The sequence below is a fragment of the Thalassophryne amazonica genome, chromosome 8, assembly GCF_902500255.1.
Source record: "Thalassophryne amazonica chromosome 8, fThaAma1.1, whole genome shotgun sequence".
Taxonomy (NCBI): Eukaryota; Metazoa; Chordata; class Actinopteri; order Batrachoidiformes; family Batrachoididae; genus Thalassophryne; species Thalassophryne amazonica.
The window spans coordinates 104,809,458-104,924,891 of record NC_047110.1 but is presented as its reverse complement, the minus strand read 5'-3'; the positions used below and the strand labels follow the sequence as shown (position 1 = coordinate 104,924,891).

At 41.6% G+C, this 115,434-nt stretch overlaps 4 protein-coding genes and 1 pseudogene across 4 annotated transcripts in view; 3 read left to right on the top strand and 2 right to left on the bottom strand.

Moving 5' to 3' along the window:
* Window positions 1–958: 958 nt before the first annotated feature.
* Window positions 959–8,940, bottom strand: LOC117514975 (annotated as a pseudogene).
* A 6,418-nt stretch (window positions 8,941–15,358) lies between these two features.
* LOC117514974 (olfactomedin-4-like) lies at window positions 15,359–41,431 on the top strand. The gene is made up of 3 exons (XM_034175537.1): window positions 15,359–15,416; window positions 19,058–19,524; window positions 41,057–41,431. Exons 1-3 carry the CDS (start codon window positions 15,359–15,361, stop codon window positions 41,429–41,431), a joined length of 900 nt encoding a protein of 299 aa, XP_034031428.1.
* Window positions 41,432–44,510: 3,079 nt separating this feature from the next.
* LOC117516238 (olfactomedin-4-like) lies at window positions 44,511–56,513 on the bottom strand. The gene is made up of 7 exons (XM_034177163.1): window positions 56,359–56,513; window positions 55,996–56,118; window positions 52,798–53,016; window positions 47,438–47,591; window positions 46,887–47,114; window positions 45,137–45,305; window positions 44,511–44,944 (listed from the first exon to the last, which is right to left on the bottom strand). Exons 1-7 carry the CDS (start codon window positions 56,413–56,415, stop codon window positions 44,512–44,514), a joined length of 1,383 nt encoding a protein of 460 aa, XP_034033054.1. The 5' UTR covers window positions 56,416–56,513; the 3' UTR covers window position 44,511.
* A 6,834-nt stretch (window positions 56,514–63,347) lies between these two features.
* On the top strand, window positions 63,348–80,821 carry LOC117514972 (olfactomedin-like). Its single transcript, XM_034175536.1, has 6 exons — window positions 63,348–63,497; window positions 64,538–64,708; window positions 66,714–66,872; window positions 68,969–69,181; window positions 69,268–69,400; window positions 79,539–80,821. Exons 1-6 carry the CDS (start codon window positions 63,348–63,350, stop codon window positions 80,384–80,386), a joined length of 1,674 nt encoding a protein of 557 aa, XP_034031427.1. The 3' UTR covers window positions 80,387–80,821.
* Window positions 80,822–115,154: 34,333 nt separating this feature from the next.
* smpd3 (sphingomyelin phosphodiesterase 3) overlaps window positions 115,155–115,434 on the top strand; it is a 182,188-nt gene continuing 181,908 nt past the window's right edge. The window contains exon 1 of the mRNA XM_034177160.1: window positions 115,155–115,341. The gene's annotated coding sequence lies outside the window, so the exon portion shown is untranslated. The remainder of the gene's footprint in view (window positions 115,342–115,434) is intronic.

Genomic DNA, 115,434 nt, shown 5'->3' with positions numbered 1-115,434 from the left:
ATTACCAAAAAGGGCAAAAAGTACCTGGCTGTGCAATACAGCGTGCGTGTTGAGTGAATGGAGAAGTACTCAGGGCAATCACTACAATGGGCTTACACGGACCGTAAATGCCGTACCTACCTATTTTTGGTTCGCTTTTTAATTTAAATAATACCATTAATTAGAACAGTTGAATTAATTGTTTTGCCCTTTTTGTTAATGGCAGTGCATGCTCCTTGACGGCACATGGCCAGGCGTGACTCAGCCCTCTAAGTCTCATTGTATCTAACTCGATGGGACAGAACCTTCAGGCCTTTCCTTTCTGACTGTTAATTCTCTGTAAAGCAACCATGGACTTCCTTAAAAGGCAAGAAAGAAATTTAAGTTATTATTATTATTAATAATATTTAAAGCAGGTCCACAAGAACAAGTCCAAGGAGCAATTAACCCACTGTACGTGCCAAGAATAACATTGATGACATATTGAAGAAGAAGAGAAGAATTTTACCAAACTGTATTTAGAATTGGGGCAGCACAGTGGGTTAGTGGTTAGCACTGTTGCCTCACAACAAAAAGGTCATGGGTTTGATTCCCACCTATGGCCTTTCTGTGTGGAGTTTGCGTGTTCTCTCCGTGTTTGCGTGTGTTCCCTCTGGATGATCCGGCTTCCTCTCACAGACAAAGACACACAGGTTAGGTGGATTGGAAGCTTTAAATTGTCCATAGGTGTGTGTGTGGGGGTGTGAATGTGTTTGTCTATATGTGACCCTGCGACAGACTGGCGTCCTGTCCAGGGTGTACCCCGCGGCCTCACGCTCTATGAAGTAAGCTGCACGATTTGACCTGTTTGTCAAGGTGGAGTCACTAATTACCAATAATTGTGTCCTGATAAAGTAGTATGTATGTATTTATCATTACTCGTCAACATATTTGCTATTATATTTCACTCTAGTCACAAAAATCATGGCGGCATTATCGATTTATCCAAATACAACCTTATAAGACGCCATTATGGAGTCACTGTAGACATGTAACATCTGGTCCACGGGGCTGTAGTTTATCGAGTAAATGTTGGCAGCCATCTTGCGGATCTTTATTCCAGTGTCGAACCTCTCGCGCCCTGTTGCAGTATCAAATGAGTAGAAGATCTCCTCCATGTCTTTGCTAATGTATCGTGTAGCGTAGAGAACGCAGCAGGCCATGAAGGTGTTGGTTACCGCCTGTTTGTACATGTTGGTGTGCCAGGTTTGGTTAATCATCAAGACCTCTCCATCTAATCTGGACACCACAAGGTTGCCAAAATCCTGGGTGGTGGTGTAAATGACCTAAACGCCAGACTCGTCTGTTGCTAAGTCCAGGTCCGTGTCAGGTAACATTCATCAAGGCGACAGAAATTTGCCTTTGAGTTATACCTGAAAACAGAGAAACACAGCAGTGATGAAACTGCAGAACTAAATTTTCTGGTACATGGACTGCATTTATATAACGCTTTTCCAGTGGTGGGCACAATTCCACCAATCCGATAATTATCGAAGCTAATGTTTTCATTATCGGATTAGCTTTTCAGATAATTTTGTAAACTATTAGCAGACCAATTAGCTTCCAATAAATTTAGATCTGATAATTTTTAGACTGCTAACATATTTTTGCAGGCATAGTGAATAAAGCTTGTGGTTGAAATTTTAACCAAACTAATTCCAGAAAAGTTATTTAAATTAACGTCACGTCTGGCCTTTTATGAAGTGAGAATATCAGCTATATGATAAAGTTTTAAAGTAATGCACTAATTGTGAAGGTTTTAGTGTTTGGACACACATGCTGAAGTGCATTATGGGTAAAGTTTCACAACAGGAGAAATGCATTGAGACGCTCTGATCAGGTTGCACTTTAACCACTGCCCACGGACAAATGGTAAATGTACTGCATTTATATAGCGCTTTTCCATCGGCATCAAATGCTCAAAGTGCTTTACAATTACACAATTATTTACAATTATTTACATTCACCCTGATGTCAGAGTGCTGCCATACATGCCACTCACTACACACCAGGAGCAATAGGGGATTAAAGATTTTCCCTTAGTGATTTTCCAGTCAGGCGGGGATTTGAACTGAGGATCTTCTGGTCTCAAGCCCAACACCTTAACCACTAGACCATCACCTCCCCCACTACACCATCACCTCCCCTGCAGGAAGTTGCTGCAGCCTATTATTAACGTGATGAAAAGCATACAAATGTGCATTTTGGTTGTATAATGTTAATTTACAATTGTCGTCATGTGGATTCTCTGTGCTGTAGACCGCAACAGCTCTCTGGCGCACAAAGGATTATGGGATATCTCAATAGGGCGAATACTGCCATAAACACTGCCATCTACTGGCGGCAGTAGAGACCCTGAAAACTTGCTAAAACAAGTCTTCCAAATAATCTGTGTCTGCTACATTTAAACTGTGTGGAATTTAATAAACACAAACTGAATTTCAGACATCTTATGTATATATTACTCTGGAACAAAGAGGACAAACAGTGTTGTAAAGGACAACAAGCAGGATGTTATAGAGTAAACTTCACTTTCCCCCAGAATGACGTGAACAGGAAGCGATCACAGCTCACACAACCTGGCATCTGGCATAAAACAAACAGTGTCTATAAACCCAGAGAATATATTCACGAGAGTTTTACGCACAATATATGTACAAGGAGTTTAATGCTGTTGTCCTTGTGCAGTGGTTAAAGTGCACCCTGATCAGAGTGTCTCATTGCATTTCTCCTGTCGTGAAACTTTACCCATAATGCACTGCAGCATGTGTGTCCAAACACTAAAACCTTCAAAATTAGTGCATTACTTTAAAACTAAAACATACAGCTGATATTTTCACTTTATAAAAGACTAGATGTGACGTTAATTTAAATAACTTGTCTGGAATTGATTTGGTTCAAATTTTAACCATAAGTTAAAACTGTATGCCTGTTGATGACTTGCGTGATATGCCGGTAAGTCTGTATGGTGTAAAGAGATATTGTCTTTATTCTTCCTCATCCTCTTCAATCACTAGGTCTCTTTGGCTGAGAGAAAGCTAATCTGACACAGAAGAGCTGGTTTGTTGTTGTGTCATTAGCTGCTAGTGTACTGAACTCAATACTGAAAGTTATTTTTTAGGGGTTTAGCTTTAAAAAAAAGACTACTTTTCAATTTGTGGATTAACTCTTATCGAAGCTAACTTTTTGGTTAGCTGTGCCCACCACTGCACTTTTCCATCGATATCAGAAGCTCAAGGCGCTTTACAACGATGCCTTGCATTCATGCACACACTAATGTCAGAGTGCTGCCATGCAAGGCGCTCACTACACACCGGGAGCAACTTGGGGATGAAGGACCTTGCTCAAGGGACCTTAGTGATTTTTTTGGCCAGACAGGGGTTTGAATGGAGGATCCTCTGGTCCCAAGCCCACTGCTTAACCACTAAACCATCACATCCCCATCATATCATCATAGACTTCTAAACTTTGGTTGGACTACTATTCTGAGGTTCATAGTATGTGCCAAAACTACATTACTGATTGTTATGCTGCGTTGTAGAAATTGTTTTACAGATTTTGTCGACGGGTGTTGACCTGGTGCCTTTTGGCAGTTGTACTTTGGAGACCGTCTTGCTGGTGAGGTTGAATTTACAGACATAATCTTCGTTGTAACAGTTGTAGTATAAGTGATTTCCATACAGCACAACGTTCGGCCCTTGGATGGTGTTCGTGGTTGGGTTAGAAGTGTGGATTTGGACATTACCTGAACAGAGAAGGAAAAAAGAAGACATTCTAAATTTTACAGCCACTTATACTTTATAACACTGATTAGTTTTATTGTATCTGTCTTAGTGTCTCAAGACAAAACATTTCAGTAAATTCAGTAAACATAATACCAATCTGAAAGCACAGAAATTAACAATATTTTGATCAGATGCAATTCATTTATAGTGATCTGTTTATGTAGCTGCACAACATCTAATGACAGACTTTTTTTGCGCAAATATTGATACACCATAAAAAATGCACAATTCATAGGAATTCTAACCTATGTATATGGGGTTTCAACACAGGTGTGACTGTATCATTCACTGGTAATCCCTCCACATTCTCATATTCAACAGTTTTAATGGCAAAGTTATTGCAGCAGACATGCGTCACTTTCACAACACCCAGTACAGTGTATGTTTGCATCAACAATCATTTCAGTGTATACAGCACCAATTCACCCCAAAATGCTAAATTACAACATAAAGAACACGTGTAATCCCACATATTTGTTTACTAATATGTGCTACAGGAGTCTGTGATATAGGGTACCATTTGTAAAATCAGTAATGTATTTTTTAAATGTCTTTTTTATTATTTAGCACAATTTTTAATTTTTTCTTACAATTTTCTGAGGAGCATATGGTGGAAGCTGAAGGAGGAAAGGCTGTGAAATTGAGGGAGGAGGTGAAGTGATTGTGGATAGTTGGAAAGGTACAGCAAGTGTGAAAGTTCGGAAGGTGTTCGGTGTGGCATTTGAACATCAGTTTGTGTTTATGCCAAGAAAGCACTACAGATGCAATGTTTGTCCTGAGAGTGCTGATGGAGAACTATAGAGAAGGCCAGAAAGAGTTGCACTGTGTGTTAGTAGACTTAGAGAAATCTTATGAAAGGGTGGCAAGATAAGAGTTGCAGTATTGTATGATGAAGTCTGAAGTGGCAGTGCAGGATATGTACAAAGACAGTGACAAAATGCACAGTTGGAATATCAGATGTATTCAATATGGAGGTGGGATTACATCAAGGATTGGCTCTAAGTCATTTCAGACAAGTCTCCATGGAATATGATGTTTGCCGATGACATTGTGATCTGTAGTGAGAGTAGAGAGCAGATTGAGATGAGCCTAGAGAGGTAGATACACTCTGGAAAGAAGGGGAATGAAAGTCAGCAGGAGCAAGACTGAGTACATTGTGTGTGAATGAGAAAGATCCCAGTGTAATAGATTGGGTACAAGGAGTAGAGGTGGTTAAGGTAGACAAGTTTAAATACTTGGAGTAAACTATCCAAAGTCAACGATAGTGTGGTAGAGAAGAGAGTGCAGGCAGGGTGGAGAAAGGTGGCAGGAGTAATTTGTGACAGAAATATGTCTGCAAGAATGAAGTACAAGGCAGTAGGGAGATGAGCTATATTGTAGGTCTTAGAGATGGTGATGCTAACAGGTGGCAGAGCTGAAGATGTTGCAATTTTCTTTGGTAGTGATGAGGATGGACAGGATTAGGAATGAACATATCAGATGGATAGTATGGGTAGGACACATTGGAGACAAATTCAGAGAATTATGGTTTGGAGATGTGCAGAGCAGCAACGCAGGGTATATAGGGAGAAGGATGCTGATGATGGAGCCACCAGGCAGGAAGAGAAGAAAGAGGCCAAAGAGGAGGTTTATGGATGTGCTGAGGGAGAACATGAAGGTGGTTGGTGTGACACAGGAAGATGTCAGCAGGACTTATAATTAAATATGATCTTGTTAGGTGTGTATTTGAGTCTTTAGTTCCTGAGAAAATTGTCAACTTCTGAGTCATGAATAATGCACCCACACACACGAGGAATAAGGAAGTGGGAGGCAGGAAGTCAATTGCAAATAATTATTGCAAATTATTGATAAATTCAGTTCTTACCCAGAATGCTTACTCCAATGATCAGATTGCTCAGGGTAGAGTAGAGATGGACAAAGTTGGAGTACTTATTACTGGAGGTCAGCATTACTAGCCAATACCAGTTCTCTTTTCCTGCTTGTGGTTTGGGGGTCACGACCCCAAGCTCCATACTGGTAAGAACCAGGATACTCTCTTGGTCCAGTTACGTTCAGGATAGGACCGTGTGGACAGACACCTGCAAAGAGCAACAAAAGATTTGAGATTGACAGGCAGATTCAGTGGCAGTTAGACGTCTTTACATTGGACTCTTTTGATAAAACTTGAGCAACGTCTGAAGGCAAAACTTTGAATTTAGAAGCCAATAAATGTTTTTCATTTTAACAAACAACCTGATTCTCAAAAAGACAGAAAATGTAGCGTTCAAGATGCTAGCAGGACAGAAGTTAGCTGGAAGAAGAGTCCTTTGTAACTCTACAGTCTCAGTCTGTCAGGTGCTCAATCCCTTCTGCAAAAGTCACCGTATTTTAACTCTGCGCTGTAAAAACAAAGACTTCGCATCAGAAAAGCTGCGTGTAGTGTGAGCTTTGGAGACGTGCCTCGTGCAGGCTCAGTGGGCGGGGCAGTGGGGTGGAGTCCATTCTTGCACTTGACCAGGTCTCTCTTCAGACGCTGGTTTTCCTTCTGCCTCTTCACAACCTGCAGGGTGTTGTAGATTTTCATCTTCTCCATCTCTGCTTTAAGATCTTGAAGCTGAGGAACATCAGACATTGACAATGGTTAACGCGCTTACCTTAAGCTCCAGTCCATTCAGTGCTGCTGCGCCTCACTGAGGCATTACAACTCAGCTGCCGATGAAGGGCTTCTTCTGCAAGACCAAGACTCTCACCGGAAATCAGCTTGTAATGACTCAGTGGACAGCCACACTGCCAGATGGCTATAAGGTAAATGGTTAACTGTACAATCTGTCATTTTAAAACGTTTCTATACATTTAGGGAGGTAAACGTCCACATGTTTTTCTCCTTACAGACCCTCTCCATGCTTTGAGATACTTTTAATGACACTTTGGCCTAAGAATCTGCTTACTGTGAGGGTTTTTAATCTTACACTGTTCAATTATGGTATACTGTATAGCCGGTTAATCTGTGATGGTGTTTCCATTCTAAACCAATACTAGACCAATAAATTTTATTTTGCCCTGACAGAGCAGCTAAACCCCAAATACCCAAAAACAGAGCCCCTTTAACAACATAATGTGGGGGCACTGTTTCACTGCAGAGCTGCAGTAACTACAGAGGCATAAAGTTGATCAGCCACAACATGAAGTTATGGGAAAGAGTAGTAGAAGCTAGGCTTCGAAAGCAGGTGAAGATCTGTCAGCAGCAATATGGTTTCACACTGAGAAAGAGCACTACAGATGCAATGTTTGCTCTGACAGTACTGATGGAGAAGTACAGAGAAGGCCAGAAGGAATTACATTGTGTGGTTGTGGATATATCGAAAGCATATGACAGGCTGCCAAGAGAAGAGTTGTGGTATTGTGTGATGAAGTGTGGAGTAGCAGAGAAGTATGTGAGGGTAGTGCAGTCTCTATGGCAGTGGTCACCAAACCTGTTCCTGGAGGGCAGCTGCCCTGCATGTTTTCTAACTCTCCCTGTTCCAATCCCAGGCAATTAACTCTATCAGGTGTGCTCAGCCAATCAATAGCTGGAAACACCACTTTTAAAAATTCAGGTGTGACTTGAGTAGGTAGATGTGGAAAACATGCAGGATAGGTACCATCCAAGAACAGGGTTGGTGACCCCTGCTCTATGGACTATGATGTTTGCAGATGATATTGTGGTCTGTACTGAGAGTAGAGAGCAGATTGAGTCTAGCCTGGAGATGTGGAGATATGCTTTGGAGAGCAGGGGAATGAAAGTCAGTAGGAACAAGACTGAGTACATGTGTGTGAATGAGAGGGAGCCCACTGGAATTGTGCAGTTACAAGGAGTAGAAGTGTTGAAAGTAGATGAGTTTAAATACTTGGGGTAAACTGTCTAAAGTAATGGAGAGTGTGGTAGAGAGGTGAAGAAGAGTGCAGGCAGGGTGGAGAAAGGTGGTAGGACAGACTAAATATCTGCAAGAGTGAAGGGGAAAGTTTACAAGACAGTAGTGAGACCAGCTATGTTGTACGGCTTAGAGACGGTGGCACTAACAAAAAGATAGGAGGCAGAGCTGGAGGTGGCAGAGCTGAAGATGTTGAGATTCTCTTTGGGAATGATGAGAATGGACAAGATTAGGAATGAACATATCAGAGGGACAGCTCAGGAGGGACGGTTTGGAGACAAAGTCAGAGAGGCGAGACTGAGATGATTTGGACGTGTAGAGGAGGGACCCAGGGTGTATAGGGAGAAGAATGCTGAGGATGGAGCCACCAGGCAGGTGAAGAAGAGGGAGGCCAAAGAGGAGGTTTATGGATGTGCTGAGAGAGGACATGCAGGTGGTTGGTGTGACAGAGGAAGTTACAGAGGACAGGGTGAGATGAAAACGACTGATCTGCTGTGGCGACACCTAACGGGAACAGCCGAAAGAAGAAGAAGCTGTTTCTCAAAAGCTACCAAACTTTTATTCTCACATTTTTGTCCAAATTACTATGTAGCATTTCCTATATATTCAGTATATAATTGTACAGTTTGGGGGTGAATTCTAACAGCATAATTGCAAAGAGTCCAACAGCATAAGATCAAAAATGACCAAATCATGGAAAGTTTGTGAAATGTTGAAATTTTCAGCAGAGGTTCAGAACAATGTGCAGAATTATCAAATAAATGTCAATCAAAATACTTTTAGCATTTTCAAAAATCCAAGATGGCGTCCAAAATGGCCACCATTTCAGATGTTTGCATCTCTTTGCTTCTGGCAAAGTCCTTCAATAATATTCAGATTTCAGCATTTTCAATCTTGATACTATACACAGTACTGTGAAATGCAATTTTAGTAGAAAGGACAGTAAAGATTTCAATAGTTCAGAAATCTTTTAAAGCTGTTTTTTCACATCGTGACTTCACCTCTTCACTGGTAGTTGCACTGAGCCTCTGCTGTCTCATGGTGGTGCTGTTGAGCCTGTTGATGAGCTGGATGATTTCAATCAGTTCATTCTCGATGATGTGCAGGCTGAGAACTCCATAAAGGTCTCCATCATCCTCCTTCTCCAGCATGGACAGGTCGGCCTGAAGCTGAGGCACACGCCGCTCCAAACCCAACAGCAGAGTGTCCAGATCCTGAATCTGCAGGAAGAACCCATCCAGAACCCATCAGTACCAGAACCCAGCATACACCCGCCCAGTCTACAGGTGCTATCAAAGTTTGTACAAGTTTATAAATACAAACTACATGATAACAGTTGTTCAATGTTCTTCTAACATCACTATCGGAACTTACAGTAATGTTCATATTAAAGGTCCACAACAGTCAAAAATCTGTTAAATCTCCAGAGATGTTTAATTTTCTTTACACACTGTGACGTCACTACAGAACTTTATTCCTACCCCTCACCTGTAGGGGACAGTGTGAGTATTTGTCTGAAATCTGAGTTCTGTACTCGTGCAGATGTGTTCAATTTGTGACGTCTAGGGAGGTGATGGTCTAGTGGTTAAGGTGTTGAGCTTGAGACCAGAAGATTCTCGGTTCAATCCCCGCCTGACTGGAAAATCACTAAGGGCCCTTGGGCGAGGTCTTTAATCCCCTATTGCTCCCGGTGTGTAGTGAGCGCCTTGTATGGCAGCACCCTGACATCGGGGTGAATGTGAGGCTTCTGATGCAGATGGAAAAGTGCTATATAAATGCAGTCCATTTACCATACCTTACCATTAATTTATCAGGCCAATCACAGGAGCAGTGGGTGGGTTTTGGGTGTGGTTAATTTACAGACGTATGAATACCAAAAGCTCTGGCACGTTTCAGTGAGAACCAGGAGGACACGTGTTTGACAGCAGATTAATGAAAAAAAAAGTGTAGAGGAAGCCGGGGCACAGTGGATCAGAAATGTTTTGTGGCAGCATAAACACATTATGCATCGGTTCAGGTCATTCTATTGTGGATTTAATACAGCAAGTTATTGTTTATAAGGCTGTGTTATTTATGTCTCCCCAAGTGTAATTTACAGGTGTTTAAAATCAATTTTAAATAACGAATAAAAAATAACGTTCAAAAATAAATAAAAGTCTGGCTTTATTGTCACTTAGCTTTTCTCATTATTGTTTCTACTGTATTGAGTCCCAGAAAGATTTATGACAACAAATCCAAAAGGGGTACCCCTTTTGTAATTTATTACATGTTGGTGCCTCATATATATCAGGGCGACTCATTGTCCAGCAAAGTGAAACCACCGTGCACTGTTTTACCACAACATTTGAGCTGTGTACCACCTACAAACGTGACACATGATATATCAGTGTACTAGTTGTCTAGGAAGTCACGTATTTTAGTGGACACCAGAAAATTATTCCAACTTGATACAGTTTCAAAACCTGGACAATTTAAGAGGGATAACTTCAGTAAGAACTTTGACAGACTCATTAATAAATACAGTGCATCTGCAAAGTATTGTGCAAAGGGTGTAAATACCTTAAATTTGCAAAAAAAAAAAAAAAAAAATTTTTTCAAATTGTCATTATGGGGTATTGTGTATAGAATTTTGAGGGGAAAAAAATTTTCATCCATTTTGGAATAAGGTTGTAACATAAAAAAATGTGGAAAAAGTAAAGCACTGTGAATACTTTTCGGATGCAGTGTAGATCAGTGCTTTTAATTTTTGAAAATGTTACGTCATATAGTCTTACGAGGGGTGATTGAGAACTTTTGAGCTTGACCCTGAAAAAATAAGGCATGGTTCTCCATAATTTTCCTTCTGAGAAACCAACATTTCTTTTTCACATTGCACCCATTGAGTCAAAATTTCACACATTCTCGAGAAATGTTGGTTTCTCAAAATATAACAAAAATGGAAAATCACAACCTACTTTTTCTTTTGGGGGGTGGGGGTCAGGCTCAAAAGTTCTCAGTTACCCCTTGTAAGTAACACGTAGCAAACTCACCTGACTTGGCTCAAATGCCAGACTTTAATGAAGTACAGAAAAATTGAAGGGAAACCAGGTTATTAATAAATCATTCTGATAATACACAGTGAAGTAACAAATCTGTACAATCAATGATTCAGAACGGATCAACAAATCCTTTTAAGTGACAACCCAAATTCACTCATCTATCACATGTAGTGTTTACTTGTTGGTTACATGGCAATAAAGACAGTATATTCAACAGTTAACATCTATTAATTGGATTAGTCATACAAGTTAATGTTGTTTTGTGCTAAGCTAACATTATGAGTTACTTTAGCTTATAAACTAGTTTGCGGTTAGCTGTAATTGTGAATTGCCTATCACTGAAAGCGCGTGTCACGTTGACACCTCACATTGACGGATTACGTCTGACGCGCTGGATTTACGCATGTCACAAAAGAGCTAAAACACTGCTAAACCGTTAAATTTGCTGAGTCACTGTAAGCGCTGCTGCCATGATGTCAGATCGGTGTCTGGCTATTTCACATTCTCTTAGCAAATTATAAATTTGACTAGTCACTCAAGCTAAGGTAGTTAAAGTTTAGCTAACATGTTGTGGTAGCCATTTTAGCTAAAGATTGTGCTTCACTCAAATGTTTATAAATTGAATCGCTCAAGGACGTGTTGGCTAATGCTTGTAGCTTGGTGTGATAGCCACTTTAGCTCAAGTTAGTTTGTGCTTATCTAACATGTTGAGATTTTGATTGGTCACTCAAGCTAATGTTAGTCATTGCTTGTAACATGCTTTGAATGGGATGTCATTTGAGCAAATAGTGTTTAATTTACATATGGTGAACTTGCTTAGACTGGCAATCCCTGACTAATCAACATTGACTAGTTTGATGAATCACTCACGCAAAGTTAGTTAATGCTTAGCTAACATGTCGTGATAGCATAGCTACTTTAGCTAAAGATTGAGCTTATTTTCAAGGTCGGTCATCCGGGCATTTAACCTTGAGGAGCGGGTTTTGTCAGGAAAACATTGTCGATCTCAATGCATGTAATTTGGTCACTTTTAAAAGGAGTCAGACTCGTCAATTAAGCCAATTTAATCTACAGAGTCACTCAAGCTCATGTTAGTTTGTGCTAAGGAAGCATGTTATGATTAGCCATAGTTTGTGCTTACGTAACATGTTTTGATCATGATTTGTCATTCAAGCTAATAGTGCTTAACGTAACCTGAGCTAAACTAACTTAAGAGGTCCAACAGAAACCTTGGGTTGTACTGATTTGATAAGATTATTATTTTTGTTTCACTTTAATTGAATGTAATGAAGCATCACTGATGCACACATGAATCATTCTTTAAGACTTTTCTAGTGCCCTTCTGTGCCGGTCTACAAAAATACTTGGAGGTTTCATTGTGTGAAGTCCCAAACAGGTGAACTCTGAGAAATGTTTGCGGTTCATGATGGCAAGTGTTAAATTCCAGGGTTTAATTCAGATGAAATGATTTGACCGCAAAATTGGATTGGATTTGTTTTTTTTGCTCCGATTTATCTGACTTGACATCATAACAGCAACAATCATGGTGTCCTCCTTCATGACTGCTGACATAAACAATATTACTGCATTTTATTCACTTTAAACAAATCATTTATTTGTATATGAAGTGTGTTTGCATTCTTTATATACAGCAGCCATGTTTTCCAAGTCAAGTGAGCGCACACTTTTCGGAACTTGGTAGTTCCCAACTTGGATTCCGAGATTAGTCATCTTGAATGCGGCGTTAAGCCTGCGGTGCTCTCAGAGGATGATGGGAAGGAACTGATACTGGAGAAAGAGACACTCACCTTGTGTTTGAGGACATACGTGTGTAATTTTGCTGAACATGGTTATATCAATTCTGCGTTCAAAAATATGTTTCAGGAACAGAAAACAACCACATTTACTGGCATTGCAATAAAGTCACAAAAATAAAATCCCAACATCTCAACACTGCAGCATTTTAACCTCATTATGATGTGTATTTTTGTACATTTTCATCCATAAGTATTATTTTAGTCTTTAAAAAAACATGTGTAATGAGAAGTTAATTTAAGTAATTCCCTTTTCACAAAACTGCAACATTTGCATTACGGAAAAGGAAACCTCATGCAAATGTGTTTTTAAAATAGGAAAGGAAACTATATTGCAGACGAAATTGCAAACAAATTAGATATTTTGTGGAAAAGCCCTATTTTGGCTGTGATTTATGAAATGTCTTTCTTTTTTTGCATAAATTAAGTGTCCATGTGAGAGTCTCCACAGATCCATCAGTGGTCATAAGTGGTGCAGAGAGCTTCTCAAAGCATCTGTGGCTGCTTTGACAGGCGGTTGGTAATTTCAGGGCAAACAGTTTTTCTTTTTGGCACTTTATCGTTTTTGCATCAGTGACCATGCTGTTGCTGCTCCTGCTGCTGCTGTCATCCACCGTGAGTTCCACCTGAACTTCTACAATTCCTTGACATAGTTCTGGATTCATTAGACTGAGACACTGAATCATTTAGATTAGATTGCAGTGTCTTGCTTGTGCTCGTTTTTTTTTTGTTTTTTTTTTATTCTTTTGTTTAGGTGTGTACAGTCCTGCTGAAAACTATTGGTCATCCTGAATTTTAAGTAGTAAGGGAAGCTACCAAGACACTCGAGTCATAGGCTTCTGTGAAGGTAATGTTCATTGTGCAAAGTTTGCCTGGACTGAGCAGTTTCTTGACTCACAGCTTTATAAACTTGTCACAAATTCAGAGTTGCCATGGTGTGTTGGTGGCTTCTCTCATGAGCCACCTTCAGATTTTACTGTTCTTAATGTTATTCAATAACTTTGGACAATTTATTTAATATTCAGGTCATACACAAATGGTTGATCATTTTTTCAGTTGTTTACAGTATTATGTATTATCATGTATAATTAGTAAGTATATTTTTTAATTATTTGATGTAAAATTTGAAATTTAAATTTTGAACCAGATTGATTTTATTGATTTGTCTACATTTTTTAAATCCATTGTAATTTAATAGATTGTGTGAGGCACTTTGGAATTTATTACCCTGAAGGTTCTGTTCCGATGAAGCTATTATTATTAACTTGCAGTTAATTCTGAGCATTTTTTTTTAAACTGTGTGCCTAAAATTCAGGGGTGCCAGTCACTCTGAGCAGTACTGTACATATTTTCTCACTGACTGGTATCTTGTGATGAACAATCACGAAAAACACTTAAGTCTATGATTTAAATTCAAGATATTGTAAGACATAGGGATGATTCACAAAAATAAAATTCAGATGGCATTAAAAAAAAAAGGAAACATGATTTAAGTATGTACATCAGTTGCACATGATCAGAATGTGTCCAAATAACAAATTAACAAATAACAAATTATAACAAATGGTCCAAAGACCATCACCTCCCCCAAGAATAAGAACACAGACAATAACAGACTCATAAAAAGAACAACGTGCAATGAACCCGTGTGGCCGAAAGGGTGAAGGCAGAAGCAAAGCTTATAGATACCCTCCCCTTATACCATTAAAAAATAAAGAACATAAAGAATGTATACATATATAAATATATATACTCAAAATAACAATATATATATATATATATATATATATATATATATATATATATATATATATATATATATATATATATATATATATTCCACGACAAAATCTCTTGTTAAAAGTGAAATCTGCCAGAAAATGGTTGATGTCCAGCTCTTGTGATAACCAGAGAAAGTGCACACGACGGTCCCGGCTCCACACAGCCATCCGTTTAGAAATAATCCGGTGGTTCGTGCCTGTCGTCACGGCTCAGAGCGCGGCGCGCCGAGCGCCATTGTGGGCCATCCTTAAAGCTGTAGTAATAGTCCTTTTTCTCTCTGAAGCCCATAAAATTTTCACCGAAAGCCAGATAAATTTTTCGAATGGTTTCCAGGTGCCAGTCTCTAACAGCTTCTGAAAAAATTCTGATGGAAAAAACCCCAAATCATTCCGCCATTTCCAGACAATGAAAATCCGACGATGGGGCGGGACCACTCCATCCACAAGGCGTGCTCACAGGCGAATGACGTCACCGACAGGCGTGGAAAAACTCACGCATGCGCACGAGGGTTCAAGCTTGTCTGACGTGAAAACATATGAATGAAATCCATATAGTTTAAAAAAAAAATAAAAAGGTGCGATACTTTATGGACAGACCACATATATGAAATAATGTTTCCCAACCATGGTCCTCAAGACCCAAAGCACTGCACATTTGTCCCTCAGACAAAGACAAATTCATTGACTTGGAAATGTTCATGTATCCGTCCCCTGAATTGTCTCAAGAACACTGTCTGTAAACGCGCTGATTTAATCATTATATTTAGATTAAAGTGCTCTCTCCAAGCTTTTATCTGGAATGTGTTGTAGGCTTAAATTCAGGATCAGAAAGTCGTAGACTCTTATCTGCTTCAGGCTACAGAATGTGAAGATTAGGACAGGCTCAGGGCAGATACAGAGCTCATTTACTGTAATATGGGTTTGAACTTTTTTTCCTTCCATCATTCATTCATTCATTCATTCATTTTCCTTAACAGCTTACTCCAATCAAGTGTCACATGGGGGTGGGTGGTGGAACTTATCCCAGCAGGCATGGGGTTTGAGGCGGGGCACACCCTGGAGACGACACCAGTCTATCACAAGGCTACATGTAGGACAGAGAAACACATTCGCACACCTGTGGTCACCAATTCACCTAACCTGCATGTCGTAAGTGGGAGGAAGCCGGAGCACCCGGAGAGATCCCACACAAACACAGGGAGAGCATGCAAACACCACACAGAAAGGCCCACTGGGGAATCGATCCCACAACCTTATTGATGTGAGGCAACAGTGCCAACCACTAAGCCACTCTGCTGCCTTTTTTCTCCATATTTGTCAAATAAATGTATAAACAGAGCTGTTGGACTCTTCAGTTCAGATGTTGAGCTGTTTATTCATGAAGGCATTTCATCACTAAACATTTTGTGCCACTAATTCATAAAAAAAAAAAAAAAAAACGCAAATAACTACTGTGGCAGAGTGGGAGGTATAAGTTTTTGAGTTTGCTCCCAGATCTCTGATGTTGAAATGTCCCCAGCATTGGATCAACAGTCTGTCTGATATTAAACTTTTAGTTTGAAGTTGAAGTTTGCGTTACCTTCAGAAACACATTGACTATCCCAACAAAGTGAAATTGAAAAAAACATTTGTATATTTTAGATGAAAACAACTGACCAGTTTATATTTTTAATATTTTTAAGGAGGAATATGAATTGGAAAAAAACTAAATTGTAAAATCTATTTACAGTGAGGAAAAAGTATTTGAACACCCTGTGATTTTGCAAGTTCTCCCAATTAGAAATCATGGAGGGGTCTGAAATTTTCATCTTAGGTGCATGTCCACTGTGAGAGACATAATCTAAAAAAAACCATCCAGAAATCACAATGTATGATTTTTTAAATAATTTATTTGTATGTTACTGCTGCAAATAAGTATTTGAACACCTGTGAAAATCAATGTTAATATTTGGTACAGTAACCTTTGTTTGCAGTTACGGAGGTCAAACGTTTCCTGTAGTTTTTCACCAGGTTTTCACACACTGCAGCAGGGATTTTGGTCCACTCCTCCATACAGATCTTCTCCATATCTTTCAGGTTTGGAGTTTCAGCTCCCTCCAAAGATTTTCTATTGAGTTCAGGTCTGGAGACTGGCCAGGCCACTCCAGGACCTTGAAATGCTTCTTACGGAGCCCCTCCTTAGTTGCCCTGGCTGTGTGTTTGGGGTCATTGTCATGCTGGAAGACCCAGCCATGACCCATCTTCAATGCTCTTACTGAGGGAAGGAGGTTGTTTGCCAAAATCTCACAATACATGATCCCATCCATCCTCCCTTCAATACAGTGCAGTCGTCCTGTCCCCTTTGCAGAAGAGCACCCCCAGAGTATGATGTTTCCACCCCCATGCTTTACGTTTGGGATGGTTTTCTTGGGGTTGTTCTCATCCTCTAAACATGGTAAGTGGAGTTTATTCCAAAAAGCTCTATCTGACCACATGACCATCTCCCATGCCTCCTCTGGATCATCCAGATGGTCACTGGTGAACTTCAAACGGGCCTGGACATGTGCTGTCTTGAGCAGTGGGACCTTGCTGCCCTGCAGGATTTTAAACCATGACAGCATCATGTGTTACTAATGTAATCTTTGTGACTGTGGCCCCAGCTCTCTTCAGGTCATTGACCAGGTCCTCCTGTGTAGCTCTATGCTTTCTCAGAATCATCTTTACCACAAAGTGAGATCTTGCATGGAATCCCAGACTGAGGGAGATTGACAGTCATCTTGTGTTTCTTCCACTTTCTAATAAATAATCATAACAGTTGTTGTCTTCTACCAAGCTGCTTGCCTGTTGTCCTATAGTCCATCCCAGCCTTGTGCAGGTCAACAGTTTTGTCCCTGGTGTCCTTAGACAGCTCTTTGGTCTTGGCTATGGTGGACAGGTTGGAGTGTGATTGATTGTGTTAACAGGTGTCTTTTATACAGGTAACAAGTTCAAACAGGTGCAATTAATACAGGTAAAGAATGCAGAATAAGAGGGCTTCTTAAAGAAAAATTAACAGGTCTGTGAGAGACAGAATTCTTGCTGGTTGGTAGGTGTTCAAATACTTATTTGCAGCAGTAACATACAAATAAATTATTTAAAAAAATCATACATTGTGATTTCCGGATTTTTTATTTTATTATTTTTTTTTTTAAAGATTATGTCTCTCACAGTGGACATGCACCTAAGATGAAAATTTCAGACCCCTCCATGATTTCTAAGTGGGAGAACTTGCAAAACTGCAGGGTGTTCAAATCATAGGCATATATATGAATAGACCCCGCATTGGCTGCTGTGGCGCAAGACATGCGGCCGCTATTTTGGAAGGTGCGTCCTAGTCCTATTGTAAACAAGCATCGACAACCATCATTCCGACTTGTTGTCATTGGTTGTGTCTGAGTTTCATAAGATAAGGCTGCACCACATTGCCAAACGCACCTCTCTTGATCTGCAGAAACATAGCACAAGAAAAAAGCTTTACAAAACAGTCCTCTTTCAGGGTTATTAGCTCATGAGCTACTTTGTACACATGTAAATATGGTTTGGGGTGGGTGTGTCATTTTCTTGTGTTTAACCTCAGGATTTACATTTTTAATGTTGTGCAAGTTTGTCTGTCTGTCTGTGTCTGTCTGTCTTTCTGTGTGTGTGTGTGTGTGTGTGTGTGTGTTTGTATGTCTGTCTATATCTATCTATCTTCTTTGCATGTGAATTTGAATGATTTGTCTATAATACTAAATACATGTCTCACTTTAGGACAATACCAAATGGGTTGTCTGAGAAATGTTGGCACTCTTACTATAAATGGTCTAAGTATTTCATTCTGGAGTGTGAGGTCTACATTTTCTTTTTTTATTTGAGTAGAAAACAAAGTAAGGATTACAAAAATGTTATTGAGTATAAATATATTCAATTGACTTCATATCACAATTTACTTCAATATTCTGAAATGCAAAAAAATTAAGGCAATGCACCCTATAGGTATATCAGAATATATTACTTTTAAGCCCACTATAAATATTAAAATTACATACATTGAACCATGTGCCCTGCCTCATGGCTACATGCATAACGTTTGAAACAAACAAAAAAAATCGTGAAAATCCGTTTTGTATACAGCGAGTTATGATTGATTAAACGCACTGACACTGAGCGGAGCGGGTTCCCCTTCCAAGATGACGGCCCTATGGCTCGCCAGCGCCAGCAGGAAGCAGCGGTCAATGCGGGGTCTACTCTTATATATGCCTATGGTTCAAATACTTATTTTCCTCACTGTACATCATTTTATTACCTACTGCCACCTTCTGGTGTGGTGAGTTATGGCGCTCATCATGGATTCTTTTCTTTACGGTATTTTTTTAAGGGTTTCTTGTGTCCTGATAGATGATGTAAAATGTGCTTCTGTGATGCTGATTACAGCTTTCAAATTGTTATACATTTGCTCCATTACATAAATGACCTTCAGTCTAAATCAAACCCACTGATCTGTTGATCTGTGTGGATGGCAGGCAGGTAAATACTGATGTACTTGGCCAGTGCTGGGCAACTGGGTGCCTTGAAAGATGCCAACAGACTCATCAGAGAAATGACCTGCTGAGGAGTCAGTTGGAGCACAAACCTGCAGCCTGTTGGAGCTTCATGATACGTAGTCCTCTACTTCATGGTGTGCTCCTTTATTCCCCTTCAGAGTCTGAGTTTCAGTCTCTTTCACTTTTTCAGCCCAGCACAGGTACTGCCTCAAAGGTCTAATCGCCAACATCAGCAGCCCCATCGTCACTAAGATCAGCCCCTATGGGAAGACCTACATCTCTGGCTCTTGGGGCAAACAGGCCCAGGTGAACAGCACGGTGCAGAAGAACAGCTACTGGGTCCAACATCTGGGCAGCAGCCACATCTACGGCAACATCTTGCGTGTATACCAAAGTTACAAAGACTTCATGGCTTCTACCACATACAAGGACTTCACTTTTGCTCCATCTTACACGGACGCCAAAACCATTGAGGGTCCCAGTGCAGTTCTGTACGGTGGCGCTCTGTACTATCACTGCTACCGCTCTGCTGATGTGTGCCGCTATGATCTCACCACCAACGCAGTCAAGCGAGCGACCCTTCCAGGTAACGGTGTGGGATTCAACAACAAGTTTCCATACTGTTACTTTGACTGCCGTGCTATTAGCGATGTGGATGTTAAAGATTTTATATATATATATTTTATCACTGTTGAACATTTGTTCCTTTGTCTTTGTTCTGATGAAATGTTATTGAGCTGTTTTGCACCTGTCTTAACGTAACCCTGAGAATGTACTTGTTATTATTACACTGACAGCACAACCTTTGTTTCTGTAGCCACTAACGACTGGGAGTGAAGAGATGGAGGTTATTTTGACCTTATGCTGTACAAATGCTTACTGTTTTAAACAGGACACTCCAAGCTTTTGCAGAACAGATGATAAGTGCAAACAGAGGAGCCTGCAAGAACGAGATGTGCTGACCTTCAAAGATATGATTAAACAAAGGAACTGTTTTTCCACGCAGCTGCACTTATTGACGTATGTGTTTGTTTTACGGGAAGAAACTTGTCTCGTGCTCCCCCCCCCCCCCCCCTTAGGACAAGTTTCACAATGTGGGTAGGGCTTTCTCCTAATAAAAAGAGTGAGCATGCGCAACAGTCCTTAGTGCTTTCAGTGGTACTACGTGTACGGACTGTTTGCACTCCTCGCGAGCTAAATTTGACTTTCTGTCTCACTGGTGTTTTTTGACTCTGTTTGTCTTGTTAAAGGTTTTAAGAATGTTTGGAGGAGAAAATACCCAACATTGACTGGGGGCTCGTCCGGGATCTCAACAATACCGGAGGTGTCTGGCGGGGGTCGCCAAGTCCAGACGTAAATCCTTGGCCAAGGTCCGATCGATTGATTGTGTCTGCAATTGTCGACCGCCGGTGGCATCGTCTGGTTGACGAGATTTTCCCGAAGAAGACAGACAGGAAGTCGAGTCAGTGAGTAGAATTTCTTTGTAACAGTACTGAGTGAATGGTGATCAGATCACATAAACAGTTAAATTCCGCAAGCGATGATACAGAATCGTCTGTTAATGAAACACAGTTAAACTCTGTAAGGAGGTCAGACTCCTCTACGATGGCGAGGAACGCACGTAGTTAAATTCCGAAGGAGGGTGCGGACTCCTCTGTTTATATACGCGTACCGGTAGGGAATAAAAGTGTGATCACATAAACAGTTAAACTCCGTAAGCGATGGCGTGGAATCGTCTGTTAATGTAAAGCAGTTAAACTCCGCGAGGAGGGCAGACTCCTCTACGGTTGCGAGGGACGCACGTAGTTAAATTCCGGAAGGAGGGTACGGACTCCTCTGTTTTAATACGAAGTAATACCGGTTTTGAGAATAAAAGTGTGAGAGTGTAATACTTTGGACAACGTAAGTGACAACCGTGTGAGTGGAAGCAAAGGCAAGTGATTCCGCTTCCTACGGGGAGGTGAAAGGAATCAACCACACGACGGCAAATTAATTGTCACGTCCAAAGAAAGTGAAAACTTCAGATTTAGAACACCCTAGGTGTGCCCCCGTCTGAAGTCCAAATTATAACAAGGGATAATAAAAATGGGGGGTAAGACGTCTAAAAATAAGGAAAATTTATCAACTGACGACTGGAAATTTATGGAAGCAAAAAATCCAAAAGCAACAAAGAAATTGGAGACCTGGATAAATAAACATGACTTTGACGGACGACTGAACCTGACTAGTATTCAAAAACTGAAGGAAAGGTTGGAAAAGGAACATAAAGGTGATAAAAAAAAAAAGAAGCAGAAAATAGGGGCAGATTTAGTGGCATTTTGGGAGGAGGAAGCAGAGAACAGACGGAAGGGAGCAGAGAAGCGACGATTAGAGAAAGCAAGGAAAAAGAAAGCTGTAGGTAAGGCAGAAGAAGATGTGATAATTCAGCACAGAGAACCAGAACAACCTCAACAACCACCGTCGGCTGGATCGTCGGTGACAACAACACCTTTATATCCTCCTCTACCAGAGGATGATGATGTACCGCCACCACAGTATGATTTGGCAGTAAAACCTAAGGTAAAAAGTGAAAAACAAGAAAAGCCACAAACACGCAGTCAAACAAAAGTGCCTACAGCTCCTCCCATGGAGGAACACAGTGACCAGGAAGACACCTATCCTTTGATAGAAGTACCAAATCCTCGTGCAGGAACTCCAGGGCACCAACCAACCATGCTCGTATATCGAACATGGAATGCTGATGATATCAAAGCAGCAGTTGACATGATACCATCACCTCATGTTGACATTGAGGGATTCATGCAAGACATAGAAAATATTAGAAAGTCGTATCACCTAGACGGAACTGAGGTCCAACAGGTATGGATGAAAGCATGTGGCCCAAAGTGGACTCAGGTACGTGGGGACTGGAATCCTGTAGACGCGGAAAGAACGCCACTGGAGCATGATAATCCAGTGTTGCAGACAAGAGTGGAAGCTATGATTACACGAGCAAAAGGAGTATTGGGCCCAAAGATAAATTATACTGAAATTACTAGGACAACTCAGAAAGAAGGAGAGCCATGGGCAGACTTTAGATGCAGATTTGAGAGTGTCTTTAGGGTCCATAGTGGCATATCGCCAGGAACACCGATGTATGAACAACAATTAAAAAATGCTCTGATCCAGCATTCCAATAAGGATATAAAAGCTTGGATACAGAAACACTGGATTGGCTTGCCAACAGGCACATTAGAAGAAACACACACTCACTGTTGTCATGCCGAGGAGGTCCTGAAACAGAAAAAGCAGACAGGAAGTAATGACAAAGGAGTGTATGTGGCACAAGGGGATGATGAAATATATTACCAGCAGAGTAATATTAGACAGCAAAAACAATGGAAACGTCCCCAAAAACCATGGCAGAATAGACAAGGTAGACAACCACAACGTCAAGGACCATGGCCGCCACAGCAACCACTGAACAGACAGGGAGGATCACCCCGTGATCCCCTGATATGTTGGAACTGTGGAAGAGAGGGACATATGTCTAGGAATTGTCCAAATCCACCCCCGAATGCGGAAAGAGCTCCACAGCGAAATACTCCTCCGCAGCCACAATATCCACAATGACTAGAATCCATAATCCATGACTCCACATCAGATAGGCAGTCTGATTGTGATATGGATCTGTGTGCCTTACTGGGAAATCCAGTACCCAAACCAGAAGTGACCTTGTTAGTAAATGGGCGGCCTGTAGTGTTTCTTTGTGATACAGGGGCATGTAGAACTACATGCAATGATAATATACCAGTCCATAAATTGAGCAGCGAAACATTCAAAGTTCGCTCAGCAAATGGGCAAACATCAAATGTCCCTCTCACTAAACCCATAACGTTGACAGATCCATTTGGCCTGACATGTACTATGTCAGTGTTGAACATGCCACAATGTCCAGTTAACCTCTTAGGACGAGACGGATTGACTGCATTGGGCTTGTCCATAATTGTGGAACAAGGGAAATTAGTTGTTGAGCGCACAGGAGGTGTTAACATGGTGAGAGAAGAAAGCGATGACCCCACATTCCACTATTACTATACATTTGACATTTCTGAAGAAGATGCTGCCGGATGGGGTAAAGATGTCGTCTTGCAAGCAACAGCCCTACTGAAACATCCTGAACAAAAGATGTCACCACCTGACCTGCATGTCACAATGTGGCATAAAGATCCTCCAGGTCCGGATGGTGACTATGAAAACAAATTGAAAGACAGTTCACCTGTGAAGCTGACAATGACAGATTTGATTCATGATGGCAACTCCACAGCTGTCATAACAGTGACAGGTGCCACTGAAGATGTTTTCAAATTGAGATTCACAGGTATGCCATTACATGTGTCACTTTGTAAACCATATTTGACAGAATGGCAAGATTTGGGACTGACAGTCATGACAGCTTTGTCAGCCACTGATTGGAGCAGAGTTGGACCACGAACGGAGTTCAGTCCATCAACTAAATTGTATAAAGTGCCAGTTAATGTCTCATTGGTGCTGACAGCCGGAACACATATTGATGTGTCCACTTCACAATCCTGAGTGTTTCAGTTGAGTCCTGGAGAAGATGATCTTCTTTCTTCAGTACCATCAGGATTGTGGACAACAGGTCCTTCAGACGTAGGACTGATTAAAAATGCACAACCTGTAGTTATAAGACCAAAAACAGAATACAGACCATGTGTAAGACAGTATCCATTGAAACCTGATGCAATTGAAGGAATCAGGCCAGTAATAGAGGATTTGTTAACAGCAGGAGTAATAGTGCCATGTCCAGATTCACCATGTAACACACCCATATTTCCTGTAAAAAAGGCTCCGCCCTCAGTGGGGTGGAGAATGATTCAAGATCTGCAGGCAGTAAATGCTGCTGTGATTAAAAGAGCACCATGTGTTCCAGATCCACACACCTTGTTAAATTCGCTGAGACCAAATTCTAATAGTTTCTCAGTAATTGACATAAGTAATGCATTTTTCTCTGTGCCAGTACATCCAGATAGTCAATTCTGGTTTGCTTTTACCTTTAAAGGACAACAATATACATTTACCAGATTACCGCAGGGTTATGCAGAGAGTCCAACTATTTTTTCTCAAGTCATGTCAGCATGTTTAGCCAATTTCGTTCCACCGGCAGATAGCCAACTATTAGTGTATGTTGATGACATTTTGATTGCCTCTGACACACGAGAAAACTGCATAACTGACACAGTAGCATTATTATGTTTCTTATTTAATAATGGCCACAAAGTGAGTAAAAACAAAGTTCAGTTGTGTAGGGATAAAGTAAAATATTTAGGACATGAATTATCAGCCACAGGGCGCACGATCCTGTCTGACAGGAAGGAAGCGATTTTACATGCTCCGAAACCACAAACTAAAAAACAGATGATGTCATTTCTTGGACTGACAAATTACTGCAGGGCATGGATTCCTTGCTATGCAGAATTGACTAGTCCACTTTCTGATTTGATGTACAAAGATGATATTTCAATGTCAACTGTGCTGGAGTGGAACAAAGATGCTGAGGAAGCTTTTGTAAAAGTCAAACAAACATTAGTGTCATCCACAGTTTTGGCACTACCAGATTATAGTAAACCATTCATTCAAACAGTTGATTGTAAGAATAAGTTCATGACTAGTGTTTTGGTACAAGTGTATGGCTCAAAATTAAGGCCAGTTGCCTACTACTCATCTAAATTGGATGCAGTGGCAAGTGCTCTACCACCATGAGTACAGGCTGTTGTTGCAGCCTCTATGGCTGTTCAAAGTAGCAGTAATGTTGTTCTATTCCATCAGCTGACATTGAAAGTTCCACATGCAGTTTCTGCACTTCTGTTGCAGACAAACATGAGCTTTTTGTCCCCAGCAAGACATCTTTCGTGCATGTCCTTGCTATTATCACAACCACACCTTACGGTAGAGCGATGTACAACATTGAACCCATCCACATTGATACCTTTACCTGAGGATGGTGAGCCGCACAATTGTCTTGATGTAGCAACTGTCTGTATGAAGGCCCGTGTTGATCTTTTGGATACGCCCATCCCACACAGTACAATTGTGTATGTGGATGGATCCTCCACTAAAAATGCTTATGGACAAACACAATCTGGATATGCTGTTGTCACAAATTCAGAAGTATTGGATTCTACTTCATTGCCATCGTCATTCTCAGCGCAAGCAGCTGAATTAGTTGCTTTAACTGCAGCTTGTCATTTGTTTAAAGGAAAAGCTGTGACAATCTATACGGACAGCCAGTACGCTTTCAGCACAGTGCATGTGTTTGCAAAACTGTGGGAAGAGCGTGGGATGGTGACATCATCTGGAAAGCCAGTAACTCATGCCACACTCCTAACTGCACTACTGAAAGCTGTGAAATTGCCTAAATAAATTGCTATATGCAAATGTGCGGCTCACACCAAAGGCTCTGACAGTGTTTCAAAAGGAAATGATTTTGCTGACAGAGCAGCAAAGGAGGCAGCAGCAGCTTCTTCTATTTTTGTTGTACAGTAAACCACTCCAGATTTGCACTTAGGTCACATACTGCTTGCTGAGATGCAACAGCAGGCACCTGAGAAAGAAAGGCAGATGTGGTTACACAAAGGAGCTACATTCGCAAATGATTTGTACTTATGACCACAAAAGAAACTGTCGCGGCTCGTCTTTAGTCTTCTCAGGATGTCGTCTTTTAGATAACACAAACTAATTGCAAGTGATATGCTAGAAAGAGGACACAACACTTTAGAATAATTCAGCCTTAAGCAAGATAAAATGCACAGAGTTTTTAAGTTTATTTAAGCCTTCGACACAAAGCTTAGACAAACTGAGTCCTCTAGAGAGACTGAATATGACAACCGCGCTCGTCTATTTATTGGAGACCCGCGGGCATCGCTCCTCCTTCGACTTTTTTATTTATTTCATTCCCAAGACATGGTTTTCTATTGGAAGCGTCCTCTAGTGAACCCTAAGCAGGTGTTAGGCCATTATTTCAATGTGACAAATGCTCCCATTAAAACATGAAGGATTTACAACTGATTTTTTAAAAGACCTTCAGCCACAGGTGCAGCTGGCCTGAGGCCCCCTCCGCACGTGGCCTCAGCCACACGTGCAGCTGGCCTGAGGCCCCCGCACGTGGCCTGCGGGAAAGCACCTAAAAGGCCTTGGAAAGCCCCTGACAGACTAAATGACTAATAGAGCCCTTTTTTTGGGTTGAACACCTGCTAGTTCAACCAGAGGACATACAGTTCGGATCAGGACACTTGATAGTTCATCACAGTTCAAATATGGACCTAAAAATTCTTCTACAGTCCCTCCTCTGGGACTCGAAAGAGTCCCATTACATCAACTATACTCTTGGGTTGTTTACTGACAAGACATCCTCATTTGTGCATTGCAATAAAAAAGAAAAACACATCACTCGAGTTACTGATAACTCTGGTGCGGATATGAATATCAGTGATACTTCACACGGTAAATATATTGCAGTGCAGGTGAACCTACATACTAAGGCACAAGGTGAGCAATTAGCTGGATTATATCAACACAAGGTGACATTCAAACATTGAGTTTTGGTGTAATTCAAGGCACTTAAAATGGCCACATAAAACAAGTTACATCAACCTCTTAATCATGGCAAAGTAAAGGCTTCACATTGACATCAGTGCAACCAATCATCTTCTGGCATCTATTGACTCACTCAACCAGAGGCTCCAACCCATTATACTTGGTTCTACATATTATTTTGTTAAAGCGTCACACATTTATTATTTAAATGCATCAAATAACCCCTACGTTACCACTATTTAGTCAACCAATCAAGAAACTATTCTAAGGTTAGCGCAGCTATGTCTAGTTAAATGATAAACACAATAAATGGTTTCCCTTCATGTTTGTCCTTAAGTCATTTGCCTTAGTCAATCATATAATGGTTTTCATTATAGGCCATTTCTCAACATTCTCCACTTTGTTTTTCTTCTTTTTCAGCTTGTTTTCTAATGCCCTTTTTGGCCAGACGCCAAATTTAGGCGATGCATGTCTCTTGAGGCATGCTATAATTTAAGAAAAAGGGGTCCCTATGGTGCATTTTTACTACTAAATCTACAAACACGCCGTGTAAGGGTCCCCTTTTTATAACTTTGCAATGTGATATCTATGTGTATGCATTTAGCTTTATCTGTGTTACGCAGATGATGGTAAGGACAGACATTTACCCAACTTTCGTTACTAACATATATCCTTCTTTGTTTTTAGTTACACTCAGATTTCTGAAACCAGTCCGCAATTCAAACTCAAGAACCAAGATCATAGTCCGTGTTCAGTGCCATTACGTCAGTCCGCGCTCCTCAGCATTTACTCAGCATCTGAAGTTTTGGGAGAAGTTGGGGAACATGGGGAGGTTGGCCTTTCAGGGGTAGTGGGGGGAGGATCAGGAATTCTGGCTTTCAGACAGTCGTGCAGTTCTCTGATGGATCTTTCCAGCTCCTTGTGCTGCTTGGCCAGGTTGTACAGGGCCCCCAGAGAATTCTTGCCCACATTCAGGGTGGTGGTGGCCAGTCCTAGCTGCTCCCTTTCCATATGCTCCATCATGCTGGCTAGCATGTCCATACTAGACTGAAGACCACACAGTTGAGTATGGAGGCCCTCCTGAGCACAAGAGATGTTGGCATTGTCACGGTGTATCCTGAACAGGTATGCAGCTGTCTGACTTAGTTGTGGCATGATTTCCTCAAATAGCTCATGGGGAATGTGATTTGTGAGGGGCAGGAGCTGCTCCAAGGTTTTTGGAACAGACTCTTGTGGAAGACGAAGCTCTCGAACCAAGATTGCCATGTCCTGTGGGGTGACCATGACCAGATTAAGGTTGTGCAGTCCAGGGGACAGGAAGTACAAGGGGGAAGGCATTTCGTGTGTGGGGGGAGTATTGTTGATGTCGCACAGGCAAGTGGTTGGGACACTCTGGGCATTTAGTAGCCTGTACAAAGCTCCCCTCTGTCCTGGTGGGTGAGTTTGGCTAAGGTCTACCCCTGCTGATCCTCCTCCAGAGGTACTGGGCTGATCAGAATATCTCTCCTGCCTTGGGGGTGGAAAGCTGGGGACAGGTCCTAGCAGTGAATTGGGTCTAGGATGCACTCGGGCGGTTGCTGCATATGGCCGACCTTGGCTGCCTCCCCTGGAGGGTATCGTTGCCACTGGCACATGTGACTGTCTCCATGGCTGTTCCTGAGTCCAAAGGGTCTTTCAGGTGATGGTGGAGTCCTCGGGCCGACTCTTGCTGCAGGCAGATTCTGTGAAGCCGTCATCGCCAGGTGCTGGAACGATGAAGATCCTTCTGTTGCCAACTGGTTTAGCTGCTGGATGGAAGGCGGCTGTGGCGACCAATCATGTCTCGACCATCCCTCCTGTATATCCTCTTCTCCAAACAGTTCTGAGAGTCCAATCAGACTTGATAGAGGCAGATCAGGCATAGGTCCCTGATCAGGGGAGTCTGGTCTCTCAGCCATACTCCTGTGTCCTAGTAATATACATATACGTTCATTATTACAGCTCCATGTCATTCTTTCAGATATTGTCTATCCTATCCCTCATTTTTGTGGGTGCATGTGTGTAAATGTAAATGTGCGTGCATGTCTTCTTCCTCGTCTACAATATCACCAAGCATGGTCCATCCCAGTCCTCCCTATCTGGGGTGTACGCCACAATATTAGGGAGCTGGGGGCTGTCGGGGAGGATAATTGGTATTTCATCCATTTCCATATATTCTGGTTCTCTGTCTGTTTCGTTTGTGCTTTCTTCTAGGGCTCGGATGGCTAGCAGTGGGAGCTGTCCTACTGTGGATGAAATCAATTTATTGACCAGAAATTTTATCAAGGGAATACCACAACATATTACCAGCAAGACCGCCACCCGTTAGTGCCAAGATTACACCTATCTGGTACAACCAGTCTTTCCATGATATCCACCCTCTCCTTAGAGTCCCAAACAGTGAAAACAGTGGGCCAATATTCATTCCATTCCCTACAATGTATCCAGAATCGTCAGTTTCATTTCTCCCTCCTATGGAGTTACTTAACAGTTCCTGTTGCATCTCCTCAAGTGTGATTAAGAGCTCTGTCAAATTTCCGTCTTCCCCTGTACGCATGGGAATAGCTGTGCAACATTCGGTGGCTTTGATCATAATACAAACTCCTTGTTCATCAGCCATCATCATCTCAATAGCTAATCTATTTTGCATTGTCATTAGCGAGGTGGCGTGCAGTTGTTCGGTTAAGGCTCCTACTGCTGCCAATGTCCAGTTCAGGTATCTTTGTTGATTATACCACAAGTAATTAATCCACTGCACCTCCTGGAACCTAGAACGGATTTTTGGAGTAACCCCGAACAGAGCCAATGCCCATCCCCATTTATCCGCATCTTCATCTGCTTTAACTCTGCTACTGTCTATGGCTTCTAACTGTCGGGGTATCCCTTCTGGTATCCCGTTTCTTACTGTGATGTTGTAGTCTGTTTTAAACGTCATTATTCCTCTTTTCTTACAAAGTTTCTGTGGCATGGGTTGTATTGAATTCGGCATTTCAATTACTGTTATTGCTCCTGTGAGCATCACAGGAGCACAAAGGCCTTTCCAATTCGGGGACAGCGATGACAGGAGTTTCCTTTTTTGTCCGCATATCCAAAAGATGTCAGCTAAGGGTACCGTTCCCTTAGCTAAATTTGGAGTAGATACCCATGAAGCATGGGTGAGATTCAGTCCAATTACAGATCCCCCTGTGGCCGGTACTATTTGTTCACACTGTATGCCTGCTGCTGGCAGGGTGTGACAGACGGTAATGTTCCATGCTGTTTTGGCCGGTTTGTATTCTTGCTGCTTTTGCATACACTGTATGTGGTGTTTTGGCTGGGTCGTCCCTACCTGCCAATCGCTTATGTATTGTGCTACTAAGCCTTTAGCTATACAGAATGGGTGTATCATCCCTTTCTCTATTTTAATCATAGGTGGAACGGTTCCTTCTGTACTTAGGGGCACTGGACAAAGTTTACTGTTGGCAGCATATTTTTCATCACCTACTGCCATTTTCATAACACATTGTGTATAGCATTCTGCTTGGTCTGAGTTATGTTGGGGACTCCTATAACAGTTGTTGATATCAGGTAGGGGTTTAGCCTGAGGTATCACACCTTTCCGGTGACAGGCTATGCAAGGCTTTTCACTGATCTGCCTAGCTGAAAATTTCAACCATTGGTAAAATAAATTGGTCTTCAACCCTTGTGTGCGGGCTAGGTCTGTACTGGGATCCCATCTCCCTAAGTGACTGCTTGTTTCTAGGCTTCTAATTGTCCTCTTTTTCCTTGGTTTGATTTTTACCCATTTTGTGGCTTCATGTACTGTAACAGTTACGTCTTGCTTGGTTTCCCTGCATCCTCTTTTATCACAAATTACCTCTATGTTGAGTGTTCCCTCCTCTTCACATCTGATGCTAATGGCTTCGCCTAATATGTAATCCCCCAGCTTTCCCTGTATTCCTATGTTCTTGTAGGCTTTTGATTTAATGTATACCAAATTATATGTTTGTCCTGTGTTTAGAATGCCTTGTTTAGCTGCTATTGCGGCCATGGCCACGGCACAGTCCGTTGTATGTTTTGGATGTCTATTTTCTCCCATACTGACCACCAGTAGTATTGTCAATCCCTTGAATAATTCCTTAATCATTGCTCTGATGACTGTTGAGATGTGCTACTAGATGTGCTACTAAGTGAGCCGTCACTAGATGAGCTGTCACTAGGGATGTGTGGTGTATCTGTGCTTTGTCTGGGTTGTACTTCCTGCGGTTCTTCTGTCGGTAAATCTACTGAGTTGCTGTCCGAGTCTGATGTCTCCTGTGGCCTGTCTATCCGTCGGTCTGTATTTCTGTCTGTCTGTTGGCCTGCGTCTCCAGTTGTCTCTGAGTCTGCATCTGAGTCTGTCGCTGCTCTATCTGGCAGGGATCCACTACTCTCTGAAGCTGTGCGTCGTCTTTGTTCAATCAGTCTCTGTGAGCGCCTTGGCCAGTGTTCGCCTGGCTGCAGGGAGGCGTGGCCTTCCCTCGGTGCTTCTTCTGGCTGCAGGGAGGCGTGGCCGTCCCTCGGTGCTGCTGTAGGGTCTCTGGCTTCTCCTGCTTCCCCCCTTGGCCCGGCGGCTCTGCCAAGACGAGCTTGCCGAGGCCGTAGGGGCGCTGGGCCACCAACCCTACAGCAGTGGTTTAAATGAAACCAAGTGTCCTTACCGTCTACTTTGACTGCTGTACGTGAGGCAAGAATAACTTTAAAAGGACCTTCTCGGCGGGGCCTGTCCCACTTCTTTTTGAACACCTTGACGTAAACCAGATCACCAGGCTGGATGCTCTGTCTTCTGTAGCACCTTTGACCTGCAAAAAGATAGTTTTGTGTATTTGGGTTAACTGTCTCAGATAATTATGCCATTCGTCTTGTAGCTGCTCCAGCGATGGTCCTTCGTAGGGTCCTCTCAGGTATGGAATAGGCATCGGCCGACCTGTAAGAGCTTCAAATGGTGTCAAATGGGTTAGTCGGTTAGTTTGTGAGCGCATTGACAATAAAGCAAGCGGCAACGCATCCAGCCAGGTTAGTTTGCCATTGCTGTCTGCTATGATTTTTGCTAGTTTGTTCTTTAAAATGCCATTAGCCCGTTCCACTGCCCCATTTGATTGAGGGTGATAAACACACCCAAACTTCTGTTTGATACCCAATTGTTTGAATGTTTCTTGTGTAACCTTGGCTACAAAAGCCCTACCGTTGTCAGATGAGATAGTATCTGGAATGCCAAATCTTGGAAAGACATCTCGGCACAAGAATTTGGCTACCGTTTTATGGTCTTGATTTGCAGAGGCTACTGCCTCAATCCATCGGCTGAATCTGCATATCACTACCAAAACATATCTCATTCGTTTAACTTGATTTTCAGCTCCCATGTCTATGAAATCCATCATAAGATGTCTGAATGGCCCATCAGGGACCGGAATGTGGGCTAAAGGGGCTGTGAATGATTTCCGGACATTGTACTGTGCACATACCTCACACTCATTCAACAAACGGTCCACTGTAGCTGCCATATATGGTGACCACCAGACAGCTTTTAGTTTGTTCATAATTTGGACTCGCGAACAATGATCGGGTCCGTGGGCCCAAATGATTGCATGTCGTAATAAATTGGTGGGTAACACAAAATGTCCATGACTACTGCGCCACAGCTTGTCCGCTGGCCCCTGACTGCGTGTCTCAATAGCGCCTCGTTTAACCCACATTCGTTTTTCTTCTCCACTGGCCCTACTTTGAGCCACTATCAGTGCGTCAAGTGAAACCAGTGGGGCACAATCTTGGATGGTTAGCAGGGGAAACATATTTTCTCCTTGTGCTCCTTTGCGAGCTGCGTCATCTGCTAAGTTGTTACCTTGAGCTATGATGTTATTATTCTTTTGATGACCTGCACATTTAATGATGGCTACCTCAGACGGTAATTGGAGAGCTTGTAACAGTTGGGAAATCGCTTCTCCATGAGTGACAGGGGTGCCATCCGCTCTCAGGAATCCCCTTTGTTTCCAAATGTTTGCATGTACATGACATACGCCATAAGCGTAGGCTGAGTCTGTGTAGATATTAACACGTTGATCTTTAGCTATCTGGCAAGCCATAGTTAAGGCTTTGATTTCTGCCAGTTGGGCTGAACAAGGCTGATCAATTCCTTGGGACTCCAGTAATTCAAAGGTCTCGCCATCCGTGTTTAGTTTAACAATCCCCATACCCGCATGCAATCCCGCGGCATCCCGAAAGCATGAGCCATCCACGAACAGGGTTAGATCTGCATCTATGGCGTGATTATACAAATGTTCTCTGGCTCTCAAAAATTTCTCTGTCTCTGCCACACAGTTATGTGGAGTACCATCTAACGGTGTGGTCAATTTGGTGGCGGGATTCACCGTGTGACAACGTTGTATTGTTATTTCTGGAGCGGACAACACAACTTCATATCCAGTGCGTCTAGCTTGTGTTAAGACAAAACGTTGACTGGTTAGCAGGGCATGTAACTGATGCGACGTGTACAACGTTACTGCATGTCCCATGATTATGGATGATGCTTTTTGAAATGCAAAGGCAGCTGCTGCTAGACCCTGATAGCATGGTGGCAATCCTGTTTCAATGTTGTCAAGCTTTGTACTATAATAGGCCAATGGTTGTTTTCCTTCATTTGTTTCCTGCATTAGTACAGCACAAGCATAACCAGCTTTTTCAGTAACATACAAATGGAAAGGTTTCCCATAATCTGGGTTACCTAATGCGGGAGCAGATTGCATGTCTGTTTTTAGGGCCTCAAAAGCTCCCGTTGCCTGATCTGTCCAGACGAGGAGAGCTGCATTGCTTGTTTGCCCCACTGCTCTAATCATGGCACGCAAAGGTGCAGTTTTTATAGCATAATCACAAATCCACGGCCGACTGTACCCTGCCATCCCAAGGAATGAAAGCATCTGTCCCACTGTTTGGGGTTTGGGAGCCTTGATTATAGCCTCCACTTGGCTTGGGGCTATACATCGCGTGGTCCCACACAACTGTCTTCCCAAGTATTCTACTTGTTGTTTGCAGAACTGCAATTTGTCCTTACTTACTTTATGACCTCCATCTGCCAATGCATGCAATACAATTAATGAATCTTTTTCACACTGTTCTTGAGTCTCTGATGCAATAAGGAGATCATCCATATATTGCACCAATGTACTGGGTATGTCAAGGTGTTGTAAATCTTCAGCCAGGACTTTGTTAAAGATGGCTGGGGACAGGTTCAGTCCCTGAGGTAGCCGTGTATACGTTAGCTGTTGTCCCAGAAATGTGAATGCAAACAAATGTTGTGAGTCTGGGTGCACAGGCACACTGAAATAGGCTGAACACAGATCTATTACTGTGTACCATTTTGCTCCAGCAGGGATGCTTGATAGTATAGTATGCGGATCAGGTACTATAGGTGCATCCATTTCTATTATTGCATTGATAGGACGCAGATCATGTACCAGCCGATACTCTTTGGTATTGTTTTTAGGGATAGGATAGATAGGAGTATTGCATGGGCTTGCAGTTTTTATTAAAACTCCAGCTGCCATTAGTCCCTTAATTACTGGTTTTATGCCTTCAATAGCCTGAGGTTTTAATGGATACTGCCTTTGGTGAGGCAGTTTTGCTCCCGGTTTTACTTTTATTTTTACTGGTAAGGCTGTTTTTACTAGTCCTACATCTGTTTTGCTTTTGGACCACACCACTGGTGGTATTTGCTCTAACAATTTCTCTTGTTGGGCCGATAACACCATCTGTCCCTCTGGTCTAGGATTGAGCTCCACTTTTTGAGCTATAGCCTCATCATTTACTTTTAAATTAATTCGTATAAACTGCTGGTCTTTTGACAGATGTACTTGTGGACTTTCCATGTTTTGCCATTCTTCAACTTCTGAGGCTGTCTTTACCATTGGACCTAGGTCATGGGATTCGTACTTTTCTGAGACTAAAAGGGTCACATGAGGTGTGGCATTCGGCACTTGATACCATTGTTGTTTAGCTGAAGTTAGCTTGACAGAAGCTGCGGCCCCTTGGGGGCCTAAATAAATTTCTGTGGTGGTTATGTGAAACAGCCGTTGATTCATCAATGCATCCCAGCAGCATGCATAGTCAGTTTGTTCTTGTTTAGCATCGAACATCAGGGTGACATGTAAAGGTAAACTAGGTGTATATACTGCTTCATAGTGTTGTTCTGCCCAGGGCTTCCATTTTTCCCATTCCAGTTGAAGATTTGAATTTTCTGGTTGTAACTTCAGCCAGTATACCATGGGTTGCACAGGTCGGACCTTGTTTTCCATGTCCATAAGCACCATAATGTTGGCGAGTGCTAATTTTTATTTTATTTATTTATTTTTTTTTAACTTTCTGCTTCTCGTCTTTTTCTGCTATGTTTGTTTATTAGTTTTCTCTCTTTGAAATAATATCTACCTTCTCTGTATTTACATAGCACTCTTCTCCTGTCTTTTTCTTCACTGCCTCTGTTTCACACTTTCCTCTCTGCCTGTCATGCACCTCCCAAGTCCTCCTGTTGGGTCTAAATACCTCCCCCTCGTACTCTTTCACATTAATCTTGTATGTCAGCCAGCCTGCAAGTTCTCACAGCTTTACACAGATTACTCTCCACTCTCCCACACACCAATCTTCAAAAGCTTTATACACAAACATTATTAAAAACAACTTTCTATATATCTCTATCTAGACTTCTGCCACTTTTCACTCCGCGGCTTTAAACAACCTTTTTATTCACTTAACACCAGTGTGTTCTGTTTAAGCATGTATCTCTTCTTCACGTTAGACAGCTTCTCCGGCGCTGTCAGCAACTTCATATATTACTTTTTTACAAGCCCTCTTTGAGCGTACAATATTTCATTTACTTCTACGCCTTACCGCGCCTCGCGTGCGTATCCTGTGCTTAATATATTATTTTTCACCAGCTCCTTTCTGAGCATACAATATTTCATTTATTTCTACGCCTTACCGCGCCTCGCGTGCGTATCCTGTGCCTTTCTGCACTTTCTTCTGCTTTTTTTTTTTTTTCACTTACTGAGCTCCTCGTGAGCTTAATGTGCCTTTGCACTGAAAATATTCTCTTTTTCTTTTCTTATAAAAAAACTCATATTACTGTGTACTTAATTACTTATTCTTCTCCCACGCCCCACAAGCGTGTATTTGGTGCCTTACTGCACTATTTTCTGCTTCATTAATTCTCATGTATTCTGCACTAACTCTCTATTTATTTTATTTTTTTTTATAGTTTTTCTCTTTTCTTAAAAAATGACATCCTTTATTGAGCTCTTTTACTTACTGTCAGCTGTGCTACTTTGCACTTTTAAATCTCTTTATCACGTACGGTATTTCTACTGCGCCCCCTCAGGCGCTTATCTTGTGCTTTCTCTGCACGTATTCTCTTGTTAAACTCTTTTTTCTCACTTATTTCACTTCAGTCTCTGTTAAACTCTTTAAATAACCTTGTATTACCTTGTATCTATTTGTCAGTATACTCCCCTAAATTAACCCCTACAGCGCATGCTATCAGCCGGCACGTTAGTAACGAATTTCAACACCAATTATTCCCCAAGCATCCAGGTTAGTTCTCCACGCACTCTTTCCGCACCAGAGTTCATGAACATTCCTGACCTTTCACTCACATAGACATTCTTTTTCCCGGGAACACACACACCTTCTGAGCATTTTATCTACAAGGCCTGATAATTTTCAATCTTATCTTTTTTAGTCTCTTATCAATTTTCTTAGTCCAGGTTCTTTTGGGTAAGAGGCAATTAAAAAATATCACCTGTCAACTTGGGCGGAAATCCCGACTCACTCCTCCAGATCGTGCAGAAATTATAAAAGGTTTCTGCTTACCTTTTAGTCGTGATCACTGTTATTTACGGTCTGGAGGGATGAGCTGGACTGCCCCAGGCTGCCGGAATGCCCCTGGACCCTCCTGAAGCTGGCTCGCCAAGTTCTGTCGCGGCTCGTCTTTAGTCTTCTCAGGATGTCGTCTTTTAGATAACACAAACTAATTGCAAGTGATATGCTAGAAAGAGGACACAACACTTTAGAATAATTCAGCCTTAAGCAAGATAAAATGCACAGAGTTTTTAAGTTTATTTAAGCCTTCGACACAAAGCTTAGACAAACTGAGTCCTCTAGAGAGACTGAATATGACAACCGCGCTCGTCTATTTATTGGAGACCCGCGGGCATCGCTCCTCCTTCGACTTTTTTATTTATTTCATTCCCAAGACATGGTTTTCTATTGGAAGCGTCCTCTAGTGAACCCTAAGCAGGTGTTAGGCCATTATTTCAATGTGACAAATGCTCCCATTAAAACATGAAGGATTTACAACTGATTTTTTTAAAAGACCTTCAGCCGCAGGTGCAGCTGGCCTGAGGCCCCCTCCGCACGTGGCCTCAGCCACACGTGCAGCTGGCCTGAGGCCCCCGCACGTGGCCTGCGGGAAAGCACCTAAAAGGCCTTGGAAAGCCCCTGACAGACTAAATGACTAATAGAGCCCTTTTTTTGGGTTGAACACCTGCTAGTTCAACCAGAGGACATACAGTTCGGATCAGGACACTTGATAGTTCATCACAGTTCAAATATGGACCTAAAAATTCTTCTACAAAACCCATATTGCCAAAAAATATGTTTAAATGGGCAGCTATTATGAGCCATGGCGTGACGCATGTCTCATCAGGGGGTATGATATCGCAATTGCAATCTATTTTTTGTCTTTATGGGTTCGATGCATATGCAAAACAGCATTGTAGAGCATGCATGACATGTGTAAAACACAACTCACAAGGCAATTTGAGACCCCAAAGAGGCAAATTTCCAACACCACAATATCCCTTTCAAGTGATTCATATGGATTATATACAGCTGAGTAAACATGAAGGGAAGGAATTTTGTTTAGTCATAATTGATGCCTTCTCAAAATGGGTAGAATTGTTCCCCACAAAACATGCAGATGCACTTACAGTGGCTAAAGCACTGTGCAAAGACATCATTCCACGATTTGGAATACCAGAAACAGTCTATTCAGATAATGGAGCGCATTTTGTTAATACAATAGTGCAATACGTAGGAGAAGCGCTACAGGTCAATCTCAAAAATCATTGTGCTTATCATCCACAAAGTGCCGGATTAGTAGAAAGGATGAATGGGACAGTAAAAAACAGACTTAGGAAGACAATGGAGGAAACAGGCAGACCATGGACACATTGTGTAGATTTGGTAAAAATGTACATAAACATAACTAGTACCATGGGGTTGACACCGTATGAAACATTGTTTGGCTGAAAATACCGATTGCCATATTATGGGCAAATTTGGGATGTACCTGAGGAAGCCAATTTGGCAGATTACATGAGGAAGATGTTAGAAAGACAATGAGGGAGAGTTTCAAACACTGATGATCCCATTTCTCCACAGGATGACCCTAAAGTGGTACCTGGAGACTGGGTGTTGATAAGAAGCATCAAGAGAAAACACTGGCATTCACCTAAGTGGGAAGGGCCCCATCAAGTACTACTCACAACACCCACAGCTTTGAAAATTGGGGAAAGAAGTACATGGATTCATTTAACTCACTGTAAGAAAGTCATTTCTGCAGACACAGGCAAACAGTAAGAACAGTAGGATAAGACTAGTAATAGTGTGTGAGCTTGGTGTTAAGATCCAGGTTAGACACGAAAGCTAGCAGAAGACTTTAAGAAACCACTGTTCTGAACATAGGTGTGCTGTAGTGTGTAGAAATGACAAAAGTAAAAAACAAAAAGAACGAGGGTCCCTGGACCCCATGGACAGTCCTTATTATGCTACTTTTCTTTTTTGGATTAGGCTTATTAGTGAAAGCCATAAGTGTCGGACACGACAGTACAGGACACATCAACAAACTAAATAGGCCAAAAAGAGAGGACAGAGGCCCCAATCCACTTATACCTGTAGGGCATCGATGTAGTAAACAAAGAGCATATCAATTTGGTGTACAGGCCTGCTTTCCCCGAAATGCTTCAGTAGTAATCAAAGTCCCTTTTACATCCTTGACACGGACACAGGATGATCAACAGGGATCATGGTATAGTGGCTATGATTGGTATATGACAAATGATCAACAGGATAAGAGATGGGAGACCTTGGTGGCAGATAGGTATGACAGATGGACGCCTAGTTGGGCTCAAACCGGGTGGGCTAAGTACCAAAGCCAATTCCTCAAAATGTATCAAACAGAGGATAGCTTGCTGATTGCAGTGGATACAAAAAACAAATCCATAATCCCACCAGGAACACCGGATCCAGAATGTTGGTTGTTTTTGTTGTGGGTCCACAAAACAGGGTCTGACCCCTACTTCTCCCTGATATTGTGTGAAGATAATATCATGGCTACAGCTAACAAGACATTAAAGCAACCAGTTATGACTGATCTCAGCAGGACAAAGGGTGCATCCATAAGAAATACAAAAGACATGAAAACAGATGACTGGTTCCTAGTAACTACAGGAATTAGTGGACAAAATAATAATTGGCTTTTAATGGCAGAACAAGCAGGACTAGCTACAAAAAGGGACTGTGTTGTATGTATGGGACCCAGACCTATATTACAGGTAATACCGGCAGCATTACCCAAAGACTGTCTGTTGACTGTAATGACACAGACATACATTGCAGCAAACAACAATTGTTCTAAGTGGGACAAGATCTATCCATTGACCAAATTGACTAAGATTAAACCTTTATTTTCAAGCAAAGTTGGGCATGCTAACCATACATGTGTAAACTTGACAGGGATAAGTAAGACTTTGGGTAGCTTAAACCACACTGCCTGGTGTAAGGATGTGGTCCATAGTAAGTCCACATTCAAGCCTGTCAGTAGGAGTGATGTATGGTGGTGGTGTGGTGATAACAGAATCTTTGACAGACTGCCAAGAAATGTGTCAGGTTATTGTGCATTAATATCATTATTGTTACCAGTTAAAGCTATACCCATGACCCCTGAAGACATATGACATATTATGACATATGCAGCCTCTCTTATTCCTGAAGACTGGCAGAAAGGCATAGCCAGACATAGAGTAAAAAGAGATTGGAAAGGAGTGGGAGATCCAACATATATTGATGCGATAGGAGTCCCCAGAGGAGTGCCTGACGAGTATAAACTGGTTGATCAAATAGCAGCTGGATTCGAATCCTCCATCTGTTGGTGGTGTTCAATTAATAAGAACGTAGACAGAATAAACTACATCCACTACAATGTGCAGAAATTAGGAAATTGGACTGAGGAAGGATTTAAGGCTGTCCATTCACAGTTAGAAGCCACGTCCCTTATGGCCTTCCAGAACCGTATTGCTCTGGATATGTTGTTGGCAGAGAAAGGAGGTGTTTGTGCCATGTTCGGAGAACAATGCTGCACATTCATTCCCAACAACACAGCTGCAGATGGCAGCCTCACTCAAGCCATCGACGGGCTGAGGACGTTGAACAGGAAGATGAAAGAGCACAGTGGAGTAAACACCGAAGGCTGGAATTGGTGGCTGGAAGGGATGGGAAAATGGAGGTCTTTGATTTCTTCACTATTAGTGTCTATAGCAGTATTTGCTGCGATTCTAACATTGTGTGGATGTTGTTGTATTCCATGTCTTCGAGGCCTTGCAAATAGAATGATAACCACAGCAATAGGTCCAGGACCAGGAGGGGGACCAGCTTCATATCCACTCCTGGGGCAAAACGACGACGAGGAGGAAGAGGGCTCTCATGACCTGTACCCAGACCAATGGAAGTATGATGACCCAGACACCGATGATGATGACATAACCTCTGGGGTGTAAGCCTGTAGAACATACCATGATGAACCTCTTAGTGAAAATCTCAAAAGAAGTGCTAAGCTAGGTGATGCCTACTATATGTTTAACAAGCGATAACAGGAGGGAAATGTTAAAGATTTTATATATATATATTTTATCACTGTTAAACATTTGTTCCTTTGTCTTTGTTCTGATGAAATGTTATTGAGCTGTTTTGCACCTGTCTTAACGTAACCCTGAGAATGTACTTGTTATTATTACACTGACAGCACAACCTTTGTTTCTGTAGCCACTAACGACTGGGAGTGAAGAGATGGAGGTTATTTTGACCTTATGCTGTACAAATGCTTACTGTTTTAAACAGGACACTCCAAGCTTTTGCAGAACAGATGATAAGTGCAAACAGAGGAGCCTGCAAGAATGAGATGTGCTGACCTTCAAAGATATGATTAAACAAAGGAACTGTTTTTCCACGCAGCTGCACTTATTGACGTATGTGTTTGTTTTACGGGAAGAAACTTGTCTCGCGCTCCCCCCCCTTAGGACAAGTTTCACAATGTGGGTAGGGCTTTCTCCTAATAAAAAGAGTGAGCATGCGCAACAGTCCTTAGTGCTTTCAGTGGTACTACGTGTACGGACTGTTTGCACTCCTCGCGAGCTAAATTTGACTTTCTGTCTCACTGGTGTTTTTTGACTCTGTTTGTCTTGTTAAAGGTTTTAAGAATGTTTGGAGGAGAAAATACCCAACAGTGGACCTGGAGGTAGATGAGACAGGACTGTGGGCCCTCTATGCCACGGTTGGTAACCGTGGAAACCTAGTGGTGAGCCGGTTAGTTTGGGACGGTGAAGACCAGACACTAAATGTGACTCAAACATGGGAGACCAGGATGTTCAAGAAGGCAGTGACCAATGCATTCATGGTGTGCGGCGTGCTGTACGCCACCCGTTACGTGGATGATCACTGCGAGGAGGTCTTCTACGCCTTTGACACAGCCACAGGCAAAGAGGACAATTCACTGTCACTGCCACTAGAGAAGGTGGCCAAAGGAGTGGCCAGTTTGAGTTATAACCCCACCAACAAGCAGATCTACATGTACAATGATGCATATTTGTTGGCGTACCATGTCCAGTTCTGACCTGATGATCCTTAAAATTTCCCAGCGTTAACTTTCAGCTAAATACTGTTTGATGCATGCATGAACTGTGTAAGGAGTGAATGTGATTTGGAAATGCCCATGAATCCATTCTGACTCATCTAAAAAAAACTGGCAATAAAACTGATGATTTATGTGTGTTTTACCAAATGGTGCCATTTCTTATGCAACTCATCATCTTAGCTTTGTATTTTTGTTTTTTGTTTTTTTTTATATCAAGCTGTCAAGATTTGCTTTCAGTTTGAGTTAAAGGATAATTTCAGAAATTTTAATACAGAGCACTCTGAATTACTTTTTTTGTTCAAAATGGAATCAACAAATGAAAATGTGTGGAAGCCCAAGAGGGTCGATACTTCTGCAAATTACTGTGCTCAGTTGGATAAAGAGTTGCGCTAACAATATTTAAACCAAGGTTCGATTTGTGTTCATGATACCCGACTACCTGTCTGTGTCGTTTGAATGAATTAATTTATTTATTTATCCAGCACACTGATAAGCAACAATAAAGGCTATAACAAAACATAAAAGGAACAATGTACAGAGAACCCGTGTGGCTGAAATTTGTTTTTATATTTCAGTATAAAAAAGTGTACTTTTAAAATTATTTTTATACCATTAAAAATAATGTATACATATATAAATATATATACTCATGACAACTTTACAAAAAAAAGAGAGAAAAAGAAATTGCATGAACAATTTAATTTAATCAATCACTGAAATTTCAAAACACAACCAAACAAGTAATAGTGAACAATGATAAAAATGGTAAACCTAATCCTTCAAACTATAACAGGTAAATATGTTCTTTTTGTAAAGACTTTTAAAAACAAACAATGTACCAAGTATTTTAGTATTATCAGGACAATTATTCCAAATATTAACACCCCTGACGGAAACACAAGTTTTAACAGTAGTACAGATCTTCAATTTCTCAAATAATAACTGTAGCTGTAATCACTCATTTTAAACAATTCCTGGACATGTAGAGGCAAAAGCGTTTTTTTTTTTTTTACTTTATACATAATCTGTATTGTAATATAATCAACCAAGTCCCAGAATTTCAAAATTTGCAGACAAGCAAATAATGGATTTGTCGGCTCGCTATGGTTTATTACTGATTATTCTTATCGCTTTATTTTGCAACAGAAAAACTGGTTTAGTATTAGTTTCCCCAAACCTCGACACAATATGTCATATATGGAACAAGTAATGAGTTTGACAAGACTCCCCATCTCCATGTCCCAGTCCACTCAGTTGTGAATGTCTGCAATTTGGCACGTTGTGGACTCTAACTGCTTCATCCTACGGAGTCAAGAGATAAACACAGGAACCAACAGGCCTCAGGGCATTTGTGGGACTTCCTCCTTCAACTCATTCTTCTTTTATTTTGTTTGAAAAACAACTAATCACTATTAGGACACGTGTGGACACTAGCAGGCAAAAGTTTGGACACTGCGGTTGCTGTTAACACGATCACACTTGTTTTATCGTCTTATTTTTCAGCAAACTCATAATCTATGAGCTCAGCCAGTTAACTGTTCAGTATTAAAGAATAATGTTGCCAGAGCAGAATGTCAAATTACCTACAAAGTGCTCATCAGCACAAAGAGAAACAACCACTGAAAAACACACCTCCAATTTCCCAATTTTAGACATTTTGCTGATTTTCAAATTCATCCGCTGTACTGAGCTTTAGACAGGAACCAAAGACCACTGCTTACTTTCAACTACTAAGTGGCTAAATGATGTATTTTCCATTTTGCTGCAATTAGTTTCCTTGAGGCACACGATGATGTAATGGATGATATGAATATCGATATCTGTCTGTCTGTGGCACCATCTCCACTTGGATCATATGACAAGACCAAGTTCAATCAGATCTGATTCATTTCTCCCACAAGGTGCCTCAAACTACCGCTAAGGGCCATCAAACTTCAAGATCTTCATACAACCTCCAGACCAAAAGGGGGCAGTAAATGCCCACATTGAATGTCTTACTTGTCTACATGTTTTGCCTGTCTTCATGTGGGGCAGTGTACTGGGGTGGGGTGGGGGGTTGTGTTTCCAGATGTACTCAGCAGCAACTTTAACTTTTGACATTCAGTCATCGATGATCCAACCTACTATACCTTTTTGGAATCTGTATGATCAGACAAGTAATGTGGTGTACTTTTCAGCATGGTTGGAGGATGTTGACATTTTTACCCCTGTGTTACCCTTCATTGACCCCTACTTGGGTATAGCTACCAGCCTGGGATGGCTGTCAAGCACTTTTGTGTAGGCCATAACGTATTGATGCTGGATTGTAAGTGTTGTTTTGCCACCTTAAGTGGTACTACTGAGGTCAACACTGGCTGCAGGCATTGGCTTGAGCCTGCTGCCTTTTTTAAAGATGGTGGACACATGCTACTTTCCATTCAGCTGGGAGTCCCCAGCCAGTTTACCATACCACCCGCTTCAATAGGCCAATAAAATTTATAATGAGAGGAAATACTCAAACTGCAAAATAGAAACATTAGTTCATGCGTTGTGGGGGGGGGGGGGGGGGGGGCAGTGTGGTGGTCAAGTGGTTGGTGTGCTTGTTGGCAGAGTAGGAGTTTGCCGGTTCAAAACCACCACTCCCCATTCTCCATGTAATGTGGTGTCTGGAAGGGCATCTGGGGTAAAATTTGTAGATCCATATTGGGTCTGCTGTGGTGATCCCAAGAAAAAAAACGAAAAAGCTCGATGGTTGGGTTGTTGTTTTTATTGTTATTACTTATAATTGCCATAAGAGTACACAATCATTATGGTTACATTTGAAATTATTGCTAACTGTACTTTATATTGAGTACACATCATGAATTCAGTGTCTAAATAAAATTTGGAGGGACTTTACTTAGTTGCTCCCCAGTGGAGCAAAAGTAAACTGCATGATTTGATCTGTTTTGATACACATGCACTGCTTCCAATTAATATGTGCTAGTAATTGATAAAGTAGTAGTATGTATTTAGCATCAAGTAACATATTTGCAATTAGATTTCACTTCAATCAGAAACACTTTGGCAGCATGATCTATTTATCCAAATATGACCTCATAGGATGTCATAACGGAGTCACTGTAGACATGTAACATCTGGTCCACGGGGCTGTAGTTTATCGAGTAAATGTTGGCAGCCATCTTGCGGATCTTTATTCCAATGTCGAACCTCTCGCGCCCTGTTGCAGTATCAAATGAGTAGAAGATCTCCTCCATGTCTTTGCTGATGTATCGTGTAGCGTAGAGAACGCCGCAGGCCATGAAGGTGTTGGTTACCGCCTGTTTGTACAGGGTGGTGTGCCAGGTTTGGTTAATCGTCAAGACCTCTCCATCTAATCTGGACACCACAAGGTTGCCAAAATCCTGGGTGGTGGTGTAAATGACCCAAACACCAGACTCATCTGTTGCTAAGTCCAGGTCGGTTAACGGGTAACATTCATCAAGATGACAGAAATTTGCCTTTGCGTTGTACCTGAAATATGGAGAAATACAGCAGTGATGAAGCTGCAGAAATAAATTTTATCATCATAGACTTCTGCCTTTTGTATTCTGAGGTTCATAGTATGTGCCAAAATTACATTACTGATTGTTATCCTGCATTGTAGAGATCAACATTCCAAACAACTTTCTGTGAAATTGTTGTATTTTGTCGAGGGGTGTTGACCTGGTGCCTTTGGGCAGTTGTACTTTGGAGACTGTCTTGCTGGTGAGGTTGAATTTACAGACATAATCTTCGTTGTAACAGTTGTAGTATAAGTGATTTCCATACAGCACGACGTTCGGCCCTTGGATGGTGTTCGTGGTTGGGTTAGAAGCGTGGATTTGGACATTACCTGAACAGAGAAGGAAAAAGAAGACATATTCTACATTTTACAGCCACTTATACTTAATAACAATGATTGGTTTTATTGTATCTGTCTTGGTGTCTAAAGACTGAAAACATTTCAATACATTCAGGAAACATATTACCAATTTGAAAGCACAGGAGTTCATAAGATTTATATCAGATGCAATTCATTTATAGTAATCTGATAATGTAACTGCACAACATCTAACATTTTTAGACAAATAGATACACCATGAAAAATGCACAATTCATAGTTATTGTAACCTATGTATATCAGGTTTAAACAGAGTTGTGACTGGGATCATTAACTGGTAATCCCTCCACATTCTCACTTCCAACTTGTCACATATTGACGTTCGGTCAAAACGAACCTTTTGTATCAAAATGATAAGGTGGGAGTGAGAATGTGTTGTTAATCCAGCGGCACACGGCCAAAGACGCTCTTTTTGGATTTCTGAGGTTGTTTATACAGTTTTAATGGCAAATTTTATTATGTACAGCAGACATGTCACTTTCACAGCAACTGGTAGAGGTTCCCCAGAGGAGCTGGGGGAGGTGTGTGTGGATCGGGAGGTCTGGGCAGCTTTGCTTGAGCTGCTGCCCCCGTGACCCAACTCCGGATAAAGCGGAAGAAAATGGATGGATGGATGGATGGATAATCATTTCAATGTATACAGCACCAATTAATCCCAAAATGCTAAATTACAACATAAAGAATACGTGTCCCACATATCTTTTTAGTATCTGTAATGTCTACAGGAGTCTGTGGTATGGGCGCCATTTGTAAAATCAGAAAAAAAAAAAAAATTTTAACTGTCTTTTTATGATTTATCACAATTTTATTAGTTTTGAAATTATTTGGAAAAATTTCTTTAAGGATCAGATGTTGGAAATTGAAGGAGGAAGACTGTTGTGTGAAATTGAGGGAGGAGGTGAGACAGGCACCCTGGTGGAGGTGAAGTGATTTTGGATCATGATAAAAGCAGATGTGGATGTGGTGAAGGAGACAACTCGGAAGGTGCTGGGTGACATTTGAACAGCAATATAGTTCATGCTGAGAAAGAGCACTACAGCTGCAATGTTTGCTCTCAGAGTGCTGATGGAGAAGTATAGAGAAGGCCAGAAGGAATTACATTGTGGGTTTGTGGATTTATAGAAAGCTTATGAAAGAGTACCAAGAAAAGTGTTGTGAATTTATATGAGGAAGTTTGGAGTGACAGAGTAATATGTAAGGGTGGTGCAAAATATGTTCAAGGACAGTGTGACAGCGGTGAGATGCACACTAGGAATGACAGAAGTATTCAAGATCATGGTGGGATGACATCAAGGATCAGCTCCAAGTCATTTATTGTTTGCAATGACAAGTTGATAGACAAGATCAGACAGGAGTCTTCATGGACTATGGTGTTTGCAGATGACATTGTGATCTATAATGAAAGTAAAGAGCAGAATGAGAGGAGCCTCGAGAGACCTTCTGGAAAGAAGGGGAATTAATAAGACGGAGTAAATGTGTAGAGTCCAGTGTATAGTGCAGTTACAAGGAGTAGAGGTCACATTTGATTCTTACCTGGGGTGCTTATTCCAACAATCATATTGCTCAGCGTTGAGTAGAGACGGACATAGTTGGAGTACTTATTACCAGAAGTCAGCATTACTAGCCAATACCAGTTCTCTTTTCCTGCCTCTGGTTTGGGGTCACGGCCCCAAGCTCCATACTTGTAGGAACCAGGATACTCTCCTGGTGTATGGTCCCTTGGTCCAGTTACGTTCAGGATAGGACCGTGTGGACAGACACCTGCAAAGAGCAACAAAAGATTTGAGATTGACAGACAGATTCAGTCGCAGTTAGACATCATTACATTGGACTGTTTTGATAAAAGTCTGAAGGCAAAACTTTGAATTTAGAAGCCAATAAATGCTTTTCATTTTAACAAACAACCTGATTCTCAAAAAGACAGAAAATGTAGAGTTCAAGATGCTAGCAGGACAGAAGTTAGCTGGAAGAAGAGTCCTTTGTAACTCTACAGTCTCAGTCTGTCAGGTGCTCCATCACTTCTGCAACGGTCATCGTATTTTAACTCTGCACTGTAAAAAGTAGTGTGAGCTTTGGAGACGTGCCTCGTGCAGGCTCAGTGGGCGGGGCAGTGGGGTGGAGTCCATTCTTGCACTTGACCAGGTCTCTCTTCAGACGCTGGTTTTCCTTCTGCCTCTTCACAACCTGCAGGGTGTCATAGATTTTCATCTTCTCCATCTCTGCTTTAAGATCTTGAAGCTGAGGAACATCAGACATTGACAATGGTTAACGCGCTTACCTTAAGCTCCAGTCCATTCAATGCTGCTGCGCCTCACTGAGGCATTACAACTCAGCTGCCGATGAAGGGCTTCTTCTGCAAGACCAAGACTCTCACCGGAAATCAGCTTGTAATGACTCAGTGGACAGCCACACTGCCAGATGGCTATAAGGTAAATGGTTAACTGTACAATCTGTCATTTTAAAACGTTTCTATACATTTAGGGAGGTAAACGTCCACATGTTTTTCTCCTTACAGACCCTCTCCATGCTTCCAGACATTTCAAATGACATTTTGGCCTGTTCTGTGGTCAAAAGAATCTGTTTGTTGTGAGGGTTTTTACAGTTTACGGCTGATGGTGTTTGCATTCTAAATCAATACTACGCCAGTTAACTTCATTTAGTTCCGATACAAGATAAACCCCAAAACATGTAAAAAAACAAAAACAAAAAAGAGCCCCTTTAAACACAATATGGAGGTTGTTTCACCAGTGTACAGCTCACATAACTTTTATTCTTTCACATTTTTTGCCCAAGTGATGATGTAGCATTTTTGTATATATTCGTTGTAAAATTCTACAATTAACTGGCTGTGTGGGTGAATTACAACTGCATAATTGTTTAACAGTTATATGAGTTAAATGAGAACCAGGTTGAACAACTCCTGTGTGGCCGTGATGTCCTTCCTGCACCATAGACACAAGTAACGTCATTCATAGTCCAGCCAGATAGACAACACCATTATATGAGTTCCAAGACCGTCGGTTAGAATTGCAAACAAGTAAATTGCCCGTAAGTCAATCAATCAATCAATTTTTTTATATAGCGCCAAATCACAACAAACAGTTGCCCCAAGGCGCTTTATATTGTAAGGCAAGGCCATACAATAATTATGTAAAACCCCAACGGTCAAAACGACCCCCTGTGAGCAAGCACTTGGCTACAGTGGGAAGGAAAAACTCCCTTTTAACAGGAAGAAACCTCCAGCAGAACCAGGCTCAGGGAGGGGCAGTCTTCTGCTGGGACTGGTTGGGGCTGAGGGAGAGAACCAGGAAAAAGACATGCTGTGGAGGGGAGCAGAGATCGATCACTAATGATTAAATGCAGAGTGGTGCATACAGAGCAAAAAGAGAAAGAAACAGTGCATCATGGGAACCCCCCAGCAGTCTACGTCTATAGCAGCATAACTAAGGGATGGTTCAGGGTCACCTGATCCAGCCCTAACTATAAGCTTTAGCAAAAAGGAAAGTTTTAAGCCTAATCTTAAAAGTAGAGAGGGTGTCTGTCTCCCTGATCTGAATTGGGAGCTGGTTCCACAGGAGAGGAGCCTGAAAGCTGAAGGCTCTGCCTCCCATTCTACTCTTACAAACCCTAGGAACTACAAGTAAGCCTGCAGTCTGAGAGCGAAGCGCTCTATTGGGGTGATATGGTACTATGAGGTCCCTAAGATAAGATGGGACCTGATTATTCAAAACCTTATAAGTAAGAAGAAGAATTTTAAATTCTATTCTAGAATTAACAGGAAGCCAATGAAGAGAGGCCAATATGGGTGAGATATGCTCTCTCCTTCTAGTCCCCGTCAGTACTCTAGCTGCAGCATTTTGAATTAACTGAAGGCTTTTTAGGGAACTTTTAGGACAACCTGATAATAATGAATTACAATAGTCCAGCCTAGAGGAAATAAATGCATGAATTGATTTTTCAGCATCACTCTGAGACAAAACCTTTCTGATTTTAGAGATATTGCGTAAATGCAAAAAAGCAGTCCTACATATTTGTTTAATATGCGCTTTGAATGACATATCCTGATCAAAAATGACTCCAAGATTTCTCACAGTATTACTAGAGGTCAGGGTAATGCCATCCAGAGTAAGGATCTGGTTAGACACCATGTTTCTAAGATTTGTGGGGCCAAGTACAATAACTTCAGTTTTATCTGAGTTTAAAAGCAGGAAATTAGAGGTCATCCATGTCTTTATGTCTGTAAGACAATCCTGCAGTTTAGCTAATTGGTGTGTGTCCTCTGGCTTCATGGATAGATAAAGCTGGGTATCATCTGCGTAACAATGAAAATTTAAGCAATACCGACTAATAATACTACCTAAGGGAAGCATGTATAAAGTGAATAAAATTGGTCCTAGCACAGAACCTTGTGGAACTCCATAATTAACTTTAGTCTGTGAAGAAGATTCCCCATTTACATGAACAAATTGTAATCTATTAGACAAATATGATTCAAACCACCGCAGCGCAGTGCCTTTAATACCTATGGCATGCTCTAATCTCTGTAATAAAATTTTATGGTCAACAGTATCAAAAGCAGCACTGAGGTCTAACAGAACAAGCACAGAGATGAGTCCACTGTCTGAGGCCATAAGAAGATCATTTGTAACCTTCACTAATGCTGTTTCTGTACTATGATGAATTCTAAAACCTGACTGAAACTCTTCAAATAGACCATTCCTCTGCAGATGATCAGTTAGCTGTTTTACAACTACCCTTTCAAGAATTTTTGAGAGAAAAGGAAGGTTAGAGATTGGCCTATAATTAGCTAAGATAGCTGGGTCAAGTGATGGCTTTTTAAGTAATGGTTTAATTACTGCCACCTTAAAAGCCTGTGGTACATAGCCAACTAACAAAGATAGATTGATCATATTTAAGATCGAAGCATTAAATAATGGTAGGGCTTCCTTGAGCAGCCTGGTAGGAATGGGGTCTAATAAACATGTTGATGGTTTGGATGAAGTAACTAATGAAAATAACTCAGACAGAACAATCGGAGAGAAAGAGTCTAACCAAATACCGGCATCACTGAAAGCAGCCAAAGATAACGATACGTCTTTGGGATGGTTATGAGTAATTTTTTCTCTAATAGTTAAAATTTTGTTAGCAAAGAAAGTCATGAAGTCATTACTAGTTAAAGTTAATGGAATACTCAGCTCAGTAGAGCTCTGACTCTGTCAGCCTGGCTACAGTGCTGAAAAGAAACCTGTAAGTGCAAGTTGATTTTTGACTGTCATCCCATCTTATTTTTGCCAAAAGTTAACTTCTCAAATAAATAAACAGTTGAGACATTTGAGCAGTTTTTGTCACCATCTAGCGGGCAATGCCAGTATTTCAGGGTTTCTGAAATTCTGATAAACTTCCTGTTTGAAACCCATAATTTAATTTTAAAAAAGAAGGGGAAAGGCATTGATAAATGTCAGAAATGCATGTATTTTTTAAATTTATTTATTGTCATGTGGGGCCTTGACCTCCCAGTTTTAATCTATAAAAATTTAGATTTTGAGAGTTTTACATTTTTTTATTATTATTATTATTATTATTATTTTAACATGCGGAAGCTTTTGCTGTATAGACAAAAGGGCGGACAGAAGGACAACAATTTCTCTTGGCAAGCACAACTTAGAGTTGTGAACTGTCCAAAGGCATTAGCTCAAACTTGGCCAAATAATAGAAAATTTGTGGAACAAACTGAACCAGAAAAATGTGTCAAATAAAAAAAAAAAAAAAATTGAATATCCCTGAAAACCCTTGGTGCTTTTTCAAAACAGAGCGCCAATATGTAGACTTGGGTTTGAATCCTGCTCATGCTACTCATGTGCCCTTGGAGAAGACAATGAATCAACATTGTCTCAGTCCACCCAGCTGTAAATGGGTACCAGCCTTGGCTGGGGAAGGAACCTGTGTCCTTTCTGAAGGGAAATTGTAGGTTCTAATACTCTTGATACTATGGAACCCAGAGATAGCCACCAACACCAGCAGGCCTCAGGGTCTATACAGGACTTAATGTTTCAAAATCCAGAATGACTCATTTCAGGGGTTTGGTTTTGTTGTTGTTGTTGTTTTGTTTGTTTTTAACATTTCTTTGTTCTGGAAAGGATAGGGACCTGATTTAATTGTCTAAATAGCTGTTTTGAGGGTATTAGAAACATCTCACCATGATTATCCAGAGGTTTTAAATGTGAAGTCCTTCGATAATATTCAGATTGTAATGTTTTAAATCTATAGCCTTATCCCTAATCATGATCACAGGCCAAAGCATTTCCTCATAACCCGTCTCAGTGATTCTCTTCAACTTGACAAATGTTGGTAGTGTGTGTGTGTGTGTGTGTGTGTGTGTGTGTGTGTGTGTGTGTGTGTGTGTGTGTGTGTGTGTGTGTGTGTGTGTGTGTGTGTGTGTGTGTGTGTGTGTGTGTGTGTGTGTGTGTGTGTGTGTGTGTGTGTGTGTGTGTGTTAGCTAAACATGTGAAATCTGACTGCAAGAAGAAATAATTTTAAAGCGAATTTAAATGTAACAGAGTGAAAATATATAAATATAATGGCCGCAGTCACTTTGGATTTCAATATGGCTGCCATTTTGTTTTTCCAACATTTCAAACACTCAGAATCTCAGGATAATAATTGTAAAGAGGTTTAAATGTGTTAATACATACATTTAGTTGCTGAAATAGGGTTTTAACCTTCCCAGAAGCAAAGATATGCAAAATAGGAGAAATGGTGACCATTTTGGACACAGTTCCAGATCTTGAAAAAGCCACAAAAGGGATTTTTGTTGACTTTTAGATTCAGATTCAGATATATTGTACCCTTGGGTAAATTTGGTTTACAGTGAGTGAGTCATCTTGTTTTGTAAACACACAAAACAACACAGGACGAGACAAAGTGACGACAGTGCTAAAGCTAAAAGAACAAGACAGGACGGGCCCAAGATAAAAAGCAAGATACTTAAAACACCAGTAGATGAGAAGCCTAAAACTATGTCAAACCAAGCCAAAGGATAAAAATGTGCCAAAAGAAACAATACAATAAATAAATACATAAGTTATATTGCAGGTTCTCACACTTCTTAACAGCACTGATGGCTGTTTAGTATATGAGTCCACACATCCTGAAAATTTGTGCTTCTTCTGCCAGCTGTTCATTTTTTTAATGCCAAAATTCTTGGATGACACATTTGAAGAGATACTGTGAGTGTGAAATGCAATTTTAGTAGAAACAGTTTCTTCTAAAGAGCTAACTGTCAGATACTTTATGACTTTCACTCAAGTAATATTTTAATGGAGACTTTAACTTTTACCAAAGTAATTTTATAATAAGATACTTATTTTTCTCAAGTATCACTTTGAGGTACTTTATACAAGACTGATAAATCTTTTAAAGCTGGTTTTTCACATCGTGACTTCACCTCTTCACTGGTAGTTGCACTGAGCCTCTGCTGTCTCATGGTGGTGCTGTTGAGCCTGTTGATGAGCTGGTTGATTTCAATCAGTTCATTCTCTATGATGTGCAGGCTGAGAACTCCATAAAGGTCTCCATCATCCTCCTTCTCCAGCATGGACAGGTCGGCCTGAAGCTGAGGCACACGGCGCTCCAAACCCAACAGCAGAGTGTCCAGATCCTGAATCTGCAGGAAGAACCCGTCCAGAACCCATAAGTACCAGAACCCCAGCAAACACCGCCCAGTCTACTGGTACTATCAAAGTTTGTACAAGTTTGTAAATACAAACTAGCAGATTATTGAAAAAATCTGTATAAGACAAAATAGTATTTGGCGAATATATTTTCATGAAATATGTATAATTACATGCAATTATTTGTTTATGGACTTTACGCCATAAAATATAGCTTTATGTATACTTTTACATTGTATATGCATATAATATACTGTGTGTATATATACTTTGAACACACAGTACAATTAAAATGCACGTCAATATACGCTAATCCAAGGGCGTAGTTTTGGTCTCAGCTTTGGTAGGGACAATACCACCCCCACCCCCCCTGCCCACCACCACCACCCCCTAACCCACTCATACCATTAGATGCACAAGTACAGCATAATACATAACATATGACGACATAATGCTGAATAATTTAACACTTTATTTACAATATTAAGTGTGTAGGCAAACAAACAAATAGCTTAAATAACAAAATTGCACCCAAAATCACGAATCTATTCTATAGGCCTACACCTGAGAGAACAAGACAACAACAAAAAATATACTTGTGGAGCTAAAAAAAAAAGTTTTTGCAACCAAGATGTATAATCTATTCTCTTCATCAATAATGCAGTTGTAGGTATCTGGCAACCTAATTTGCCAAAAAAAAAAAAAAAAAAAAAAGGGATTTCCAATAACATATATGGTGTATTACGGTAAACGTAAGCCTGTGATGTCATAACGCAGAGGAAAAACACGGAAGTTTCACACTAGTGCGCCGCTGATTCTCATTACCGTAAGTTCTCATGTAAGCCCTCACTCTGAAAAATGTCAACACTGACAGCAAGCCAAGAACCCGTGCTTTCCAACAGTGTGCTATATGTTGCATATATTATGGTAAAGTGCGTTCGGTGACTTTTGAAACGAGGGAAAAGTATGAAAAAGAGCGCAAAAGTGACAGAAACGTACAGAGACAGACAGCAAACATAAATGTAGTAATTTTTGAGGAAAAGGCAGGGTGTTAGTGTCATTTGTGAAGATGTGTTTGTGTGGGTGTGCAGTTTATTTTAGTGTGGCGCACAGCATTGTTCGCAAGCCCCGCCCTTCTTGTTTTTCTGCACCGGAGCAGTGTTGCCAGATATGAAATATGAAACTATCGTACCAAAACCGCAAAATTATCGTATTTTGGGAGAAATTATCGTACACAAACAAAACGCATACAACGTAGCTATTTTTGCGGTTTTTTTTAATTTACAAAGAATTTTGTCACATTTTTAAACAGTAATTATAGTAATGGGGAAACTATGGCACAGAAAGAACACAAATGCACAAGCAAATGCACTACCAGACTAGAAAGATTTTTTTTTTTTTTCTGTGAAGGGACACAAACGTGTTAATTACCAGACTAGAAAGAGTCGAATTCAACCTTGAGGTCGCTGTCGTCATCCAATGCCACTTGTGCAGATTTTGTTGAACACAGAAAAAAATGTTGACACCTCCATAAGGAACTTGAACCTTTTTTTTTTTTTTTCTTGTATATCTCTTTGCTCTTGTGTTTTGTTCTTTGTTATTGCATTTGTTGAAATAAAGTTTCGAGAAAAAAAAAAGATGTTGGCTGGGGAATCTTCCTGTCACGGCAGAGATTGGATGGGAACTTGTATAGAGGGGGCGGGCTTTCAAATGACTTTGTCCCGGTCGCCCAAAGCCAGCAGCAGCCCTGTGTGTGGTGTGTCTTTGATGCCGCCTGAGTGCAACGCCTGCAAAATGATTCTTGGGTGTCAGAGAGAGATGCGTGTTTGGGCAACCAACTGAAATTATCGTACATATTGGATTTTTTCCCATTATTGATCGTACAGAGGGCAAAACTATCGTACAAATACGATAATTATCGTACATCTGGCAACAAAAAAATGCTAAATATTGGTAGGGACTATTTTGCCATCCCAAAATATTGGTTGTGACTTGTCCCTATAGTCCATATGCAAACCTACGCCCCTGGGATTAGATTCACATTTGCAATTACAAAAACCAGTCAAGAAACATCAAAATGCAATAAATGCATCATTTGTAACTTGCCGCTTTGTTTCATGTAATTAAGCTATTTGAAATTTTATTACAAAGTTGTCATACAGCTTCAAAGAAAACACCATTCTTGAAATATTGAGATAAATGCTTCTTTCAAATGTCCATAATTTCAAGTATTGCATTGCATAAAGTGCTTATATCTATAAGTTGTTATCCACCAACCTAATGTACATAACTGCAGGTAAACAGAAATTAAAAATTGACATTTCTACCCAAACAATTATTTACCTCTTTCAACAAGTGTAGCAATGGTAAAATGCATTGTTAGTAATAGGTAGCAACATAATTCTTTATTTAGATTTTTATACTATTTTTGAACATCTGCTGTAAGAAATAATTATTTCTGTGTGACATTCTAGAAAATTACTAATTATATTTGTGTGTCTGTTTATACACAGGATATCTAAAAAAAAAAAAAGTAATGTTTTTTCACAAAACTTTCTTTGGTGTGATGTTTGAGTCAGAATTTTTTAAAAAAAAATGTTTGTCTCAGAATTGTTGCTGTCTTACACATGAAGGGAATCGGGTGCTTTTCAAGAATTCTAAATTTAGATTTCCAAAATTCTACAAGTATGGGAAAGTTATTTGATTAGCCTTCTGTCTGATAACAGGCCACCAAAGGAATCGACATCAAGCAGTTAATTTAAAAACAAAAAAACAAACAATAAGCCCCCGAATACAAATTCATGAGTTTGTAATTTTAATACCAGCAGTGTTGGCAAACCTTTATGCTCTTTGTGTGCCATTTCCATGTCCCATATAGAATCATGCTGAAACAATGCTACCCCCTCAAACACTTTAATTAAATAAAACTCAGTCCTGCACATGGGTTTCCATGTTCGGGTGGTTTTCTTTACCTCCTGTGGTGTCACATTATTGTTACAGTCAGAAACTCTGTTGTTCACTGAGGCCAGTTGTTCATAAGGGAACGGCTTCTGTGAGTTCTTCAGCTCACACACACAAGAACTGAGCGGCGATGCCTAAAAAAATAATTAATATTAATTAAAATACTCTACATGGACAATAAACACATTTCATGCATGAAATAAATCAAAAATATAAACAAAAACTTTGTAATATAAATAACTTTTCCAGTCACAACAAACAGTTTTATTTCAGAGCTTTAAGTCAACACAAAAATATGTGTTATAGTTTAAAAACAGAATTTTAGAAAATTCTAATGTACACCATAATTAAGTGATCTGCACTGATTTTCTTACCTGTTGGCTGCAGATAATTAGATGACACAGGAGGACAGCGATCACGAACAGGTTCATGATGAATCAGAGGAATCAGCAAAGTGGATCGACCCCTGAACGCAGTGTGAGTGTGACAGTGTGACGAGAACAGCAACTTCTCACTTATACTGAGTCTGAGTCTGAGCATGCGTGTGTGCACTTGTGTGTGTGTAATGTGTCACATTTCTTGCAGAACATAATGGTTTCCTCTGCATGATTGCGACACAAAAGAGAGCGTATAGTGCATGCAGAAAGTATTCACAGCGCTTCACGTTCCCACATTTCATTAAGTTACAGCCTTATTCCAAAAGTAAGTCCATTCAGCTGCTCCCTTGTTTTTTTCACTCAGGGTCGTCACACCAGATCCAAAATGGATCTGCATGATGATTTGGCAAAAGTTTCCTGACGCAACGCCACATTACATGGAAAAAAACAACCACACTAACCACCTGGCCACCACCCTGTCACTGTAACCTTGTTACAAAATGGATGAAATTCTCTTTGTTCCTCAAAATTCTACACACAGTACCCTGTAATGACAATGTGAAAAATGTTTTTGTTGTTTTTTTTTTTAAGATTTTTGCAAATTCACCGCCCTACCAGACTATCCTTCCGGATCATCCCACCAGAGCCAGAGGACTGTACTGGTCAGCCAGTGGGTCCAGATCATGCAGAGCAGGGCCCCGTACAGCCACACAGTTCTGAGCCTCTGACATGCTGGAAGAGAAAGACAGCCTCCAGGGTACCTGGAGGCCTTTGTGATTAAATAGCAGCTACCACTGATAAGACTGAGTGATTTCTACGTGCTGAATAAACCCCCACACTCGGTTTAAGGGTTGGGCAGTCTACCCCACCTTCTTAGTACAGATTTTCCAGGTGTTTGTTGGTCATAAGATGCACAGTTTGATTAATAGTGCTACAGGAATATAACAAAAAGACAACTGTTTATTTTGTCCTATGCATAGTGCAACAGTTTGGCTTGGAACAGTTAATTATAATATAATCTGTGACAGTACAGGTTTATTGTTAATATTGAGTTATCTATCAGTACAACTGATCTTGGAAAGGGGGTTGTAGTATTAATAGGTTTTATAGGAAACCGGATGGGACGTTGATGGAAATGGAATAAAGTCATGCTTCATGAGACATGCCGGTGAACCTCTCTTCGTGATTATTTACAAGTTAGTAAATAATAGGGTAGTATAGGGCACTGCAGTCTCGTTTGAACCCTGCATGATATAGCGGGATTTGACTACTTATAGGGACGTTGTGCAGTATATACATACACAGCATATATTGGAAAAATGGTATACTGTTTGGTTTTGGTTGCAATCACCAAAGCAGTCACGAAAAGTGTTTTCTTTTTTTTCGATTCCTAGTGGAGAAGGGAAGATGAGGCAAATGGTAGATGTCGTGTCTGTACATGTTAGCCTACACAGCTAACCGGAGTAGCTCTGTTCTCTTGCCTGCAAAACTGCTTTGACATGTTTGTGCTCCAGGTCATAAACAAACCGCAACACATGTCCGATTTCCCACCGCATCATCACTTTTTCATTGCATTTTCACTTTGTTTGTGTGGAATTTGCCCAAAAACTCAGAGAAAATGCTGTGCTTTTCCCCAGAAGTAGAGAAATTGAATGCGTCATATTTTATCCCTTTAGCGCCTGCCCTCAAACGAGACTTCAATTATGAATTTAATGAATAGGTTGAATAGGTAAACGCAAACCGAATTTCAGACATCTACATAACAGCCAAGTGAGCTCTGCCTGTGTGTGTGCATGCGTGCGTGCGTACGTGCATGCATGTGTATGGCTTTGATCACGCAAAAACCAGGGAGAGCTGACATTTGCCGTTTGACATGCTTATATTTTGGATCAAGGATGAATGCTGCAAAAACAAAGTTGATAGGACAAATATTTTTGGAGAAACTAGCAATTTTAGCTAACCAAAAAGCAATGGATGTTATGCTGCCAATGCACCATGGGAGTTTGGGGTTTTGGAGTTTTAAATGCTGTTATTGTGGTTCATGTTAGTTTAACCGTGTGAAAAAATGCATCATGGGCATGCAGACATGAATTGTTCTTCTTCCCGACTTCCCAAATGCCCTTCTCGAGTTCTTCAGAGTCCTGTGTTCTCTCTGTTGAAGCCAAAATACCTCAATTCTAGGTTTGGGTTCATTGTGTAAAGTCATAAACAGATCAATTCTGGGAAATGGTAGCATGTGTTGCATTCACAACAGCAAGTGTTAATTTACAGTCTTCAGCTCAGACAAACTAATGTCCTACTTCATTGCTGTTGAGACAGTAATATTATAAATGCTGTTTAATTACTTTAACAGATCGTTTGCTTGGGTTTGTGATGCGTTTGCTTTCTTTATGTATGGCAGCCATATTGTTTTCTGAGTTGATCAAGTGAATAACACCTTTTGAAACTCAGGAGTTCCCAACTTGGGTTTTCCTAGGTTATTGTTGTCGTATTAAGCCCACATTACTGTCAGAGGATCATGGGAAGTAAATGATACATGGAAAGCATTGACTCATCTTGGGTCAATCAGATGTGTGCAGTTTTGTTAAATGTGATATTGATTTTGTATTCATAAGCAGTTTTCACAAACAGTAATCGACCACATTAACTGACATTGCAAAAATGTAAAATAAATAAATAAATCCCAACATCTTGACACTTCACTATTTTAAGTTCCTTATTACACATGAAAACATTTTCTTCAAAATTTTCCTAAGTGCTTTTTACCCAAGACCAAAATATGGCCATTGGGTACTGCGAAGACCTTGCATCTGTCCGTCTGTGCTCAGCATAAGTCCAGTCCTATTATTGTCAGGGTCTTCAAATTTATAGAGAACATTCTTGGAACACAGACTTTGGACAAGTTCAAAGATGTCTAACCATGACCTATTTTAAGAGGTCACATTCTGTTTTCTATTGTTATTCTGTTTTCTATATGCTCATACGGCTGAGTGTCATGTTTTGGTCCTGGCCCAGCCCTGTGTCATGTTGTATCCCCTGTCTAAGTCTGCTTCCCTCTGCTGTTAGCTGTTTAGTCACTTGTTAAGTCTTGTCTTAGTTGTGTTCCGATTATTTGTGTTCTATGTGTTATACTTTTGCCACATTGTTAGTTCCATCCTAATTTAGTCTTAGCCTTCCATTTTCTTGTTGATCTCTTTTCAATTTTTACATTTGGTTCCTAATTAGATTCTCTGTTGCTTTGATGTGGGTTTTGCATTGACTTTGTATTATTGTTGGGATTCTGTCTTTGTGTTTGTCTTACTGCACCATTTTGCACCAGCTTCCCTCACCTTCATACTTATTCTGTCTGCTTTGTCTTACTGCACTCTCTTGCCTCCTGCCTTCCCTCATCTTTGATTCATCTGACCACGCCCCCTTCCTGAATGTTCTCTGCACCTGTGTCTAGTTTTCCCTAATTACCACCAGTGTCTTTCAACCCTGTTTGTCCAATGTTCTCTGCAGGTTTGTTGAGATTCCTGCCTTGTGCGTTTGCCCTCGTTCCAGCCTGATTTTGTTTGCTATAGTTCTGTAGTCTGTCCGTGTTTGAATTCTGCTTGCTTTTGGTTCACACCTCTGCCTCACGGGTGCCTCCGCCATTGTGATTGACATCCTTGCCAGTTTTTTGATAAAGCCTTTTTATTACTCCTACATCTGAGTCCACGAGTCTGCATTTGACAAGCTTCAAGCATTGAGTTACATTTTACTGACATGGGTGTGAAAAAAATCTCAGTTTTTTAGATATCTGTTTCATTTTTGTGGCATTATTAACAGAAAATAGTTGGCTTTCGATCTATAACCTTTCTGTAGTCATGAAAATATGTTATTAAAAAAAGTACTGATATATGGTGAAAATCACATGAAATTGCTGTTTTGTTTTTTTGAGTTGAAAATTTCAGACAGTGCCACCTATTTTGCCCTGTTATACATTTTGTATTTATACAGGCACCCAAAAAGTTTGCATGGAACTCACAAACCATATTTGAAATTTTTATTTATTTATTAGAGAAAAAATTACTCATAACCATCCCAAAGACGTATCGTTATCTTTGGCTGCTTTCAGTGATGCCGGTATTTGGTTAGACTCTTTCTCTCCGATTGTTCTGTCTGAGTTATTTTCATTAGTTACTTCATCCAAACCATCAACATGTTTATTAGACCCCATTCCTACCAGGCTGCTCAAGGAAGCCCTACCATTATTTAATGCTTCGATCTTAAATATGATCAATCTATCTTTGTTAGTTGGCTATGTACCACAGGCTTTTAAGGTGGCAGTAATTAAACCATTACTTAAAAAGCCATCACTTGACCCAGCTATCTTAGCTAATTATAGGCCAATCTCCAACCTTCCTTTTCTCTCAAAAATTCTTGAAAGGGTAGTTGTAAAACAGCTAACTGATCATCTGCAGAGGAATGGTCTATTTGAAGAGTTTCAGTCAGGTTTTAGAATTCATCATAGTACAGAAACAGCATTAGTGAAGGTTACAAATGATCTTCTTATGGCCTCGGACAGTGGACTCATCTCTGTGCTTGTTCTGTTAGACCTCAGTGCTGCTTTTGATACTGTTGACCATAAAATTTTATTACAGAGATTAGAGCATGCCATAGGTATTAAAGGCACTGCGCTGCGGTGGTTTGAATCATATTTGTCTAATAGATTACAATTTGTTCATGTAAATGGGGAATCTTCTTCACAGACTAAAGTTAATTATGGAGTTCCACAAGGTTCTGTGCTAGGACCAATTTTATTCACTTTATTTATGCTTCCCTTAGGCAGTATTATTAGACGGTATTGCTTAAATTTTCATTGTTACGCAGATGATACCCAGCTTTATCTATCCATGAAGCCAGAGGACACACACCAATTAGCTAAACTGCAGGATTGTCTTACAGACATAAAGACATGGATGACCTCTAATTTCCTGCTTTTAAACTCAGATAAAACTGAAGTTATTGTACTTGGCCCCACAAATCTTAGAAACATGGTGTCTAACCAGATCCTTACTCTGGATGGCATTACCCTGACCTCTAGTAATACTGTGAGAAATCTTGGAGTCATTTTTGATCAGGATATGTCATTCAAAGCGCATATTAAACAAATATGTAGGACTGCTTTTTTGCATTTACGCAATATCTCTAAAATCAGAAAGGTCTTGTCTCAGAGTGATGCTGAAAAACTAATTCATGCATTTATTTCCTCTAGGCTGGACTATTGTAATTCATTATTATCAGGTTGTCCTAAAAGTTCCCTAAAAAGCCTTCAGTTAATTCAAAATGCTGCAGCTAGAGTACTGACGGGGACTAGAAGGAGAGAGCATATCTCACCCATATTGGCCTCTCTTCATTGGCTTCCTGTTAATTCTAGAATAGAATTTAAAATTCTTCTTCTTACTTATAAGGTTTTGAATAATCAGGTCCCATCTTATCTTAGGGACCTCATAGTACCATATCACCCCAATAGAGCGCTTCGCTCTCAGACTGCAGGCTTACTTGTAGTTCCTAGGGTTTGTAAGAGTAGAATGGGAGGCAGAGCCTTCAGCTTTCAGGCTCCTCTCCTGTGGAACCAGCTCCCAATTCAGATCAGGGAGACAGACACCCTCTCTACTTTTAAGATTAGGCTTAAAACTTTCCTTTTTGCTAAAGCTTATAGTTAGGGCTGGATCAGGTGACCCTGAACCATCCCTTAGTTATGCTGCTATAGACGTAGACTTCTGGGGGGTTCCCATGATGCACTGTTTCTTTCTCTTTTTGCTCTGTATGCACCACTCTGCATTTAATCATTAGTGATCGATCTCTGCTCCCCTCCACAGCATGTCTTTTTCCTGGTTCTCTCCCTCAGCCCCAACCAGTCCCAGCAGAAGACTGCCCCTCCCTGAGCCTGGTTCTGCTGGAGGTTTCTTCCTGTTAAAAGGGAGTTTTTCCTTCCCACTGTAGCCAAGTGCTTGCTCACAGGGGGTCGTTTTGACCGTTGGGGTTTTACATAATTATTGTATGGCCTTGCCTTACAATATAAAGCGCCTTGGGGCAACTGTTTGTTGTGATTTGGCGCTATATAAAAAAAAATTGATTGATTGATTGATTGAACATAATATGTTAATACACAAAATAATCAATTTTTATCTGTCTGTGCCATGCCACCTCAGTTCATGACACTGAGGGTATTTTAGCATTGCATTATATTTTAACAGTGCAAGGACTTTTCAGTATAGCATTTCTAAGTATCCTAGTTTTACTTTTAATGTTTGCATAATCTTACTTTGCACACAGAAGCAAAATTATTTCACAAAAACCAAAAACTACCAGTGTCAAAATTATTTGCCCACTTAAGAACGGACCTTTTTGTTGAGCCATACCGCAAACCACTGTTGTGCAGTGATGTGCTTTAACTTTGTAATGCTCAACACTTGTAAAATCAAGTTAAAACTGTCAGTATCTTCCATTGTACACACAGTATAAAAACATCAGTCACGGTTTGAGCTGTCACATGAGAAAGCATCATGCCCGAAAACAAAAGAAATCAGTTTAGACTTGAGAAAAAAATAATTGTTGATCATCACAAAGCAGGAAAAGGGTATATAAAGTTATCACAGCGTTTCCAAGTGTCAAGAACTGGAGTGATAAGCATCATCAAGACATTCCAGAGAGCCACACAGAGCAGAAGAAGCCTGGCAGAGAAAGGAAGTGAGCGATTTCAAAAACTCTGGAAAGAAAACTAGTGAGTGATGTTGCTAAATACCCAAAACAACTGACAAGACACAAATGAATGAATTAGCCAAGTCAGCAATTGTAGTCTCAAAGTAGACAATCACTAGAGCCCTGGACAGGAATGGACTGTGAGGTTGCATACCAAGAAAAACTCCACTTCTGCAGAAGACGCCAGGCTGAAGCATGCTCAGGACAAACTGGAGAAAGATTATGCATACTGGAAGTGTGTCCTTTGATCAGATGAGATGAAACTAGAGCTCTTTGGCCCAATAGCCATTGCTTCTATGTGGAGAAAGAAGGCAGAGGCGTGTAACCTAAAGAGCACCAAAGTGAAAGGAATTATAAAGAAAGAAGGATATATGAAGATTCTGAAAGAAAACCTCAAGTTGTCAACGGCAAAACTGGGTCTGGGTCATCAATTTGTCTTCCATCATAACAATGACCAAAACACATGTTGCTCCTGGTGAAGAGCTTCCTCCAGCATGCCAAAGTGAACATTACTGATTCACCTGCACAGAGCCCTGACTTGAAACCTACTGAAAATCTGTGGGGTGAACTGAAGATGAAGATCCATGCCAGAAGACCATAAAATCTGGAGGAGCTTGAGAGATTCACCAAAGAAGAATGGGCTGGGATTCCTCTGGAGACATGTCTGAGATTTGATGAAAACTACAACAAATGCCTGCAGGCTGTTATCCAGCAAAAAGGACACACTATTGACTGTTAGCATCAGGAGGGCCAGTCATTTTGTCCCTGGTAGTTGCGTGCAACGTACAATACCATCTTTTCCAGAGTATAAGTCGCACCTGTGAAAAAATGCCTCTTGAAGAGTTAAAACCATATATCTTCGCACCAGAGTATAAGTCGCACCCTTTTCTGTTTTATGAGCTGTTTGGGATTTTTTGTGTATTGTTGTAGTGTCTTTTTTTATTACTGGCATTTATTCTTTTATTGTTTTAAGTTTAGTATTTTGTATAGTGCTTTGATTCTTGGGAAAGTTCTATATAAATAGTCATTATAATTGCTATTACTAACAACAAACTTGTGAATTTTTGGAATATAAGTCGCACCGCATTACAAACATACGACTTATACTACGGAAAATATGATAATATATGTACGCATCCAAAATAAAACTACAAAGTTTAGAAATGCTGTGTTGAAAATTCCTTGGTCTTTTAAAAAAGCACTTGGGAAAACATTAAATTTCATGGGTGTCTAATAAATTTGTCCTCCGCTATACATAGATTTTTGTACATTTTCACAAGCAAAGTCCTTCTCATTTCACATCCTTTTCTTCAGAGGCTTCTTTTACAATGTTGCAACATTTGGGCAAAAGGAAACTCCTTAAATGAGGAAATCATACTGTCAAAGCGTGAGCAATAACAGAAAATTCCCAGTTTGGCCGTGATTGTGAAATGTTATTTTGCTTTAGTTTCACCCCCGTGTGATAGTCTCCACAGATCCATCAGTGGTCATCAGTGGTGCAGAGATTTTCTCAAAGCATCTGTGGCTGCTTTTCTGTGCAATTTTTTCTTTTAGACACTTTATCCTTTTTGCATCAGTGACCATGCTGCCGCTGCTCCTGCTGCTGCTGTCATCCACTGTGAGTTCCACCTGAACTTCTACCCTTCGCTGACAGATAGTTAAAGATGGATTCATTAGACTGAGACACTGAATCATTTAAATTAGATTGCAGTGTTTTGCTTCTGCTTGTATTTTTTTAATTCCTTTGTTATGTTGTGTACAGTCCTGCTGAAGACTATTGGCCATCATACATTTTAAATAGTGAGGGAAGCTACCAAGACCCCCATGACTGCTTTGAAGGCGTTACAGGCTTCTGTAAATGTGATTGCGGATCATGTTCATAGCACAAATTTCATCTGGAGTGAACAGTTTCTCAAGTGACAGCTTCATGAGCCTATAACAAATTCAGAGTTGTCATATGTGTCCTGGTGGTTTCCCTCAATTGTCTCCTTCTGACACCGTTACTCAGAAGACCAGCAGTAAAAGTAATGGTTTACTGTAAATTTATCAAAAGCTTGGCTTTTTTTCACAAAATAAAAGCAAATTTCTGTCGTTAATGTTGTTCAATAATATTGGGCAATTTGGCGTAATCTGACAATTAGCTGTTTTCTCTTGTTTATAGTTTTAGATATCAATATCTATTATTAGTATGTATATTATGAAATTGTTGTAAAATTGTAGGTTTCAATTATGTATGTTATTGATTTTTATTGAGTTTACTGTGGTGGGGGGGGGGGTGTAATGTGTTGTTATCTGATTGGGTGAAGCACTTTAAAATGTATTACCCTCAAAGTGCTGTACAAATAAAAAAAAATTGTTTAATTGCTTACAGGAAATGTTGAACATATTTTAAATTGTGCACCTACAAATTAGAGGTGCCAATAATTCTTAGCAGTGCTGTATGTAGTTTCTCACTTACTGGTGTCTTGTGATGGAATAATCATGAAAACAAAGGAGGTCAAGATAATATCATTTTGAAGTAAAAATATAGGGATGATTCAAGAAAACAGCATGCAGACTGTGTGTGTTCGATGCTCACCCGCATCTGACAATTTTCTCCATTAATGGAGGTCATGGGCTCATTCCCCGACCAAACAGGAAAATTCTGAACAAGCTGCTGAGCGAGGTTATTAATCACAGCCGTGTCCTTTTGATTAACAGCAAGGCTTCACAAGCAACTTTGTAGATAATATGTCTCTATTTTACCTTATTGGCATTTTGCAAGTTGAACAAATGGAAACATGGTCCACAATATGACGTTCAGTGGTTCTCCCCTGTGCACATCAAAGCCCAAAATTTCTGAGCTGAATTTGTGCACTCTAAAAAAGAAATTGATGTAACAATTTGCATAGATTTTTAAAAATGATTTCAACTTAGCCATTACTGAGTTAATGCCACATGATTCCTCCAGTTAAGTTGAAATAACTTTTAAAACAAAAATTTATGCAAATTGTTTCATCACTTTTTCACATTGGGACAGCAGTTAATTTTTTTTAGAGTGCAATCATTTTTACTTGCAGAAACAATCCAGAATGGTAAATGGACTGCATTTTGATAATGCTTTTCCATCTGATGTAACACTCAAAGTGCTTTACATTGATGCCTCACATTCACACATACAATCACACATCCATGTCAGTGTGCTGTCTTGCAAGGCTGTGTTACAGTTTAATATTGATCAATTTCTTTCTTTATTCTTTTTTAATAGCATGCTGCACTGAAAAAAGAGAATGTTTGAACCAACTTTAAAAAGTGTTACAATTTGTAAAAACCTGAATGAATTAAGTTGTTTGAACTTAAGTTTGTAAGTTAGAGTTGATTTAACTTTCAAACTTAAGTTCAAACAACTTAATTCATTCAGGTTTTTACAAATTGTAACACTTTTTTAAGTTGGTTCAAACATTGTCTTTTTTCAGTGTGTAGTATCTAGTGTACTTTATAGATATAATGTTTGTAAGTGTCATATTAACAAATAAACAGCTTTAAGTGTATAAATGCTTATGCAGGGGGCGCTACAGCGGACACACAGGTAAATGATGTTAAAGTCTTTCTGTGAAGTGACCCTTTAAAGTGTCTGTTGTCAGGGTGACGGTGAGGGTCAGCGTGTGATTGGTCAGAGGAACAACGGCTCGTGCGTGTGTGCAGTGAACACCAGCATGTGGGCGTTTCCCGCCGAGCGCTATGAGTCCGTGCTGGAGAACCTCGAGTCCTGTGAAGACTCTTTGAACAACATGCAGACCCAGGTGAGAACTTCTGGAGACCACAACTTCAACTTTATATTATTTATAACCTCCATAAAAAGGAGGTTATGTTTAGGTTGTTGTTTGTGAGTTTGATTTTCAGCAGGATTTTGCAAAAGGACAAGAAGTGATTTCAGTGAAATCTTGTGGACTCTGGGTCAAGGAAGAGGTGGTTCAATGTTGGTGCAGATCCAAATCAAGTGAAGGATCTTGTCTTTGTTTTTGGTCTTAGAGTCTTGGAGCTGTGTCTTGATGATCTATAGCACACGGTCTAAAGTGCATTTGAGGCGAGTTCAACTCTGCTTTGATAATCTGAGATCAAAGTGAGACACAAAGCACAAAGGGATTGTATGGAGTCAGTCAGTCATGGCATGTTTGGGGCATAATGGGATATAAACCAATCAGAGTGTCACCTGTCATTGCCTTCAGGCGACAGACGTACCAGTAATTGGCATATTGCTATCCTGAACTTGAACTTGAATAGAAAAAGCAGAAACACTTGACTGTGCTCGACTTTACAGCAGGTTTTTGGTGATTGATGATGCAATCGTATTCTGCTGCCTTGCAACAGCAAAGCATCAGCACTGCATGAACGATTAAATATGTTATGAATCGTTGCTTCCAGTCACTCTGTTCAGGCCGCCAGCCACGGCGTGAAATTAAATTAAATTGAACTTCCTGCAGTAGTACACAATACTGAAATTGAATGTGTAAATGAAAATAAATTTCTTGTGGGTTTTATTGACGATAAATTAAGTTGGAAAACACATAAATTATGTTAAATCTAAAATGTCTAAAATCACTGCAATTTTGTATAAAGCACAAGACTTCCTCTCCCGACACTCATTAGTTACCTTATATCATTCATTACTTGTTCCATATATGACCTATTGTATTGAGGTTTAGGGAACCACCTCCAAAACTAATACAAATCCTATATTTTTACTACTAAAGAAAGCTATAAGAATTATTAGTGATAAACCACATCATGAGCCAACACATCCATTATTTGTCTGTTTACATATTTTAAAATTTTGGATCTTGATTGATTATATCATAATACAAATTATGTTTAAAGTAAAAAATAAACGTTTACCACAGAATGTCCAGGGCCTGATGAAAATGAGGGACTCCAGTTTTAATTTGCGAGGAACATTATTATTTCAGAAATCAAAGATTTGAACTAGTGTAAAAAGTTATTTTCTGTTAAAGGTGTTAATATTTGGAATAAGAATCCTGATAACATGAAATCATTTGGTAACTTGGTCAGCTTTAAAAGGCTCTATAAAAATTATTTAATTACTTGTTATGGCATGATCAATTAAGTTTATCGACTTTGTTTTGTTTTTGGTGCACTGCTGTTTGCATGTTTGTGTTTTGAAATTTTAGTTCAGTGATTAATTTATAATTTGTATTTGTTATCATATGTATATTTATATATACATATGTATACATTTTTATTTTTTTGTTAAAGGGGTGGCCGTTTATAAGCCTTTGTTTCTGCCTACACCCTTTCGGGCACATGGGTATGTTGTTAAATTGTTTCCTTTAAGAGTTTTACTTGTTATTTTGAGTCTGTGTGCACCAAATAAATTCATTCATTCATTCACGTTATCCGCTGATTTCCTCCAAGGTGTTTGTATGAAATCTGGCTATTGCCATGCCAAAATCTTTTTCTTGCACTCAGTTTTTTAGTGACATCATGGTTTTAGAGGGTAACATTCAGCCCGAGCTGAGGAGCTGGAGATGATGCTGGAGAAGATGAGGCCATCAGGCTATCACCATGACAACACCGTGTACCTCAGTAGGGGTAGACTCCTTGCGCTGGCTGGTTAGCAGCTTGCGGTGGAGACCATGCGTATCCCAGTGATTAGCCCCTCCCCCACTTGTCAGAGGTCAGCGTGACGTTCAACTCAACAACTTTGTACATGACCTCATATGAAAATACTTGCAAGTAGAACTTGATGCAGACCAAAAGGGGTGTGACGTACAAACAGAATGTCAAATTTGAACATTTTTTTCTGCAATTGTCCTGGAAGCATCCTGGCCTTCAAATGCTCATGATTTTGCACCAAGAGAACCTCCTGTCTTGTTTCCAGGTGCTTTTGTCCAGTCAGCGGCTCCCTCAGATTCAGGCTCTGGTTAAGAACGTGACGGCCCGGTTGGAGCCTTACCAGTACTTAAAGGATCGTGGCCTGTATTCAGACTTGATCCTGCGTCTGGTGGTTCAGGAGCTCACCAAGCTGGAGGCCGACATCGGCGCCCTCCACACGCAGTTAAACAATGCCCACACTCAAAAACTCTCCAAGGAGGTACACGGACACCCATCACACAGCAATATCAGAACAACATTAGTTATTTAACTCACTATTGGTCTGCCGCCAACTTTTTGTCTCAGGTAGTTAAACTGCGGCAAGATCTGGAAAGGGTACAACTGGCCGACGTGAACAATATGAAGACTGTGAAGGAGAAACTGCGATACTTGAAGAACCGTGCTGAATCGTGCAAGTCCATCCCCACCAACTTCAGAGGTAAGTGAGCAGTGTGTGCACGTTTCAGCTGACCTCATCACAGTGAGCATCAAGTTCTCAGGGATTTATTAGTAAATTGTGAGTGCAGGGTTAGGGTCATATTTTGCCAAACCAGGGCTAAATCATATGTGTGGTGTGCAGAATGAAACCAGTATGATATGATATGATATGAGATTTATTGTCATTGTCATTACACGAGTGCAACAACAACGAAATTACGTTTACACTACAGTTACCTCAGACAAAATACAGCAGTTAATCCACAATTATTACTTGTTTACCGTAATAATGGCACACATCAGAATTAAAGACAACACATACATTTGACATTGTTTATGTGCACTAAACTTGAGGCAGTCCGTCATCCGAATTGAGGCAAAGTGGGTGAAGGCTGCAGCAGGAGGGGCCTGCACCGCCCAGCTTGGGGGGCTGAAGGCTGCAGCAGTAAAAACAGCGCTGCCTTCGAGGTGGCAGGGAGGAAGCCAGGGTGAGGGGAGTGGAGAGACAGCCTTTTATTGGGGCTGAGGCCCCAATAAAAGGCTGGATCCACCTCTGGCGGAGCAGACGTAGTTGGTGTTGGTGAGCAGAGATGAGCAGCAGGCGGATGCATTGTATAATAGCTGAAATAAAGTTATCATTATTTCTAAAGACGCAGCCATTTTCCCTGAAGACCCAGACACTACTGTTAAAGACAACAGAAGCATTGGCGATGACAGAACGGATTTTTCCAGGACAACCAAGGCACCCATAAGGAAGACACAGCGCAAAAAATGGTACAAACGTGTTTTGAAGAAGATCGGTTGACGCAGTTCTTTCTGGCAAATGGTTTGGACCTCGACAGCACTCAGACAAAGGCAGTATTTTTGACAGTGCTCGGACAACGGACACACACCTTACTGTGAGATTTATGTGCCCTGAACAAACCAGCAGAATGTGAGATGAAAGATTTGTTTGACTTATTGAGGAAACATTTCATTCCAAAGACAAACTACATCACCAAAAGTTTTAAAGAGGAGCTAGCTTAAAAAAAAAAAATCTTATTTTAATCTGATAAAACATACTAAAAACATGCATTTCCCACCCTTCTTATGAGTTGTTTTGTTTTTAAATGGATAAAATAAAAAATTATAAAGACCACATCTGTTTGGTCAGACATTTTTTGATGTATGTGTGTGGGGACCAAGCTCCTGTGTGTGTATTTGGTGCAGTGTAGAGCTAAACACTTTACCACATACGCTGGCATCACACTTCTGGTTTTAATGCGATGTCTGCAGCGGTGATTTATTTTCAGTGAATTTGTTTAGTGCACTAATTATCAATAGAAAATGCTAATTTTGAAAATAACTATAAAAATGTGTATTATTTAACACTTATAATGACACTATTACACACAAAAAATATAAGAGGTCCCTTTCAAATTCCACAATAGAAAGCAAAAGACATATGAATCAGTTGGTGGCTTTTGGCAACTCGGCAAAAAATGGCAACGTGTCAATTCTGAGCTTTTTTGAGTGAAGCCTTAAGGGACAGAAGCGCTCTTGGTATGAGAAGTGAGAAATTACGTGAACGTTTGTTGACTGTGGCTCAAACAAAAGACATATCCCTTACCGAGATTTATGAAATAAGCTTAACTTTTGAGATGTCAGAGAATAATGCAGTGAATTTTGGAGACAAAATCAGCAATGCTAAAACTGTTTTTATGGAAGGAAGACAGAGCCAATTGTGCTTCAGATGTAAACAAAGTGAACATACACCAGAGAACTGTCATTTTTTAAAAATGCACAGTGCCAAAAATGTCTGGAAAAAAGCAATATTCGAATGCACATGCCATAAACAACAAGAAGAAACGGTGCAAACTTCATTGTGGAAGAAGGGCAGAGCCAGGCTGAACGGCAATCATCTGACAAGAACAAAGACCAAAAGCCCGCCAGAGGAAGACTCTGCCCACTGTGACAGCCTACGAAGGGAGGAGCTGCACGTTTCCGAGTAGTCATCTGAGAAAAAACGCATTGCATAGAGGAGGCGTGGCTTCAACACTGCAAGGAGAGGCGACACCCAGCGAGAGGAGGAGCTGACGACGGCGCAACGCGAGTCAACAACTCCCCATTTGCACGAAAGGGGGTGCCAGACCGACATCTACAGTCATCAACTGCACCAAAAGTCCAGGTTAAAGTGAATTCAGACTGACGGTACCACAGAAGGGTAGAAAGAGCAGTGAGCTGGATTTATTTGAAGTAAAGACAGATGTGAAACAAAACCATACTTTGTGTACCTGGATGTAAATGGTCAGAAGTTAAAAATGGAGTTAGATACAGGAGCATCAGTTTCCATAATTTCTGAGAAAATATATAAACAAAGGTTTTCAAAGGTTAAACTGGTACCAACTAATTGTGAATTGAAGACATCCAGTAAACAATCCTTGGAGGTTAAAGAGCTCTTTCAGGTTGCAGTGAAATGTAAAGGTAATATTCATTCATTGATGTTGTGAAAGGAGTTAATGGTCCCGCTCTTTTAGAAAGGGAGTAGATTCAAAGACTACAGTTAAACTGGTCTTTTGTCAAGAAAGTGACACTGGAAAGTGTTGAGGAACTCTGTGGGAGGTACTCAGAGGTGTTTGATAGGAACCTGGCGAAAGTGAGAGGCTTAAAAGCCAAACTACAGGTTGCACCTGGGACCATTCCAAAGTTTTGCAAACCTCGACCTGTGCCTTACACAATGAAGGATGCTGTGGAAGCCTGGTTAAATAAAATGGAGAAAAACACAAGGATTATAACCGCAGTAAGTTACAGTGAGTGGGCCTCACCTACAGTTAACATTCCCAGAGTGGATAATTCTGTCAGGATTTATGGTGATTGCAAAGTCTCTATAAACCCATGGTTAGAGGTTGATCAGTATCCAATTCCAAAACCACAGGATTTGTTCACAAAACCAGCAGGTGGTGACATATTTACAAAATTGGACCTGCCCCAAGCTTTTTTTCCTGGTATGGGATCAACAATGTCTATCTTGTATTAAACCTTTAGTTTGGAGATGAAACGCTTGCGTTACCTCCACACTGAAGAGCCCAGCAAGTTGATACTCAAAAAACATTTGTGTATTTTTATTTAAAATAACTGACCAACCAGTCAAAAATGCTAAAAATGCAAATTTTACTCAGCGCGAATGTTGCAGCATGGACGTCTTAGATGATCTGTTAGAACATATCACCACACAAAAGGCATATTACAAAAGAAAGTGGCCACCGCATCCATTTGACTCTGAGTTACAGTCAGAGGGTACGAGAGGCAGAGTTGCTGGGCTCAGCTACTGTCTTTCAAAGCAACCACGCCCACAATTATATAGAACTTTATGGTTTAAAACATCTTAAACTACGAAGTTTTAAAATATCACCCCTGTACAGTTGTCATGGAGGAGCAAACTGTTAGGAAAGTGTAGTGACACGGACCCACAACAGGGGGCGTAAATGAATGGACGATGAATGAGCCGAAAATAGAACACTTTACTGTTGTGAATGTGCACAACGAAATACAGACGATTACAGAATTTGTATGTAGTCAATCTACAAAGGTGACGTGTGGGCAGGCTCGAGGATAGAAGACGTCCACAGTGGATACAGCCAGATCCACATTGGTATTTGGCACAGGTTTTACGCCAGATGCCCTTGCTGACACAACTCCAGTGCAAAAAGGTCCCCCATCCAAGTGTAGCGGCTGCACTCTGCGTTGTGTTGTTATGACTCCGCCCATTCGCTCCCCTCGGGACGCGAACTCACAAGCTCCGGCATGGGAGTCGGACTCTCTAACCAGAAGGCTAAAACCCAGGGCTCTGGCCTTGTGACCAGAGAATCCTTTTGAGCTGTTGGGAGTGAGGTTTACTAACTACATCTGCACAGCAACACTGCTGGCCTCCGTTACACAAGTACTAACCAGGTCCTGCACTACTAGTTTCTGAGATCTGACGGGATAAGGCTTACACAGAGCAGATCAGCTGCTTTTGATCAATCAATCAATCAATCAATTTTTTTTATATAGCGCCAAAAAAGAAGTCTTTAAAAAACCAAGATTTAGAACCAAAGTAAAGGAAAGGAGTATTGCAGTAAATGGTGTCAAATTATGGAACAATCTTAATAAAGAAATTAAAGAATTAAGGTCGCTTAAATTATTTAAAAAACATATTAAATTAGATGTATTAAGTAAGTATGAAACTATGAAGTAAGTCAGTGGGCTGCAAGAAAGTCAAAAAAAAAAAAAGTAAACTGTTAATAATGTTTGGAGTGTCTTAAGTTTAAATGTAACCTGTCAGTGATGTAATCTATTAATTAATGGTCATAATTATGAAATGGGTCAGTGGTATGTGACAAGTTAAAGAAATGCAATCTGTTAAATAATGTTGACTATGATGCTGTATATTGAAAGATTGTATTGTTAAAAGGGGCAGAAATCATAAGACTTGTTCTTCTTTCTGCTCCTTTTCATTCTGGTATTGTGGTGCTTTTGTTTTTTGCTTTTCTGTTTTTCTTTTAAATGTATGAAAGAAATATTTAAATTAAAAAAAAAAATCACAACAAACAGTTGCCCCAAGGCGCTTTATATTGTAAGGCAAGGCCATACAATAATTATGTAAAACCCCAACGGTCAAAACGACCCCCTGTGAGCAAGCACTTGGCTACAGTGGGAAGGAAAAACTCCCTTTTAACAGGAAGAAACCTCCAGCAGAACCAGGCTCAGGGAGGGGCAGTCTTCTGCTGGGACTGGTTGGGGCTGAGGGAGAGAACCAGGAAAAAGACATGCTGTGGAGGGGAGCAGAGATCGATCACTAATGATTAAATGCAGAGTGGTGCATACAGAGCAAAAAGAGAAAGAAACAGTGCATCATGGGTACCCCCCAGCAGTCTACGTCTATAGCAGCATAACTAAGGGATGGTTCAGGGTCACCTGATCCAGCCCTAACTATAAGCTTTAGCAAAAAGGAAAGTTTTAAGCCTAATCTTAAAAGTAGAGAGGGTGTCTGTCTCCCTAATCTGAATTGGGAGCTGGTTCCACAGGAGAGGAGCCGAAAACTGAAGGCTCTGCCTCCCATTCTACTCTTACAAACCCTAGGAACTACAAGTAAGCCTGCAGTCTGAGAGCGAAGCGCTCTATTGGGGTGATATGGTACTACGAGGTCCCTAAGATAAGATGGGACCTGATTATTCAAAACCTTATAAGTAAGAAGAAGAATTTTAAATTCTATTCTAGAATTAACAGGAAGCCAATGAAGAGAGGCCAATATGGGTGAGATATGCTCTCTCCTTCTAGTCCCCGTCAGTACTCTAGCTGCAGCATTTTGAATTAACTGAAGGCTTTTTAGGGAACTTTTAGGACAACCTGATAATAATGAATTACAATAGTCCAGCCTAGAGGAAATAAATGCATGAATTAGTTTTTCAGCATCACTCTGAGACAAGACCTTTCTGATTTTAGAGATATTGCGTAAATGCAAAAAAGCAGTCCTACATATTTGTTTAATATGCGCTTTGAATGACATATCCTGATCAAAAATGACTCCAAGATTTCTCACAGTATTACTAGAGGTCAGGGTAATGCCATCCAGAGTAAGGATCTGGTTAGACACCATGTTTCTAAGATTTGTGGGGCCAAGTACAATAACTTCAGTTTTATCGGAGACAATGTCTGATGGTATGCCATGCAGACGGACGACGTGGTGGACCAGGAGGTCCGCTGTCTCCTGGGCCGTAGGGAGCTTCGAGAGGGCCACGAAGTGGGCCGCCTTGGAGAAACGGTCCACTATCGTGAAGATAACAGTGTTTCCCTGGGACGGCGGGAGACCCGTGACGAAATCCAGGCCGATGTGGGACCAGGGGCGATGAGGCACAGGCAATGGCTGTAGTTGCCCTGAGATGATGAACCCCAGGAAGGACAAAGAAGTGCGGTGGAACTCGCACTTCTCGCCCTTCACAAACAGCCGGTTCTCCAACAACCGCTGCTGGACCTGACGTACATGCTGGACATGAGTCTCAGGATCCGGGGAAAAGATGAGTATATCGTCCAGATATACGAAGATGAATCGGTGCAGAAAGTCCCGCAAGACTAAATTAACCAAAGCTTGGAACGTCGCGGGAACATTCGTGAGGCCGAACGGTATGACCAGGTACTCAAAGTTACCTAACGGGGTGTTAAATGCCGTCTTCCACTCGTCTCCTTTCCGGATCCAAACCAGGTGATACACATTCCTAAGATCTAGTTTGGTGAAAATTTGGGCTCCATGCAGGGGCGTGAACACTGAATCCAACAGGGGCAAAGGGTATCGATTGCGAACCGTGATCTCGTTCAGCCCTCTGTAGTCAATGCATGGACGGAGTCCGCTGTCTTTCTTGCCCACAAAAAAGAAACCTGCACCCATCGGGGAGGTGGAGTTCCGGATCAGCCCGGCAGCTAAAGAGTCAAGGATGTAGGTCTCCATTGATTCGCGCTCAGGACGTGAGAGGTTGTACAGTCGGCTGGACGGGTACTGAACGCCCGGGATCAAATCAATGGTGCAATCATACGGACGGTGCAGGGGAAGAGTGAGTGCCAGATCTTTGCTGAAGACGTCAGCAAGATCGTGGTACTCTTCAGGCACTGCCGTCAGATTGGGGGGGACTTTAACCTCCTCATTAGCAATTAAACCGGGGGGAACCGAGGATCCTAAACACTCCCGGTGGCAGGTTTCCCTCCACTGAGCCACAACCCCAGACGGCCAATCAATCCGGGGATTGTGTTTTATCATCCACGGGAAGCCCAAAATCACGCGGGAGGTAGAAGGAGTAACAAAAAACTCAATCACCTCCCGATGATTCCCAGACACCACCAGAATTACTGGTTGTGTCTTGTGTGTGATTAAAGGGAGAAGGGTGCCATCTAGTGCCCGCACCTTCAATGGCGAAGGAAACGCCACCAGAGGGAGCCCTACCTCCCTTGCCCATCTGCTGTCCAGCAGATTCCCTTCTGACCCCGTGTCCACCAGTGCTGGGGCTTGAAGGGTTAGATCCCCGCTCAGGATCGTAACTGGGAGATGTGTAGAAATACGTGTATGTCCCACGTGAATGTCTTGGCCCACCCTTAACCCAGTTTCTAAGGGCGGGCATTGGTGTTTAACCACTTGGGGCAGTCTCTCTGCTGATGCTCACTTGAGCCGCAGATAAAGCACTCCCCGCGGGCCAGTCTCCTCTGTCTGTTAGAAGCTCTTACTTTAGCCCTGCTCATGTCCATAGCATCGTCAGCAGGGGGAGCTGTTGCCACACGGAGCTCCGAGGCTGTGGAGCGTGGGGAGGGCGGAACCTTTTCGGACCCGGAAGGGAGAGGGACGGCGCGTGCCCGGCCACATCCTTCGTCTCACTCCTGACGGCATTCTTCTAATCGATTGTCTAATCGTATGACTAGATCGATAAGTCTATCCAAATCCCGCGGTTCATCCTTGGCCACCAGGTGCTCCTTCAGGACCGACAACAGTCCGTTTATGAAGGCGGCGCGGAGCGCAGTCGTATTCCAGCCGGACCTCGCAGCCGCGATGCAGAAGTCGACTGCATATTCAGCTGCGCTCCGACGCCCCTGTCTCATAGACAGCAGCACGGATGAAGCGGTCTCGCCTCTGTTAGGGTGATCAAAAACCGTTCTGAACTCCCTCACAAACCCAGTATAAGTGGTTAGGGGCAGTGAATTCTGCTCCCAAAGCGCCATAGCCCAAGCGTGTGCCTCACCTCGAAGCAAATTAATCACATAAGCCACCCTACTGGAGTCTGACGCGTACATCACGGGACGCTGTGCAAAGACGAGTGAACACTGCATTAAAAAGTCAGCGCACGTCTCCACACAACCTCCGTACGGCTCTGGGGGACTTATGTATGCTTCAGGGGATGGTGGGGGGGGTTGTTGACTGACCATTGGAACGTCTATAGTCGGCACCAGGACAGCAGGAGGAGGAGCTGCAGCAGCGCCCTGAGCGCGTGCTTCCACCTGCGCGGTGAGAGCCTCCATCCTGCGGTTGAGGATGACATTCTGCTTGGTCATCAGATCCAACCGAGCAGTAAAGGCGGTGAGGATTTGCTGCAACTCACCCATCACGCCCCCTGCAGGCGCCTGTGCACCCTGCTCTTCCATTGGTTGTCCAACAGATGGTTGACGCCCCTCGGAATCCATGACGTTGGCCGAGATATCCTGTTGGGAAAGTGTAGTGACACACACCCACAACAGGGGGCGTAAATGAATGGACAATGAATGAGCCGAAAATAGAACACTTTACTGTTGTGAATGTGCACAACGAAATACAGACGATTACAGAATTTGTATGTAGTCAATCTACAAAGGTGACGTGTGGGCAGGCTCGAGGATAGAAGACGTCCGTCCAGAGAGGAGCCGGAACCCACACGAGTTCCACCGCCACCGAACCCGGAGAATACTGGAGCCACCAAGTCCCGAGTCCCCAGGTGGTCACCATCTCCGGCTGTTGGATCTGGTACTGCTGGCAGGAAGCAGAAACAATCAAGGGTGGGTGTGTGCACACCCAGTAACACAGTCAGAACAGTTAGACTTCCCCTTTTAAAGTGGGAAAGAACACCTCCACCTTTTATTGACAGTTAAACTCCGGTTGTCTCTGTAGTTCGGTGTGACAAGTGAACGCCCTTCACTTCGTCACCACTCCGTACTCCGACAGAACAACAACAGCGAGTAGACTCCTGAAACAATATCAAAGAATGGAGAAAATAATGTGCAGACGGCACAATCACGGCTGAGGTATTACCTTCTTGGCTTGAAGATATCTCGGCAGCGAGGTGGAGATGTCGTCCGGCTTTGTGGAGTGGTTGATGAATGACAGCTGTTGGAGATGATGATTGACAGCTGCCACGTCTGACTGTCCTGAAGAGGCGGCAGCACCCTCTCGTGCCTGAAGCCCACACTTCAGGCAGGGTGCCCTCTGGTGGTGGCCAGCAGTACCTCCTCTTCAGCGGCCCACACAACAGGAAACTATCTATAGAGACCAAAGTGCTTTTGTACCAGGCTGTAAACATATTTGTTTTTACTCTAAAGGTGGACATTTTAACAGTCTTATGTGAATGTGTTCTGTTTTGGAGCCAGCCGCAAGAGTCAGTCAAGGAACTGCAATATTTGTGACTTCCAGGAAGGTGCCAAACGGCACCATTAAAGCTTACCATTTGACGTGAACATGAATAAAAAAAAAAACACATACTACATACATTGTTTAATTAACTACTGCCACCTCCTGGTGTGGAGAGTTATGTCACCTGTTTTTTTGGAACCTGTGATCCATGACCTTATTGTTTTGGTCATTACCCAAAGTTCATGACCATAGGTGAGGATAGGAGCGTAAATCGGCTGGTAAGTTGACAGCCTCACTTTCTGGATCTGCTCTTACGCCACACCAGTCCGGTACAGTGTCCGTAATAAATCAGACTCCGCCCCAATCCATCTATCGATTTCATGCTCCAACGTGCCCCTACTCATGAACAAGACCTTCAGATACTTATACTCCTCCACTTGGGGCAGTAACTCAAAAATAAACAAATTTGGCTATCTTTAAAATAATAATAATAATAATGATGATGATAATAATAACCCTTGAAAATTTGAATTATCATTTTGACTCTTATTATCTTTATAACGTTTATAGTTGAAACATATTGAAGCAAAATGTCACAAGAAATTCCCTTAAAAACCAAAGTCATCAGTTGTACTGTTGTGCCTAATAACTGTTGTAAACTGACATTTGTGCTTAAAAAAAATTACACTGGAATGGTTTTATTTGGGGGTGGGTCGGGGGGGGGGGGTTGTAGTAAATAAACCTGCACAGGGGGCACCAAATATAGTAAGTGTCTCACTGTTATTCTTATTCAGGACCAAAATTAGGGACCCCGTTGCCCTGACTCTCAAAGGACTTTTTTAACTTCAGTCTCTGGGTGACCTACAATTTCATAGGAGTTTAAGGAATATGTTGTAATCAATTAATGGGTACTTTACTTTAGAAATCATGAAAAGGGGGTACTTAAGCCAAAAATATTTGCAAACCACTGGTCTACTCTATGGTGTGCTCCTTTTTTCCCCGTCAGAGTCTGAGTTTCAATTTGTTTGTTTCACTTTTCCAGCTCAGCACACGTACTGCCTCAAAGGTCTAATCACCAACATCAGCAGCCCCATCACTGCCAAGATCAGCCCCTATGGGAAGACCTACATTTCTGGCTCTTGGGGCAAACAGACCCAGATGGGCAGCACGGTGCAGACTAACAGCTACTGGGTTCAACCTCTACTCAGCAGCCACATCTACGGAAATGTCTTGCGTGTATACCAAAGTTATGAAGACTTTATAACTTCTGCCAACCACAAGGACTTCACTTTTGCTCCATCTTACACGGATGCCAAATCCATTGAGGGTCCCAGTGCGGTTCTGTACGGTGGCGCTCTGTACTATCACTGCTATCGCTCTGCTGATGTGTGCCGCTACGATCTCACCACCAACGCAGTCAAGCGAGCGACCCTTCCAGGTAACGGTGTGGGATTTAACAACAAGTTTCCATACTGTTACTTTGACTGCCGTGCTAATAGCGATGTGGACCTGGAGGTAGATGAGACGGGACTGTGGGCCCTCTATGCCACGGCTGGTAACCATGGAAACCTAGTGGTGAGCCGGTTAGTTTGGGACGGTGAAGACCAGACACTAAATGTGACTCAAACATGGGAGACCAGGATATTCAAGAAGGCAGTGACCAATGCGTTCATGGTGTGCGGCGTGCTGTACGCCACCCGTTACGTGGATGATCACCGCGAGGAGGTCTTCTACGCCTTTGACACAGCCACAGGCAAAGAGGACAATTCACTGTCACTGCCACTAGAGAAGGTGGCCAAAGGAGTGGCCAGTTTGAGTTATAACCCCACCAATAAGCAGATCTACATGTACAATGATGCATATTTGCTGGCGTACCATGTCCAGTTCTGACCTGAACTTTGGTAGCTACATAAGCTGTCAAAAGATGAGCAGAGATAGAGAACATGCAGCTTAAATACTCTCCAGCAAGCAACAATGATGATCCTTAAAATTAGCCAGTGTTTCAGCTAAGTACTGGTAGATGTGTGTAATGTTGGTCAGTATGTATGGGATCGATGTAAAAATGCAGTAATTTGTTCTGCTTTTCTGCATTTTAATCCAATGTTTTAGTGCAGGAAAAGGAGGCGAAGTCTTACTCAGGGATACATTTGTGGTGAACCCAGCTGAACTGCAGCCGCCCAATATGAAACTGTACAGACATAACTTAATCTCATTTTATTTTTCTTGTAAAAGCTGTTTCTATCTACAACTCCAAATCACAAATAAGTATGGATGATATGGAAAATGCAAGTGTAATTAAAAACAAAATACTTACATTTCCTTTGATTTCCTTTCTGTTTTCTTGTAGACTGCATGAACCCAAGAAATATGTTTTTTGTGGTCAGCTTCAGTTCATTTGTTAATATATTTTTTCTACATTTCAGGCCTAAAAGACATTCCAAAAAAAAAAAAGAATAAACAATTAGGGCTGGCCATTTTTTTCAAAATCAGGGTTAAATAATCACTTTTACAGCCAGTTTTCTTGAGACAAGTCATAGGATGAACACATGAATATTTCCAACTCACTAAATACATCTTGGACTTCATTTGCATCAATCATTAAGAAATATAAACAGGGACTAGTGCAATCCCCGTTGATAAATACACTGAAATCTAGCCAAAATTACACCAAAATGAAAATACTTAAAATACATATTTTACTAAATTTATTCAAATAAATGAATGAAATATATAAAATCTCTCAAATAATAGCTATTGTGGTAGCTTTCTTATAGTATTTATGAAATATGAGTTAATACATAAAAATACACTTTATTATGATCAAAGCTGATACATTCCCCTATAAATAGGGGTTGGTGTTAGCGCAAATATTTTGAAATACCCCTTAAAAATACGGAGACATTATTATGAACAAGAAAATGCAAGTCATAGACTCATTTGGTCAATGATATGTTCTTGTTCATAATAACCGTCCCCATATTTTTAAAGGGTTAATACACCACAATGTTTAAAAAAATAATACCACCTTCTACTGTAATCTGTTGAATCATCAGGTTTTCCTTCCAGCAATTACTGGGAAAATACTGAAAAACGTGTTCTAAGGTCCTTCTAAATTATATACCTTATTTTCCACAGTATAAGTTCCTGTTTTCTTCCTAGTTTTTGATAGATCCTGCAACTTCTACTCCAGTGTGACTTATACTGAAAAATCACACATTTAGAATTAATTATAGTAACTATTTATACAATCCCTTCACAAGAATCAAAGCACTGAACAAAAGAAACTCTAATATTTAAAGAATAAATGCCAAGAGTAAGAAGTACACTTCAACAATGCACAAAAAACACAAATTATAGAGCTCATATACAGAATAAAACGGTGTGACTTTTATGGTTGCATATGTATGGTTTTTACCTCTTCAAGAGGTGTTTTTTAACAGGTGCAACATACTCCAGAAAATATGGTATATTAAATCCAGTTGCAGTTCATAATTGGTAAATGTGTCACTGCCTTGCAGCAACTGTTTTCTTACTTGAATAACGTTCCAGTGTTTATGTTGTATAATTGGCTTGGGGCTACATAGTGAGCAGCGTGACTTATAATGTGCTGGGGGGAAAGAAAATACATGCACACATGCTAACATAAATACATGCGTGCCCAATCTAACAACGTGGTTTTTGAGTTAGCAAATTGTGATATAGATATGGTAAATCGGTCTCAAATAGGCAGTTCTCAAAAATCGAGTCACCATAATGGACAGAGATTAGGAAGGGAAGCCACCAAGGCACCCTGCGTGGCCACACACACATTAAAGTAACATGTAAAATCCTGCATGTTGCTGGGATCACTTCTAATAACTGCCTTCTCATGTAAAATTTGTTGGTTTGTTTGTTTGTCTGTCAGCTTGTTTTTCTCTCTCTTCACAGTTGTTACTTGCATCTTTGTTGTTGTCCTTTGGGGAATAAAAGGGAGCAGTAGACAAATGCTGCAATATTAAAAATTCTATATACCGTATATCCTTTATGATGTGAACACACCATGACTCATATTGGAACTATATACAGACAAAAGCTTAAATAAGAAAGAAAAACTAATAAAACAAAGCTGGATTTCTGTTGCATGCTGCAGTTGCCAAAGGTAAGCAGAGCGCTCAGCGGTTTGATTGCTTATCTCTTATTACAGTTGCAAAAAAGTGAACTTTTTCTGTGGAAGAGAAGAACATGAGAAATGCTGAGGAGTCAGCCACAACCACAATGGTCATGAACTTTGCAAAGAGGGCGATTTATCACTTTTAATCTGTGGATTGACTTACGTCCAGTGTAAAATATTGTCATTTCGGGTTACTGATTCAACATTTCATGAAGTATCCTCATCAGATGAAAATTTTACGTCCACATTTTCTTGCATTATAGACTCCATGTAGCAGAAGCAACTGACCATACAGATTTAGAAGGAAACAAGTATACATTAACAAAATTTAAGATAGCCTCTTTACATCTTTAAACAAATACCATAATTACTTGGACTTTCATAGGATCAGTTACATTCTGTTACAGACTTATTGACTTAAACCTTTCAGGTTTTTTTAAATCATAAAAATAATTTTCTTTGGCATCACTATAATTTTATTCCTTAGCATTTAAATAAGGGATTCAAAATATGATATTGCCAATATGATCAAACTTCACGCTGTCTAGAAACAATTTAGAATTTTGACCCCTGAAGGGGAGAATTTAAAGCAATCAGACTGCCATGTCCAACATTTGGTAGCAATGTCATAGATCATGTGGGGAGAATGTTGGGAAGGAGATGGCAACTACCAATCAGAGTAAAGGAAGACAGCATGACCTCAGCTGACTGCTCACTCAAAAAAAAAAAAAACAAGATGGCAGAAAAGTCTCTGAAACAGCAGTATTTCTGTATAAATCTAATATGTTCCTCATATATTTTGTAGATGATGGGGAGGAATACGCACTTCTAAGCCCAAAAAAAGAAAGCAGATAACACCTCTGAAGTGATTTACAAGACATCTTCCAGATGTTAGCATGCACAGCCTGGGATCTGTATGACGGCGCTAGAAGGAAAAGACAATATTCGCTATGGCATTACCCCAAGAAAAATATGTTCTCTTCATTAAAATGAGCTGTCATTTTGCAACATGTTAAAAACATGAACCTACATTATAATGCTTGGATTTCAGTAGAAACTAAATTTTGCCGATTTTATGAAATTTGAAAGGCCGTACAGCTTTAAGGTGTCAATATGATTTTTTTTTTTTTTCTGAGCTGAAACATACTCACAATGTACATATTATTTTTAATACTGAAATGAACCAAGGTTATGTCTCATTATGAGACCGTTGTGGATTCTGCATGAATCACTGGACACAACATAGTGGATGTTTGATGGCTACGCACAAATACTCAGACAGGTCAGGTCACCACGCTGTATCTTAAGTTTCAAAGCAAAACAAAGTATATCATCAAGTTAATTGCAAATTTGAAATGGTGAAGAAAGTATCATTTTTACTTTAATTTGCATGCTGGAGGTGGAGGAGGTGTCAGAGAGGAGGATGCTGAGGAAGCTGCTCAGCACCTTTGACAGCACCTCCCACCCCCTGCATGCCGCACTGACGTTCTGTCAGAGCACCTTCAGCCGTAGACTGAGACCATGGAGTTGCATCACAGAACACCACAGGAGGTCTTTCCTACCTGTGGCAATTAGACTGTATAACTCCTCCCCCTTCTGCAGGATGAATATGTAACAAACAGAACTATTCGGTTATTCAGAGTAAATTTGCTGTACTTGCTGTAAAAAGAAAAAAAAAACATTGTTCACTGTGTACTGTTTCTGTGCTCTGGTGAAATAATTTCATTTGGGATAAATAAAGTTATTATATAATTGTTATTGTTGTTATTATATAATTGTTGTTGTTGCTATATAATAAATAAATAAAGTTATTCTGTTTAAAGGAAAAAAATTGTTCTTTCAAGGCAGTAATTTAATGCATGGATGATGTAGGTGGTTGTTAACCAAGAAAAAACACGGGTACGGCTGAAAAACCCTTCACAACAGAACTTCTTATACATAAATGTCATTTGATTGTGGCTGACCTGGTGACAGAATGTGCTGCTCACCAGGTTTGCAGCTGCGTCAGCTTCCCACAATAGGGGGCGCTGTTTTCTCACAGTGATGTAAGGACAGATGTTTGTGGCTGCGGCCTGGTTTCCAGTTTCTGGCTGGCTGCCTCTCAGACACACCCAAAGCTGTGCTGGTATGATGACAGAGCTGCTCTGCACATTTCCAGAAGCCAAACAGCAACCAGCTGGCTGGGGACTAAAACCCAACAGTGGCGTCTGTGCGCTGTATGTGGTCAGCCTGAGTCTGTTTCTTTGCAGGAAAAAAAGGACCTCCATGTTCTCTAATAACATGCTGGGATCCTGAAACATTTTGGTAACCTTCTCATCTCTGCCCTCTATAGAAATGAACAGATCAGCTCGTTTGTATAAACACGACTTATAAAATCATGTAGAAGTCCTGACTTGTGGATTTCTCATCCACATGTTCACTTTAGTTGTAGGGCTTCTTTGTGCTTCCATGCGATCTACTGATTCCTGAGAATATATTTTTCTCAGCGTGTCCCGTGCGGTAAAAAGCTGCCTCCTGTGACCAGAATAGTTAAGAATAAAACAGTAAGGTTTAAATCTGTGCTCTGTTCTGCTTGTACTCCAAGCACATTTTTCATTTTCATCTGTGAAAGCTTCACAATTTAATTCAAGGCCACTCCAGAGGAAGCAGGACTGCAGTGTACATGATGAATACAGGAGGGGTCGACCGATATGGTTTTTTCAGGGCTGATACTGATTTTTACTAATGTAGGAAACCAATACCTGACATTTGCCTGCAGTAAAAAAAAAGTCTCAAAAGTGTGTCAAAATGTAGAATAGCACATTACCTTCATGCAAAATGTGTACGGAGTTATAAGCAGCATTATTATGAAGTGTGCTGTGGTTGGAACACTGCTATAAATGAGAAAATAGTGACTGCAGCTGTATCACAGCCAAATGACCGATATCGATAATGATAAAAATGTTGAATGTCAGATGCACATCGCTGCATTCACCACCAGTCCACCCCCACCACCCGAAAGTAACCATCTATCCACCACAGCCAGGTGATACCGAGACATCCTCTTACTATTCAGATGACAAGTATCACTTGCATTGTGAGTGAGTGTCAACGCATTTTTGACATGTGGTGTATTTCCATGTGTGTGTGTGTTGAGGACCCCAGCAGCTGGAGAAGGACAAGTGGATGCCTACATTTCACCTGGCCGTGGCAGATAGATTGGATACTATGCTGCTCTGCCTGTACAGCTGCCCACCAGGACCCAGAACCGTTCTGTCGTAGAGTGCCCATAAACAGAGCTTTAACATTGGTGCCCCAAGGTTTTGACTGACAGGCGCCATACTCCTTCCAATGAGAGTTATTGCACATTCATCATACTGCACACCGTACACATCTCAATGCAGCAGGTTGTCTAATCCATGGTTTTACTCTCCAACAAGTCCAAAAATGACAGGATGGTGTGCATAGGGATGCAAAATCGATCTGAAAATGGAAATAGAAAGGAGAATAATGCAACATCCAGCTCAAGTCTCTGTCAGAGAAGTTCACGTTCAAGCTTATTATACACAGTGTGTAGGACTGAATAGTGGTACTGATATATCATTATTATTGATATCATTGATCATTACCAGGAATATCATTGATTGATATTACAATTATTATTATTATTATTATTATTAACATCCTAATTTAGATGAATTAATTATAGAGCAAAAACACCTCAAGCATTTTTTTTTTTAACTCAATATCACCAATGCCAGGCAAGAAAAAAAAAAATACATTCAAACTTGTTCTTTATTTATTGTTGCACTGCTGCACACGTATAACTCAAACACTTATTTATTTTTTCTTATAGAGGTTACTTGCTTTAATAACTGTCAAAGAAATATCTAAAATGTATATTCTGTATCTATTTTACTCCCCTAAAAGGAAAATATACAAAGCCCACAACACGATTCACATGCGCAATTCAAGACTCTGATCAGATCAGATTTGGGGCTTTTTGTTATTTCTGATATCTGAAACAGTCATTTTTGTCAATATCAGACTGATACTGATCCAAAGTATCGGCTCAGCGTATCCCTAATTTATGGTTGTTATTCACATGCTTAAATAATAACTAAAAACATGCTAGCAAATACAGTTTATTTGCCTACTTACAAGTCAAATTATGTAACTAATTTTAAATGTTTCCTCGATCTAAATTAACCCTGCTGGGTGACAATAAAAAAGGTATGTCATAAATGGACTGCATTTATAAAGCGCTTTTCGATCTGCATCAGACACGCAAAGCGCTTTACAATAATGCCTCACATTCACCCCGATGTCAGGCTGCTGCCATACAAGGTGCCCACTACACACCAACAGCAATTAGGGGATTAAGGACATTGCCCAAGGGCCCTTAGTGATTTTCCAGTCAGGCTGCGATTTGAACCGAGGATCCTCTGTTCTCAAGCCCAACGCTTAACCACTAGACCATCACCTCCCCTCAATGTGTGAATACAGTAAATGCAGTGTCCAGTGAATCAAGCTATGAGACAATATGGCTTTAAATGGCTTCTGTCGCTACTCTGCACTCTAGTCTGGAGGATACTGGATGTGGCAACATACAGCAACCGTGGATACTCTTCGGCCCCACAAGGCCTCACTTGCCATATGCTTTCAATACATTCTCTAATATTATTTGAGACATCTAAGGCAATATGAGACTGGGAACGAGACATGTTTGGACAGGTAAAAACTGCATCTGAACAGGACGTGTGCAATTCTGAAAGAAGGCCAAAGACAATTAGATCCAATCCAAAATGGAGCTGATGGAAAGAGCTTCGTCCTATTGTCCAGTCATGTATGTTCATGACATGTCTCTGCACACTGAGTTGTGCATCCTTCAAAGAGCCACATTTTTAAAAATGGCAGGTGAGAATATAAGTTTACTGCATTCAAACATCCTTTCAGAATATTCCCCCACGTGTTGGCTGAACATGCTGATCTACTGCCCACTTACAGCACAGCCTCTTGGTTTCTTCCAGGAAGCAGCACAGTGCTATGATAACAGCCTGACATCTTCACCTGGACACACCCTTACATCATTAGGCATAAATATATAATGTTCACTTGTTCTGTATCATCTCCATATTATTACCAGCAGTGACTTCTTCAGCAGTTCGTCAAGCTGCAACAGGTCCTGGTTTCTTGTAAGAGTCAGTCATTGTATAATAATAAGATACTAACCCCAAAGGCTTTTAAATGTTTTTTAAATGCTTTGCAAGACTCAAGGTCTATACTCTGTAAAATACAGTGAGTGGATAGATGTATAAATGAGTCCATCTCCTCTACTGTTTGCTAAAACCATATGGTTCATCCAGAAAGTATTCACAGCGCTTCACTTTTTCACATTTAGTTATGTTACACCCTTATTTCAAAATGGATGGAATTCATTTGGTTTTCCTCAAAGTTCTACACACAACACCCCATAATGATAATGTGAAAAAGTTTTTGTTTTTTCAGATTTTTGCAAATCTCACATCTGTATAGTGCTGATAAAAAGCATTATATAATGCAATACATTTAATTTGCCATTTATATCCCTTTTGGCTACTGTATCAACATGGTGGGGAGGTGATGAATCCAGATGGAATGGGGGCGTGGGGCAAGGATGTGCCCCCTCCCCCACAACACCCCTAGATTAAAGGTCCAGTTTTGAAGCCATTTTTTACTCCAACTACTAATACTGCTTAAAATAATAATAATTTCGACAAGTAAAATGTTTAGAGAGAATTTAAATGTTAGAAAAATGTTAGAATGAATTTAATAGTTACATTTATAAACAATGTAGGTTTGAAATTGCAAGTTTTACTGTTACAGTGCTGTCAACAGTTAAATATGAGGTCAAGAAAGAGGTCTTTATTTTACTTTTATAAAACAAGTATTTATTTTCATTGAAGTCAAGAAAGGGTGACTATAAAGTGAGTTTTGGCAAAACAGGTATCATTGTCATGTTGACGTGGGTTGTTGTCGGCAGCTGGGGAAAGTAACTAGTAATCTAACTTAGTTACTTTTCCAATTGAGTAATCAGTAATGTAACTAAGTTACTTTTTCAAGGAGTAATCAGTAATCAGTAATTGGATTACTTTTTCAAAGTAACTGTGGCAACACTGGTAGTGAGCGCCTTGCATGGCAGCACCCTAACATTGGTGTGTGTGTGTGTGTGTGTGTGTGTGTGTGTGTGTGTGTGTGTGTGTGTGTGTGTGTGTGTGTGTGTGTGTGTGTGTGTGTGAATGGATGAATGTGAGGCATCATTGTAAAGCACTTTGAGCTTTACAATCTAAAAGTCACATCTACTTTGTGTAACATACTACATCTCCATCCGCAATGTGTTAAACACTACCACCTGCAGGACATGTCTGGTTTTGTTGCAGGGAATTATCTTAATTATTGCATGCATTTGGGGAATTAGGAGAAGGTGTGGCCAAAGTTACACGTAGCTTAAAATGTGCTTGTCAGTCAATTTCTTTAAACTCCAAAGCCAAGGGCTGGTGGCCACCAAAGCCTCTGCTGCTAATTTTTATGCACCTTGTGCACATGAAGTTGCATTTGTTAAAGAAATGGTGAAAAAACAAACAAACAAAAAAAAAAACGAAGTAAAAATTTTAAAAAGTGCAAGGTAAGAATCTGGTCTGCTGGAGGTTTCTTCCTGTTCAAAGTGTTTCTTTGTGCACCATTGCTACCAATATGCTTGCTCATGGGGTGGGGTCACGTCTCTGCTTTATTTGATGTGTACAACACTTTGGGACAACTGCTGCTGTGGTGTTGCATAAATCAGTCCATTGGATTCCAACACAGGCATCAGATTCTATACATCTTGTCACATTAGCTTTAATCCCCATTACACTCCATCTTCCATTAGCTTTCAATCTGCCCACACTGTCTGCATTAGTAATGAAGGTAGAGATGGACAGAAATATTTCATATACTAGCTCAGTTACTGTGAATTAATCCACTCTAAGATAGCCAAAATTCCCAAAATAAAACTTTTTGGTAAATGTTTTAAATAAAATTAATGAAGTATATAAAATATTCCAAATAACAATAACCAATTGTTTTAGTCGGTTTCTTTGGTTATAGTATTCATGAAATATGAGTTGAGAAAAATATACCTAGGTATGATCACAACCAATAAATTTGGCTGTAATCTGATGAATCATTAGTTTTCCTTTAGAGCACGTTATGGGAAAATACGCAGAAACGTGTTCTGAGGTCCTTCTACATTAATGCAAATGATGTTCATAATTGCTGAATTTTTGTAATTGTGTTGCAGCAGCTGTTTCCTTATTTTAGTAAAGATGCAGTCTTTATATAATACTATAGCTCTTGATGAAACTTGATTGTTCCTGAATTAATTGTTCCTGTCCACCAGGTGGAGATAATGCTCCATTTTAAGACCTTTGCGTGCTGGTTGCTGTGGAACACCACCAACAACCAGCCTGTTCCTGGGATGAGTAGATGCTGTATAATTGGCTTGGTGCTGCCTGGGCCTTAGGAGTGATGTGAAAGTGCTGACATTGTGCTGAATGTTAGCATGAGCTGAGGGCCTCCATTGTTAACAATGGCATTTGTAATGCATATATATTCACGTGTCTTGAAAACTTGCTAGTGTCACATACCGTGATGATAAAGGGCTGGCCATTTCCAAGATACCAGCCATCTTGAAAGCTGCAACCTTGAAAGGTCAAACTGACTTCAGACATCTGATATGGCCTGTATGTAGCCTGTGTACAATCTTTTTCCAAAAATAAGCATATTTTTGCTCTACGACCAGCCATTTCCAAGATAGCGGCCATCTTGAAAGCTGCAACCTTGAAAGGTCAAACTGACTTCAGACATCTGATATGGCCTGTATGTAGCCTGTGTACAATCTTTTTCCAAAAATAAGCATATTTTTGCTCTACGACCAGCCATTTCCAAGATAGCGGCCATCTTGAAAGTCGTGACCTTGAAAGGTCAAACTGACTTCAGATGTCTGATATGGCCTGTATGTAGTCTGTAAACAACCTTTTGGCCAAAAATAAGCATATTTTTGCTCTATGACCAGCCATTTCCGAGATAGCGGCCATCTTGAAAGTCACGACCTTAAAGTGACCTTGAAAGGTCAAACTGACTTCAGACGTCTGATACGGCCTGTATGTAATCTATATACAACCTTTTGGCCAAAAAGGTGTATATTTTTGCTCTACGACCAGCCATTTCCGAGATAGCGGCCATCTTGAAAGTCATGGCCTTGAAGTGACCTTGAAAGGTCAAACTGACTTCAAATGTCTGATATGGCCTGTATGTAGTCTGTGTACAATCTTTTGGCCAAAAATAAGCATATTTTTGCTCTATGACCAACCATTTCCAAGATAGCGGCCATCGTGAAAGTCGTGACCTTGAAAGTTCAAACTGACTTCAGATATCTGATATGGCCTGTATGTAATCTGTGTACAATCTTTTTCCAAAAATAAGCATATTTTTTCTCTACGACCAGCCATTTCCAAGATAGTGGCCATCTTGAAAGTCATGACCTTAAAGTGACCTTGAAAGGTCAAACTGACTTCAGACAACTGATATGGCCTGTATGTAGTCTATAGACAACATTTTGGCCAAAAATAAGCATATTTTTGCTCTACGACCAGCCATTTCCAAGATAGCGGCCATCTTGAAAGTCGTGACCTTGAAAGGTCAAACTGACTTCAGACATCTGATATGGCCTGTATGGAGTCCGTATGCAACCTTTTGGCCAAAAATAAGCATATTTTTGCTCTGCGACCAGCCATTTCCAAGGTAGCGGCCATCTTGAAAGTCATGGCCTTGAAGTGACCTTGAAAGGTCAAACTGACTTCAGACGTCTGATATGGCCAGTATGTAGTCTCCACAAGTATCCACATGGAACCTCCAAAATCCCAAAGTGGCTGCCGTTGCTTTTGGTTCCCAACATGCTCCTGTAAACACTCCCAGGCGAGGAGCAGCTGAGGAGTAAAATTAAAAATAAACGGAGATGAGGTGGAGGAAGGAGGCACCAGCAGGAGGTTGCCTCTCTAATTTAACAAAGAAAGATAATAATTACACACCAATTTTATCTCCACCACCTCCCTGTCTGACTCCTCCCTGCCTGTCTGATCCTCCAGACCATCTCGGCCCTCCTTATGCCTCCTCACTCATTCAGCATGTTCTCCTTCCTCCATGGTATTAATGTTGACTTCTGCCATTCATTTATATTAGGATATACTCCACCAAAATCACAGAGACCCCAAAATAATTTCAAATACAAGAATACAAGAAGTCTTATTTTGAAATTAAGTTACTGAAAAATATGTATTGTAGCTGACTTACATCAAAAACAAATACTGTATTATGGAGGCAGAGGAAAAGGCAACATGAGTGTGATGAGGGACCTCAAAGCCAAACTACCAATAAGAAAACAAAAACGGCTTTGTGCTGGCAGGCAGTGATGCAGAAATTCAGTCCAAACATCCCTCCAACTCTGAGCTGTAGCTCCTTCCAGATATATTAGAACCCAACAAACGAACCCAGGAGGAAAACTAATCTGTGCACTGAAGGGGAGAAGCAGTGCCTCCAGATTTCCCCAGAGAAACATACATCTGTGCCTGTGAATACTTGTCCAAAAAAGTAAGTTTGCTCTGCAAAAATAAGCCAGAAACAAGTCATCTACAGTGATTGATCAGTTTAACCCATTTGAAATTGTTATATCCAATTTTCCATTGTTATATACTTAATAAACAATGACAATAAGGAGAAAATTAAAAAAATCACCACTTTATTAATGCAACTTTGCAAATTGTTCAAGTCTTAAGTGAATATATTATCTAGACGTTGTTATGGTCCTCAGAAAACACATGGACCGCCGTCGGATAGGTGTGCCATCTTGACCGCGCCTGGAGAGTTTTGAACATGTGCGTCACACTCGCGGCCGTCGGCCAATTTTGACCAACTGTGTGGACTTCCAGAACGTTTTGGAAGTGAAATCTGAGACTTTTCAAACGTGCGCTGATTCATGAGTCCGACACCACTCTGAGTGATTCCGGCTATGTGTGACGGGGGAAAATTCTTTTTTTTTTTTCCCCACAATGGAAATACGTTTTATGCTTTTTTGTGTTATCCTCAGTAGTTTCATATACTGTATTGTTTGCTGTATATTTATTTTATTGTCAAATAAATTAAATCAAATAAAAATATAAATGTTTTCTACTAAACACATAAATATGGGTTCAGTTTTTTTTTCTGTGTTTTTGACCACATGTTCATTTATTTGTTTAAGACGATGCTGTATTCACTCGTCTGAAGCTGTCAGTGTTTCGTTAGAAACCACAAAGGTGCCCGTCTGCCTGCCTCAGTGGAAACAAATGCGAGGGAGAAAAAGGGAGGCAGAGAGATGGGTGAGATGGGTGGAACTGGTCTTGCTGCTATACGAAGACTTGTATAATGACAAGGCTTCTTCTTGTGCTTGAAGATATAAATACAAAAGGTTTTCCAAAGAAAACCTCCAACGTTCACCATCCTGGGTTAAATGACAGGGTAGACGCAAATATACATGTGGGTGGAGGGGATGTCTGTTTCAGTTCATCTGTGTACTGGGTGGATAGTTTTGGTGTGTAAAACTTGTTCTGGTTTCTCTCTGCTACTGTTACACACATACTGTACTCAGCTGTACAACCACACAAAGTTACCCTCAAGACGAGATGTCTTTCAGTTGCACAGTCCACAAGAACATTTGTCTTTTACTAACCTGGTTATGATTTGAACCCAATCTCTCTTTTTTTTTTTTTTTTTTTTTTTTTTTGACTGTCATGAAATGTCACTCTCCTTAACTAGTTACACAAATGCATCAGACATCTGAACACAGTAGGTCTTCCCGAAACAGTAAAATTAATCTATGTGGGAACAGATGAGCTCTAATCCGTCACAGTGTTGACATATGTGCAGATCAACAGGAAGTGGAAGGCATTAGTCAGTCAGCCGGGGAACATCAGGTCATAGATGCATTGTCTAGTTTCACTTCCAGTCATTGTACTCGTAATTGCTACCGTACTCTAAGTCCTAATCCTACACCCAAATTTAACTCTACTTTCAATATTAACCCCAACTATTTATCAAACCCAGATCCCACTCCAAACCCTAACCGGGATTCAAACCATCTCCCAATCCTGTTCTTTAAATGACCCTTTTTTAACACTTTACCTAATTCTTATGATAATTCTCTATTCTGGCCCTAACCCAAATCCTTGAACCTATACCCTGACCAAAACCCGTAACACAGTCTTTACCCCTTTAGTCAAATAAAATCCTCTGATCCCTAACCTTCTTTTATAACCTGTAACAAAAATGAAGGGATATTTTTTTGGGTTTTTTTTCCTACCATATTCACTTGTTGGTATAAATGGGGGATAGTGGTTTCAACCGATAGGCAAGTGCACATAAAAAATAATCCATTATCCTCACCATACACTAAACCAAACCCCAACATCAACCCCAATCCTATCCCAAACGCCAATTCTAACCCTAACCCATGTCTTAATCCTAAAACCAAATCCTTAAACCCCAAAACTAACCCCAACCCCAATTCTAACCCTGAACCCCAGTCTTAACTGTAATCCTTTCATCATCCAATGACAGAGAACAGGAAATATGGGCAACAATAGGGACAGTATATGGGTACATTAAGTGGTTTAACGCACAAATTTTATGGCTCAGCCCAAGTAGCAGCACAACTGCTAATTGTCACAAGAAAGAAGACTGCTCCTAACACAGCTGTTCACATTCAAACCTGCATTTAATTTAGGGTGCTTCCATACCATCATTGCTTGGTCGGTTTCAATTGGACCGCGATCTGTTGAGTCAGATAGATCATTTCATTTGGAGAGTTGTGAACATGCCTTGAACTCTGTGGGATAAACAAACAGACTATGAACCGACCTACTTCCATGTGGGACACTGAGTTATAGTGACAATACAAACCAAGACAACGGACCAAATATCCGACCCGTATGTATGGAAATTCTGCGTGTAGTATAGTCGCATAATAACATGCCTGTGTGAAACTTGGTCAGATGTGTACAACTCTGCACAGCTTCAAAAAATTGGTAAGAAAATACAAAAGAAGTTGTAAAAAGCTTACAGAGAAAAGTTTCCCCAGTTTGTAATGGTTAAAAAAAACTGTCAGGAATAAACTAATCACGTCTAGCAACACAGCTGAAGTTAACAACTCTTTAGCAAGACTCTAGAGTTCAAGAAGTTGCCATCCAGACAGCAGACACATCTGGACCTAATCTGGATCACTTCTGGTATTTATGGCTCTGTTATGGCACTGGGAAGTGTTGTGTGGGCCAGACGTGGTCTAGATGTGCAGATGTTGGCCGTATAAGATGGAGCTGTGGCTGCGTTTAGGCAGCTGCAGTCTCACTGACACAACGACGTCATTCGAGGCCAAATGTAGGCCATAAAGAAACTGATGTGGGTCACACTAACACCAAACGCTCAATGGTATCTGGTTATGACACTTATCCTGGAAAATAAAAACACCACTTTTGACCAATCAGAGTATGGTCACATGCAACTTTTTAGCTGCTGCCACTATGATGCGGAACCAATAAAAATGGCTTTCATCCATCTGTGTGTATTTCTGTAAATGTTGCTGCACAATTACTTGACACCAAAGCATCACAGGCCTGAAATTCGTGAGATAAAAGTCCATCTCTTGACTTTCTCAAGTGGGCTCAATCAGTGCAGACGTTAACCTACTTTTTCTGGCTCAAATCAAGAAGATTCAAATGCCAGTGAGTGCTAGAACCCAGTACCTGTCATTTTACTCTATAACACCAATTTGATGGGAGCCACTGGTCTCCCAGTAAAGGTCAGGTCTTGCTGTATGGTGGCACATCAATCAGACCACGAAACTGCCCTGAGTCCTTGATGGCAACCACCCAGGTAGACAACCAGTCCGTCCCCACCTCTATATAGTAACCATCTATCTGCCACAGCCAGGAGAAAAAAAGGGGTGTCTTTGATCTTCTCCATCCATTAGGGTTCTCAACACTGAAGTGCATGCATGCTGGATCACTCATTTGATAATTTGAACACATCAATGAGTAATTTGTGACCACAAAAGAGGACTATCTCCCCCTGAAGGTTACGTTGGCTGGTGATAATTCAGTACCTGATTCTATTCACATCTATCCAAGGTGCTGCCAAAGCCACATTACATGACACGAGCACACATTTACAAAGTTACTATCACTATTATTTCTATGTTTATTTCTAAGCTGACCATGCAGGTGTGAGTATTAGAGGTGGGCGATACCGGGAATTTTGGTATTGATCCGATACCAAGTAAATACAGGCCCAGTATCGCCGATACCGGTACCGATACTTTTTAATATTTATGCTTCATAGATCCAAAGGATCCAAAACACCTAGGATAGAATTTCGCCAAACATTGTACGTGACAACAAAATACTTTATTATCACAACCAACATTATTGTTTAAAAAAAAAATCACTCAGCACAACTTAAAATCTCCTGAGGTAGAGGGCTGACAAACCACAATACAAAGGTGTGCTGTTCCGTGTTGTGTGACACAGCACAGCGCTCTCTTACAGACAGAGAGTAGACTTTGATGAATCTGCGTGCGCAGCAGTCAGTGCATGCGGGAGAGAAAAAAAGCTTGAGTATCAATCTTTTTACACAAGGATCGTTCAATATCAATACCAGCGTTGGTATCGATATTGTCGATATTAGGATCAATCAGCCCGCCTCTAGTGAGTATGTTTCATTCTATCTTTCTGAGGATCACGTGGTGTTTGCTCGTGCCCAAGTGAGATCATCAACATGTGGGTTGAGGATGAAGAGTTTGTCATTAGAATCAAGTTGTGGTTTGAGTTTGAGATTCGCCGTGAATTGCTGGTTCAATATGGCGTATGTTTCTGTCAGGCTATGAGAGCACTCCCATAGATGAAGGCCGTGTGTGTGTGTGTGTGTGTGTGTGTGTGTGTGTGTGTGTGTGTGTGTGTGTGTGTGTGTGTGTGTGTGTGTGTGTGTGTGTGTGTGTTTGCAGACCAGACATTAAGCTGCTGGACTGTGCAGCAGTGCAGCTGGATAAGCCTCAGTGTTTTATATAGAGCAGGACAGCGAGGAACAGACAGGCTTTTCTTCTCCACAAAATATAGTCCTTGTGCTCCTGATGACAGGACACACAGATTTGTCCCTTTGCTACTGTGCAGCAAATGTGTGCACGTGTAACATTTGCACAAAATGTCATTTTTAAGCACTGTGATCAGTTCCATCCAGCACTGATTTGGTTCCATACACAATGTTTTAGCGATTATTTCATGTATCACCAAAGCTCTCATTACAATATTATTTAACATAACTAAAGATTTTCTTGATCACAATCAAAAATGTTAAAGTATAGAGAGTTTAACAGTGTATTATTGCTGCTAAACACTACACTAGTGATTCCCAAAGTGTGGGTCATGGTCCAAGAGAGGGGACCTTTTTTGTACTACACTTGGGCCGTGTTCCCCCAGTGGGTCATGAAGGTGCTATAGGTGGATCATGACAGGTCAGCAAAAGTAAATTTTAAAAAGCCTTTAATATTTACTTTTGTAGTAAAGTTTAAAACTGCCTAATTTTTTTTACATTATTTTAAAAATGTAATAATATATATGCATGGAAGTACTTCAGCTTCATTTCATGTGTTAATCAAAAATGTGAGTAAAGGTTTTGAGTGAGCCTCAAATGATTTGCAGATTTCAGTGGTGCCCAGGTAAATTAAAAAATTCTGCATTATCATCTGTGGCCACAAGATGGGATGATTCACACAAGTGATAAGCTGCTCTCATATACTGAATGACGCACTTTAATTCACACTCTGAAGCACAAAATTGCAGCAATGTACTATGAATAATAATAATATTAATAATAATTATAATAATGGTGGCCCAAAAAAATGTAATTTTAAGTGCGGACTAACTCCACCAGGGGGCCATGAACAAAATTGCGTCCTGTATAAATATTATGGCATATTTTCACTTCTATTTGATGTTTTTGGGGTCAAGGAATTCAAATATGACCATAACAATGACATGTTTGATACCCAGAGGGCGCTGTAGAATGTGTTGATCAGTACAATTTTTACTTTTTCTTGGTAAAATATATGCTGAATATGTAACAGTTAGTATTTCCAGTCCATTTTAATGACTAGAAAATTCACATTTCACAATGAAAATAATGTATTGAAACTTAACTTTACAGGAATGGCAATATCAGGCATATGTCGAGTTGTGTGAGCTCGATATTCTTACATAGAGAGTACATGAGTATATTGTAACTACAGGAAGTCAATCATCAAAATCTCCATTTCTTTATGGCACATCTCAACAAAACAGCAGCCATAGTTTTAAATATGTTTAAGTTCTTACATTTATACTAGCATTTAAGGCAGCCTCTTTAAATGAACCATAATATGAACATAACTTCATAATGAATTCAGTCAGTCATCCTCTGTGTCACTGTATTCATCGTCTCCATCACTTTCATCAGATGTCAGATGTTGCTTACCGAGCCTTTCACCTCCGTTAGTCCACCGTTACTGCTGCTTTCACCTCCGTTAGTCCACCGTTACTGCTCCTTTCACCTCTGTTAGTCCACTGTTACTGCTCCTTCCCACTCCGTTAGTCCACCGTTACTGCTCCTTTCACCTCCGTTAGTCCACCATTACCGCTCCTTTCACCTCTGTTAGTCCACCGTTACTGCTCCTTTCACCTCCGTTAGTCCACCATTACTGCTCCTTTCACCTCTGTTAGTCCACTGTTACTGCTCCTTCCCACTCCGTTAGTCCACCGTTACTGCTCCTTTCACCTCCGTTAGTCCACCATTACCGCTCCTTTCACCTCTGTTAGTCCACCGTTACTGCTCCTTTCACCTCCGTTAGTCCACCGTTACTGCTCCTTTCACCTCCGTTAGTCCACCATTACCGCTCCTTTCACCTCTGTTAGTCCACCGTTACTGCTCCTTTCACCTCCGTTAGTCCACCGTTACTGCTCCTTTCACCTCTGTTAGTCCACCGTTACTGCTCCTTTCACCTCCGTTAGTCCACCGTTACTGCTCCTTTCACCTCTGTTAGTCCACTGTTACTGCTCCTTCCCACTCCGTTAGTCCACCGTTACTGCTCCTTTCACCTCCGTTAGTCCACCATTACCGCTCCTTTCACCTCTGTTAGTCCACCGTTACTGCTCCTTTCACCTCCGTTAGTCCACCGTTACTGCTCCTTTCACCTCTGTTAGTCCACTGTTACTGCTCCTTCCCACTCCGTTAGTCCACCGTTACTGCTCCTTTCACCTCCGTTAGTCCACCATTACCGCTCCTTTCACCTCTGTTAGTCCACCGTTACCGCTCCTTTCACCTCCGTTAGTCCACCGTTACTGCTCCTTTCACCTCCGTTAGTCCACCATTACCGCTCCTTTCACCTCTGTTAGTCCACTGTTACTGCTCCTTCCCACTCCGTTAGTCCACCGTTACTGCTCCTTTCACCTCCGTTAGTCCACCATTACCGCTCCTTTCACCTCTGTTAGTCCACCGTTACTGCTCCTTTCACCTCCGTTAGTCCACCATTACCGCTCCTTTCACCTCTGTTAGTCCACTGTTACTGCTCCTTTCACCTCCGTTAGTCCACCGTTACTGCTCCTTTCACCTCCGTTAGTCCACCGTTACTGCTCCTTTCACCTCCGTTAGTCCACTGTTACTGCTCCTTTCACCTCCGTTAGTCCACCATTACCGCTCCTTTCACCTCTGTTAGTCCACCGTTACCGATCCTTTCACCTCCGTTAGTCCACCGTTACCGCTCCTTTCACCTCTGTTAGTCCACTGTTACTGCTCCTTTCACCTCCGTTAGTCCACTGTTACTGCTCCTTTCACCTCCGTTAGTCCACCGTTACCGCTCCTTTCACCTCTGTTAGTCCACTGTTACTGCTCCTTTCACCTCCGTTAGTCCACCGTTACTGCTCCTTTCACCTCCGTTAGTCCACTGTTACCGCTCCTTTCACCTCTGTTAGTCCACCGTTACCGAGCCTTTCACCTCCGTTAGTCCACTGTTACTGCTCCTTCCAACTCCGTTAGTCCACCATTACCGCTCCTTTCACCTCTGTTAGTCCACCGTTACCGAGCCTTTCACCTCCGTTAGTCCACCGTTACCGCTCCTTTCACCTCCGTTAGTCCACTGTTACTGCTCCTTCCAACTCCGTTAGTCCACCGTTACTGCTCCTTTCACCTCCGTTAGTCCACCATTACCGCTCCTTTCACCTCTGTTAGTCCACCGTTACCGATCCTTTCACCTCCGTTAGTCCACCGTTACCGCTCCTTTCACTTCTGTTAGTCCACTGTTACTGCTCCTTTCACCTCCGTTAGTCCACCGTTACCGCTCCTTTCACTTCTGTTAGTCCACTGTTACTGCTCCTTTCACCTCCGTTAGTCCACCGTTACCGCTCCTTTCACTTCTGTTAGTCCACTGTTACTGCTCCTTTCACCTCCGTTAGTCCACCGTTACCGCTCCTTTCACTTCTGTTAGTCCACTGTTACTGCTCCTTTCACCTCCGTTAGTCCACCGTTACCGCTCCTTTCACCTCTGTTAGTCCACTGTTACTGCTCCTTTCACCTCCGTTAGTCCACCGTTACCGCTCCTTTCACCTCTGTTAGTCCACTGTTACTGCTCCTTTCACCTCCGTTAGTCCACCGTTACCGCTCCTTTCACCTCTGTTAGTCCACTGTTACTGCTCCTTTCACCTCCGTTAGTCCACCGTTACCGCTCCTTTCACCTCTGTTAGTCCACTGTTACTGCTCCTTTCACCTCCGTTAGTCCACCGTTACCGCTCCTTTCACCTCTGTTAGTCCACCGTTACTGCTCCTTTCACCTCCGTTAGTCCACCGTTACCGCTCCTTTCACCTCTGTTAGTCCACCGTTACTGCTCCTTTCACCTCCGTTAGTCCACCGTTACCGCTCCTTTCACCTCTGTTAGTCCACCGTTACTGCTCCTTTCACCTCCGTTAGTCCACCGTTACCGCTCCTTTCACCTCTGTTAGTCCACCGTTACTGCTCCTTTCACCTCCGTTAGTCCACCGTTACCGCTCCTTTCACCTCTGTTAGTCCACCGTTACTGCTCCTTTCACCTCCGTTAGTCCACCGTTACCGCTCCTTTCACCTCTGTTAGTCCACCGTTACTGCTCCTTTCACCTCCGTTAGTCCACCGTTACCGCTCCTTTCACCTCTGTTAGTCCACCGTTACTGCTCCTTTCACCTCCGTTAGTCCACCGTTACCGCTCCTTTCACCTCTGTTAGTCCACCGTTACTGCTCCTTTCACCTCCGTTAGTCCACCGTTACCGCTCCTTTCACCTCTGTTAGTCCACCGTTACCGCTCCTTTCACCTCCGTTAGTCCACCGTTACCGCTCCTTTCACCTCTGTTAGTCCACCGTTACCGCTCCTTTCACCTCCGTTAGTCCACCGTTACCGCTCCTTTCACCTCCGTTAGTCCACCGTTACCGCTCCTTTCACCTCCGTTAGTCCACCGTTACCGCTCCTTTCACCTCCGTTAGTCCACCGTTACCGCTCCTTTCACCTCCGTTAGTCCACCGTTACCGCTCCTTTCACCTCCGTTAGTCCACCGTTACCGCTCCTTTCACCTCCGTTAGTCCACCGTTACCGCTCCTTTCACCTCCGTTAGTCCACCGTTACCGCTCCTTTCACCTCCGTTAGTCCACCGTTACCGCTCCTTTCACCTCTGTTAGTCCACCGTTACCGCTCCTTTCACCTCCGTTAGTCCACCGTTACCGCTCCTTTCACCTCCGTTAGTCCACCGTTACTGCTCCTTTCACCTCTGTTAGTCCACCGTTACCGCTCCTTTCACCTCCGTTAGTCCACCGTTACTGCTCCTTTCATCTCTGTTAGTCCACCGTTACTGCTCCTTTCACCTCCGTTAGTCCACCGTTACCGCTCCTTTCACCTCTGTTAGTCCACCGTTACTGCTCCTTTCACCTCCGTTAGTCCACCGTTACCGCTCCTTTCACCTCTGTTAGTCCACCGTTACTGCTCCTTTCACCTCCGTTAGTCCACCGTTACCGCTCCTTTCACCTCTGTTAGTCCACCGTTACCGATCCTTTCACCTCCGTTAGTCCACCGTTACTGCTCCTTTCACCTCCGTTAGTCCACCGTTACTGCTCCTTTCACCTCCGTTAGTCCACTGTTACTGCTCCTTTCACCTCCGTTAGTCCACCATTACCGCTCCTTTCACCTCTGTTAGTCCACCGTTACCGATCCTTTCACCTCCGTTAGTCCACCATTACCGCTCCTTTCACCTCTGTTAGTCCACTGTTACCGCTCCTTTCACCTCTGTTAGTCCACCGTTACCGAGCCTTTCACCTCCATTAGTCCACTGTTACTGCTCCTTCCAACTCCGTTAGTCCACCATTACCGCTCCTTTCACCTCTGTTAGTCCACCGTTACCGAGCCTTTCACCTCCGTTAGTCCACCATTAACGCTCCTTTCACCTCCGTTAGTCCACTGTTACTGCTCCTTCCAACTCCGTTAGTCCACCGTTACTGCTCCTTTCACCTCCGTTAGTCCACCATTACCGCTCCTTTCACCTCTGTTAGTCCACCGTTACCGATCCTTTCACCTCCGTTAGTCCACCATTACCGCTCCTTTCACTTCTGTTAGTCCACTGTTACTGCTCCTTTCACCTCCGTTAGTCCACTGTTACCGCTCCTTTCACCTCTGTTAGTCCACCGTTACTGCTCCTTTCACCTCCGTTAGTCCACCGTTACCGCTCCTTTCACCTCTGTTAGTCCACCGTTACTGCTCCTTTCACCTCCGTTAGTCCACCGTTACCGCTCCTTTCACCTCTGTTAGTCCACCGTTACTGCTCCTTTCACCTCCGTTAGTCCACCGTTACCGCTCCTTTCACCTCTGTTAGTCCACCGTTACTGCTCCTTTCACCTCCGTTAGTCCACCGTTACCGCTCCTTTCACCTCTGTTAGTCCACCGTTACTGCTCCTTTCACCTCCGTTAGTCCACCGTTACCGCTCCTTTCACCTCTGTTAGTCCACTGTTACTGCTCCTTTCACCTCTGTTAGTCCACCATTACCGCTCCTTTCACCTCCGTTAGTCCACCGTTACTGCTCCTTTCACCTCCGTTAGTCCACCATTACCGCTCCTTTCACCTCTGTTAGTCCACCGTTACCGCTCCTTTCACCTCTGTTAGTCCACTGTTACTGCTCCTTTCACCTCCGTTAGTCCACTGTTACCGCTCCTTTCACCTCCGTTAGTCCACCATTACCGCTCCTTTCACCTCTGTTAGTCCACTGTTACTGCTCCTTTCACCTCCGTTAGTCCACTGTTACCGCTCCTTTCACCTCCGTTAGTCCACCATTACCGCTCCTTTCACCTCTGTTAGTCCACTGTTACTGCTCCTTTCACCTCCGTTAGTCCACCGTTACTGCTCCTTTCACCTCCGTTAGTCCACCGTTACCGCTCCTTTCAGCTCTGTTAGTCCACTGTTACTGCTCCTTTCACCTCCGTTAGTCCACCGTTACTGCTCCTTTCACCTCCGTTAGTCCACCGTTACCGCTCCTTTCACCTCCGTTAGTCCACCGTTACCGCTCCTTTCACCTCCGTTAGTCCACCGTTACTGCTCCTTTCACCTCCGTTAGTCCACCGTTACTGCTCCTTTCACCTCCGTTAGTCCACCGTTACCGCTCCTTTCACCTCCGTTAGTCCACCGTTACCGCTCCTTTCACCTCTGTTAGTCCACTGTTACTGCTCCTTTCACCTCCGTTAGTCCACCATTACCGCTCCTTTCACCTCCGTTAGTCCACCGTTACCGCTCCTTTCACCTCTGTTAGTCCACTGTTACTGCTCCTTTCACCTCTGTTAGTCCACCATTACCGCTCCTTTCACCTCCGTTAGTCCACCGTTACCGCTCCTTTCACCTCTGTTAGTCCACTGTTACTGCTCCTTTCACCTCCGTTAGTCCACTGTTACCGCTCCTTTCACCTCCGTTAGTCCACCGTTACCGCTCCTTTCACCTCTGTTAGTCCACTGTTACTGCTCCTTTCACCTCCGTTAGTCCACTGTTACCGCTCCTTTCACCTCCGTTAGTCCACCGTTACCGCTCCTTTCAACTCTGTTAGTCCACTGTTACTGCTCCTTTCACCTCCGTTAGTCCACTGTTACCGCTCCTTTCACCTCCGTTAGTCCACCATTACCGCTCCTTTCACCTCTGTTAGTCCACTGTTACTGCTCCTTTCACCTCCGTTAGTCCACCGTTACTGCTCCTTTCACCTCCGTTAGTCCACCGTTACTGCTGCTTTCACCTCTGTTAGTCCACCGTTACTGCTCCTTTCACCTCCGTTAGTCCACCATTACCGCTCCTTTCACCTCTGTTAGTCCACTGTTACTGCTCCTTTCACCTCCGTTAGTCCACTGTTACTGCTCCTTTCACCTCCGTTAGTCCACCATTACCGCTCCTTTCACCTCTGTTAGTCCACTGTTACTGCTCCTTTCACCTCCGTTAGTCCACCGTTACTGCTCCTTTCACCTCTGTTAGTCCACCGTTACTGCTCCTTTCACCTCCGTTAGTCCACCGTTACCGCTCCTTTCACCTCCGTTAGTCCACCGTTACTGCTCCTTTCACCTCCGTTAGTCCACCGTTACTGCTCCTTTCACCTCCGTTAGTCCACCGTTACTGCTCCTTTCACCTCCGTTAGTCCACCGTTACTGCTCCTTTCACCTCCGTTAGTCCACCGTTACCGCTCCTTTCACCTCCGTTAGTCCACCGTTACTGCTCCTTTCACCTCCGTTAGTCCACCGTTACTGCTCCTTTCACCTCCGTTAGTCCACCGTTACTGCTCCTTTCACCTCCGTTAGTCCACTGTTACTGCTCCTTTCACCTCTGTTAGTCCACCGTTACTGCTCCTTTCACCTCCGTTAGTCCACCGTTACCGCTCCTTTCACCTCCGTTAGTCCACCGTTACTGCTCCTTTCACCTCCGTTAGTCCACCGTTACTGCTCCTTTCACCTCCGTTAGTCCACCGTTACTGCTCCTTTCACCTCCGTTAGTCCACCGTTACCGCTCCTTTCACCTCTGTTAGTCCACTGTTACTGCTCCTTTCACCTCCGTTAGTCCACCGTTACTGCTCCTTTCACCTCCGTTAGTCCACCGTTACCGCTCCTTTCACCTCTGTTAGTCCACTGTTACTGCTCCTTTCACCTCCGTTAGTCCACCGTTACTGCTCCTTTCACCTCCGTTAGTCCACCGTTACTGCTCCTTTCACCTCCGTTAGTCCACTGTTACCGCTCCTTTCACCTCCGTTAGTCCACCGTTACTGCTCCTTTCACCTCTGTTAGTCCACTGTTACTGCTCCTTTCACCTCCGTTAGTCCACTGTTACCGCTCCTTTCACCTCCGTTAGTCCACCGTTACCGCTCCTTTCAACTCTGTTAGTCCACTGTTACTGCTCCTTTCACCTCCGTTAGTCCACTGTTTACCGCTCCTTTCACCTCCGTTAGTCCACCATTACCGCTCCTTTCACCTCTGTTAGTCCACTGTTACTGCTCCTTTCACCTCCGTTAGTCCACCGTTACTGCTCCTTTCACCTCCGTTAGTCCACCGTTACTGCTCCTTTCACCTCCGTTAGTCCACCGTTACTGCTCCTTTCACCTCCGTTAGTCCACCGTTACCGCTCCTTTCACCTCTGTTAGTCCACTGTTACTGCTCCTTTCACCTCCGTTAGTCCACCGTTACTGCTCCTTTCACCTCTGTTAGTCCACCGTTACTGCTCCTTTCACCTCCGTTAGTCCACCGTTACCGCTCCTTTCACCTCCGTTAGTCCACCGTTACTGCTCCTTTCACCTCCGTTAGTCCACCGTTACTGCTCCTTTCACCTCCGTTAGTCCACCGTTACTGCTCCTTTCACCTCCGTTAGTCCACCGTTACCGCTCCTTTCACCTCTGTTAGTCCACTGTTACTGCTCCTTTCACCTCCGTTAGTCCACCGTTACTGCTCCTTTCACCTCCGTTAGTCCACCGTTACTGCTCCTTTCACCTCCGTTAGTCCACCGTTACTGCTCCTTTCACCTCTGTTAGTCCACTGTTACTGCTCCTTTCACCTCCGTTAGTCCACCGTTACCGCTCCTTTCACCTCCGTTAGTCCACCGTTACTGCTCCTTTCACCTCCGTTAGTCCACCGTTACTGCTCCTTTCACCTCTGTTAGTCCACTGTTACTGCTCCTTTCACCTCCGTTAGTCCACCATTACCGCTCCTTTCACCTCTGTTAGTCCACCGTTACCGCTCCTTTCACCTCTGTTAGTCCACCGTTACTGCTCCTTTCACCTCCGTCGGCCTCCGCTGGTGAATATCAGAGACTTGACTGGATGCACCACCTCCTATGGATCTCTTTGGCATGAAGAAACATAGAAATATGAAGAAATGTGAATGAATATGTGAAACCTGTGTCATGACGTATCAGTAGCAAGTGATGCAATTGCAGTTAGATTGACTTTATAAAGGCTATGTTACATGATGTCTCAAAAGTAGAGTTGATGCAGCCATGCTGTGCTACTGCTGCCAGGTGCACTACCAAAGCACCCACCCTCCAACCGTGAAAGTTGAACTACGTCTTACAGTAAGTCAGTGGACCGTCGCCAAACATCCTGCTCCACCTATGTATACTATGTCGCTCTCTGCTGAACTCGGTCAACCTGCTTTGAAGACAGGAAAATGGATGCCTGGATCGAGCCTTATGGTGTTTTGGAGATTTTTGAGAATCTGCTATGTCAGCCAGCGTCAGCCGCTTGATGTTATAGTGTGAATGGGCCCTAAAGAGTGGCATGGTTAGATGGAAGTGGTAGCAACTATGACAACACCAAGCAGGGCTATGATGTGTCAAAATGTGTTGACACCCAAAACAAGTCCAGTTGGTTTGACTCAACTTTTAGTCACAGTCAAACTCTATATTACTCTCGGGCCACACTGTCTCATTTCCCAAACACTCTGCACCCCGGTGAGGGTCAGCTATGTGTGATAAGCTGCAGCAAGCAGAGGAATGAAGGCACACGGGGAGCGGATTGGCTCAAAGCCTCTTTAATCTCATAATCTTTAATAGAGTAGCTGTTGTTAGCCGGGTTTTGGCCCTGGAGGTGTCCTCCATGCTGTCGCTACTTCTCTGTCTCTGCCTATTAGAACACCATCAACACGCAAAGAAGCTGTCTATTGACAGAAAGACATATGTGTGTTAGCGCTGCACATGTAGATAAAAAGGAGCACATGTTAGCAGCTGATGATGAACGGACGCTAGTGCCAGCCGACAAACACAAAACAATTCAGTGTTTAAGTTATTAAAGCCACAGTGTGTGGGATTTAGGGGAGTTTATTAGCAGAAACCTACACAAAGAAAAGCCATTAAACATGAAATTTATCACCAACAACCAGATCACGTTTTGTCCTTAAAGCTACAGTGTGTAGGATTTATTGCCATCTAGTGGTGAGGTTGCAGTTTGCATTATACCATCACCAGCTGCAACTGAGCTTACCATCACGTTTTACGCTTCTATGCTGACAGGGATTCATCATCCCTTGCACTTTCTTTTGAAAAGCAACATGTTCAATCTTCCATTTCACAAAAACAAGGGTTCTCAAAGCTGTAAGCCTGCGCTAGCAACCAGTAGACTGTGTATAGGGGAGGAATCGCTAATATCTCTTCTGTTTTCCTCATTCTTCCAGCTGCACTGCAAAATGTGAAAAGCAAAGAAAGCGTGCCTGTTTTGGGCTACTGTATCAACATGGCGGTCCAATATATCAGCCTCCATGTGGGTCCCACTCCCACGTTGATATGAAGTCCTCATTCTAAGCTCATAGGAAAACATCAATTTGTTGATGCAGGTAATTATACACTACTGAACGCGTTATGAATGCTACATTTCATTTATGCTAATAAACACCACTAAATGATGCACACTGTAGCTGTAAGGACAAAACGGTGTCTGGTTGTTGATGATATGAGAGGCATTTGAGAAGGAAGAAAAGTAGAGATGGTTCTCCATCTTTTGCATTCTGTGAAACCAGCTTTTCTCAACGTTGTACCCAGTGAGTCAAAACTTCACACATTTTCGAGAAATGTTATGTTAAGGTGTCAGGACACACAAGAGGAAGAGCCACCTGCTACATGTTCTGGGTCAGACTCAAAACTACTCAATCGCCTATCGTAAATTTGATGTTTAAGGCCTAAATTGGTATTGAATTGGGAATCATGACTTAGTTAGTTGGTTAGTTTAGCTGATCACAAGCTACCTGAGACTGGCATCACCGTGGCATTTATACATGTGTCAGATATGTTGGTTTTGGATGGAAGATCCACATGACGAAAATAACAATAGCCTAATAATAACAGGCTAAAAATGACTGGTGGAACTTATGAGACATTTATTATTAAAAATGTTCATGTAAGTTATTACAGCCTTCAGCCACACCACAGGATATGAGATCAGACATTCATTGCAAATATTTGAAAAGAAAAACTGATAAAAAATATGACTTTGAGCTCTGCTGTCAAACAAGCGCATGTTTATAAAACCTAACAAGAGTAATAATTGGATTTTTTTTCTTTCTTTTAGTCTGATTCACTCTCATAATGAGCAGATTTTAGGGACAAATGAGCGAGGTTGAATAATAACATTTTTTGGCATTGTTTTTTGCACAATTGTCAATAATTTTAATGAAGAAATATTAACAACAAATCAAGTATGATAATAATAATACATAATTATAAAGTGAAAATGTCATTTTACAGATGTGACAGATTAAAGAAAACTCTTAATGAAATCCTAGATAAGAAGTGCTAAATTGGGTGGGCAATCCAAATTTTTGTGCGTTGAGGTGGAGACAGTTTTGTGGGAGATTTAGTAAGTATCAGGAATTGTACTGGATGGATGGAACAACCTATCTCCCCCCTGATGGATGGAACAACCTATTCCTTCACTTGGTGTTTTAATGATGCTGTCAGAGAGCTACGTATATTTAAGACTAACCCTAGCAGGTCATAGTACTCATAGACATGAAGACAGTAAGGACTTTGGCAATCTGACATTTCACCTTAATGACCTTTTTGATTTAATGTGATTTAACCTTTATTTAACCAGGTAAGTTATTAAGGAAAAAAATTCTTACTTACAATAAGGACCTGGTGAATGACCAGGTCCTTCACCCAAATGATGGCCCTCTGGCTGACCTTGTCAGGGCAGTTCAGCAGAAGTGTGTCACATGTGGTTCAAATTAGGTTGAAAATCAAATTCCTCGACTGTCATCTTTGCTAAAATTAATTTTTTTAAGGAAAATTTTGAGGTCAGTCTTGATCGACATACCAAGTTTGGTTGAAATCATACCAAGTTTGGTTGAAACCCCTCCACCCACCACCACCACCAACTTGAGCTCAGTTGGGAAATGCCAGAACTAATTACCACATGAGTGTCATGTTTGGCATACATCAGTGAGTAGGAAAACAAAACTGGACCTTTGGTTGACCCATATGACACTGATAACTGCTCAACTAGCTCTTTAAACATAATCCTGTGCTTGACCTTCTTCAACGTGTCATATTTGGTGGAAATTAGCCAAAAAGACCTGATGAGTTATAAACAAACAGAAAAGCGTTGCTCGAATTATAATCACAACGAGATGTAAATTGCTTAGCTGTACAATAACAATGCATTAGTTAGTCTTACGGAGGTGGAGATATCCACTAGATTAGATTAGACTTCAACAACCTTTGGACATCTGACTAATCACGTCTGGAGAAACAATCATCTCTCATTTAAAACTAAATTCAGCCTGTGTTTTGAGTCTGTTATTGTATGGTGGAGAATGTTGGCCAACATACAGTAGTGTTCAGAATAATAGTAGTGCTATATGACTAAAAAGATTAATCCAGGTTTTGAGTATATTTCTTATTGTTACATGGGAAACAAGGTACCAGTAGATTCAGTAGATTCTCACAAATCCAACAAGACCAAGCATTCATGATATGCACACTCTTAAGGCTATGAAATTGGGCTATTAGTAAAAAAAAAAGTAGACAGTCTGGAGTTACCTGTAAGTGCTGTGACAGTTAGAAGACACCTGTGTGAAGCTAACTTATTTGCAAGAATCCCCCGCAAAGTCCCTCTGTTAAATAAAAGACGTGCAGAAGAGGTTACAATTTGCCAAAGAACACATCAACTGGCCTAAAGAGAAATGGAGGAATATTTTGTGGACTGATGAGAGTAAAATTGTTCTTATTGGGTCCAAGGGCAGCAGACAGTTTGGGAGACGACCCCCAAACTCTGAATTCAAGCCACAGTTCACAGTGAAGACAGTGAAGCATGGTGGTGCAAGCATCATGATATGGGCATGTTTCTCCTACTATGGTGTTGGGCCTATATATCACATACCAGGTATCATGGATCAGTTTGGATATGTCAAAATACTTGAAGAGGTCATGTTGCCTTATGCTGAAGAGGACATGCCCTTGAAATGGGTGTTTCAACAAGACAATGACCCCAAGCACACTAGTAAACAAGCAAAATCTTGGTTCCAAACCAACAAAATTAATGCCTCCTAGATGTGAAGAAATCATGAAAAACTGTGGTTATACAACTAAATACTAGTTTAGTGATTCACAGGATTGCTAAAAAAGCAGTTTGAACATAATAGTTTTGAGTTTGTAGCATCAACAGAAGATGCTACTATTATTGTGAACACCCCCTTTTCTACTTTTTTTTACTAATAGCCCAATTTCATAGTCTTAACAGTGTGCATATCATGAATGCTTGGTCTTGTTGGATTTGTGAGAATCTACTGAATCTACTGGTACCTCGTTTCCCATGTAACAATAAGAAATATACACAAAACCTGGATTAATCTTTTTAGTCACATAGCACTACTATTATTCTGAACACTACTGTATCAACCACAGGAATCATGGCTCAATGCCTTCCACACTAGGTCTTTGAGATCCATACTAGGAATATCATCGGAAGACAAGATGACAAATGAAAAGCTGTTCCAGATCACTAACTCAAATCCTTTGTCTTGGAAGCTCAAACTGGTAAGCCTCCGATGAGACGGACGTGTAAACAGGATGCCGAAAGACTAAGTTCCTCACTCAGTACTACATGATGTACTTAAAAATGGAACAAGACCTATGGGAGTCCAAGACTTCAAAAGATGCTCAAGCATGACCTGATTGACATTGACATCAACCCCAACATTTGAACCAAACCGGCCCTTAGCTCTGTGGAATGGCGTGGAAGTATTCAGTGCTGCAAATCAAAAGACCATCACAACAAACTAGGAAAACTAAAGAGGTATCGCCATCAATTCTCCACAACAGAGGAATGAGATGATTAACATGACATGAAATCAACAGTATTGTCAATAATAACAACAGACACCTGCCAGAGACACCGGACAGAAAACATCTATTTTTCAAAAAAGCTCATTCAGGTCCAGATGGACATGGTTCTGGCTCTGCTGTGAGGCTTCCAAGACCCAAAGCTCTAAAAGCTTACTGAAATGATATCCAGACTAATATAGCTCATTAACATTAATGAGCTCATCTTTTTCATTAACCACTTGCAATCTGTCACCAGGTGTCACCACAAGTACCAGAAATAATCCATAAAGGTCCAAGAGACTCCCAAGACACAGGTCCTTTGTTGCCATGGTAATTGACTGATCCATAGTAGTCACCCTGAAACTCTAAACCTGTTGTAAATACTACATTTGGGCAAATTACCACAGTAGGAATGTCGTACTACTTGATAAAAATAGCAACTGATCTCTTTGGCAGGACCAGTATCCCTGTCCAATCAGTACTGTGGAGTCTGGACATCAGTGGCTTCATCAGACTGACCTCCAAGGCACTGAGCAGGTTTGAGGCCACCTCCAAATCAGAGCTCATGGTCCACTTTGAGAAAAGGGTGGATTGTCACCTCTGGGTCAGGGAGGAGTTATTGGAGTATACTGGGGTCTTGTTAACGAGATTCCTGCTCCTGCTCTCACTTATGGTCATGAACGTTTGATAGTGACCGAAAGAATAAGGTCACAGACACAAGCAGCCAAAATGAGATTCCTCTATCAGGTATGTGAGCTTACATTCCCAGACAGGGTGAGAAGCTCTACTGTCCGGAAGAGACTCAGAGTTGAGCCGCTGCCCCTTCACATTGACAAGAGCCAGCTGAGGTGGTTTGAGCATCTGGTGAGGATGTTCCCTGGTCATCTCCCAAGGGAGGTTTTCCAGGCATGACCAACTGAGAGAAGGCCTTGGGGAAGACCCAGGACACGCTGGACTGATTACAACCCCTGGCAATAATTATGGAATCACCGGCCTCTGAGGATGTTAATTCAGTTGTTTAATTTTATAGAAAAAAAGCAGATCACAGACATGACACAAAACTAAAGTCATTTCAAATGGCAACTTTCTGGCTTTAAGAAACACTAAAATCAGGAAAAAAAATTGTGGCAGTCAGTAACGGTTACTTTTTTAGACCAAGCAGAGGGAAAAAAATATGGACTCACTCAATTCTGAGGAATAAATTATGGAATCACCCTGTAAATTTTCATCCCCTAAACTAACACCTGCATCAATTCAGATCTGCTCGTTAGTCTGCATCTAAAAAGGAGTGATCACACCTTGGAGAGCTGTTGCACCAAGTGGACTGACATGAATCATGGCTCCAACACGAGAGATGTCAATTGAAACAAAGGAGAGGATTATCAAACTCTTAAAAGAGGGTAAATCATCACGCAATGTTGCAAAAGATGTTGGTTGTTCACAGTCAGCTGTGTCTAAACTCTGGACCAAATACAAACAACATGGGAAGGTTGTTAAAGGCAAACATACTGGTAGACCAAGGAAGACATCAAAGCGTCAAGACAGAAAACTTAAAGCAATATGTCTCAAAAATCGAAAATGCACAACAAAACAAATGAGGCACGAATGGGAGGAAACTGGAGTCAACGTCTGTGACCGAACTGTAAGAAACCACCTAAAGGAAATGGGATTTACATACAGAAAAGCTAAACGAAAGCCATCATTAACACCTAAACAGAAAAAAACAAGGTTACAATGGGCTAAGGAAAAGCAATCGTGGACTGTGGATGACTGGATGAAAGTCATATTCAGTGATGAATCTCGAATCTGCATTGGGCAAGGTGATGATGCTGGAACTTTTGTTTGGTGCCGTTCCAATGAGATTTATAAAGATGACTGCCTGAAGAGAACATGTAAATTTCCACAGTCATTGATGATATGGGGCTGCATGTCAGGTAAAGGCACTGGGGAGATGGCTGTCATTACATCATCAATAAATGCACAAGTTTACATTGACATTTTGGACACTTTTCTTATCCCATCAGTTGAAAGGATGTTTGGGGATGATTAAATCATTTTTCAAGATGATAATGCATCTTGCCATAGAGCAAAAACTGTGAAAACATTCCTTGCAAAAAGACACATAGGGTCAATGTCATGGCCTGCAAATAGTCTGGATCTTAATCCAATTGAAAATCTTTGGTGGAAGTTGAAGAAAATGGTCCATGACAAGGCTCCAACCTGCAAAGCTGATCTGGCAACAGCAATCAGAGAAAGTTGGAGCCAGATTGATGAAGAGTTCTGTTTGTCACTCACTAAGTCCATGCCTCAGAGACTGCAAGCTGTTATAAAAGCCAGAGGTGGTGCAACAAAATACTAGTGATGTGTTGGAGCGTTCTTTTGTTTTTCATTATTCCATAATTTATTCCTCAGAATTGAGTGATTCCATATTTTTTTTCCTCTGCTTGGTCTAAAAAAGTAACCGTTACTGACTGCCACATTTTTTTTTTTCCTGATTTCTTAAAGTGTTTCTTAAAGCCAGAAAGTTGCCATTTGAAATGACTTTAGTTTTGTGTCATGTCTGTGATCTGCTTTTTTTCTACAAAATTAAACAACTGAATGAACATCCTCCGAGGCCAGTGATTCCATAATTTTGCCAGGGGTTGTATATTTCCCAGATGGCTTCAGAATGTTTCGGGATCCCCCAGGAAGAGTTAGAGGACTTGGCTGAGGATATGGAAGTGTGGAATGAGCTGCTTGCTCTGCTGCCACCATGACCCATACCCAGATATACCTGGGCAGAAAATAAATGACTGAATGAGTAAGGATGGGTATTCAGGCACTCACTTATATTTAAATCCTCCTGGATTTGACCAAGAAAAAGTAGGTCCAGGTGATTACCGTCTGAACTGAGGTGAGAAGGTTGTGAGACGACCTTATACCCTAAATATGTTGGAGCTCGACCAATGCAGTACTGAGCAGGAGCGGTGAAGGTCTATTTTTGTGTTGACCTGGTTCTGACCCAGAAAAGGTAGGTCAAACACACACACACACACACATTTGTCTTGCTATACCTGGACCATAACGATCACAGAGAAACACCCAAAACCAACTCTTAACCCTCAAACAGCCCTTTGAAGTTATCAGGACCAGCCAAAATCTCCTCGCAATGATGGTTTAAAACAGAAATTTGTCCACACACACACACACACACACACACACACACACACACACAGAGAGAGAGAGCCCATTTATCTGGATACTATTTTTTTATGCTTATAACTACAATATTCTGTTTATGTTTCTCAATAAGTAAGTCCCTTCGGCTGCTCCCTTGTTTGCACTCGGGGTCGCCACAGCAAATCCAAGGTGGATCTGCTTGTTGAATTGGCACAGGTTTTACGCCAGATGCCCTTCCTGACGCAACTCAAACATGGAGAAATGTGGCAGGGGTGGGATTTGAACCCGGAACCTTCTGAACTGAAACCAAGCGCATTATCCACTTGGCCACCACCCCTGCTCTGTTTATGTTTCTCAATAAATGATCTTATTCGATGATCTGAATCATTTTCTCGCTCTTTCCTCTGACTTGTGCTTTTCACAGATTTGCTTTGGTGCAATACACTTCAAAAAGTGTGAACTTCTTCAATAAATGTGAATTATTTTCTCTTGCTCTCTCTCTCTCTCACCCTCTTTCTCTTGCTCTCTCTCTCTCTCTCTCTCTCTTGCTCTCTCTCTCTCCCTCTCTCTCTCCCTCTCTCTCTCTCTCTCTCTCTCTCTCTCTCCCTCTCCCGTCTCTCTCTCTCTCTCTCCTGCTCTCTCTCTCCCCCCCTCCCTCTCTCTCCCTCTCTCTCTTGCTCTCTCTCTCTCTCTCTCTCTCCCCCCCCTCCCTCTCTCTCCCTCTCTCTCTTGCTCTCTCTCTCTCTCTCTCCTGCTCTCTCTCTCGCCCCTCTTTCTCTCTCCCTCGCTCCCTCTCTCTCCTGCTCTGTCTCTCCCCCTCTTTCTCTCTCCCTCTCTCCCCCCCTCTCTCTCTCGCTCTCTCCAGGAGTGGGCGTGGCGTCGTAGCTAGGCAGTGACGTCAGCGGGCTCTGTTCAGTGTGGCGTGGTGCTGAAGACACTCGTCTCCTCCGCTCTGCTCCTCGCTGCTCTTCTCTCTCTCTCACCCTCGGATGGATTTGGGAGGCACAAAGGCTCGTCGTCGGGACGACAAGCTTCCACGCCACCGCTAACAACAACAAAAAAAAGCCACGCGAGACACGTTTCCAACAGGTAAGCGTGCTGCTCCCCCTGCGTGCACAGGGGAGGAGGAACAGTTTCCATCTTTTCTGCCTCACAAATGTTCTGACTGAGAAGTAATACATT

What these genes read in the sequence shown, in the direction of transcription:
- LOC117516238 (XM_034177163.1), bottom strand. Translation starts at nt 56,415, where the DNA reads ATGAACCTGTTCGTGATCGCTGTCCTCCTGTGTCATCTAATTATCTGC. An exon ending in ATAATGTGACACCACAGGAG is followed by an intron (nt 53,017 to 55,995) that starts GTAAAGAAAACC and finishes TTCTTCCTGCAG; the next exon opens with ATTCAGGATCTGGACACTCT. An exon ending in CAACTGCCCAAAGGCACCAG is followed by an intron (nt 44,945 to 45,136) that starts GTCAACACCCCT and finishes TCCATATTTCAG; the next exon opens with GTACAACGCAAAGGCAAATT.
- LOC117514972 (XM_034175536.1), top strand. Translation starts at nt 63,348, where the DNA reads ATGAAACTAGAGCTCTTTGGCCCAATAGCCATTGCTTCTATGTGGAGA. An exon ending in TGCTGCTGCTGTCATCCACT is followed by an intron (nt 64,709 to 66,713) that starts GTGAGTTCCACC and finishes GTCTGTTGTCAG; the next exon opens with GGTGACGGTGAGGGTCAGCG. An exon ending in TGAACAACATGCAGACCCAG is followed by an intron (nt 66,873 to 68,968) that starts GTGAGAACTTCT and finishes TCTTGTTTCCAG; the next exon opens with GTGCTTTTGTCCAGTCAGCG.
- LOC117514974 (XM_034175537.1), top strand. Translation starts at nt 15,359, where the DNA reads ATGGGGTTTGAGGCGGGGCACACCCTGGAGACGACACCAGTCTATCAC. An exon ending in AGTCTATCACAAGGCTACAT is followed by an intron (nt 15,417 to 19,057) that starts GTAGGACAGAGA and finishes TCACTTTTTCAG; the next exon opens with CCCAGCACAGGTACTGCCTC. An exon ending in GTGCTATTAGCGATGTGGAT is followed by an intron (nt 19,525 to 41,056) that starts GTTAAAGATTTT and finishes GTGGACCTGGAG; the next exon opens with GTAGATGAGACAGGACTGTG.